The sequence below is a fragment of the Peromyscus eremicus genome, chromosome 4, assembly GCF_949786415.1.
Source record: "Peromyscus eremicus chromosome 4, PerEre_H2_v1, whole genome shotgun sequence".
Classification (NCBI taxonomy): Eukaryota; Metazoa; Chordata; class Mammalia; order Rodentia; family Cricetidae; genus Peromyscus; species Peromyscus eremicus.
The window spans coordinates 9,288,589-9,431,786 of record NC_081419.1 but is presented as its reverse complement, the minus strand read 5'-3'; the positions used below and the strand labels follow the sequence as shown (position 1 = coordinate 9,431,786).

The following is a 143,198-nucleotide window of genomic DNA, read 5'->3' as shown; positions in this document are numbered from 1 at the left end:
GGAAATGTCCTACTTGTTTTTTGTATAATCAAACTCTACTATATGCATATAGTAATCCAAAGGTACTGAAAGAAACAAAATTTGGCAAGTGGATGTGTTTCATTTTGTGGAGTTTGAAAAATTAAAGCATATGCACAATATTGTAGGTATATACTCAGGATTTCAATTGGCAACTGCTTTGAACTCTGAGAAGGCTGATTCTGTAATTACACTTTTATTAGAAGTTATAGCCATAATGGAGATACCTGTACAAATTGAGACTGACAATGTTCCAGCATATGTCTCTATTAAAATGAAACTTTTTTTTGCATATTACAATATAATGAATATTGCAGTTATACCACACAATCCTACAGGACAAGCAGTTATAAAAAGATCTAATCACACTTTAAAAGATATGCTTAATAAGCAGAAAGAGGTAATAAAGACCCCCAGAGATAGATTACACAATGCTTTATTAACTTTAAATTTTTTTAATGCTAATGAAAAAAATGACAGCTGTGGAGAGACATAGGAAAATGTTCATGCCTTTTAACCCATAGCCATGGCCTTTGCTATGACACCAAGGTGTAAATCTATTCCAGGTGTTTTATAGACACACCTGCATGTTCCTGGGGAAAGAGTGCTGCTACTGTATCAGTGAATCTGGCCTGGTGGAAACTAATATTGAGTCCACAAATTGTCTGAAGAACTTTGCCAATACAACCAGCACACATCCCTGTTCCATTCTTTCTGGCAATCTTCACTCTTCCCATGGCTAGCCCCATTTATAGGGCTGGTGGTAATAATCTATTTTATCTCCTAGCAACCTGCCTTCTCTGCTTCCTCTAGAAACAGATTCCCAAGGTCTCCAGGGTGACTGTTAATGGAATGCTTTTTCACCCATATCTCCCACTGAGCATGAGCCCACCAACTCCCAACTCCTCCTCCCCACATCATCCCATGCCAACAGGAAGTAGCCAGATTTGAACTGGTGCCCATATACCCAAAAAGGTCAGAATGTTTGGTTGGAACCTCTGGCTCTCCCCTGCACGGTCTGGGTCCCCACCCAAGAGTTCAGCTTTTGACCATAAACCCAGCTTGTGGTGAACACATTATCACCCCTTGCCTACAACCTATAAAAGTCTTCCTGCTTCAGTTCGAGGATGTGGCTTCTCCAGCCTTGATCTCTGGGACTAGAGAACTCATCTGGGACTTGTCTTGCTCAGATAAACCTGTTGTTATACTTTTCCAATTCAGCTTGATCTGACTTACTGCATCAGTGGAGAAAATTATTATGGAGGGCAGAAAACCTATTAAATACTACTGTGAACCTGAGTAGACCTTAGGAACTTATAAATCTGGATTATCAAATATCAAGCAATGCTACTTAACTAAATTTTCTAGCAGCTTGGTGTTAACTTGTGTGGGAGTAGGCAGAGTTATCATGCTGTAAGGTTCCATGGTGGCAGGGATTTTATCCAAAGAATTATTTTATTTAGAGAGGCTACCATTGTATACATTTTCATCCTTTACCAAAGCCCACACAAAATTTCCCAAAGGAAAAGGCATAAGGGAACTCCCATAATACATAGTGAGAATCATTAAAAATGAAAGTAAAAGGTGCTGGAGAATTGTGGTCCCAGAAGTTGAAATGATGGAACTTTGTCAAGCAGTAATGGTCACCATGTGGTCAACACCAAAAAAGGGCAGAGTATCCAAATGGCTGGATTATATAGGGAAGGGCAGCTGGGGGTAGGGAAGCCCAGCCCCTGGACTGCAGTTTAGGATAGGGGGTCAAGTATGCCAGCCATTCCCTGTAACAGGCAGGGACTGAAGGATTCTGGGAGAATCTGGCAGCCAGGTCTGCTTTGATATGTTTAATAGGTACCTCAGTTGCCCAGGTTTGAGACATAACAATATATTCATAATTAAAAATAAAATCTTTTTTAAAAAATCATCAAAATTATGAAAGGGGCTGGAGAGATGGCTCAGCAGTTAAGAGTATGTATGTTCTTGCAGAGGACTGGGTTCAGTTCCCAGCACTCACATGGTGGTTTAAAACCATCTATAGCTCCAGTTCCAGGGCATCTAACACCTTCTCCTGAACTCTACAGGCACCAAGGCACACATGTGGTACACAGACATTCATGCAAAGAAAAATACTGACAAATAAATCTTTAAACATTCTTATAATAATAGTTTTATTAGAAGTGATAAAATTGTAAGCAATTTTCTTCTTATCCGTAACTTCATCTAAGTTTCCATTTTTAAAACCTCAAGATCTTTTAGAAAATTCCTTTTAAAAATCATTTGTCTGCATGAGCAATGAGCAAGTGTATGTGCAAGTGTGTGAACCTTTACGAGCATGGAGGTCAGATTCCTCAGAGTTGGAGTTACAGCCCTTTGCCAGGCTTGTTATGTGGGTATTAGTGACACCAGCTAGCAGGCAGAATCTTTTCTCTGTCAATTAAGGAACTGAAAGACGGGAAAATGGCTCAGTGCAAAACAAAAACTGATTGGCAAGTTTCAGAGACTTCTCGGGTACAGAGAGGCCTCCAGAGCTGAAAGCCTGGTGCCAAGGAGCGGAGCTTTTATATGGACTCAAGAACCCTCTTTCTGATGACACCCCCTGTTCTGCTGGACTTGGGCACTATGTGTCTTGTTTGGTGTGGTCCCTGCTTCTGTCCATGAACATCTCCCTTCCATCTCTCCTTTCTGTTTCAGGATATTTGATCACACTGTGACACCCTGAGACTGTGTTAATCAAGTTAACCTTGAATCAGGGGGCGGAGCCAGCAATTAATTGACAAGAATTAGTCATAGAGAATATGGAGGACCTAGACTATGGATAGAGTGGCACAGGAAGGAGGAGAAAGGGACTTGGGGAGTCACAGGATTTTGTCGGGCCCCTTTTTGGTCTGTGAAGTGTAAATAGAAGGTCAGCGGGTTGCTCCTCCACCACTTCTTTATCTATCAAGTTCTTGCCCCAATATCTGACTCCTGAGTCTCTTTTGATCATAGAACAATTTAGATAAGCGCAACACTTTTTTTTTCTTCTTCAGGGATCTACAGCATTAGTGAGATCTAAATTCTCATCCTTATGACTGAGGAGCAAGCCATCTCTCCAGTCCTCTTTTAGAAAATTCTAACTTCTAATCATTTTGGAAATTTTAAAGGGAGATATTTGCTCTGTGTGTGTGTGTGTGTGTGTGTGTGTGTGTGTGTGTTCGCGTGTGTGCATCTCTGTAAGTCTGGGTATATGTATGTGTATGTATGTGTCTGTGTGTGTTCACGTGTGTGCATCTCTGTATGTCTGGGTATATGTATATGTGTGTGTGTTCAAGTGTGTGCATCTCTGTATGTCTGTGTATATGTATGTGTATGTATGTGTCTGTGTGTGTTCACATGTGTGCATCTCTGTATGTCTGTGTATATGTATGTGTATATATGTGTCTGTGTGTGTTCACGTGTGTGTATCTCTGTATGTCTGTGTATATGTATGTGTGTGTGTTCACGTGTGTGCATCTCTGTATGTCTGTGTATATGTATGTGTATGTATGTGTCTCTGTGTGTGTGTGTGTGTCTGTGTGTCTGTGTGTCTCTGTGTGTGTGTGTTGCCCACATGTACGTAAGTGCTTTGCATGTGTGCCTGGTCTCCTCAGAAACCTGAAGAGAGCAGATATATACCTTGGAGCTGACGGTACAGGTGGCTGTGAACTGCCCAGTGTGGGCGTTGAGACCTGAACCAAGGTCCTCTGAAAGAACAGGAAGTGCTCCTAATCCCTGAGGCCCCTAAAATTTATTTTTAAAGTTTATTTAAACCAGGCATTTATAGAGAATTTGTGTGAAAACCAAAATATAACAGTATTACTGGTAAATGACAGTCAAAATATTTAACTCAGAATTGGAAAATCATCTATTCCCCAAAGTTTGTTCCTCATCTAGGGCCCAGAATTAATGTTGAGCTGATGCAATCTGAACTGAGTGCCAGCAAATGTTTACCAAGCCCCGTCCCAAAGGGTGGTGCTTCAGAAATGACGCTGCCTGGGATTGCCTTGAGAGTTCAATATAGACAAATACACTTTGAAATATCATTTTCCTTTCCAGCAAGAAACTGTGAAACCTAAACACCTTATCACAATATGCAAGAAGGCTTCATTTCCTATTGGCTCTGCTTCCCTGGGAACCACAGCACATACAGGAAGTTCATGCCTCTGGTCTTATTTACGGCAGAATGGAAGAATAAATGCAGCTGTAGGCTTCATCGGGGTGATTCCAAGAGAACAGACCACTGAACTACTATAGCCCTCCTTCTTATCTATAAAAGGCTGATAACGTGATTACATGAGCTGTGACGTAATCCCCAGGATTATAAACGGTTCTTTGCAGTATGTGACCTATTTTATGGGAAGTCAATTTGTGAAAGCCGAATCACAAGGTTTAAAAGTCTAGGACCTTCACCCTCAAGCAAAGGTCGTCTTGATCCCTCTCCACTGTTACATGTTTATGTTTTCTTCAGGACAACAGCTGTAACGTCAAGGAAGGCTTACCGTTTCAGGAATTACACGGCCGGTGCTGATTACATTGAAAAAAAGAAGTGTTTCCTAGAGGAAACTCTGGGCAGTGATGAAATGGCTCTGTATCTTTATAACCGTGGCCATAAGAATTATGTTGTGATAAAATGGCATATTTATGTCCTCATTCTATTAAGGATTAATTTCCTGTTTTGAGACTGCACCTAAATAAGACAAATACAGGTGTAATGTGGGGTAGAGGGTCCTTCTGGCCTCTGTAATGGTCCTTCTGACCTCTGCAATGTCTTTTCAGCTTTCCGTGATTCTGTGTTTATTCGAAATAAAATGGTTTTAAAAGTTTATTTTGTGGGGGGCTGGAGAGATGGCTCAGAGGTTAAGAGCACTGCTTGTTCTTCCAAAGGTCCTGAGTTCAAATCCCAGCAACCACATGGTGGCTCACAGCCATCTGTAATGAGATCTGGTGCCCTCTTCTGGCTTGCAGGGATATGTGCAGGCAGAACACTGTATACATGATAAATAAATAAATCTTTAAAAAAAAAAAAAGTTTATTTTGTGTACCTTAACATTCCCTTGAACAGTTTTCTTTTGGACCAACCAAGGAGAATAAAACAGCAGGGGTTTTTCTTTTTTTCTTTTTCGTTTCTTTTCTTTCTTTCTTTCTTTCTTTTTTTTTTTTTCTTTTTTTGGATAGTTTTTCTGGACAGGGTTTCTCTTTGTAAGAGCTCTGTCTGTCCTGGATCTCGCTCTGTAGACCAGGTTGGCATTGAACTCACAGAGATCGGCCTGCCTCTGCCTCCTGAGTGCTGGGATTACAGGCCACCACCAGGCCCTAGCAGGGGTTTTTCTAACGTGAGGTTTTCAATCACGGACCCCCATGGAGGCAACTCGACGCTGGGAGTGTTCTGGCAAAAGCTTCTTCCACAGCCTGGGCACTGTAAACACTTAATGTTAGAATCCAGGCCTGACTCGCATGAACAAAACCGCCCCCGTCTCCAAGGCTGGCTCCTTGTCACCTTTCAGGGGACATCCAAGGGCCATATTCTTATTTATAGAAGCCTTCCAGGCTCTATTAACCAAAGTGGATTCTCCGTGCTGTTGCTTCGCAACACCCTTGGCTTGTTTGTTTGTGGCATAATATAAACTTCACCAGGGCTGGCACTGTGCCCACCCCTGCTCACTGCATCGCCAGCTGGGAGGACGGCCAGCTAGAGGCCAGATGCTTCATAAATTAACTTTGTTTGAAAAAAGTAGATGCACCTCCCGGGAATCCGTCCGCTTTGGGGAGAGGGTGGACTCCTTCCTCCCACACCACCGTGTCCCCTGGCTGGCCTCAGCACCCCGCTACAAGAGGGCTCTCCTTCCTCGTCGCTGATGCCAGGAACCGCAGGAGGCCTCGCTCTAGAACTGCTCCTCAGCACCGCCCTGTTCCGGCACCTTCTCCTCGGATCATCCCACCGGAAGCTGGGGCGATACCTTGTCGGGGTCCTAAGCTTTCTAACCTCACCGCCTTTTCCAGAGGCGGGCTCGCTGACACCGCCCTTCAGACCACGCCCCCCTGTGCCACGCCCCTCAGCGAGGAAGGGCGGGGAAGGGGCGTGTCTTCTCCATTCCCGGGCGCCTATTGGGAGGGTGCCCTGCGGGAGGCGGGGCTGCACCCGGAGCTCGAGCCCCTACGTTACTAACGGCTTTCTGTGAGTCTCCGGCTTTCGGGACTGACATAGTGAAGAGCGACTCCGACTCAAGCAATATGTCTGAGAAACGGCATCCCGACCACGTCGCGACTCAGCGGCTCCCCGAGTCCTTCAGGGGTGAGTCCCTCGTCCCTGGCACAGCTGCCCTGAACCCGCCCCTGGGTACCGAGCCCCCAGCCTCGGCTAGAACCCCGCTGACGACCGGGTTCCGAAAGGCGGGTCTCCCCTGCACTGGGTGCACTTCTCAGAACCGCGGTCTTCTCCTTCACCCCTGGTTTCTCGGGCTGGTAGATGATGATTTCTGGGTCCTAGGGTGCAACCTGCACGGCAGCAAGAAGGCACACGCTTGACAGGGGCGTGTATCCATTGCTCCGGATCCTGGCAGGCAAAGGCCCGCTTATCCTTTGGACCCTAGATGCCACGCCAGGTGCCAGCGCTTCCTTATCTCGCGCCATGCACGCGGACCAGGGCAGTCCCTGGCAGTGATAGAGGCCGCTCTCCCGCAGATTCAGCCTCGCCCACTCTCCTTTCTTTCCTGCCCCTGAGCCTCATAAGGGAAGCGGTTGAGTCTGTAAGGTGATTCCCCACTCCTCTGGACTAGGGAAGAACTCCCACCCGCTTCTCGCCGTCCCCAGCTTCGGGAAATTTTCATAGGAAAGGGCTAGACTTTAGGTGGTATGGGCAGAGATCTTCAAGGCTTTCCTTCTTCCAGTTCCATTGTCTGCCTCATTCTATCCCCTTTTGTCTTAGAAATCTCTCCTTGCAGGTAAATAGCCCGGTGCTTACCACCCTACCCGGGGCCTTCCTAGTCTTGAAAGCAAGAACTGTAAGAGGCCCCGTCCTGTCCCCTGTGAAGAAATTAGAGTCCTTGAGCAAAGTACCCACTTGAGCCTTTAAATTGGATAACTCCTTGGGATCGGGAGATGCCCAGTAAGAGATAATAAACCTCGCAGGAGTTCTGCTCTCCCTCTCAGGAGCTTTACTGATCCAAAGGAATTATTTCTAAAGACGGAATTTCAGAGAGGATGGCACAGTGGACGAGATTTGAGAGGCTGAGAGGGATTTTCCAGCAGAGACCGCTGTCATCCATGCGGATTATTTGCACACCCAGCCTGTCTTCCCATCTAAATCCCGTTCCTAAGCCAGGAACACCTCCTTTAATTCTTTCCCGGGCGTATCACGAGAATTTCAGACGGCTCCGGAGTGTATAGAGCACCAGGCAAGAGGCCCTGGGTGCCATTCCCAGTGCATGCTTGTGGGACTCTTTCTCTATGCTTTACCTCCCAAATTGGGAATATAATAAAAAAGAGAATGATAGCAAAACAGACAAAAACCACACTTAGTAGGCTAAGGCACTATGCTCAGTGTTTTATGTTATTTTACTGAATCCTCACAACTGATACTCAAAGAGATTGACTTAGTCACACAGGATTAGTAGAACCATACTTTAAATTCATATTTAAATGATTCTAAAACTGAACAGGAAAACGCTGTTTAGTATCAGTAGTGGTCTGTGCCCAGATACAGGTGTGGGTATTGGTAGACTCCTCCACTGGTATACACACACACACACACACACACACACACACACACACACACACACACCCACCCAAAGTGGGAAATGGATTTGGAGCAGTACCCTGAGAGTAACATGATCTCTGCATTTAAAGATCATTCCATTTTCTTGGTCACAAACCAGTTTGGGTTTTACTTCCAAATCCCCTTTCTCGGTTCTACATTTAGCTGTTTTAGACAGAAATCTTTTAGAATTAGTGAAAATAAGTGTGCTTTTTCTGAAGTATATATACAAATGAAATTTTGCTTGGTTTTTTGTCACTTTTTATTTTTAAAACTTTACATCTGCCGGGCGGTGGTGGTGCACGCCTTTAATCCCAGCACTGGGAAGACAGAGGCAGGAGGATCTCTGAGTTCTAGCCCAGCCTGGTCTACAGAGTGAGATCCAGGACAGGCTCCAAAACTACACAGAGAAACCTGTCTCCAAAAACAAACTAACAAACAAACCTTGACATCTACTTAGTGTGCGTGTGGTTGGCTCGTGGAGGTCACAAGAGAACTCGCAAGAGTCAATCTCTCCTTCCAGCATGTGGGATCCAGGGGTCACAGTCGGGCCTTCCTTGCTGACAGCCAGCACCTTTGGGTGCTGAAGCATCTCACCTTCACACTGTCTAGTTGTTCGTTTGTGTTTAATGGTAAGCTTCAGAGATTTGACATTAGGAGAAAATCTATCACTATAACATATTAGAGTTTCTCAAATGTGTATCATGTGCCAAACTTAGCTAAATGCTTTATAAATCTCCAGTTGCAGACCTGCCACAAGGAAATGCTTTATTCCCATCTTTCAGTAAGGAAACTGAGAGTAGAATGATGAAATTACAGACATTCCAAAAAATTCAGAACCAAGTTTCCAACCCATTTTGGAAATTATTTTTCTAGCCATTTTCCTGATCCTACTAGCTAGCTATCCGTCAAGCAGATTCCAAGGTATAGTGTGGTCCAACTTCAGGACCTCACTGAGGGTAAGAGGCAATAAACAAAGGAACCCCAGAGGAGCCAAGTGTGAGTCAGAACCTTTTGGATAAAGTCACTCCAGAGGATTGCTTCTGATGGAAGGAAGCCCTGGAGTTACAAAGCCCCAGCTCTGCCTCATTGTGTCTTTGTAGAGAATTAGTCCTAGGGAGATAAATATGACCAAACCTAGGAGTAATCAAGGAAGTTTACCTAAATCCAGTGCCTTCAATTTGTAATGGAACATCGTAGCTGGATTTCGAAGAGATGTGTTGTTGTAGTGAAGAGCCTTGTCAACAAGATAAGTCCCTTTGGGAGGATCTCTTGAAAACAAGCAGAATCATGGGACTGATCTGTTTATCTCAGTTGTTACAGTTGATCAGTTTGGGGAGAACTTGGTAACTTCAATAATTGACTTAAATTAAACCATCAGTGGTAATAAATGAAGTCCAAGACTACAGAGATGTTGTGTATATATTTATGATGAAATAGATTTCAGTGTCCCTGAATAGTGTAAGTTTCACACTGTAAAGGATAGAGTAACTGTCTAGTCTGCTTTTAAACATGTAAAATGTTGATAAAGTGATGCAGAAGGGACTAAAGATGAGTTTTTATGCAGACCTCACAGAAAAGCAATTTCCTGTAGGCTGTTAATGACCACATAGCAGTATCTGCCTAGAGTCCTGTGCATACTTCTGCATGGTACTGTAATTTATCAGTTAGATTCACCAGTTACCCTCTCCTTTTTAGCTTCATTCTAAGAACTCCGTATGAGCCAGATGGTGATGGCACATGCCTTTAATACCAGCACTCAGGAGATCTCTGTGAGTTCGAGGCCAGCTTGATCTATAGAGTTCCTGTCAGCCAGGACTACACAGAGAAACTCTGTTTAGGGGGGAAAAAAGAACTTGGTATGAAATACATAGTAGTTGAACAAAATGTTTGCTAAAAGAAAAAGGAAGTAGGAGGGAGTAAATAATCTTCTCAAGTGTTCGTTATTGTTCGTTGATTTTAGGATATGGCCGTCATGTTCCATATTATACATTCTTACTGTAGACAGGCTACTTAGCTAGTTTGTGTTAACAATAAAGGACTACAATGGGCAAGAAAATATATTGTACCCAGTAAGGCCTCACTTACAGAAACAGAAGTTGAGGATCAAGAAGAAAAAAAGTGTGGTCAGTTCTTTATTACACACTTGTTCTTTCTTTTTCTGGCTCTGTCTGTGTTCCGGGACTACTCAAGAAACTTGAACCTCAAGCTTTTGTTTGGTATTTTAGTAGGTGGAGCCTTGAAGACACAACCAAGAAAATACCTTCAAGTATGAGACAATAAAATTTGTTGTCCACTGGAGTGAGCACTTCTGGGGAGGTAGTGTAGTGTAAGGAAATGAGAGAGGCGTTAGCGCGAAGAGAGTGGGTTGTGGTCTCAGCACCGACACTACTTGGGTCGCTTGGGCGAGTTCCTCAATTTCCAGAGTCAGTTCCTCATCCTACAGTTAGGCATAATCCTGTCTGCCAGGATTATCAAATAAGAAGACACATAGAAGCACTAGGGGAATCAGAAATGCTGAACACACAGGGTTGTCTCTCCAAAGAGAGAGGTGCAAAACCTGTTTTCCACCCAGGGGGCAGAAAGCAGAGGTGCTTCCAAGCTTAATGGCTGAGACCACACCAGGTCCTCCCCCAGGCCTTATCATGAGCTTGTTTCTCTCAGCCAATCTATTGGCCCCATCTTTATGGAAGATGTCACATGTACTTTACAAATAGCTTCAATGTAGCCATGTCTTAAGCTTTATTGTCTCACAGGATTGAGTTAATTATCATTAGGAAATTTTTTCACCAAATTGTGCTGTGCTTGAATATGCCTAAAATAAACTACTTAGGTCAGACTCAAAAGTTTGAGCCAACACTGGCTACTGAGTCATGTTAACCAAACTGCCTTCTTCTCTCTCATGGATCAACCCTCTGCTGGCCATGGTGGTCACAGAGACCCCCCAACGGATATATGTGACTTTTCTTTTGAAACTTTACAAGTTGTTATGGCATTACTTCGTGGAGAAAGCAAGGAATAAAGAGATCAGTGACAGCTAGACTCATTTCACCTTGGATTCCCATTCAGGGGAGAGCGGGAGAGCTGTGTGACAGATGACCTGATGAGGTTTAGAACTAACTTACTACCCCATTTATGATCTGTTCCTCTCCTGAGGTAGAGTCCCCAAGCAGATCGTTAGGCCTCATGTTTTCTCCGTGGTATATAAGTCCCAGAAGGCAATTCACCCAACAAAACACTAATTCCTTATGAGCTATTTAATAGTGACCTTAAACCATTTTCACTGATAAGAAAATGGAGTGGTAGGATTGGAATCAGGCACTGAATTGTCAGTCTCTTACGTTTGTCTTAGCCGTTCATCTAAGGGAAGAATTAGGAATCTAATGTCCTATGCTTTTTATTTCCCTTTTAAATGAACATAATGAGGTTGTTGTTGTTGTTTTGTTTTTTGTTTTGTTGTTTGCTTTTTTGAGACAGGGTTTTTCTACTGTAGTCCTGGCTATTCTGGAACTCACTCTGTTCACCAGTCAGGCTAGCCTTATACTCACAGAGATCCTCCTGCCTCTGCCTCGTGAGTGCTGGTTAAAGGCGTGCACCATCATACTGGCCAAATATATACTATGGATATATTTAAGATGTCTAAAATAAAAGTTTTGAGGAGAAAGGCCAACATAAGAGGTGCCTGTCCTGTTTGTATGACTCTTGGGCTGAGCCTAAACTTAACACTTCAGTACTCACTGGCAAATTGCTTTCTTTTTTTTCTGAAGAGTTCTTGTGCTTCTCCATAGGATCATGTTTAACCCTCCTGAGAAGAAAAAGTCTGTGGTCTGTCTTTGTTTTGGTTTGGTTTGGGTTTTTTGTCTTTTAAGAATAAACACTTGATGAAAGCAGCTGACTCTTCCGGACAGAACGATCTGCACTGTGCTCTGACATCTCCTCTGCTGGCATGGCACCTCAGTCTGCCTCATGCAGGAGCTTCCCTTTCTCTTCCCAGAAAAAAGGCAGTTGCTCCACTCACCGACAGCTAGCGACTTGGCCGGTGTTTTCTCGCGTTTGTTGCGATGCTGTTCTTTGCAGAATCTCTTTACTCCACACTCACTTCCTGAGAAATCAGCTGACTGGCTCTCCTTTTTGGTGAATAGCCTTTGGGGATTTTTTTAGATTTTTAAATTTTATTTGATGTGAATGAGCGTTTTTTTCTATGTATCTATGTGCACTACATGTGTGCCTGGTGCTTATTATGTCAAGAAGAGAGTCTCAGATCCCCTGGAACTGGATTGTGGGTAGTTGTGAGCCACCACATAGGTGCTGGGAACCAAACCCAGGTCCTCTACCAGAGCAACAAGTGCTCTTAACTGTTGAGCCATCTCTCCAGCCACTGTAAATAGTTTTTACATTAAAAGAAAAAGAATCCCTTCAGTCCAGCTCTTACATTTGTATACAGTTTTTTTAAGGGTGAATGTTTTGCTACACATGAACGTCAGATTACAGTGTACGTAAGTGAGTTTTGTTGGAATGCAGCCATGATCCTTGCACATACCTGTGTGCTGCCCATGGCTGTTTTTATGCTGCCATGGTAGACTGGAGCATTTGCTCAGACTCTGGTCTGCAAAGCCTGTTTCCTCTTTGCCCCTCTCAAGAAAAAGCTTGCTAAATTCAACCGTCTGCTGCGCAATCATGGTGTTTAAAAAGGAGGAAAGGGAGGAGAATGGGTGTATCTTGAATATAAATGCTTTAAGAAAAAAATTAAAAATTGCCAAGACTTTACTTTTACTTTACTTTACTGACCATTTACTCCTAAAAAAAAATGCTGTTAGACCCAGATAGCATGTGTGGTTTTAAGATAAAATTCCCAGCAGTCCTATCTGTCTCTACCCAGACAATACTGTTCATAACCGTTTACAACACAAAGTGTTTCAGCCGCATTCTGGGTAAGGAAAAGGAAAGGATTGCCTCTAACTGCCTCAACTCAGATGGACTCAGCAACTCTTCAGCCCATCCCTTTCCCTTGCTCCATGGTGCGTGTGACTGCATCCTAATTTTAGATGTGAGATGTGTTTCTGGCCTTTCTCGGCAGAGGAAATCCAATACATTTTGAATTTTAGAGTAATTAGATCTCAATGGTGAATGGAACCCATTACTCCCAAGGACTTTTAGTCATGCCAACTCCAGTTCATCTTAAAATAAACCAGCTGCACAGATGGGTAGCAACATACACTGCTCTGAACATTGGTCTAGGAGCTTACAAGGAAGGTACTCCTACTTTCCCTGGAGCCAGGTAACAAAAGTTACTGTACAACTTGTACCTTTTTATGTTTTAGTTTGGTTTTATATTAGTTTTCTTCAGGTAAGTTCAATTTGACTAATAATAAATTTAAATGTATATATACATATATATATAATTTTAGGTCCTTTTGAAATATTTTAATTTATTATTATTATTATTAGCATTATTATTAGCATTATTATTAGCATTATTATTTGTTAGAGACAGTTTCCTCTGTGTAGCTTTAGCTGTCCTGGAACTGTCTCTGTAGACCAAGGTGGCCTCAAACTCACAGAGCTCTGCCTGCCTCTGCCTCCTTTGAGTGCTGGGATTAAAGGTGTGCGCCACCACGCCCGGCTCGTTTATTTTGATTGGCATCAGTCTTCTGCCTCTAGGGATGTCTGTGCACCACATGCGTGCAGTGTCTGCAGAGGCCAGCCGAAGGCATTGGATCCTCTGGGATCTGAGTTACAGAGAGTGTTGTGAGCTGCCCCACAGATGCTGGGAATCACCCTCAGGTCCTGTGGAGGGGTAGCCAGTGCTCTGGTTTTACAGCCACGTATCGTGGGATCCCTGATCTTTAGAAGTCTTCCCCAGTGAAGCACTGATAAGCATTTAAGCCTAGATATCTCAGGAATATTGATTTCCTGTTACTTGTCATTTACCTCTTAAGCTAATAGAAGGAGACAATCCTAAATTAATAACTGAGAAACTATGAGGAAATGAGGCTCATGAAATTTCGCTGTGTAACTGAGAATTGCTTTTTCTTGTTTGCCCAGCAATCGTGGCTGCTTTAATATTTCTAGCCAGGCATCTGATACGGACAAGACTATGTCCAGTTTTTGGACTACCCACCAGCTCCCTGGTCCTCATCTTTGATGTCATGTCCTTATCTGGGTAACAGGGCCAAGCTTCCTGACCTGTACATATGGGGACATCTTTGAAAATGTACTGTGGATCTGTGAATGTTGGAGCCTAGGTTGGCTGGGGATAGCATAAAGTAAGTGGTGAATAAACTCATTTTTAAGAGGATTTTTTTCCAAAAAGAGCAAGTACTAGCTATTTTCCCATTTTTTTATTCTGGAAATTTGGGTGGAATATTCTTTTCCCTGAATACAGTAGAAGGGTCCTGGGAACCTCTTGTTTGTATTTATTGAGCACTATTGCAGTTCTAGAAGGCCATATAATACTCACTGTCATTTTATAGTGAAGAAACTAGCTCCCATCAGTCCTTTAGTCCTTTTTTTTTTTTTCCAGGATACTGTGCTGCATCTTGATAGTATCAAAATGAGCAAGGAGGACTGTGTTTGTAGTTCATGGGAACACTCTTACCTAGTGTATTCAAGACCCTGGTTTGGGTCCCCAGCACCATAAAGAAATAAAGTGCTTTTAGTACATTTGTGGGATCATATGATCAGGAGCTCTGCACTTTGCCCGGAGCCTGGGAGACTTAGGCACTATTTTAGAGAGCACTAAATGTCGTTAGATAAACACTGGCCGCCAGTCTGTTCCTCTTTTGGAATTTAGTTCACGTAGAAGAATCTAGACCTCAGTGTGGCTCTGAACCTTGGAGCTTTTCTGCTAAAATTAAGAGGTCTACCTAGAGTGAAGAGAGCTTCCTCTGTGAGAATACCGAATTTCTTCCTTACCTGCCAAGTTTCCTGGTTGAATACTAGGTTAGGAAGGTACTCCAAACATGAAAACTTCTTTAATGACAACCCTTTACATTTAATGGTGAGGGGTCAAAGAGACTTTGAATCCCTGTCGTTCCTGGCGAGACCTTGGGAAAGTCATGTTTCTGTGACTTCGTTCATAAAATGGAATTAACACACAGAAGGCTGAGGCAGGAGGATTGTGAGTTCAGGCAAGCCTGAGCTACATAGCAAGACTCTATTTAAAAACAAAACAAAACAAAACAAAACCCTCACTGGATGGTTCTAAATACCGGTGGTACCTATCAAATTTTTAAAGTTTTCTTAACACAGTGCCCGGCTGTAGGAAAGTGTCCATCATGTCCTATGGGAAGGCATGCTGCTTCTGCTCCTTCATCACCATTTGTGTTATACTTGCTAGAATCTCTCCCCAAGCAGTACAGCACTTCCCTGCCTCAAGTGTACCCTAGGAATTATGACCTACAAGTGCCAGGATGAGCTTAGATTACTTTGTGTGTCTGAGGACAGTTTCCTGACACCATGACACAGAGGAGACATCGCAAACATGACTGGACTACTCACTGTGTTTCGGCTTCCCCTGCTGTGTTTCAGAGCACTTGGGCTAGCTGCCAACACCTTTCTCGTTTCCCCATGTCCCCTGTGGGAGCCTTCTGCTTTTACCCCTTCTTCTGAGCAGTAACCCCGCCTGGCATGCCTTTCACCTGTCAGCACTAGCTCTAATCTGCCTCTTGTGAGTGCTACCTTTTGTCTCCCGGTACCTTCTAGGTGAGTCTTGCCTGAGAATTTATTCTAAAGGTGCAAAGCCTATGCAAACTTGGTTGGGGGACAGCCAGGGCAAGTATTCCTTAACTGAGACTTTGCATTTGGCAGTGTCCCTTTGGGGAGCTTAGATAAGAGGTTTGGGATACGGAAATTAACTAAATTGCTAAAAGGTGTAAATTGGAGAACAATTTTTTAAAAAGCCCTTTGCTAAGCTACGAGGGAGTCAATCTGGAGAGACTGGTCCCCCTGCAGCTGGAAAGGCTAATTTTATCCTTAAGATGCCTCTGTGTCTTGATTCCACAAACCCACATGAACCTATACCCAATATACAACACTCAACTGTTTTGAAAGGAGATTTAGACTGTGGATTAAGGATTAAGGCTGGATCAGCAGGAACTATATCAGACTAGGCAAAGTGAAAAAAGAAAATAGAAAAAAATAGTATTAGAAAGGAAAGCTAGGGGGCTGGAGAGTTGGCTCAGTGGTTAAGAGCACTGACTGCTCTTCCAGAGGACTAGGGTTCAATTCCCAGCACCCACATGGCAGCTCACAACTGTCTGTAACTCCAGGATCCAACACCCTCACACAGACATACAAACAGGCAAAAACATTGATTTAAAAAAAAATTGTAAAAAGAAAATAAAGAAAGGAAAGCTAGTTATACATGGCTTGGCTTTGACTGACATTATTAATTTAACCAAAATTACGGTACAGTTTTGCTTGTTTGTGGTGGAGGAAGAGATAAAGAAGAACCAAATTCTCTTCCATGGTGAGAAGTCACCGATGCTGCTTGGAACCGAAAAGACAAGGGGAGTCCAAGCAGGCAGGTTATTAGAACCTGGAGGAGACACTGACAAGGGCAGCCAGAGATCTGCTGTTTGTGAGGAAGCAGACATGGGGAGATGGGGTGGAGCAGAGGCTGCACTTGTTTGTACTCACTTGTAGAACTATCTGACTTTTAAAAAATGTGTTTGTGTGTGTGTGTGTGTGCATGCATGCCATAGCATGTGCGCACCATAGCACACATGCCACAGTGCCATGTGAGAGCAGGGGTGTGGGGGTCGGAGTGCAGCTTGCAGGAACCAGTCCTCTTCTGCCAGGTGGGCTCCAGGGATCGAACTCAAGTTTCTCCATTTTGCCAGCAAGCACCTTTACCTGCTGAGCTATCTCACTGGCCTCTTGTGAACTTTGGTAGTGTAACACCTTTGTTTCTTTTTGTAAAGTCAAAAACAGAAAAAGCACAAATTCATGCCTATAGAAGTTAATGAAAGATTTAAAAGAATAATAGAGGGTAAATATGCTGTTAACTTTATTTATTTGAATTTTAAAATATAGTATGAACCAGGTTGGAAGAGTGTACTGAAATAGTTACTGTTTGTGGGGTTTGCAGCAGGGTGTATATGTATTAGATTTGAAATCAGACAAAAACACTATTTACATGCAGAAGGAGGAGGAGGCCAAGTACAACGATGTTTGTCACAGCATTGTTTTTAATAGCAAGAAACCAGAAACAGCCCCTTTGCTAATCAGGAAATGGGAGGCAGTTCATAAGCCAGGGGCAACAGTGTGCGAAAGTAATTTGTTCATATAAACACTGTCATGGGATTATGTGCCTGTATCATGGCTTTGCCATGAGTCATGCTGCCCCATGAGCTAGAATACCCACTTTGTTTCTCTCTCCACCTTTTTGTTGGCATGTTTCTTGCTGTTAGGAAGCTGACTGTGGCTGTCATCTACCCATCCCACTCCACTCTGACCTCCACCCCATGTGGGTCACTCTCCCTACTCCACATTTCTAAATGTTCCGAGCAGGACAGTTTCTCTGTTTCCCACCTGGTTTATAGCTGTCTTTTGTTGGGGAATATTATTTTAAGGTGTGTTACTTTTGTTTATGTTGCATTTGTTTAACTCTGTGAAGCTGTGTTGCTGTGCCTGTCTAAAACACCTGATGGTCTAATAAAGAACTGAATGGCCAATAGCAAGGCAGGAGAAAGGATGGGTGGGGCTGGCAGGCAGAATATATAGAAGGAGAAATCTGAGAGGAGAGGAAGAAGTAGCCAGAGAAGGAAGAAGACATCAGGGGCCAGCTACTCAGCGACACAGCAAGCCACTGAGTAAGAAATAATGAAAGGTATACAAAAATAGAGAAAAGTAAAAGCCCAAAGGCAAAAGTTAGACAGGATAATTTAAGTAAAGCTAGCTAGCAACAAGCCAAGCTAAGACCAGACAGTTATAATTAAGAATAAGCCTCCATGTGTGATTTATTTGGGAGCTGGGTGGTAGGCCCCCCAAAAGACCAAAGACCAATCAACAACAGTCTTTAATTAATTAATTAATATATTTATTTAATGTGCATTGGTGTCTTGCTTGCATATATGTCTGTGTGAGGGCGTCAGATCTTGGAGTTACAGACAGTTGTAACTGCCATGTGGATGCTGGGAATTGAACCCAGGTCCTCTGGAAGAGCAGTCAGTGCTCTTAACCACCTAGCCATCTCTCCAGCCCCGACAACAGTCTTTATTCCTCACTATATGTGGCTCTATCTTGTTAGAAGCTGAGTAGTCTTCATTTTTGTTATTTCACATCATGAGGCAAAATAAATAAGTGGTATTAGATCAGCGTTTGCAGGGTAATGTGAGAAATGAGTAGGTACATGTGTTTCAGGGCTGTGTGAGAATTAGATGTGGAAACTCGGGCAAAGCAGCCAGCAAAAGGGCAATCACAGAGCTGCTCCGGAGAGGTGGGGCGACGTGACAGTGCCCATAACAGGCTCGATGGTTTTCTTTTCAACAGATAACTCCAAGGCAGAACTGGGACCTTGTGGATGGATTTTGGTGGCTTTCTCCTTATTGTTCGTAGTTATTACCTTCCCAATATCAATATGGATTTGCATAAAGGTAAAGAGCATTTCTTTCATTTCTGGAACAGGGTCAACTCCTACCTCCATAAGCCACTTGATCTATGGGACAGATAGAGGGATACCATACTGGCCTGGAGTATAAGAGAAGTATAAGAGAATGTGTATAATAAATAAACACGCAGGGCGATGGTGGCGCACGCCTTTAATCCCAGCACTCGGGAGGCAGAGCCAGGCGGATCTCTGTGAGTTCGAGGCCAGCCTGGGCTACCAAGTGAGTTCCAGGAAAAGGCGCAAAGCTACACAGAGAAACCCTGTCTCGAAAAACCAAATAAATAAATAAATAAATAAATAAATAATAAATAAACACTGTGCTTGGAAAGAGTAAACACCAGATCAATGTTTATAGACACTGTCAGGAAATGGAGAGAAGGACAGATGCTCTGAACCTGGTCAGGGCAGAGACATTCTTAAGAAGCTCTGTTCATAAATGTGTGTGCTCATCATGGTGTCTTTTCATTCCTGTTTTTATTCCAGATTGTAAAGGAGTATGAAAGAGTCATCATCTTCAGACTGGGTCGCATTTTGCAAGGAGGCGCCAGAGGGCCTGGTCAGTACTAGGTTTCCATCTGGAAACTGAAGTGTTGTGATTTTTTATTTGTTTTTTTTCATTTGGGGGAGGGGCGGTATGTGCACATGAGTGCTGGTGCCCACAGAAGCCAGAGGTATGGGATCCCCCTGTAGCTGGAGTTACAGTGTGGGTGCTGGGAATCGAGCTCTGGTCTTATGGAAGACCATCAGGTGCTCTTAACTACTGAGCCCCCTCTACTCTGCCACTGGAATGTCTTACTGATGTGAGTCCCCAGCGAGGCCTCTGCTTGGAGCAGAAGCTGTGTGGCGGTAGCTTCCAGTGGCTCTGGTCAGTCTGGGTGCGGTCCCACCCTTCCTGTTACTGTCTACTTAGAGCTATTAGGTTATCGTTGGCCTTGGCCACAACTGTGGGAGGCTGAGCATGAGGATCCCAACCCAGGAAAGATTTCAGTTAGATGCTGGGCTTACAGGAATGTGCCACCACACCCAGCTAGGCTCTGGGAATTCCCGGGAGAACAGAACATGGTCCCCTTATCAAAGGGCTGCTGTCCAACAACCAGACACCAACAAAGAATCAGATAGCCACACCCTGCATTTAGTGTTATGATACAGTAGCCACAGAACCCTGAAAGAGCACACGGAAGACTCAGTGGAGCGACTGACCTGAAGTAACAGATGAGGCAAAGCTTTCCTATAGGTTTGGTTTGTTTATTTTGTTGTTTTAAATACTTATTTTTATTATTTTAAAAGTATATGTTTGCCAAATGTGGTGGCACACGCCTTTAATCCCCGAACTCCGGAGGCAGAGGCAGGTGGATCTCTGAGTTCGAGGTCAGCCTGGTCTACAGAGTGAGTTCCAGGACAGCCAAGGCTACACAGGGAAACCCTGTCTTGAAAACCCAAAAATAAATAAATAACAAACAAATAAATAAATAAAATTATGTGTTTATATGTGGATATGTTCACGTGAGTGCAGATGCCTTCAGAATCCGGAAAAGAGTGGGAGCGCTTGGAGCTGGAATTACAGGCAGTTGTGAGCTGTCTGTGTGGGTGCTGGGAACTGCACCTGGGTCACTTGGGAAGAGCCTCGTAACCCCTGAGCCGTCCCAGACCCTCTGGCTGGTTTTTCTTTTCTTTTCTTCTGGAGGCCCTCTCACAGGCTGACCTGAAACTCACTGTGTACCCTACGCTGGCTTCAAACTCTCAGCAGTCCTCCTGCCTCAGCCTTCCAAGTGTTATAAATATCTGCATGTACAACTATGACTGGCCTGTCCGAATGCTGTGAAGCAGTACTAGCACTCTGCAGTACTAGCCGCAGAGAGGAAATAACAACATTATCAGAGCCGTGTGGGGAGAGAAGAGCAGAGCGGAGGTGCTGTAGGACCAGCCTCCAGTGAGAATACAGGGCCTGAGGAGAGGGCGGAGACCGGAGGGGCAGGGTGAGTCCCGAGACCTACATCGCTGAGGACTTGCAGCTCAGGAAAATGGATCTTAGAGAAACTAAAGTTCTTAGTGTGAGAAGTGAGCGTGGGGTGTTAGAAACAGCAGTCGGGATTGATTCCATTGGAACTGATCAAGAATAAGCTGAACCTAATGGGGTCTCTCTGATCCCGTGTGTGTTACAGGTTTGTTTTTTATCCTGCCGTGCACTGACAGCTTCATCAAGGTGGACATGAGAACCATCTCCTTTGATATCCCTCCTCAGGAGGTGAGCAGTTTTAACTCTGACTGAGGGCTCACACGCGGCTGCCTGACCCGGGGAGGCCAGAGCTTGCCGCCCTGCCTGCCTTCTCTTTCCCCATTTCTGTGACTTTGAGTAGGTCTTTAAATTCTCTGTGTCTCAGTACCCTCAACTGTAAAATGGAGGTCATAATGGTAAGGCCTACTTAATGGGGTATTGTAAGGAGTAATCGAGATACCGCTTAAATGGGAACTGTTTAGCGCAGTACCTGAGCCTGAGATGCTGTGTGAGTGCTTGTTGCTGTTGCTAGAAACCCAGTGTGACGACACCCAAGGACATCGAGTTGTCATCGTTGTTGTTCTGACCACGCTTTCTCATGGGTTTCTGACAGAAAACAACAACAACAAAATCCAATCTAGTTCAACATTCTTCCTATATTTATTCAAGGTAAATTGGTTAGAAGCCAAAGAATTAGAAACTGCTCATTTGGCATTTTAGGAATCTCTGTGATCATTTCATGCCTTTTCAGGCTTCTTCCCAAACAGCTCACAGTTGGCATGAGAGTCAGTTCCTAGAAGGATGCAGTCGCAGTGAGACAAATCCTCAGATCCCAACTCTTGGGATTCTCTGTTGCTTTCCCCTCTGCTCGGGGTTAACTGCACTGGACACCAGCTCTGTCATGGCCATTTGGTACCCACATGTTAGGAGACATAATACCATTGCAGCCAGGAGCCCCCGAGGCTGCTGAAGGGGCTAGCTGTGGGAGAGCAGGAAGAGCAGTGTTCCTGGGCACAGTCCAGGGACTCAGCATGATGTTGGAACCTGACTTTGTCTTACCCTAAATCACAAAACCCAGACACCATATTGGGAACTCCCTTACTGGTACTGATCCAAGCATTTGGTACGGGTGTGCTTCTCAGTCCACACATCTCCGGATTCTCTGCATGTTTCCCTGTCATTCAGGAAGATGGGCTCTCAGGAGCCCCTTGGGGGGCTGGGGATTGTGTGGAGTTTCTTATATAAACACTACGGGCATCTGGCATGTGGCTGTGGGCTTCTGCCTTTCCCTGCTCCCTTCCCCCTGCAAGCTGCCAAGCCCAGAGTGGATTGGAACTTGGCCAGCAACTCTTTCCCATCCCTGTGATCTTGCTACAAAGGGAGACGAACACTCTGCCACAGTAAACAGTGAGCAGAGACCCTGCAGCTCTGAACACAGCTGTGACAGCCACAGTGGCAAGATCTGTGAGTGACACTCATTTTCTCATCACATTGTGAGAGGTTGTCACACGAGATGGTAACGAACTGTACATTTGTTAACAGGTTCCCCTCTCCTCCAACTCAGAGGTATTTTCAGATTACTAAACAACACAAGGAGACTGCTGCTTTGATGCCTGGCAGAGCCACGAGGCTGTTTAGCTCTGGCTATTACTTTTCACTGACGTAGCTGTCCCCAACTTCCTTCATGGCACCTCCTCCCTTGGTCATCACAGAAGTAAGGACAGGAGGCAGATGCGGGGCTGCCAGGTCACATGGCTTACAGCCCGCCACAGCCCACCCAGCTGGGTGCAAGCAGAACCAGCTCAGGTGCTGGCATCCGCTCCTGCATGGCTCGTCACTCAGTTTCTAGCATCTCATTTCAGCTCATCTCTTACTTAGGGACCCTCTGCTGTGCTAGAGTAACAAAGAAAAACTGCCCCTGAGAAACTCAGTCACCAGGTGGTGGTGCACACCTCTAATCTCAGCACTCAGGAGGCAGAGGCAGGCGGATCTCTGTGAGTTCGAGGCCAGCCTGATCTACAGACCAAGTTCCAGTACAGCCAGGGCTACACAGAGAAACCCTGTCTCAAAACAAACAAACAAACAAAACAAAAAGGAAGGAAAAGAAAATCACAGTCTAAGGGAGAAACAGAGGCATCCACACATCCCACTCAGTGCATCGCTCCACAGAGGTACAGAGGGTGGGCACAAGAGGTGTGCCTGACTGTGAGAGTCAAAAGTCCACTGAGAAGACATTGAGTGGCAGGAAAAAGTGAGCCAGAACGATGCCAGCTTATGAGTTGCATCTCAAAATTTGTCGAGTGATTGAGTCTGTAGAGTTGGATAAATAGGAATGTTTTATTCAATCTCTAAAGGTGTAATTAACCTTCTGAAGCCTTACCCAAGAAAATCAGCTACTGCTTAAGGATTCATAGAAGGGCCTTTGAAGTGACGATGAAGAAGCTGTGGCCTCTGTATCATTGTCTCTTTCCTCCTGTAGGTCCTCACTAAGGATTCAGTGACAATCAGTGTGGATGGCGTGGTCTATTACCGTGTTCAGAATGCCACCCTGGCTGTGGCAAATATCACCAATGCAGATTCGGCAACCCGTCTTTTGGCACAAACCACGCTGAGGAATGCCCTGGGGACCAAGAACCTGTCTCAGATCCTGTCTGACAGGGAGGAGATCGCACACCACATGCAGGTGAGGAAGGCATTGCTCCCAGCTAGCCCAGAGGGAGAGCAGAGCCGAGTCCATGATCGTGGAGGGCGTTGATTCACCCAGACAGGAGGGGTGGGGGGTGGCGGCTGCCCTTTTTCTTTTTCAGGCTTCCAGATATTATAGAAATGTTTTCAGACCAACACCCATGGGTTCGTGGCACTCAGGTACAAGCTGTTTTTAAATTCCTTCCAGTGTTTTATTTTTCCCGGAATCCATATTATCCTCATAGTAGATCATAATGGTTTGGAGGTTATTCTGCAAGAATACCGCTAAAGCTTGAGCCTGTGGACAAGTCCATGAACCCGTGTGTAACTGCCAAGCTTTCCAGTATTGACTGCGAGGCAGATGTTACTAATAGTAAGACTGGCTTATTCCAAAGTTACAGTACTATAAATATGAATTCCTGCCATTATAGAGGTTTCCCCATGGCTAAGTCTGTGACTTCTTTGTTTTGAAAAGGCTATCTCTACAGCCCAGAGCCCTGGAACCTGCTCTGTAGCCCAGGCTGACCTTTCGGTTCTACTTCAGCATTACCACCACCTCCTCTGCTAAGAGTATATGATCTGTGTGATGTCATCACAGCCTCGTGAAATAGTGTGGTTCAATAGGGTTTACATGGCATCACATTGACTCGGGTAGGCAAACTACTGATAAAGCAAGCTTAGTCCCAGGCTGACTGCTGTATTCGTGATGATGTTTCACTGGAATACAGCCTCAGCTGTTCCCTTATATTTTACCCATGCTGCTCTTGACCCATGAGAGCAAGGCAGAATGTTGGAATAGTTGCAGTGGGGACTGCAGATAAACAGTTCCTTGATGGCCCCTTAGAAGTTTGCCAACACCTCCGTTAGCTCATCTGTGACGGAACCAAAGCAGCTCCTTTTCTCTCCTTCAGCCCCTGTGATGCTGTTTCTCTGCCACTGTCACCAAACCTCATTGACACCACATCCCAGCTCTTAGCATCTGGACAGGAGCATTGGTGCCTCATTTGCTGTCTGTTCTCCTTCCAGAGCACGCTGGATGATGCCACGGATGACTGGGGAATAAAGGTAGAGCGTGTGGAGATTAAGGATGTGAAACTCCCCATCCAGCTCCAGAGAGCCATGGCTGCAGAGGCAGAAGCCGCCCGGGAGGCAAGAGCCAAGGTAAGGGTTCCATTGGTTTAGGTTCTGTTTTGTCTTGTTTTAGTGTGATTCCCTTTTTAAATTCCACAGTAGTAAAACACTCTCACTGAAAAAGAGTGAGCAGCCCTGACTGTTTAGTATAGAAGCGCTTCCCATCATTTCAAATCCTATTTTTACTTAGAGGCTGCTACTGTTAAGTGTGTGTGTGTGTGTGTGTGTGTGTGTGTGTGTGTGTGTGTGTGTGTTTGTGTGTGTGTGTTCAAAGTGCATCGTGTGCATTCATGTGTGTTGGTGTGTGTGTGTGTGTATGTGTGTGTGTAATATCTGAAAACTGAGTGTGTAGGAGTTGATGGATTCCTGGGGAGTCCTGTATGCTGCCTAAGGCATATGAACCCTTACTTGAAGACTGCTGGGTGGCCCCTTGCTATTTGCCAACTGACCTCTTCTTTCCATTCTGTAGGTGATTGCAGCTGAGGGGGAAATGAATGCGTCCAGAGCTCTGAAGGAGGCTTCCATAGTCATCACCGAGTCTCCCGCCGCCCTTCAGCTCCGGTATCTTCAAACGCTGACCACTATCGCTGCTGAGAAAAACTCCACTATTGTCTTCCCTCTGCCCATCGATATGTTGCAGGGCATCCTGAGTGCTAAACACTGAGCTGGACAGGTCTGTGTAGAGCTGTGCTGACCCTTCCCAGGGTAGAGTGGGGACCAAATTAGCCTTTCACCTGCAGGGAGAGTAGCAGGAAGCTGGACTGTCCCGTCCCTTCCCATTTCTGTATGTAGAGTGAGGGGCTCTTAGCAGGGACAGGAGTCCTAAGAGCAGCTGAGAGACTCACCTTGGAGGCAGGAGTGTAGCTCAGTAGTAGAGAGAACTTGCTTAGCATTGCCCAAGGCTCTGGGTTTCATCCTTAGCACCAAAACAAAACAAAATCACTGGCTTGTAAATACCAATAGAGAGATGGGTGGTTTATGTACTTTAACCTTACCCTTACCTGAGTCTTTTCTTTATTCTGTGGGAGGCTGAAGCCCTCTTCTAACTTCCTTTAAGTCGTTCCCAGCCTATGTGATCAGTCAAGCCAGGGAAGGGACACAGTCTAGACATGTTGTCCGGCCCCACCGGGTAAACGCTCTGCACAGTGAAGACTTGTGTCACCCCCTCTGGGCTACCCGTGGCCTTCCCTTCAGGGAGTCTTAAAGGAAGGACGTTTATTTCCCCAGTGTCCATCCACCCAATCTAAGCCCAAACTGTGTTCTAGAATAATCCTCTCCTCCTCCATGAGCCTGTCAGAGAAAATGGTCAGAGTCAACGGAAAGGCTCCGCTGGTCCTCCGGGACCGTTCTTCTCCACTGTAGTGGTCCTTTTGAAAAAGGACCTTTTTTAAAAAGTCATGGTCCCCACGACTTGATGATCCCTTTCTGTGTTGCCGTTAAAAGCAGCTAAAGTCTTGTCACAGAAGTGCTTTTTTTTTTCTCACTTTTGCCTGTTTCAATGTATCAGGTTTTTAAATCACTTTGATTTTTAAAAATAATTTTCTAAGTTCTATAAATAATTGCTGTATGCCCATTTGAATAGCTTAAGTACCGAAGTACTTTTTAAAAAATTCTTAAGAAAACCATTATATTTTGCTCTCTGCATATTATTAACTATTATATACTGTGAAATATTGTGATTACTAATCCTGTTTAAGTAGTTTAAGGAATTGCTGACACATGGAGTGTGTGATTCCTGATCTCTGCACAGACACCCATGCTGAGCTCTCAGTGCGGAGGGAGAGTGCTTATGTTTGACTAGTTTTTGTTTTGTTTTGTTTTGTTTTCATACAAAACGTTGATACCAATAGAGGAGTGGTCGGTCCCTCTGGACCACAGTTTCTTATTGTGATATCCTTCCCTTGGCCTGGAAAGCTTGGTGGTGACTTTTGCGACATCTTTGAGGCCTCTGATTCACCTGGAGAAGCCAGAAAGAATGTTCCCTGTGTCGAGAGCAGCATGGTTCACATCCACCATTAGCTGTGCAGCCAGGCTCATGTGGAGCCTGCCCTCCCTCACACTGTTTCTAAGCCTTGAACCCAGCTGGGTTTCTAGAGGTGTCTAGAGCATTCCCACCCAGGACTCAAGTTGCATTTACATTTTGAATTTAAAATGATGGGCTCATCTGTTTGGAGAAGCAACTTGCCTTCCACTGAGGACCCGGAAAACCCATGTCCTGGTGGAAACACCTTCTCAGAGCTGGAAAATGGTACACTTGTCCTCTAATTTCTCTCTCCAGACACCAGCTGGCCTTTGCTTCTGTGCCTTGTGAATTAGCAATCCAGTAGGCTGTAGTCAGGTGATGGGGGAGGAAATCGAGCTAGGGAAGGGGTGTTGGTGTGCGGTTTCCACGAGTCCACCCTCAGCCATGTCAAATAAAGTGTGTGCCCTGTGACCAGTGAGAGTCTTGTTGCTGCAGCGCTGCTTTGAAGACGTCCACTGGACGTTGCGTTCATGCTTGAGGGAGCCTTCGATCTGATCTCAGTTTTAGGTTCTTAGACCTTACTGATTCAGGCAGAGGGAAGTTGGTTGACCTTCTGTAAGAACATGTTTACAACACGGCCCCAAAGAGAAAAAAGAAAACACAAGACACAGGGTTTATTGTGCTTTCAAGTACATTTTTCTTGTGAGTCCCCACACTGTCTTCCCACACATGGCTACCCACCATGTGAGTCCCACACTGTCTTCCCACACGTGGCTACCACCATGTGAGTCCCACACTGTCTTCCAGACCTAACTACCACCATGTGAGCCCCGCACTGTCTTCCCAGGCCTAACTACCACCATGTGAGTCCCACACTGTCTTCCAGGCCTAGCTACCACCATGTGAGTCCCACACTGTCTTCTCATGCCTAGTCACCTACCAATGCTTTTCAGATTTCCTTTTAGCAGCAAACCTTTATTTCCAAGGGAATGATCCCCATTGAAAGATTTAAAGTGTCTCTTCCAGAGTGTCCACATCTGCAGCACCTAAGTGCTTCAATGAGCTACGGAAGGTGGTTTTAACTTTAACTTGGGCTCTCCACTCAGCTATGCTTCTTAGCATTGGATTTTCTTACCACTTAACTGGAGTTTGAATCCAGTTTGTAAGATCACAGAAGTGCCTCATAGAATTCTGCAGACCCCAGTTCGAAAACGGTGCTCCTGGGGGTTTCTCGCCCTGCACCCTCCAGTCTGCACCCCAACCTTGCATGGTTCCTGTCTGCTGTGCTGAGGGTGTGTTGAAAGCTGCAGAGCATCTCTGAAAACTGCACACAGGGGGAGCACACAAATTTGTACACTTAAGGAGGGAACACTGCTCCAGCAACCATGCCTTCAAGACATCAGAGCTCCGGACCACCCTATCCCTATATCCTAACTCTACAGATGACACTCAGCTCCCTAAAACAGCTTTGTGCAGCTAAGGATTGCACTCAGGAAACAGTCATCTATCCAGGGTCAAGCACTGGGCACAGCAGGCTGCCATCTCTCACTCCCAGTCATAATCCTACCTAGTGTGTGGACCAGGCCAAGGGGAATCTCTGGATTCGTTTGGGCTGTTCGTCTCTTACAATGATGCCCGTGACAGGTATGGAGCAGGCCCAGGCCTGGATGAGGCTAATTCGTCTAAAGGAGACACTGAAAGGAGGACCTGCCCTGTACCCAGAAGGTTCTGTGAGAGGAAGTTGAAAGCTGTTGTTAAAAATGGAGCTTCCAGGAATCTAGGACTTAGCACTCATAACAAAGCTGAGGGTCTTCCCTCAAAGACTCTGGAGGAGAGACAGCAAGATGGCTCAGTGAGTAAAGCACCTGCCTCCGAGCCTGACCACCTGAGTTCAAATCCCAGGACACACATGGCGAAAAAGAACCAGCTCCCACAGGTTGTCTTCTGATCTCCACAGATCTGCCGTGACATGCACATGCACCCACACATACAAAACAAAATATCGTATTTTTTAAAGATTCTGGGGTGAGGGACTAGAGAAATGACTCAAAGGTTAGCACGTGTTCCTCTTGCAGAGGAACCCAGGCTCCTTTCCAGTACCTGAGTTGTCATCTCTGGTGAGATGACAACTCAGACAGTTTATAACCAGTTGCAAGTCTTTAGTCTGGCCGTCTGGGACAGGTATCTGGGGACCCGGGTGTAGCCCTTAGTGTCTGGAGCATGGGACTTCTGAAGGTCTGCATCTCACTCAGCTTCAGGGGGCAGGCTTTGCAGAAACATGCAATTGGACAGAAGCTGTAACAGTTAGCTGGAGGAGGTTCTGGACAAGCCGGCAGCTGAGCGGATACTAAGATAAGTTAGCTAGGACGTCCTGACCTTGGGTTCCTAGACTAGAGCTGGGTAATTTTCCATGGGATTCCCCATCAAGGAGATCAAATTCTAGTTAGAGCTGAAATGGCCTCAGCAAGATTATAAGATGGAGGAACCTCTGCACTGTCCTGCCTGGCAAGACAGGCAGCTCACAGCCAGCAGCAACTCAGTTCTCGGGGACCAACACTCTGGCTTCCTCAGGTGCCAGGCACACATGTGGTGCACACACATACATGCAGGCAAACGCTCATAAAAACACAAATCAAGTCTCAAGGTTTTGCTGGGGGAAGGAGAGGCGGGTTGGAAATTGAACCCTCTGAGAATGGCTATACGCCGCAATGCTGTAGGCATCTACTGTTAAGGTTTTTATTTTTAGCATCTGACCCTAACAATGTCAACAAAATAGCCATCTACTGTGTCCACTTGCCTCCTTCCTGCCTCAGAAGCCCTGCCTTGTTCCCCCAGGATCTCACCAAGAATGTTCACTCAGGAGAGGAGAAATTCACCCAGCAACCAGCTGGACCTCACTGCCCTATGAGCTCGCTAGGAATGGGCATGAGGATTCCTGAGAACTGAAGAAAGGCTTGCTGTGGACTTGGAAACATTTCATCCTCTCTCCAAGGAAAACATTTACAAACAACAAATCTGTCTCTTCCCTCAGCTTGCTGACGCACAGTTGAGAGCCAAAGTGCCTGCAGACATTTCACTACCACACTGATACTCAAAGCCCACAGAGCTGGTGGGAAACCTGGACCCAAAGTGGCTCGAGTCAGATACCGAAGCCCCTAGACTGGACTCTCCTGGCGTTATTTGGTTTGGCCTGGTTCTCCATCACATACAGTCCAGCACATCCAATTTAACCAAGCACAGGGCAGGCTTACTCTCACAATGCTCTAGGATCTGTACATGTAATTTTCCACCACTTAGCAGGAATCCTACACTGGGTTAAGTCAGACCCACGGATTTCCAGGAAGTAAGCTGGCTTTGTCTACAGCAACCTCTACCTCCCTGTAGGGAAAGCCTTACTGTGTGACACTGACCCCAAGGAGGTGTGAACAAGTATCCACTCTCCCAGATAGTGAGCCAACTCTGCAGGAGACCACTAATGGGTCTATTGGGGTCCCTTACAGGAGCAGAAATGACTCAGAGACAGCTGCTTCACCAAAGCCACCCCAGCACGGGTGACAGTGCAGAAAGCTGGGGACCTGGAGCTCACAGAGCTGATGGCTCAGCAGATGGGAGAGTTGTCTCTTCCAGGCTTGGAATATTAAGCATCTCTGGGGCAATCCAGCTTCTCTGAGCATGTCCGCCAGCAGTCCTTAGCTTATGTAAACTAGGGGAGGGAGAGTCCTAATGGATCTGGTCAGCTTCAGGGACTTCCTGAAGCTTTTGTGTTGTTTATTTCTGGTGCTTAATGGCTGGAGCTTCGTGGTTCCCTCCAAGATGAACTGTTTTATCTCTGGGAGAAAACTGCTTATGGGCCCTAGGAACAGTCTCCTATTCTGCTAAGCATTTTTAGGGTGTTATACTTGCCAGGTCAATTGCTTTGACTACAAAGAGCCAACCTTTGGAAATAGGCAAGGCAGGCATAGAATGAAGTCCTAGCCCCTTAGCACAATGTTCAGTGCTCCTGCCCACTGCTCACTCCCAAGCTGCTCCGGCCACATCTGCCCCCGAGTGAACCACTTTCCCCACAGTACCCCACCTTTGTTTCTGCTACACCTCTGCTTGTAATGATCTGCTTCCACCCACAACCCATCTCCTCTCCACTTGGAAACTCCTCCTCTGTTGCCCTCATCACTCCAGCAATGACTCAGAATCTCTGGAGATAGGGCCCCAAGGGAACCATGCTTCTAAAACGCTCCCTGGACACAACAGTGTAAACACACAAAACTCTCAGGCTTCTACTGTCCAAACCTCACCCTGGGCTCTGTTCTATAGTCCACATACAGAAGCTCCATCCTACAACATGGAGTGGCATGGACCAAGAGGAGGAAAGGTGGCCAGAAGAATCCAGAAGGAAAGGGGAGGGACAGGCTCTGTCCTGCAGCTCCTTGCTGGTCTGGCACCTCCAGGGAGAAAAGCTTTCGAAGCAGTTCATGGGAGTACCCAAGAGGGAGTTTTGATGCTCTGAATACCAGCAAAGATTCAGGCCTAGAGGGACCATATTTGGACACCAAGGAGTACCTCTCCTGTGTTCCAAAGGCAGATCCAGGAGCCTCTCTAGGTACGGCAGTTGCCAAGGTAGAGATCTCACCAAAGAGTCTTTTGAGTAATAGAATGAACAGAAGGGACCAGCTGTAGAAAGTGGGTACAGGCAGACACCACAGGAGGTGTCTCTATGGCAACACACCTTGTCTACTTCCTACTGCAGGGAGTGTAGTTGGCTTTGAACTCCATCAAGGCCAAGCCTCCTAATGACAGTGCACAGAACAGGGGAGGTGAGACTCATGCTCATAAGGAGATATATAACTCATTTGAGAGCTGGCTCAGAACACTCAAAGAATACATATTTGTGCCCTGCATTCACAACAGCATTGTACACAATAGTCAAAAGGTGGAAATAATCCGACCATCCATGGTGGATGAATGGATAAATAAGATGAGATATGTACATACAATGGAATAGTATTTACCCATCAATGTAGATCAAGGGTTGCTTTTGGAAGCAATTCTAAGTCAAATATGCCAGACACAGACAATAAATATTGCATGACTCTTCTTAGGGGAGGTAGGCAGAATAGGCAAATTTATCAAGGGCAAAGGAAGAATAAAGATCCTAGGGTGATGGAGAGATGGGGGGCTTATTTAATAATAAACACTTAAAAGCAAGGGCTAGTAGCCCACACCTTTAATCCCATCACTCGAGAGGCAGAGGCAGGTGGATCTCTGTGAGTTCAAGGCCAGCCTGGTCTACAGAGTGAGTCCCAGGACAGCCATGGCTACCCAGAGAAACTCTGCCTTGAAAAAAACATTATTATTATTATTAAGCACTTAGATTGAGGGCTATAAAATGTTTGGATCGGGCTGGAGAGATAGTTCAGCGGTTGAGAGCACTGGCTGCTCTTCCAGAGGATCCAGGTTAGATTCCCAGCACCCACATGGCAGCTCACAACTGTCTGTAACTCCAGTTCCAGAAGTTAGTATTCCTTTTTCTCACCTGTGGGCATTGCACACACACGGTGCACATATACACCTACAGGCAAAACACTCATCCGCATAAAATTAAAAATCTTTTTTAAAATGTTTTTATAAGTTTGGGTACCAGTAGTGGTTATAGCTTACGTCACATTACATATCTATGTAATATCACTAATTGTATGCCTAACACTGGTTAAAATGAAATACTCTGTCATACTCAGCTTGCTACACAAACAACAACAACTGGGCGCGGTGGCAAATGCCTAGATCCTCAGCTTGGGGGAGGCTGAGGAGGAGATCTGCAATTCCAATAAAACCTGGGCAACTTAGTGAGACCCTTTCTCAAAATAAAATAGAAGAGGGTCCAGGAACGGGGAGGCGAGGCTGCTCGGATGGTAAAGGCGCCTGCATCTCAAGCCTGGTGACCTGAGTTCCATCCCCAGAACCCACACGGTATAGGAGAGAAGGGACTCCTCAAAGCTGTCCTCCGACCTACACACACACACACACACTCACACACACACTCACACACACAGAGACAGAGACAGAGACACAGAGAGAGAGACAGAGACAGAGACAGACACACACACACACAGACAGACACACACACAGACAGAGACACACACAAGGCACACAGAGAGACAGACAGATAGACACAGAGAGAGAGAAAGACAGAGACACAGAGAGAGAGACAGAGACAGAGATACAGAGAGAGAGACACACAGAGACAGACACACACACACACACAGACACACACAGAGACAGGCAGATACAGACACAGAGAGAGAGAGAAAGACAGAGACGCACACACAGAGACTGACAGACAGACAGACAGACAAGCAGAGAGAGAGAGAGAGAGAGAGAGAGAGAGAGAGAGAGAGAGAGCAGAGAGAGCAGAGAGAGCAGTTTGAGAGTGTAGCTTGGTGGTAGAGCACTTGTCTAACTTGCACAGAATCTGGGTTCAATCCTAAAAAAAGAAACAAACACAGACCATATCATCAAATTAAACAAAATAAAACCCTTCCTCTCCGGCCCAAGCCTACCTAAAAGCTTTGCAGACACGGCAGGACTAAGTGGAGAACAGGACACTCCCACTCTGCCTTTCCTTCCTGCCCTCTCCCGGTCAGCCAGGTTGACTGCTTCCCGTGCCCGTTAGTTTTTGTCTGCTAGACACAGGCAGGTTCCTCTGGGGAAAGAGAACCTCAGCCGAGCAATGGCCTCTAGTAGGCGGTGTAGTGGGTGGCTGTTTCACCATGCCCCGGAGCACCACCCCTAGTGAGGTAGCAGGTTACACCTGCCTAGGACCTTGAAGTACATGCCCCTGGAGCATGGCCCCTTGGGACCCTTAAGACCTGTACGAGGTCTCTCTTCAATACCTCATGGTTTTGGATGCTGGGACAGACCAGGGCAGATCACACCAGAGAACAGCGTTGGACCACGCTTCACCCTTCCAGGATCCTGAGATAAATGCCTTTATTCTGTCTTGTGAGTTAACCTCCAAATAAATTCCTTTGATCATTAGGCAGACTCCGTGGATTGCTAGCAATATAATCCCATTAAGGTGGCCTGTAGGGAAGTCTGTGGAGACATTTTCTTGACTAATGATTGATGGGGAAGGCCCAGCACACTAGAGGTGGTGCTTGGGTTGTATAAGCAAGCCTTGGGGAGGAAGCCGATAAGCAGCACTCCTCCATGTCCTCTTCTTCAGTTCCTGCCTCGACTTCCTTTCATGACAGGCGATAAGCCAGAAGATGAAATGTCCTCCCCATGTCGCTTTTGGTCACTGTTTTTATCACTACAGACTAGGACATGCCCCAGTAGTATGTGTGATCAGCTTCTCAAGGTGGGTGGAGCTGATCTGCTGCCTCACAGCCCAGGACAGGCACCTACCTCAGCACCTCAGAATCATCAGGGTTAGGAGCAGGTTCAGAGACTAGGACTATTTCGTGGGTAGGGTCATGGACTGAGGCACACAGTGACACACCTGGGGAGAACACACTTCAAAAAGCTTTTATTGAACTTAATTCCCAAAGCACGGATACTTGAGGCAATTTTGAAAAGACCCTGAATTTTCCCAGGGCTGGTTTTGGCTACTGTAAAAAAACAAACACACATACACACACACACACACACACACACACACACACACACACAGAGTTATCCTGCTGGCCGCAGGATCTCTTTGGGAGACGGACAATTCTCAAAGGCACTGACTGGTGACATTGGTGGCTCTGGTCCTTACTCAGGCAGCCAGCTCAGCCAGGGCCCTGTCCAGTGGATCCACCGACCAGTAGTTGTCATCCCAGCCGAGGAACCAGCCCACAAAGGATGGAGGCTCAAAGCCCTGCCTCACGACAGTGATGGGGGTCCGCCTGTCCCGGTTAGCTGGGTCCGTCTCGATGTACCGCTTAGCTGCAGACACACACAGAGAAGAAACCCAGGGACTCTTAGTGTCTCCTCCTCGGAGAGAGAGTAGGGGTTGCCAGAGAATATGGTCTCATATTCTGACCACCACCAACCACCTCGGATTGCCCCCAACACAGGAAGAACAGGAACTTTCACTTAAATTCCTGCTTCACAGAGTTCTCAGCCCTTCTCTGAATGTATCATTTCCCCCTGGTGATTAAAATATTAAATAAAGAAACCAGTCCTAGAGTTCAGTCTCTAGATTAGCTACCGAGATAGGTTCCCACATAGGGACCCTAACAAGGAAATCTCTAGGGCATGCTGGGAATTGGACATGGGCTCGCCTCTGTTCCTTCCTTCCCTCAGGCATTCTGAAGAGACACATTTATCTCTTCACACTTGCAGTAGCTTTTATCTAGAATGTCCAAAGCTGTGGTCCTCAGCCAGGGGGTGGTGGGTGGGGGGTGGGGGGGCGGTGAGAACTCTAAGAGGTGGTGTTTTCTGCTGCTCAGGCATTGCCCTTGAAGAGACCCCACCCTTTCCTCTCCCTTCCCAAGTCTCCAGAGCGTTACTCTGTACACACTCTCCACCTCAGTGTCTCACCACAGGCTCAAAATCACCAGAGTCAGTTGACCTGGGCTGAAACTTCCAAAATATGAATATGATTGAAATGGGAAACGTCCAAAATATGAACTGATTGCCTCAGGTAGTCACAAAAAGCCACTGGGACATCACCCCAAGCAGGATTCCAGAAGGTCAGACTATGAGCAGAAAGTCTCCATCCCCATGGAAGCTAACTCCTAGAACAGCATCAGAAGCTGCTCCTACCTACCTACAGCCAAACACCCACCCCCAACCCACAGCCAAAGACCCCACCCACAGCCAAACCCCACCCACACCCATAGATCCCACCCACAGCCAAAGACCCCACCCACAGCCAAAGACCCTACCCACAACCAAAGAGCTCAGTCACACTCACCACTCACACCCACAGCCAAAGACTCCACCCACAATCAAAGACTCCACCCACAGCCAAAGACCCCACCCACAGCCAAAGACCCCACCCACACCCATAGATCCCACCCACAGCCAAAGAGCTCACTCACACCCACCACTCACACCCACAGCCAAAGACTCCACCCACAATCAAAGACTCCACCCACAGCCAAAGACTCTATCCACAGCCAAAGATTCCACCCACAGCCAAAGACCCCACCCACACCCACAGCCAAAGACCCTATCCACAGTCAAAGTCCCCACCCACACCCTAGAGCCTAGGGTCCTCACCAGAAGTCAAGGCTTCTGTCTTTTCCTCTTCCTGTGAGTCCTTTCCAACCCAGACAAAGACCTGTAGGTGAGATGTGGAATGAAAATCACATGAGAGGTGCTGGTGACAGTCACTGCTGGATAAAGAACAGGGGTGGAGGTGGGTCCTGGGTATCAGAAACAGACACAGCCCCCCATAACCAACAGCCTTTAGACAGCCACTGGAAAGGCATGGGACAGAGGCTGCAAGGCAGTGACCTACACACGTGCTTGCCATTAACGTGTTGGCCTGTGATAGCACTGTCTTGGAATCCAGTCGTCAATGATGGCATAAGAGTCTGGGTTTCCAACTTCTCCTGAAGTGCAGGAGTGTTGGGGGTATTTGATCACTCTGTGAACTCCCTGTCAGCATTTGTATTAATTAAATAAAATTAACCTTGGGTCAGGAGGCTGATTTAGCAACTAGTTGACAGAAAGTAATCATAGAGCCTCAGAGGGCGACTGGGAAAGATAGATGTACTAGAAGGAGTAGGGAGAGATTTGGAGTGGCGTGGCTTTTTTTGTTTTGGTGGAGAGAAAGGATGGGCTTTTTGGAAGATGCCAGGGAGGAGAGAAGGTCAGCTAGTTGCTACCCAGCCTCTCTGAGCTAGCAGGTTTTCACCCCAGCCTTTGAGTCTCGTCTTATCTATAAATAGAATAATGGAGATTTAGTTAAAGCTACCTTTAGTGGCAGCGACAGAGTCAGTGCAGCCTGAGCAGCCAGCCACTGCCAGAGAAGCAGGCCAATAACTGTGCAGTCACAATTACTGGCTGAAACAGGAGTAGATCAAGGTGCAGCCACTGTGCCGAAGATAAAACAACACAGGAGGATCTGGAAGCTGGGCCATCACCTTCACTGGGATGAAGCTGAGAGGTGGGCACCTCTGGTGACAGGTCCAGTTTGCCTCAGGCTACACCATTCCTCACATCTCCTCAGCCCAGCCTACTTCACTCATAATCATTGCAATATAGGGGCAGAGTTGGAAAACCCTCTTTAAGAGTTCATGAGTCACACCTTTAAAGGTGTGGATTCACTCAACAAATGGGTGGACAGATGTTTTTAGTCATTCATCCAACAAAGGCATGCTGAAAGGCTACCAATCTCTGCATCTTGACTGACACATGTCTAAAGCTTGTAATAAAAAACTCATGTCACTGTGATCCTTATGACAAGTTAGGTCACACATAAAAACCTACTCTGCTGATTTTTACACATCATCTATTTTTTTTTTAAATCTTTGTGTGTAGGTATGTGCGCCTACTTGTGCCACAATGCACATGTTGAAGTCGGAGAACAACCTTGGGTGTGGGTCCTCACTTTACACTTTGTTTGAAGTAGGATCTTCCTGTTCATAGTGCTGTATCCTGACTAGCTGGACTATGAGCTTCCGGGGAGTCTGTCTGGTTCCCCCATTCTCCTCTTGTTTGGGAGCATGGCATTGACACCTTATCACATTGAGCTTTTCCTTGAGTTCTGGGGACCTCTACTCGGGTCCTCATGCTTGTGTGGCAAGTGCTTTATCCACTGGGCTGTCTCCCCAGCTCTGACGTCTATTTTTATGCATCTCTCAAGATAATCACATTCAAGGGCAATTGCCATTTACTAATGACAATCAATGCTGTCAATGCCTTAGACAAGAAAACACCAGGCTTCATGGCTTTTCCTTATTTACAAGCGTGTTCCTTACAGAACCAGAAATCCCACTGAGTTGGTACCGGCCCTGTGTCCGTTTGGCTTGTCTCAGGATTCCTAGCACTTGACATTTTGCCTGGAAGACGGTGATGCTAAGAAACACTGGCCACAGACTGCCAAGGAGAAGCATAAGCAGGTGAAGTCACAGACAGCTTAGTCAACCTTGACAGCCGATAGCTCCAGCTGCAAACCACGGTCTTCCTGCGGGGCTGCCCCAAAGCCACCCGAGGGAGAAAGACAGACTTGGGCCTTTGTGTCTAGCCATTCTACAGCCTGGCAGGCACTTGATAGAAGGGGTTACTGAGTTGACGCTCCCATGGGAGCAGACCCAGGGGGAGCAGAGGAGGTCAACTTGATGCATCCTTCATTCCCAGCATCCCCTAGAGAGCACTGTTTAGATGCTCAGTTGATGCTGGATGAATGTCATCCATGCTGGTTCCTCTACAGCAAACCACCCTAGCAGATGACACGAGAGACCCCAGAGCTGGGGAGTGACATTTCCAAGCTCCAAAGGACACTGGGCAACTTAACCTGCACATGACACATTGCTAAGTTCAACTTTCTTCATACAGATTTAAAGCCAGAATTCACGCTCCCCTGAGGCTAAGGGGAGGAGGGCATGGTGCAGGGTCATGTGACCTGGGTTTCTAGAGTGCTTTACAGCTTCCAATGGCCATGCACTTGCCAGGCAGGTAACATCACTTCCATTCTACATCTGAGGAAAAGGAGGCTCAGAGAGAGGGGACGTGGCTTGCAGCCATTCAGGACCTCCCTGAAAACACCTGGTGTTACGTCTTTCATGCCCTCCTTGTGGCTCATCTTGGAGCTAAGAGTCTAACTTCCCCCTCTACCTCGACCTTCTCCTTCTCTCCTTTACTTACCTGGTCCCAGGTGTCCAGGAGCATGACGTCATCAGTAGCCAGGTCTTCCTGCATAAGCTCTCCGGGAACCTCTTCGATCTGGGGAGGGTCAGAGGAGGTCAAGGAAGAAGCATCATCCCCCATTGGTTCCCAGGATGAGTGCACGGGCTTGTCCTGCCTTCAGGGGCCCTTCCCCTGCACTGGGCCATCAGACTGTGTCTCCAGGCTCTGAGGTCCAGTGACCCCCCAAACCTGCCACAAGCAGAGGTGTCACCCCCAGACTCACCACAAAGCGCCCGATCCTGTTGGAGCAGGCAAAGAGGCGAGGAGGATGGGCATCCATCTTCTTGTCCTTCAGCCTTGGGGATGTGCGGTAGACAGTCTTCCCACCCAGAGCCTCCCAGAAGCCATCTATGAGGGGAGATCGCATCAGTCACCAAGGGAAACCATGCCCCATGAGCACATCTCACCAGACCCCAGATCCACCTGGCTGCTCTCCACTTTAAGATCCCAGTGGAGCCGGGCGGTGGTGGCGCACGCCTTTAATCCCAGCACTCGGGAGGCAGAGCCAGGTGGATCTCTGTGAGTTCGAGGCCAGCCTGGACTACCAAGTGAGTCCCAGGAAAGGCGCAAAGCTACACAGAGAAACCCTGTCTCGAAAAAAAACAAAACAAAACAAAAAAGATCCCAGTGGCTCAAGACAGAAGGGAACGGAGAGGCCCGGAGAGGGTAAATTGGCCTAAGACCCATGGCAGAGGCGAAGGCACCACAGGACGGGGCTAATTATCTCCACTCAGCACACAGAGGCCCAGGGATAGTGATTCACCTAATTCACACAGCCTGGGAGTGGTAAAGCCAGGAGGCAAATCTTTTCTAAGTCCAATTTCCATATTCTTTCTACAATACCTGCTCTGTCTATGTGTGTTCTGTCTGTATGTGGCCATTTCTATGGAAATGTATCACAATTAAACAGTTACTGTTAGCATTCTGAACCACTCCTTGGGGACCCGCCCAGCATCCTGATGTCATCTTATGTAAAGTCCCCTTTAAGAAAAAAACCTCTCCCTTCTTCTTCTTCTTCCTTCTCCCTTTCTCTCCATGAGGTGATGCACACCTCCGCTTTCTCTCTTCCCTCATCTTTCTCTCTCTCCCTCCTTCCCTCTCTTTCTCTCTCTCCTTCTCTCTATCCCATCTCCCCTCCCCCTTTAATAATAAAACTTTCCACGTGGATGTGTGTCTGCATAGTGTGAGTAACTTTCCATCGCGCCATGCTGCGGACCGCCACATCTACATGGACCGCCACATCTGCATGGCGTGTCTCCTTCTCACCAGCCGTGGGCACCTTGCCTCAAATAAGGCCTCTCGCTTGCCATTTACAAAAGTCACACTTCCTCATGTCCATTCTTTCCCACATTTCAAGCACTCAAAAGCCACAGTGACCACCAGCCACCAAACTGGGGCTGGGAGACACAGAACATTTATCCTAATGGCGTTTTCTGCTGGGCAGAGAGGCTGCGGACCAAGCGACCCTTCACTGCTTCCATGAAATACCAAGAAAAGGGGGAGGGGTTCTGAGCATCAACAGAAAAGACGGTGAGGGCCGACGCCTTCCTCCGTGTAGCTCTAAAGGCAAGGAGAACCTCTCTGACATGTCACCTCCGCCATCACCTCCCGAGGCCCTCACAACAAGTTCTCCTTCCTTTGGTGTCTGGAGACTACCCTGTCGTTGGCCATCACGCTCATTTTACCCTCCCATCAGAGAAGGGTGTGGAGGGAAGGGGTGGGCCCCGGCTCCCACCTGGCTCGCGGCCTTCCTCCACCTGCACGGGCTGGGCTCTCAGCACCCTCAGCAGCTCCTGGGCCCCGGTCTTCTCGGCCTCACTGGCTCCTGCACCCACCCACAGGTAGGCAGCTGAGGGGGTTTTCAGCACAAAGGCATCGTTGGAGTTCAGAGCACCGGCCTTCGGCATCACCTGGAGGCGGGTGGGGCAGGCAGCACTCAATCAGGAACAAGGAAACACAGCCTAGCCGCCCCTCATGACGGCCCAGGGACCCTGCAGCAGACGACGTCTTTCCTCCAGGGACAGAGAGCACAGACTTTGGACACTGGGAGGGCAGGCTAACCCCACACTTCTCAGACGCACTCTGAGGGGTGAGAATACCTGGAATTTGGGGCTGCATTAACAAAAGCTGAATGTTCAAAACAAAGGAGGTGACAGAGTAATTCTCCAGTGCTGAGACCATAGTGGCCTACTATTGCGGAATCAGAAACGCAGTCCAGGCTGCACAGAATGAGTTCTAGAGAAGGTAGTGAGCTGCCTATGATGGAAAGTATGTAAGGAATCCTGATGGGGCAAGGGGTGGACGCCCTGAACATCTGCTTCCTCATCCCACCCAGGCCCACTCAGCCCTGGGCCTCTGGAGGTCTACTCAGTGGGCCTAGAAGACTTCAGGAGGGCAATCCTGCCCACGTTCTGGGACCTGGCATTACCTCCACGGCCCTGGTGGCTCCAGAGCTGCTGGCTCGGACTTGGAAGAGGCGGGTACTGGCAGGGGTTGTCTGCCCACCATCTCGGGAGGTGCCACCCTTGTAGATTATCATAGGCTTCCCACCAAACAAGCTCATGAGGTGTGCAGGCTCCTTGCCTTGGACCACTCGGCTCTGGCAGTGAGAGAGGAGAGAATCAGCTTTGCTTTTCTGTCCTTTTTTATAATGTTTTTAAATTTTATATGCATCAGTGTTTTGTCCGCATGTGTATCTGTGTGAGAGTGTTGGATCCCCTGGAACTGGAGTTACAGACGGTTGTGAGCTGCCTTTTGGATGCTGGGAATTGATCCTAGGCCTCTGGGAGAGCAGTTAGTGCTCTTAACTGCTGAGCCATCTCTCCAACCCCCCAAAATCAGCTTTTCTACGTGGTCCTGGGCCATTCCCTCCAGAAAGGCTACCACATCTGACTACAGCAGAGGGCTCTGTTGGTGGCACCAGAGCAGTGAGTGGAGCAAACTGGAGACGACGTCACCGCCAAGGTCCGCGGTTGCCATCCCGGCTGTTTTCCCACCCTCTGCCTCTGAGTCCGGCCCAAGAACGAGGGGGGCCCACGTTCGCAAATATGACCTTAAAAGGAAGAACAGATTGCCTGAGTATGTTCTTCCAGAACGCTGACGTCAGTCCCAGACAAGTGAGTCGGTGGAGGGTGCAAAGGGCCTTCCAGATCCGGAGGCACTGCTGCACCCACACAGCCCCAACCTCCCAACTCTCCCCTTCCCTAGCCTGTCGTCTTACTTAGACCTGAACACAGCACATAATCTCCTTGTCCTGAATGTGCCCTGCAGGAACCAACTGCGTCATCCCTGCTGCACAGCCAAGGGAGGGCATGGAGACGCTGCCCAGGAAAGACAGGGTCTATATAACTGGATGCAGGCACTAAGCCCAGTACATAGAAAACCCTGCATAAATGTTTGGAGCATGGGTAGGTGTGTAGACAGACGGATGGATGGTGAGTAGGCAGATGCCTGGACGAGTGTATGAATCATTAGGAAGGTAAGTGAGCTGACAGGTGAAGCCCTGGCTCAAGCCCTCAGAGGCACTGTTCTGGCTCACCTGGACAGGTGTTCCTCCCAGCTCCTCATCCAGCTGGGCAGTCAGGATGGCGGACGCAGCGACCTCATCCTGGGTAGACTGGGCGCCCTGCCTAGAAGAGGCAGAGAGACTCAACACTAGTTTACACAGAGCCCTGGGCCTCTTCCTTGCCCTGAGCTGCAGTAACCCATGAGCCTCCTTGTCAAGGGGATGGAACTGGGATGGAGACGTGCAGGGACTGTAGGGAACCAGAGACTAGAGCCTCACCAACCTGCCCACCCCAGCTCAGCAGACGGTTTTCTTACTTAGGACCTAGTACAACAGGTAGATTTCCCTGTCCTAAGTGCCTGCAGGGAACTCCCTGGTCATCCTCTGATGGACAGCCAGAAGAGGATACTGAGACACAAACGCAAAGTGTACAAAAGCAGTCAGGGCGTCTCTCTGTATAAAAAGGGGTCCGAAACAGCAGGTGATACATGCCATCTGGAGGGAAAGACACCAGATACAGCCTCATAGGCACATGTAAAAGACTGCCAGATGTGCACTGAAAGATGTATGGAAACTGCCCTGAGAGGGGAACGTTAGGGAGACGCAAGGTCCCCTGCCTCTGCTCCTTGCCCAGGCTGGGCCTTGTATGACTGTACCTGGCATACACCATAAATCAAAAAGCCTTCTTAAGAATTTTGTATCAGCCAGGCACAGCTGCCCATGCCTTTAGTCCCAGCACTTGGGAGACAGAGGCAGGCAGATCTCTGTGAGTTCGAGGCCAGCCTGGTCTACAGAGTGAGTTCCAGGGCAGCCAGGGCTACACAGAGAAACCCTATCTTGAAAAAACGATATGTTGAGCTTAGTGGTGCAGGCCTGGAGTCTCAGCTACTTGGGAGGTTGAGGCAGGAAGATTGCAAGTTCAAGGCCAGAGTGGACAAATTAGTGAGACTGTCTCAAAATAAAAGGCAAAAAGGGTGCTGAGTTTATAGACCAGGGGCAGTGGCTTGCCTAGAATGTATAAGGATCTGGGATCAATCTCCATCACCCCCCATAGCCCCCCAACAATATGTGTATTATCTAGTTTATAAATGCAGCTGCTTTAAAAGTATGGGGTTGTCAAACTGAGTCTGAGTACATGATTCCTGAGCATCACTCTTCAGGACTCTACGGTCAAGCCTACGGAAGGGCAGGCTGGGTCACAGATCCCAAGGGACTGAGGGGACACAGGAAGAAATGCCTCGTGGGGCCCTGGGCCCTAGAGATGTCCCATGGGGTCTTAGGTTAGGGCCTGGGCCAGAGAAGACACAGGAATGGAGAGCTGGTGTACTGGAGTAGACACAAACAAGTGCACAGCCTTGCATCTGCCTGACCCACAGCTGCCAGGGCTGTGAAGTGAAGCAGTAGGAACTGGCCAGATAATTGGATTTTTATTTTTGCAACTTTTCAGTGGGTCTGAGATTATTTCAAAATGAAAACGTTAACAAAGAAGAAATTCAACAACTATTAGATAAAAGTCTGAAACTGTCTAGTAATAGGAACACCATTTTTTCTTTCTTCCTTTCTTTCTTCCTTCCTTTTTGTGGGGGGGGCATCTTTCTTTCTTTCTTTTTTTTTTTTGTGTGTGGCAGGGGTTGAGACAGGGTTTCACTGTGTAGCTTGGCTGTCCTGGAACTCCTGCCTCTGCCTCCCAAATGCTGGGATTAAAAGTGTGTGCCACCACCATTTTCCTAATGTCTGTTTTTCAGTGCTACGGGAGTGACCCAGAGCTACCTGCATCCCGAAGTGCTCTGCCACTGAGCCACACTCCTGACCCCAAATGCAAATTTAAATTCTAATAAGATATCACTTTATAAATTGTTAGCTTGACCAACATCCATGAGTTTAACAACACAGTCCACTGAGGTGGAGCTCTTGTGTGTAGCTGGCAGGATACAGGAATTTGAGAAGCTCCAAGCACTAGCTAGAGAAACTGGAGCTATCCATCAAAATGACAGGGTCATTGACTGATTCTGCCAATCCGTTTCTGGGAACTCACTGTCGAGAGACGTCTCTAAACATCTGACTGTTTGCTAACAGTTATTAATCTTGATGACGCCGATGAGAGCAGTAGACAGCACCTGAGTATGCATGGCTGTGGGGAGTCTGTTGATAAACGGCGGTATGGCAACCCAAAGGAGTGGGACAGTTGTTAGACATGCCACCTACATCAGGAAGTGTCAGTTTCCAGGAAGGCTGTATCCAAAAGGCGAGCCACAGGTCAATGCACTTAGCATTTGTTTACATTACATATCCTTCCAGTAATTATGCAAAAAGGATAAAAATAAAAATTGTCAACTGGTCAAGAGGAAAGGGCAGGGCTTGGTGGATGAGTCAACAGCGGTACAGGTGGGATGAAAAGTTCAGAATGACACCTTTGGACTCTGCTTTGGGTTGGAGCAATGTGAGTATATGCTGTGCTTTAAGACAAGTATTTAAATGATTATTATAATTGACATATATAATAATATTACATATTTATGTACTAGAGAATAATCTGTAATTATTACAATGGAAGCCTTGGCATTGATTGGCAGGAGCTGCTGGGTTGGTGTGTCTCTATCCCTAAGATGGAATGTCATATTCTGATGGCAAGAAGCTTAGAGTTGTGACTCTGGGTGAGAATGGGTCCCAGCAGGGTGTGGCCGTCCGAATTTAGGCCTCTATAATCCAGATTCCCTCAGATCAACCCCCTCCCTCCCTCTTTTCAGCATATTCAGGCACAGTCAGGTCCCCACACACTCCCGCTAACACCGAGCAGACAGCCCAGGTCCCTCACCAGTTGTAGATGATCTGTCCCTGGCGGCCACCATGGCGATAGTTGTACAGAATGATGTAGCTGTCACCTCCATAGAACTGCCCGTATGTGGCAGGGTCCACTGGTACCTTGTTGGAGCCTTCGATCCTCCAGATCTGCAGGGGTAGAGCTGGGGTCAGACACCACAGTGTGCCCTCTGTCACCTCAGGCCACTGGAGACCCCAGCACAGCAGACAGGACAAGCTTTTCCTGGGTGCACAGTGCCATTCAGGCCCAAGCAAAGTTAAATAATTTGTCCCGCTCACAGAGCTGTTGAGAGGCACGGCGAGGCGATGACCCCAGGGTTCCTGCCCCAGCTCTTCTCACCCCATTTTGGCTAGCTTCACCCTGAAAGGCCCCTCAAGATAGGTCTAGATTAGAAGACAGACAGGCCTGAGTCAAACCTAAGTCCCACCCCTTGGGAGGTCTTATGACATCGGACAGCTTCACCTCTCAGAGCCTCAGTTTCCCACCTGGCATGTGATGGTGGTGACAACAGTGAAGGGAAGTCCTTCAAGCCTTAAACTCTAGTCATGAGGATGGCGTGATGCCCTGAACCACAAGCTGGCTGTCAGCGCCAGCTGCTATCGATAGGATTGTTATTACATCTCCAACATTTCCATTCTCCCCATCGTTAAGGAAGCACTAGAATTTTATGGGTCATCTCACCCATCAGGGCCATAGTTGGGTGGCCTCAGAATGACCCCTGCAGGCGGCTCGCTGCAGAGATCCGGGGACAGGACTATAGTCACCGGGAGGCCCTGCAGTGACACCTGGTGGTAAAGTGGAGACACTGCGCAACCCCATTTTACAAGTGAGAAAGTGAGGCTTAGAGAGGCTGAGTAATTGGCCCCGGAGACGCAGCCAGGCTCAACCCTTTGTCTACTAAATACTTTCGCTGCCTCCTCCCCACACCCTGCATCCACGGCAGCAATGACACCAGACAAAGACGACCCTGCAGATGCCCCTTAGGAAACAACGAACACCGACCTGAACCAGACTCTGGGTCCTAAACATCTCCGAGCACACCTCCGCCTGTACTAGTCCCTCGGGCCTCATCGTCCCTCCCCTAAATCACAGCCACCCCCAGATGTTCCAGCTTCATTTCCCGCCCCTACCTACTTTTATGGTGTGCAGAACCAAATCTGTCATACATCTACTAAAAACAAAAGAAAACCCAAACTACTTTATTACTGCCATACCCCATGAATGGCATTCGTGGTCCCTCCTCAGGAGGGCATCAGCACCAAACTGGGAAAAGCACTGTCCTCCTTAAATAGTGGGTCACACCTGGAATGTACCCCCTGCACCCCAGCAGCAAACCCCTACTATTGTGATAGCCACCCCAGCCACCCCATTCCCACTGCCCTTCCTGCGTTTCCACGAAATCCCCTGGGCTTCCTTTCAGCTCTGGGAACAACAGATTTCAAGATTCTGTTGTGGCCATGGTTACCTGCCCTCCCATCCAGGCACTCGTGGGGAAAAGGATGGGGTCCAGAGCCGGCAAAGAGCCTGGCACATGGTTGATGCTCAGGGGATGCTTGTTGCCAACAAACAAACAAAAGTGAAACAAAAGGATCTCATCCACAGTAACTGTGGTGGAAACATGAAACACCCTCAGGGAGGTGGAGGGTGGGGGCAGGAGCCGCAGGTGCCGGGGAGGGAGGGAGACAGGGAGCAGAGGCATCCAGCCGAGCCGGCCCAGGCACAGCAACATTGTAACTGTGGGATCCGGTGGAGGCAGGCATTTGCTCTAAAACTGCAGTTCCAATACCTGCTTCTGGCCAGTGCCGTCATCGTCCATGCCATGCTGGGCGGCCATGGCCGTGGAGGTGTGCAGTGTTGCAGCATCGAAAGGCACCCGCTCCACGTTGGCAATGTGGCTGGAGAGGTAGCCCAGGCCAGGGCCATCTGTCTGGTCTGGGTCCCGCCAGTTCTTAAAGAACTGCTTGAACAGCGGGGTCTCGCCACCCTCTGGAAGGACTGAAACCTGGGAAGAGGAGAGGAGTGGGATGTGGCAAGGCTGCCTAGCAGGCGTCTCCGAGAGCCTCAAGTGTCCATCCAGTCCCCAAGGAGGATGGGGGACCCCTCCATCCTTACCACCACTGAACCTGCCTCTCTCTGGCCTCAGACCCTCACCTGAGTCTGCCTGGGGTATTCCATCTTGGTGATGAAGTCTGAGGCCGTTTTGAGGGCAGCCTTCCGCTCCTCCATGTTGGCCTGCTTGCCTGCCAGAAGTCAAAGAAATGATGTGAGGTCAGCAGCTGTGGTGATTTAAATGAAAATGTCCCCCATAGGTTCATAGAAAGTGGTGCTATTAGGAGGTGTGGCCTTGTTGGAGTTAGTGTGACTTTGTTGGAGGAAGTGTGTCACTGAAGGTGGGCTTTGAGGTTTCAGATGCTCAAGCCAGGCCCAGTGTCATTCTCTGTTCCTGCTGCCTGCAGATCAGGATGTAGGACTCTCAGCTACTTCTCCAGCACCATGTCTGCCTGCATGCCGCCATGCCTCCTGCCATGATGATAATGGACTAAACCTCTGAACTACTGTTCAGTTAAAGCCAGTCCCAGTTAAATGTTTCCTTAAAATAGTCGCTGTGGTCATGGTGTCTCTTCACAGCAACAGAAACCCTTACACAGCAGCTCAGAAGTCCCTACTCTCCTTAAACTTAGACCATAGATAGCCAGGGAGCACCACCTCTAAGAGCTGAGGGCTTCTAGTTCCAAGAGATGCCCCCTCTGGGGTCCTTGCCAATAACAGCAACCATGACAACCACTGTGGTCCATTTACTGAACACAGATTTGATACCATAACTACACACAGATCATTTCATTTAATCCACATAACAGCCTTAAATCATAGAGGTCACGGCTGTCTTGGTCCCTCCCTTATATAAGGAAATGGGTGTCTCAGAGAGGTCACGGAAGTTAGCCCAGGCCACACACTGGACACAGAAGGCTCCTCCCTCCCCACAGCCAGGCCTCTGCTCCAGCCCTGGAGAGCTTCAAAGAGTCAGGTGAGGCCCTGGCCAGTCCACGCCCAGATCCCTCGGACAGCCAGCCCAGCAAGTTCTTGCTGTCTCCACCCACTACCTCCCTCCCTTTCCCCAGCACCAGCATCCAGCATCTGAGGAAGCACTCAGGGTGGGGAGGTGGGAGGGAGACTTCTCAGATGTCTCTGGACTCTCAAGAGCCTAACAGGAGACACTCCATCCACAAAGAATTCCCTGGTGCCTCCTGTACAATCACCTTCACAAAAGGCTCCCACCCCCAGCGGAGAGCAAGCCACACGATAACATACTGCTGACCCCATTCAGTATGCTGGGGCCCAAGAGTTTTGGACCCACAAAGCTACACCTTTTAAAGATATATAAATTTTACATAGTGTCAATTAACTTCTCAGAGGACTGATCTCATCGCACACTTGGCAAACATTCATTTGAATCCAAACAGGGACTCAGGCTCCGTAAGAGCCTAGGACCATACAGTGAGCCAACTGCAAAGCTAGGCATTAGCTTAGGATCCTGATTGCTTGTCTTTGTTCCAGAAGCCTCCAACACTGTTCTCCCTGGGGCTGAGGTCCCAGAAGCCTCTAGAGACCAATGGAACCTAGGCACCTGCCCTGTACCTTTCCAGACAAAGATTTTCCCATCTCGGCCATGGTCCAGGATGAAACAGTCCTCAGATTTCAAGGCGCCCTGGGCGAATGGGTTCTCATCAGCCACGAGGGAGACTGACATGCTGCCTGCACCGTTGGAGACCTGTGGGGATGGAGAAGGGGCATGTGAGCACCTAAAGGCAGGCAGAGATCATTGTCCAGGCCCATCCAGCTCTGCAGCACAGTCAAGCATGTTATCTAGCATGTAACACGGATGCTGCACCTGGAATAGGAAGGTGGATAAACGGAGCAAGGGAGGATCCTGGGGTTGAGCATGTAGCTCTGCTTGCCTAGTATGCACAAAGCCTGGGGTTCTATTCCCCCAGCACCCCACAAACCAGGTGTGGTGTGCACACCTGTAATCGTAGAACTCAGGAGGAGAAGGCAGGAAGATCAGAAATTCAAGGTCATTCTCAGCTACGTAGTGAGACTTTGTCTTAGGAAAAGGTGTAGGGCCTCCAAGAAGTTGTAAAGAGTTTGCTGAGAAGCCTTTGAGATCATAAAGAATGAGAAGAAAAATGACAATAACCAGACATGGTGTGCCGCTCCGGATTGCACTTAAAATGAACTTGGAGAATGAGAATTACGCCTGTAATTGGTTGTCGGCATTGGCCCTGTCTCGGATGCTTTGCTGAGAATCCCTGCTCACATTAGGATGCCGAGGAGAAGCTGGAGGAGGTTACGCAGACCATTTCTACAACACTCTTAGAAATCTAAGAACTTCTAATACGAAGAGTTCATTCAACTTCAAAACAAGGTGTCCGCCAGTCAAATTTCACAAGACTGGCTCTGAGTAAGCCGAGGCTCCTGAGTCCCTGAGGAAGGAGCTGTGGGAGCTGGGGACCGTCACATAACAAAGCTCATGGGCCTCATCCTGGATTCCAAAATGAGAGGGAAGGGATGAAGGCCTGATGATGTACACAAGCCATGGCCCTGGGATGGGCCCCAGCACTGGACCCGAACCGGAAATGTGAGCCATAACCCTCACCCTCACCCCAGTCCGAAGGTGACTCCCGGAAATCCTACAAAATTCTGCGAAGATGACCCTCTGGCTGGGCACAGTGTTGCCCACCTGTAATCCCAGGACTTGGATAGCTGAGGCATGAGGCTCAAGGCTAGCCTGGACTACACAGTAAGACAAGATCATGTCAAACAAATAACAAAAAACCCAAACTCAAACCAAAACAACAACCAAGTTTGTTTCTTTTTGCAGGGAGGGGTGGGGACCCAAGCTCTACACATCCAGCAGAGTCGCCCTCTGACTCTCTGGCTTCAGGAGAACAACAGACACGCTGGGACCTGGGGTGTCAGTCCCTGACGGACAGACGGACGGACGGACGGGGGGATGCAGGGCAGCTGGGGAAGGCGGAGCCTCCTGTCTCCCCAGCCTGGCCCTGTTTAGTACGGGAACTAGTGCCCCTGGGGCTCACCTTGTAGAGCTTGGCCAGCTTTCGATTGGCTGCATCCTCCTTGGCTGTGTCCTCGGTACCTGCAGGCAGGGTTGGCTTGGGGCCCAGCACCTGGAGACGGTGTGGAGATGGGGTGGAAGGTGACCATGAGCATGGAACCTGCCTGGCCCTGACATCTTGAATCTACTTTTCCTTCTGAGGAAAAGTTCCCATGACCTGCCTGTCAATGCCCTTCCCACTCTGTGCCCCGAGTCCAGGCTGGACCTTCCCTCAGTCATCTGCTTCGCACTGGCGCCCACTGCAAAGGCCAAACATCTCGCCGGGACTGGAGGGCATCTCACTTACCACTCTCCATTCACAGCAAGAGGCGCTGGGAGCTGGAGAGACATGCTTCCTTGCTCTCAACAGCCTCTAGGAGGCTGTCAGAACTGGAACCTCTACTGCCATGACTTCAGGCCTGTTTGCTCTGTTCCATTCGAGGTCTTAATCCTGCCTACTGGTCCTGATGTCTGGGATCTTTTTCTTTCTCCCCATAAAATCCCTTTGCTCTTTGCAAAAATCAGAACTAGATGCCCCCAGCAAGTGGGAGCAAAAGCGGCCCAGAGCAGACACGGCCCTCCTCTTCCTGGGGAAACTCGCCTCCATCGGTAGGTTCTCAAAGCATGGCAACTGACAACCCCATCATACTAGTAACTAAGTAACATAAATAAACAGGAATGTCAGCAGAGGGCATTGACGGCTGGGTCTCAATAGTTCCAGGCAGTCCTCAGAAAATGTTGGGAGGACCTCTTTCCTAACCTGCTCCTTTGGAAGACTGGGTCCTCCTCGATGGAGGGTGTGACGTGCACTCCCAGCATGCACCACACCCGTGATTCCAGCTTAGTTCTCAGGGGAGTTGAGTTGCAGGGAGCTACCTACTCCCTAAATGTTCAGGCAGGTAAAAAACAAAACCAGGTCTTCAGGAGCAGGGTAGGGGCCTTACTAAATAACCCTTCATAAAGAAGGCAAGAGTAACCTGCCCCCCCCCCCCCCCCCGCCGTCCACCCCACCCATACCCCACAGACACCTGAAGCATCGCTTCTGGCTCTCCACCCTCTTCCGACACGTGTACTCGGGCACGGCCACTCCTCTCGTTGTCCCGGATATCCTTGGACACCTGTGTGGCCTTCAGCCTTTCAAATCTGTTGCTGCTGGAGCCACACCACTGATAGATATCCTATAAGACAGAGCGCCCAGGGGGTCAGGGCCCAGCCTTTGCACAAGCCTGCCTGGAAGGAGGCAATGTGCAGACTGTGGCTATGTCCAAGCTTCCCTTGGCCTGTGCTTGCCCAGGTGAGGGCCAGTAGGCCACATGTGCATGTCACCTAGATTGCTGGCTGGTATGGACTGCATATAATTTGTTCCTCTGACGTTCATGTTAAAGTTTGATGGCCACTGTGGCTACGTTGGGATTAATATTTTTCACGTAGGTTCAGTTTTTCCTACTCCAGCACAGGTCACCTCTGTCTCTCGACTGTTTTGCACAGGGTCACTTGCCTGTCTACAGCAGCCATTTTGTAAAGCAGCTGGTCACTCCCCAGTCTGTGAGCCTAAATCAACTTATTGATGTCATCTCCGAGCTTCTGTTATAGAGACCCCTGCTGGTGGAAAGCAGAACTGCAAACACTGTTCACAGCTCCCTCAGCATCTCAGAAACCAAGGCTGAGGAGAGTTCAACACCAAAGAGGAAGGTCTCCTGTGCATAATTTCAGAAATGTGCAAAGCAAGTCTATCCTGTTGAGAGAGTTCCAGATGAAGGCTGTCCTTAGAGGTAAAGACTGGGAGGGAACAGCCCACGCTTCCCAGGTAACTGTGATGTTCTGTTTCTTGATCTTCAATTAGATAGGAGTTTGACAGGTACATTCACTGGGTGAAATCCACAGAACAGCAGTTCGGATTAGAACATGCCACACCATTTTACTTCAACAAAAAACTACACCCAGGCTAAAGATGTGGCTCAGCAGTTAAGAGCACTGGCTGTTCTTTCAGAGGACCTGGGTTCAACCCCCAGCACCCACATGGCAGCTCATAACCATCTACAACTCCAGTCCCAGAGGATCCAACTCCCTCTTCTGGCCTCTGTAGACACCAGGCACACACACAGTATACAGAGATATATGTAGACAAAACACCCTTACACATAAAATAATTTTTAAGACATTTTTTTAAAAAGCCTATGCTAAGTCAAGATACAACTTTATACCGCAGGTGCATATGCACAGAAGTTTTGGGGTGCAATGTCTGGCTATGACCATTTGCAGGTTTGTGCTCATGTGGAGCTATGAGGCAAGTATGTAGGAAGCATCACCCATGCAAGTAGGTGTAGGTCGCCGGGCAGTGGTGGCGCACGCCTTTAACCCCAGCACTCGGGAGGCAGAGCCAGGCGGATCTCTGTGAGTTCGAGGCCAGCCTGGGCTACCGAGCGAGTTTCAGGAAAGGCGCAAAGCTACACAGAGAAACCCTGTCTCGAAAAAACATACAAACAAACAAACAAACAAAAAAAAAAGCAAGTAGGTGTAGGTGGGCCTGGGGATATGTGCATCACACACATCGTCACATACCAAATACATATGCAACCAATGATGTGCATGTCATACACTGTGGGTCCAAGTCTGGGCACTTGCTGCAGTGCGAGTGTCCACAGTGGACAAGAGCCTACAGGTTTCGCCCACAACTGCCATGTGCTTAGAAATGAGTGTCTATGTTTTAAAAGGTCAAGAGATATCAGAGAGTCTGTGTATCAAAAACATTGTACAAATGATGAGGACCAAAGATCCATGCATACATGCATGACATTCTTGGATCCGCGTGTGGGAATCTAGGAGTACCAGACTTATCTGTACTTGGTCTGTGTGCCCAACACCAGGCCCTCTGGTCCCTGTGGCCTGCCCCCTGAGTGTTCATGCACCTGTTCACGAGTGTTTCCCCTCCCCAGAGTCAGACCTAGCCAAGTTCACCACAGCGATCCTGGAGAAGGGCAGGCAAGACTCACGTTTCCCAGGTCCAGAATGAAGCAGTCACCATTGTTGAAGCTGTCCCAGGACACAGGCACCTCGGTGGCGCGGACTGCACGGCGTCCTTTGACCTGTAGGAGCCTCTGTACCACCACCTCATTGGGTACCACATGTTTGAATCCAGATGCCACGCCTCCTTTCTGTCAGGTCAAGGAGACAGTGTTAGTCCAGGGCAGAAGGACCAGTGAAGTAGATATGGGGGGTGGGGCATAGGACTGAGGGGAGGGAAACTCTGGCCAGTGGATGCTCAGCTAACCAGGACTTCCACTGTTACTGTGTCTGATACCGAGACATTCTTTGCTGAGGTTCAGAAAATGAATAACATTTACCCAAGACCACACAGCTAAGAAGTATTAGATTCCCTACACATGACACCCACTGATTCTTACTCTCCACCCAAAGGATCCCTTGGAGCCACTTCCCTGAACCAAAGGACGCAAACACTCCTCCCTCAAAGCCAGCATTCCCCAAGACACCTACTCAAGATATTCTTCAAGGAAAGGGATCCACGATCAAAGTGTAGGGAATGCTCCTTACTCACTTCCCCTGCCTGTTGCACAGTGCACAGGAACACAGTGAAGGCTCCCACAGCGAACACACCTGCTTGCCTTCTGTTTCAGAGCCCCTCTCCAGCTCACCACTTTGCCCCAGCTCACCCTGTTCCAGCACCCGTTCTGAAAACCATGTGTTTCTAAGTGCTAACCCGCTCATCCCAGTCTTTCCATCCTCCAAGGCTGACGGTCCTCCTGGACTTCCCCAGCCCACATCATCCATCTCCTTCCTCCTGTGGTGTTGAGTCCACTTGGGCCTTCAGAGGCAGGCAGTGGGAAGGCACAGCCCTCCCTCCACCACAGTGCCAGATGACTTTGGATGATCTCCTTCCCTCTCTCAGCCTCAGGCTTCTCCTCCACCCCTCAGCCACCACCAGCTGCTGAAGGGACCGGCTCATGGGCGTCCCTGCCACAGTTGCCGCACACCCTTGGTTCAGTAGGAAGCCAAAGGAAGCTGGGATTTCTCCAGCTCCAGGTACTCACCGTCCTCAACCTTACATTCATTTCGCCTAAACCAAAGCCCAGAGAAGTGAAGCGCTTCCTGGGCATGATCAGCAAGCCTGTGGCACAGTCAGGGCTTACTGCCTGCTAAAGGACTTCTCCCTGTTCCACACACCACAGGGCGGGAGCTCGGGGCTTCTGTGGGTCCTCAGACCATCCAGCCAGGACCCTATCTGCCCACCTCCCTTCGGTGCTGTCCGACCCTCGCCATACAGACTTGATGGAGGCAAGGGGGGAGGGGCAGTCATTTCAAACCAGGCTCCTGTTATGCACAGTAACAGTAAGAGCTATGGACATGTTTGTCACGTGAGCAAACCCACTATTGCTACACATTTCATATGTATCTCACAGGTGAGGAGCACAGACCCCACACATGCAGAGACTTGCCTAACCTCGCACAGTGGGATGGATGGTGGAACCTTGATCAAAACTCAGTATGTCTAAATCTACAAAGCCATGTTCTTCCTCCCAAACATCCCAAAAGGGTCACTCATCGAACTCAAGCAAGTTCCCGTTGCTGGGGCTAGAGCGCCCTCTGGTGTCCCTTCTTGGTGTGGGCGTAAGGCCTTATTGAGCTTTGCCCAGGCCTAGCAAAGCACTCAGTTTGGACAGACATGCCCTCACACTGTCAGGAGCACTTCTGGCAGAGCTGTGGGGGCCACCAGGTATGAATGACCTCAGTGTGGAGCAGGGCTATATCCATAGTTCCCCCCATGACTCGGGCAGTCCACAAGTCAACAGCAAGTCAGGAACTTTTTCTATCATAGAAAGAACAAACCTAAGTTCTGGCCCAGGTGGCCATGACGCCTGAGATCCAAGAAAGTGAGTAGGGGCTGGAGGAGAGCAAGGGTTGAGGCAGGATGGTCCTAAGAGTCACCAGGACCAGGCAGGGGGGAAACCTGGGCAGCATTCCCTATCGCCCTGTGCTCACTCCACAGTGACCCACAGGACCCCAGGACACCATGACTGACAGATCGTAAGGCTGAGAACCCGCTGTCCGTGCAGGACTCACAGCCTCTAAGGTAGGACAGTTATTGTGTCAATTCCTGGGTAAGGAATAGCAGTCCTGAGGCCTAGGCACGTGTCCAGGCTCCCCCACCGGGTGGCTGCACAGACGGACTCCACGCCCATGTTCTTCTGCCTTTTAAGAACCAGCCTCACTGCCATCAGCCCTGGGGCTCCTGAGAGTCTGTGGGCCTCACTCAGGTGGATAGCAAGAATGAGGGGGTCCGAGAAGCTTTCCCAATAAGCGGGTGCCAACAGGACCCGCGGTACTGGTTCCTCAGACACAAAGGAGTCTGGGGACAGGAGAGACTGACTCTCTGCTTGCTTTATACACTCGAAAATAGTTTTACTTGTTCAAGCATGCCTTTTGTTCTGCTTTTTAAAAATAACCCTTTGGCTGGGCGGTAGTAGGCACGCCTTTAATCCCAGCACTCAGCAGGCAGAGGCAGGTGGATCTCTGTGAGTTTGAGGCCAGCCTGGTCTAGAGAGTTCCAGCATAGCCAAGGCTCCACAGAGAAACCCTGTCTCTAAACAAAAACCAAAAACCCAAAAACTCTTTGAAGCTTTGTGTTATAAATCTCAGCCATCAGGATTCTCCTTATCAGTTCTCTCCCTTTCCCTTTCTATCCCCCCCCCACACACACACACACACACTGGGAACGGGATCTGGGATCTGCACAGGTTAGGCAGACACTCGGCTGCATCCTTGGCCTTTTTTTTTTTTTTTTTTTTTTTTTTTTGGTTTTTCGAGACAGGGTTTCTCTGTGTAGTTTTGCGCCTTTCCTGGAACTCTCTTTGTAGACCAGGCTGGCCTCGAACTCACAGAGATCTGCCTGCCTCTGCCTCCCGAGTGCTGGGATTAAAGGCATGAGCCACTACCGCCCGGCTTCCTTGGCCTTTTTTTAACTTCTTACTTTGAGACAGCCTTGATATATTACCAAGGTTGGCATTGAACTCGCAATTCTCCTGCCTCAGCCTCTCAAGTAGCTGGGATTATAGGCCTGTGCTGCGAAGCCCAGCTTCTCTTTCTTTACAAAGTTTATAAAGTGAAAGAATGCCTGATTTCTTATGGCTGGAGGGCCTGAGTATCCTGATGCACTCTAGTCATGGCTGCTAACCCAGGAAACGACACTTGGAAAGACACACACACACACACACACACACACTAAATACATCAAGACACCATTAGATGTACAAAGGAAAGGATGGGAATTTTTAGAATTTTTCTGTTACTTTTTTTAAGGATGATTATTGCTGTCTAGTCCAATCTTTGGGTGGGAAGAGATCGGCATCAAATTCTTCTAACAAAATCCCACAGGCACAGGGTGAGTTGTTTAAAGAGCCAATCTCCGAATTAAAGACACAAAGCTGACAGACAAGTTTGTGGAAAGAGCCAAGGTAACCAACCACCATTGGTTTGCGCCTTCTGGGATGGGGTCTCAGGACCAGTCCCTCTGAGAGTGCTCCTTAGTGTTGGCTAGTCTGTGTTCAGCTTGCCTTATTCATCCACTGGGGGTCGGGGGGGGGGGCACTAAAATTCCCATTAAAAACAAACATAAACAACTACAAACCTTGCTGGGGCTGGACCCACCCACCCTCTACCCAGAGTCCTTTCCTAAGACAAGGCCCCAGCAGCCGTCTGGTCCCCAGCTGTCTCGTGGTCCAGGGCTCCCAGGACTGATAAGCCCAGATTCTCTTTGAGCAAAGGACTTAAAATAACCCAGCCCTTGGGGGTCCGCAGAGTGGTGGGTGAAGATGAAAGGGAGAGCCAGAAGGGTGAGTGACAAAGGATCAGAGCCCACCCACCCTCACCCGGGACAGTGACAGGAACGAATGGCCGGGGTGACAGAACAATAAGACAACTCTTCCCTGCGGCTCCGTGTCCCCTCGCTGCCCCTTCTCTGTTCCAGGACAGAAGTGGCTCCCGGGAGGCTTTCATAGAAACAAGTCTTGTGTAACAGGCCTGGCTCCTCGGCATCTATAATGGATGAGGTGGGGAGGCCAAGGACCTCAGTCTGGGCCTGCCAAGTGCGGGGGCGGGCGGCCTGAAGGTCTGCAGGAGGTGGTAAACACGGGCCTCCCATGTCCTCCAGGGACCAGGTCCTTTCGTGACTAAAGCCCCAAATCTGAGCCCTGACTGGGATCTGCTTCTCAAGTGTTCCTCAGAGCACGGTCAAGAACACCCCAGAAAACCCCTTTGATAAAGGAGAGGCTGGTTGGATAAGCAGTGGACGAGCCCCACAGAGCTAAGGTCGGGGGCTCTTGAAACGTCACTCTGGACTAGCTCTCCGCTGTGCTAGAGCCTTCACACTTGAGTCTGCATCTCATCCACATCACTGCCCAGCTGTGAGACTTGGGCAGGGTGCTTGGCATCCAGTACTTCACCTTCCTCCTTCACACAGTGCGGCCAGTACTGGCAACGACCTCACAGTACAAAAGAAACTGAGTGAAGGGCATGCAGATGATGTGAGCACATTCTACTAGCTCGTAGGTTCATTCCACAGAACCTCAGCTTTCTCATCTATGAAATGGGAACACCACTGCCACCCCAGTTAAGCAATGGTGAGAATGAAATGGGATTCTGTAGGAAATCCTCAATATATAGTGTACCTCCGTCTCCAAACCTGGGCCACCCACAGCCTGCTCTGCAATGTTATCTGGCCTGGTAATCTGTCCTTGTGTTCACGACAACTGTCACATTTCTATCTGCTCAGCTTTCCCCAAGGCAACAGGTAACTGAGGCAGATGGATGACCGTGATCCCTGTGAGAGCTGACCCCGTGAGTCCTCTGACTCCCCCCTTCCTTCCTGCATTCAGTGGATCGACTCTCTGAAGACTGATAGTCCTCTCTAGTCTTTAGAAAGGAGGCGATCTGCCCTGCCCCACCCCCACCCCCTGGACACCCAGTGCTCAGTGCAGAGTCTGACAGAATTGGGGGGGGGGGCGACCCAGGCTGGGCCTCCATCACCTGTTATGTGACCCTTCGGAGCCTCGAGGACAAAACCGGATCACACAGTTCCCAGTACCACACCTGCCTTCCCTCTCTCCTGCCTTCCCTTACTCCTCACTGTCAAGGGTTTAGAAAAGGCCTCCTGAAGCTCAGCTGGGCTGTGGATGTACCAGCTAGCAGAGGGTGACCTTAAACTCTTGACCTTCTGCCCCCTAAAGTCTGGGATAAGAGCGTGTGCCGCCACACCCAGCTTGATCTAGGAGCCTGAAACTGTCCACTGAGTGAACGACCAATGGAGAGACTATGCTGGTCTTTCTGCAGCAAGACTTGGCTCCCCACCTCTCCTTCCTCAGGATTTCGAGGACCCGGGGGAGGGCAGGAGGGCAGAGCTGCTTAGCTGGGCAGCAGCCGGAGCTCAGCCACAGTAACTCCCCAAATGCGGCTGGGTACATGCCAGGAAAGCCAGCCCAGCCCCACCCATCCCGGGCTGCTGGTCCAGGACACACTGTCTCTTGGTATCTAAGTGTCACAGGTCCTCCTCCATCGCTCAGTCCCTGTCCCTCACCTGGGAATGAGGGAGATACTTCTGCATTGACAAAGGGGGCTCTGAGGGCCAGAGAGTGGCAGAGGCACAGGTAGGTTATGGCCTCCCTGGAACCCGGCCACAGGAGACAGGTGGGCTTAGTGGAAACTGGGAGATTGACAGGCCATCTGGGTTCCCGTCAGTTGCCCCAGCCCGCATAAAATGAGAGCTCTAGACTCATCTCGTTCATAAACTTGTAATCTCCTCTCTACCCTAAACAAAGAGAACTGAGCTTCTCTTGATCTCTTCAAGGAGCTGAGCTTTGGGACATTTCCCAGCCACCTCTGCCCCAAATCCTCTCCCTGAAACTGTAGGGCAGCTACAACTGGCCCTCTGACAACCAGAGACACAGGCAGGCTCTGGTGTCAGGGGGTGCTGGAGGCTGCACAGCTTATTGGGGTACAGTTGCCAGGGTTCCCAGCTTGGCTTTGATCCTGTCTGGCCGGAAGCTTAGGGACAAACTATGGTACAGACGTATAAAAGTCCAAGTTCAAGGGGAAAGCTGTGTGTGAATGAAAGGAGCCTGTCAGCAAAGCCCTCACAGGGTGCAGGACTGGGACTTGGTACAGCCCCTCGGGGCTGCGAGAAGGCCACCATGGGCTCCCTCTGATGTGGGAAGAAGACACTCCGAAGATGTAGAGAACCTTCTTTTCATTGTAAGACAAAGAATCAGAAGCTCAGGGAGGGAGTTTGGCTTGTCCAAGGCCACCACACTGAGAAGACAGACCAGGGTTCAAACCCACGGCTGAGAATCCAGAGCCTGACATGTGGCCTGTCTGTCCATACTCCACAAGGCTGGGAGACCGTGAGCCCTGGCCAGCCAAATAAAGTAAATGCCAACCCACCTTGTACTTCAGTCCGGACTTGAAGTAGCCGAGGAAGGTGGAGGACTCAAAGCCCTGGACCTCACGGTGCTGCACAGCCCGGCCGTTCAGATAGTCATCCAGCTGCACAGTAAAGATGGCGGCCGCCCCACTCTCATCCTGGCTGCACTCGTTACCTGGGGACATCAGGGGACGTCAGGGCAGCATGGGACCAGCATCTGGAAGCCTTTGGGGAGGAGGCATCCAGAGCCAACAGCTCTGCTCCGGCCTGGCTATAGAAACTGAGCGAGTCCCTCCCTGCTTTCCAAGAGCCTCAGTTACTCCATCTGTATAATGGGGTAACCCTAAAACAGACCAGCGCCAATGTTAGAGACTCTCTGCTCCTAACTGTGAAGAGTAAATGAAGGAATGATTGGAGCCGAGCTAAGGAATGCAGGGGACCCAGGGTCCCCAGTCACCTAGCGTCACTTGTTTTACATCTTGTGAGGTAGCATAGCCGTCAGCATGTTCACTCTATAAAACCACTGGGAAGTTACTGAAAGGCAGATCACAAGGGGCAGAGCTGGGACGCGAACGTGGCCAGGCTGGCTCTAGAGTGTAGTGGCATGAAACCACTAACCAAGGCCTGACATACGGATCACCGGGTTCAAAGTGTCCAGGTACATCCACGCTTTGGGTGGTAGGGGTGGGTGAACAGGAACACTTACTCACCCAGCCAGTAGTGGAGGTCATACTGCAGATTCCCATTCCTCAACTGCACTGTCTTCAGGATGAGATATGCGTCACCCGTGAAGAAGTCTCCATAGAGGTTGCGGGGCACAGGTACCAGGTCAAACTTCTCCACACGCCAGATCTGCAGGCCAGGCTCCTTCCCTGCCTTGAGGAACTCGGGGTGCTCCACCACCATGGTGCTGGGCTGCAGAGAGACAGGGCAGAGGCTGAGCGGGGGTGTGGGTCTCAGCAGGGAGAGACCCCAGGCAGAGGGAGGGCAGGTTCCAGCGCCAGGAGTGACTCACTTGAGCCTCCAGCTCTCCTGTGGTGGAGGAGAAGCAGCCCCTTTCTGGGAGTTGAGCGTACTCATCCTCAGCTCAGGCTAGGCCAGTCTGTCTCCCACTCTGCTCCTCACTTGTTTATTGTTATGGAGGAGGCAGAGAGCCCCACTCCCTTTACTGCCGATGGGACAGCTAAGGCACAGAGAGGCAGGACCCTCGGTTAGGGAACACCATAGAGGGTGTCCCTGGGCTCCCGGGTGGCGGTGGCAACTCTCCTGGTCCCCAGAGACTCTGCTCGCTTCCTTCCAGCACCTTCTTGGCTTGGAACTCATCATTCACCCCTACTCGGCAAACAGGTAAACTGAGGACCAGATGATGGAAAGTGGCCTGAGCTCGGGTCACATGGCCTTTTTGCGTTTGCTCTTTGAAACAGGGAAGATCACTTCAGGCCCCACCAGAAAGATTGGCTTAGTGGGCCCAAGTGGCCTCCTGCGCTGTCTGCCTGCTCCCGCCTGCCCCACCCCAGAACCCACCCCATTTCCACGGCTCGGAAGAGGGAGAGGGATGGAGCCTGAAGTCTGCAGGAACCTGTTAGGAGGAGAAGGTTGAGGGTGGGAAAGGCTGCCAGGCATGCTGGGGGGGGGGGGGGGGGGTGGCGATGGGACAGAAGGTTAGGTTGGCGCCTAAGAATGGAAGTCAGCAGGTCACCTTGGCCAGAAGGAGGTCTGGTAGGTACAAAAATCAGGCCGGAGAAGTTAGAACAGACTCAAAAGTTAGAGAAACTCAAGGAGACGGCAGGTGGGAGGGGCGGTGGAGGGGAGGACCACAGTCAAGGTCGAGAGGAGAGAATAACAGTCATGTCCATAGGTATTCATAGGGAAAACGGGGTCGGGGGGGGGGGGGCATCAAATAAGGAGGAATCCGACAGCACGGAGGGAAGTAGGGCAGACACAAGAAATTATACATGATAAAGGAGATGGGAACCGAATCAGTAGTGGGGGAGAGATCCGGCTAAGGTGAGGTTAGCCTGCAGGGACGGAAACAGCCTTGGCCCAGGGCCCCCACCCTCGCCCCCAGGAGCCCTGAAGCAGCAAGACATACTTACAAAGCAACAAAACAGTTTTTCCATTCTACACCTGAATTACTCCCCTTTTCCTAGCGCTGTATCTGCAAGAACTTACAATAGACAATTACTCTGGGAGCCCCGCGGAGCCCGGGCACTCACCCGCGCCTCAGACGCCCGACTTTGGGGCGCCCTCACTCCGGCCGCGCCCCGCAACCCTGTGGCCGCACGGGACGGCGACGGTGCGCACAGCGCCAGGACCAGCGCGCAGAGCAGGGAGAGGTTCGGAGCCATGGCGACGGTGAGGACCCAGGCTGCGGCCGCGGCCCCGCGGTCGCCCCAACCTTTAAGTAGCCGGCCGCCCCATCCCGCCCTAGCTGGGGACCGCCCCGCAGGGAGGGCCTTGGGGCCCGCGGGGGAGGCGGGGATCTGTCCTGGATCTCCGAGACATCTGGGTTCCCACGCCCACCCAAATGGGTGCGGTCGCCCCTTGGACCCTTGTTTCCAAGGGAAAGATCGGCATTTGGTCTGACATAGAGCAGGGGCTAACTTGGGGAGAGCGGTTTTTCTGTGACCCGTGCAAGCCCCCTCTAATCGGTGCTATTAGCAGGTTCAACAAAAACTAAACAAACAAAACAAAACAAAAGAACCACCTAGCACGAACTAACCGTTTGTGGCGCTTTCTACTCAAAGGGTCATTGGAGCATCCTTTTCAGAGAGGACACTCTAAAGAGAGCCCATTTCACAGAGGGGGAAACGGTGCAGAAGAGTTCAGGACTGGCACAATCCCATGAAGAGGACAACTAATACAGTATTGTCAACCCCTGTCTCAGGTAGTTCTGGGTCTGGACATCTGGGCTACATGGAAGAGCTCCGGTTCCCCATCAGTAGAGCAGAACTCTTAATCTCTGGTTCTACTTGTCTCAAAATGGCATTTCTTTTGTTCCTTCAATAACATTTTTGTTTTTTAAAAGGTTTTTGGCAAACCTTAGTCACTTCGTTGTACAAAGTTGTTGCCTGTTGACCGGACACACTTGCCTCTGCCAGGGGTGACACTTTTACCTACTCCTCTAGGCTGATAGCACCTCCATCTCCTTCTGTAGTAGTTTTTCTATTTCAGGCTCTCTATCCTCTCCTGGGGAGCCAGGATTTGAGTCTCCCCCACTCCTCAGCTCATCACTGGGAAGTTAGGGACCTAGGTTGGACTCCTGCACACTGTGCCTCGGTCTCCTACTGGGCACAGAGGTTGCAGAGGGTTAGATCAGGCCTGCTCAGATAGCCTGGTCTGCAGGTGGCAACACTCACTCACCCCAGCTCCCTTTGGAGCCTGTACTACATGATTTCTTACTGGATAGGGTTGAACTTTGCCCTCTCCCACCCCAATTTCTTCCCACTTAAGGGGACATAGGTGAAGCCTAACAGGACAGAGGGGACCGTCAGGACTGAGAACAGCATCCCAGGGAAGGAATGGGAAAAGGGCAGACAAACACAGGTCATGCCCAGCGAATAACAAGGTGACTTAGAGGGCAAGCTGTCGAGGAAGGAGGGTGCCCGGGGGCCTCTGTGTAATCCTAAAAACACAGGATTTATCAGGTGTCTGTAGAAGCCTTAGTTCTCTGGGCTCCGTGGTGGAGGAAGCCAACCCTCAGGCCTGTGGAGCCCATAGTGGGCTGACTTAGACTCAACTCAGAGCTGATTAAAGCCCACACTGCTCTAATGAACATTCCTGATGGCATAAGCATTTTAACCTCTCTAGATAACAATTTGATTGTGCATGTTCAAAGCACATAATACAGCATTCCCTACAAAATGGCTTGCAATGGACAAGGATATTCATTGAAGCATTGTTTGAAGAGAATTGGAAAGGACCCAAAATGTGCTGGGGAAGTAAGTGATGGAGCTGTCACACAAAGGACCACAATGTAGCTGGGGGGAGGGTGTCAGTTAGAGCCAACTGTGCCTGGTGGCACATAGTAGGCACTCAGCAGGCATGGAGAGACCTCCAGGTGCAAGAAGCAACTTGCACAATGATGGTATAGAGAGGCTCCCTCTTCCTTTCTATAAGGGTGGAGCTGATGCACAAACCCTTGCAAAGTCAGTAAATGCCGAAGTGTTAAAGCTGTATGCTTGAAAGTGATGAAGACAGAGATTTCACTCTGGACATTGCCATGGCTGCCTGAGGCTGGAGGAAGTGCTTGGATCACTCACTGTAATTGGCACAAGGAACCTTTCAGGATGATGGAAAAAAATTTTAATACTACACCATAATGATGATCATGCAACCAGTTCACACCATTGAAAAACCACAGAACTGTATACTTCAGTGAGTTAACTGTGTGTGCCAGCAAATTACATCCTGAGACACTCGCTACAAAACAGTTTGAAGCACAAGATCTAAAATGCGACGAGAACGTATCCGACATGGTTATTGGTTTTGTTTGTTTGTTTGTTTGTTTGTTTGTTTAAGAACTATAGTCTACAAAGAATGCTCTAAGAATACGCTGAAGGGATACTTGCTCCTTAGCTGACTTGGAAAATGACAAGGAACCTGAGCCAGCAGCTGGGCTGGCCCCTCGGGAGCAGTGGGAGCAGTGTGGCCCCAGTTTGTCCAGTTGGTGATTAACAGAGGGCCCATTATAGCTTGGCCTCGACCCCTGGGGTCAGTGACCACCAGCCCAGAGTCCCTGGCCCCAGGTTAATGATCACAAAGGTGGTGTAGCTTTGCTGGCTATGTGGCTATAGAGTTTGGGCCACAGTGACCAAGGCCCAGCCTCTGCCCTCTGGGACCCTGGAGCCTAGAAACCCTCACTCCAGGGCATCAGTGAATGGAGACTGGAAGGGGCAACTCTCTAATCTATTCCCTGCCTGGAAGAGGCGTGAGTTCAAGGGAACAAGGGGGTTGAAGTGAAAGGAAGGGGATGCACCAGTGTTTGGAAGGCTCTGCCATAGACCACCTGGATGACTGGTCTCCTCTAAGGCCCACTTCTGGCCCCAGCATCCCCAGATCCTGGCTGCACCATCTTGCCCAGAACCTACTTGCTTCTGAGCTTCAAAGTTCCCATCTGCAAAATGGGGACACTGGACCAGGTCACTTTGACAGGTCCTTCTGAATCAGACCACCTAAGACCCCTGATGTAAGAAGGAGGCTCTGAAATCAGTAATAGCATGTCAGCTCACTTTGGGATCCAGTGAGTAGTCAAGCCCTGGCCACTGCCATACAGGACCCCAAAGCCTGAAACCCCTCACTAAAGAGCACAGGGAAGGAGACTCAGATGGGGTAACCCTGCCTTACTCTGTTCCCTGCTGTAGGAATTCAGGGGGGCAAGTGGGTACAAGTGCCAAGGAAAGGAAGACGAACCGATGACAGAGAAACCGAGACTCAGGCTGCTCACGTGGAAGGAGGCATTGCTGAGGTTCAAACCCTCATCTGGGGCTCCTGGGCTCCAGTTCTGTCTGGGAGAGGAAGCAGGAGCCCTGGCCCCACCTCAGCAGGGAGCATCAACCCTGTGCAGGAAATGGGTTGCTGTTGCTAAACCAGTCCAAGCCCACGCCAGGCAGGCAGGCAGAAGTCTTTAGAGTAGCTGGCACTACCACATCTCCTAGGCTGGGGCAAGAGAAGGTTCCAGAAAAGCCCTGGAGCCCTCCAGATGCCTGATGTCATCACCCAGGAAAACCACATGTCTAAGAAGACCCCAGACCATGGCCACCGTGTGGAGAATGACCGCAGTACCTCCATTTACTCAGGTCTGGGACGGTTGCTCTGACTTGAATGTAACCCTGCTCTTTACTGCGCCTTAGGGACTGCCTTGATCGCCCATCTGGGCTGTTTGTGAGTTCTGCCCAGTGCCCCTACACAGCAGGCATCCTCTCAGTATCTGCCACAGGATTGAGTGGCATAGCTCATGTCCCTCTGTGGACCCCTCCCTCCCTGTGGTTGGATCTAGGCCCCCATAACCATCTCTTGACCCATTCTTCTCCCTATGACTAACTTAAAGTCAATCTCTAGATCTCTGTGGGCTGCCTAGGGTGACTACCAGATGAGATGTCTCACCCTCGCCCTTGGCCACAGTGTACAAAAGGCCTTGGCGGGCTGGGAAGACACCTCCCTGTTCTGTTCCCTCACCCCAAACACTGCCGCTCTTCATCAGGCAGCTAGCCATTGCTGGAAGAGCTCCCTCTTTTCCTCCCAGAGTTGTTTGCTTTTGGCCCATTGCAGTGCTCTGGTCCCCCTGGGAGCACCCACCCTTCTGGCCTAGGATTTTGCCAGGAGGGACAATGATCAGTAAACAGAGAAGGCAGCTGTGAAACCCAGTGAGACCAGACAGGACCCACACACGTTCCGGCAGGCCCCTGCGGACACGAAGACACAGGCCTCGGCACCTGCAGTCAAGGCCTCAGTTCCTCATTTTTAAAATGGAATGGAGTTGAAAGTGCCAGTCTCCTGGAATAGCAGAGGACTCCAAGGCCTGACACACAGCATCTCCCAAAGGGTCCCTGGATGGTCTGCTTTCTTCTCTCAGAGGCCTGAGCCCAGCGCATTCACAGCTACCGAACGGCAGCAGCCTGGAGCAGTAGGGGTAACACTACAGATTTAAATGGGACTTGGGCTCAGGTGGGCTGTGCAGTCTAGAGCGGGTTATTTTCCTTTCTGGGCCTCCAGGCACTCATCTGTAAATAGGGACAGTAACACCCACCTGTAGAACTATGGGAGTAAGCCGAAGGACTGCCAGTAGTAATGGCCACTGGCCTCCCATCTCTTTGTAGATAACACCAAGCAGAAAAAAGTGATGTCTCCAGGCCTTTGAGCCAGTGTCTACAGCCTAGACTTAGAACTCAGGTCTGTGGGCAAACAGGCCAGAGCCAAGGCCTGGGTCTCATGGAGCAGGGTTCCCTGACATGGCCAACTGGGCCTCTGCCCTGGCCAAGTCTATTCTGGGTGTGGACAGCTATTGGGAATATGGCCAGTGGGGCTTGGTTGAATCTATCTCAGGGACTGAAGCCACTGACCCTCTCCCAGCTCCCAGAGCCAGCCCCACCTAGTGTTGTGAGGACATTCTGAGGAAACCTGGCCCTACCACCTCCTGGCTCTGTGCCCTGGAAGCAACAAGATTTGGCCATGCATGAGTAGCATCGTCTTTCCTCCCCTGAGGCAGACACTCTAGCCCTGGGAAACTTGGGATTGCTGAGAACTGAGCCCTGGCCCCTCATCCTGCCCCCCACCCTAGAACTGTGTAGCAACCCCTGAGGAACCCAGACACAAACATAGGTTAATGGCAGGATGAAGAGGCCCAAGCACAGGCTTGGTGACTGGGGGAAGGGTCAGCAGGAGATTGGGTGGGGTGCAGACAGAAGGCAGGGTCTGCGATGCCCCCGCCAGAACAGGAAGGGACAGAGACGCTGCTACAGGCAGCTCTTCAGAGGACAGACGTGGCCAAGTGACCAGCAAAGTGGGGAATAAGGTCTACCCCTCAACTAGCTGACAGCTCTGAGCAAGTCACCTTGGCGCCAGAGCCTCAGTTTCCCTATCTGTAGGTAGGAATTGCAATATCTTCTTCCCATGAAGGGTGCAAGAATTTAATAAGGGAACAGCTGCCCTTGCAGAGGACCTCAGTTTGGTTTCCAGCACCCATATCAGATGACTCACAACCACCTGTAACTCCTGCCCTAGAGGATCTGACGCCCTCTTCTGGCCTGCACAGTTACCTGCACTTACATAAAACACACACACACACACACACACACACACACACACACACACACACACACCTTAAAAATGAAAAAGAGCAAACCATTAAGAACTGTAACCAGGTGAAATATACCAAGGCTCACCATAGCCTGATGCAGGTGAAACCTGTAAAGAGAAAGCTGCAATTTTTGCTGGGTCAGTTGCTTGGGTGAGTTTCTGTCTCTCTAATCTTCCTGTGTGTAAATTAGAGGCCAAAAAGCCTTTCCCTGCCAAGTGTGATGGTGTGTACCTGTAACGCCAGCGCTCTGAAGAGAGAAGCAACTTTGAGGTCAGCCCGGTTTGCATAATAAGTTGCATAATAAGCTCACCCAGGGCTAGCTAGCAAGACTGGATTTCAAAACAAACAAAATGTGTGTGTGTGTGTGTGTGTGTGTGTGTGTGTAAGTGAGAGGGAGGGGGGGGCAGGCAGGCAGACGGGCAGACAGTGTTTTTCATAATAAAATAAATGTTCAAATATATACTGGTTTATAAAAGCGAGCTGTCTAAGAGACATCTGCATGTCCATGTTCATAGCAGTACTGCCCACAACAGTTACAACAGGCAAGCAAGCCAGCTGTTCATTAATAAATGAGTACACAATCAGCAAACACATCCAAACGGAGGAGCAGTTTAAAAAGATCACACTCTGCTATAGATGAACTTCAAGGACACCATGCCAGTCACAAAACAGCAAATACTGTGAGTACACTTCCCTGAAGTTCTGAGGAGCATCAGATGTGTAGGAACATACAGTGAAGTGATAGTTGTAAGTGGAGTGGAAGGGAAACGTAGGCTATTGTCCAAAGAGGACAGAGCTTCAGTTTGATGAACCAGCCTGCCTCCATCTTGGGCGTTTAAGCCATCTTACAGGAAAGATAAACCAGGTTCATTCCTGTTTATGATTAAATCTGTTTCTCAAGGATTGGGCTGTGCCCCACCTGTAACTTTATAACTACAAATTGTTCTGAACTGCTTGTTCCAGGAATGGCAACCATGTTTTTGTTTTAAAAGTTGTAACCATCTTGCAAACCTACCTTTGTTTCAAAAGGTTGTTAAGACTACCTGCTGTTATGGCTACCTTGTTAGGACCACCTTGCAATCATGTCTTTGTTTCAGATGTTATGACTAACTTGTGTTGTAGAACGTGATTTTAAGGTGTGTTGCTTTTGTTTATGTTGTATTTGTTTAACTCTGTGAAGCTGTGTTACTGTGTCTGTGGAAAACACCTGATGGTCTAATAAAGAACTGAATGGCCAATAGCAAGGCAGGAGAAAGGATGGGTGGGGCTGGCAGGCAGAGAGAAGATATAGAAGGAAAAATCTGGGAGGAAGAAGAAGGAACAAGAGAAGAAGGAGGAGGACTCCAAGGACCAGCTACCCAGCTACCCAGCCACACAGCCAGCCATGGAGTAGGAGTAGGAGTAAGATTTACGGAAGTAAGAGAATGGGAAAAGTCTAGAGGCAAAAAGTAGATGGGATAATTTAAGAAAAGCTGGCAAGAAACAAGTCAAGCTAAGGCTGGGAATTCATAACTAAGAATAAAACTCCATGTGTGTGAATTATTTGGGAGCTGGGTGGTGGGCCCCCCACAAAAGAGCCAAAAAACAACCAACAACAAACTTGTTATGCTCCTGTAACCCTGCCGAATTTTGCCCTCCAGATTTCCTCCCCGCGCTCCCCACCCCCCGCCACCGGCCCCCCCTTTGCAAACTCCCTAACCCTAGGCTATAAAAACTTTGTCTTCCTCATGTCCAGTGCTGATCTCTTGAACCCCGCTTTTAGAGAGAGGTAGCTCATGTACATGAATAAAAAAAGCTTGCTTCTTTAATTAATTTGGCCATGATGATTTGGGGCAGTTAAAAAGTTCTGCATGATGGGAAGTTCTGGGGATGGAAAAACTCCAAAGGAGAGATGAAGGCCAGGGGCTAGCAAGGAGCAGAGAGAAAAGATTCACAAGATCTTTGTGAATTGAATAGGCCCGTGGCAGCCACTGCTCCAGGGTCTTCCAGACCGACAGGACTCTTGGGCTCTAAGCTCCGGTGCCCATGTGCCTTAAGCGTGGTAGTTCACTGCCCACCAGAACACCCTCTGCCGTCTAACCTAGCCTGTGTGTGACCTCAGCTCCCTGCCCCCAGGAACCCGGGGAAGTAGCTATGTGTGAGACTGGGCCTGCCACTCTTGTTCAGAAGAAACAATAAAATGGTGAGTTCCAGGTACCAAGAGGGCTCAAGAACTGCTGCCTACAACCCACAGCCTCCTCCGCTGCACCGCCCACAGCAGCTGTTAGCAATCTACTCTCGGCCCCAACAGCCCGGCCGCTCTCTCCCCAGAGGCCCAGAGGCCGGCTGTCTCAAGCCAACAACGCAGCTAGAGAGCCAGTACGGAGGATGGGAGAGGAAAATCACTGGTACTGGCCCAGCCGGTGCTGGGGGTCCTGGGGGGAGCCTGGCTTGTAGCGAGGGGGGCGGGGGCCTGGCAGGCTCTTCCTGAACCATGGACTTGGTCCCATGCCTTGACCCCTGTCTGAGCTAAAGGAATAGTGAGTGTACTTGGGGCCCCAGTACTCCTCTGGAACTTGCCTTCTCTTTGGCATCCAGAAACAGGAGAAGGGAACAGGCAGGCCTTTGTGAGGAAGAGAAAAGGCTTCTGCCTGCTTGCTGGGCCCCAGGTCCTACCATGATGGGGCCTACCGGGGCCTGAAGTACCAAGCTCTTCGGACCATGTCCACACCCACGGTCACACATACACCATGTGACTACCTTGTGTTCCTTAGACCTGTGCCCAGGGTCTACTTTGTAGCTTAACTTACATCACTCTTGCCTTCGTCATGATTCACTCACTGACACACTCACTTTCGCTATGTGCTGTTGTCCGTGTCCATTGTACCGGGTGTCGGTGTACACACACACACACACATCCTTGCTTTGGACCTGTAAACGGTGGTCCTCACCCCAGGGGCATTCACAGTCTAAGGAGCAGGGGCAATACAATGTTATAGTTAAGGACCCATCCCCAGCCTCTGTCACCACGTGACCTTGCCAAAGCAACTTGTCCTGTCAGCCAGTGCCTTGCCTTCTTTGGCTGTGACAGCCACGTTTCTCTGGCAGGGTGGTGTAGATTAAAGTAGATAACACACTGCTGTGCATCCCAGCGCTTGACATGCTGGGTAAGTGCTTTGAAATATTGCCTGAGTCTGTGTGCTGTGCACCAGGGCCCATGTGCCCATGGTCTGCTGTGCAGGAGACACTGCATGCTGGGCTTATCCTAACAGGCTGCAAGAGGGTGCAGTGATGTCTTCTCATACTGAGAAGAAACCCTAGGTTCAGAGCAGGATAACAATTTGCACAGGGCCAGAAAGTGGGGGATGCTGATAAGGGGGTGGTGGGGCTAGACACAGACACTGATTAGCTGTGGGCAGTGGAGGAGAGACTGCAAGCAGGGAGCACAAGGATCATTTTGGAGTAATGAAATGTTCTTGCCAGCTGTGGTGCACACCTTTAATCCCAGCACTCAGGAGGCGGAGGCAGGCGGATCTCTGCGAGTTCGAGACCAGCCTGGGCTACGGAGTGAGTTCCAGGAAAGGCACAAAGCTACACAGAGAAACCCTGTCTCAAAAAAAAAAAAGGAAGGAAAGGAAGGAGGGAGGGAGAGATGAGGAGAGAGGGAGAGAAAAGTCTCTCAAGCATGATTGTGGAAATGGTTGCAAAACCCCAAATTCACTAAGAATCCCAGTTCATGAAATGGAGGAGGAATATATATATACACACTGTGAATTTAATTAGTTATGTGAATTATATTCCAGGAACATTGTGGAAACAAAGGTCCTCCTGTTTAGCTGAGGAAGTGAGATTTCCACTGTCAACTACCTGGAGCCGAGCAGAGTAGCCCAGAGCCACTGACAGCAGAGAGAGGCCGTGAACATATCATGCACACCGAGGTGGGCAAGCAGAGTCATTGGGAGAGTTTGGAAAGTGCACAAACTCCCAGGCACAGCCCCAGCCTTGAAATGTGTAGAACTGGGCGGGGTCCTGGAACTCAATTCTAAGGGTCAGCTACCAATGGGAACCACGTGACAAAACCACAGTTGGGGAAACTGAGGCTAAGCAGGAGAGGGGGGTCTGTCGGGTCTGGTTGATCAAACAGCAGGACAGCTGGACTAACTGGTCCTTTCCTGTTTTCTTCTCTCCTTTCCCTCCCAGGGCGGGCCTCCCCTGCCATCAGCTGTGACTCAGACTCTGAGTCATCCTGTGGCACCACAGAAGGAACTTCTTAAGAAAAACAATCCCTAACACAGAGCTCCCCGGATCTTGGGAACAGGATAGGCCCAGTGGGCTGGGAGGAGGAGGGAAAGGTCAGGGCGGTGTGGGAGGCCAGGGCTCCCCAAACCTGACTGCTCTTAGCCACTGATGTGTGCAGTGCACTGTACAAGGAGCTCAGTGTCCTCACCTGCAAATAAAACCTCCTTCTGCATACAGAAGCTCCATATTCAACAGGCATCATGACAAGAGCTCTGTGTGTGTGTGTGTGTGCATGCATGTGCAGATTTGTACAGATGTATGTGTGCAGATTGTGTGTGTGTGCATGCAGATGTGTGTGCAGATATGTGTGTATATATGTGTGTGTGCAGATATGTGTGTGGGTGTGTGTGTGTGTGTGTGTGTGTGTGTGCTTGCGCACAGAGATGTGTTCTCATACATGTAGAGGCTAGAGATCAAGGTCAGCTGTCTTCCTCAATCATTCTCCACCATATTTGGGGGGCATGTTTTCTCCTTGAACCTGGAGCTCACATTGGCTCAGTCAGTCTAGACAGCAAGCCCTTGGGGATCCTCCTGTCTCTGCCTTCCCTTCCCTGTGGTTATGTAGGTGTGAGGGACCCAACAGGCACGTAGGGCCAACACTGCACCTATTAAACAATCTCCTCAGCCCCGTGGTAGGAACTTCACAGCACCATTTTCCTGAACCCTCACTAAAGCTTATGGGTGGCATCATCCAATTTTATGGATGGAAAAACTGAGGCTCAGAGAGCTCCAGCTGAAGACTGCACAGTCAGGAAATGCAGAGCAGAGTTTAAATCCAGGGCTAGATTGTGAAGCCTGTTACTTCTCCCTTGCTTCTTTAAAAGCACCCACGTGGGCGGGGGGGGGGGGGTGCAGCGGTTAGGAGGACTGTTAGGGGACCTGGGTTGGGCTCCCAGCACTTCATGGCAGCTCACAAACATCCCTAACTCCAGTTGCAGGAGATCCAATGCCCTCCTCTGGTCTCCTTAGCACCAGGAACACATACAGTGCTAAGGAGATGTAGACAAACATACAAAATGAAAATAAACACATCTTGTCTTATTTTTTTTAAGATTTAATTACTTTTATGTTTATGGGTGTTCTGCCGGCATGCATGGCTCTGCACTATGTGCATGTAGTGCCCTTGGAGGCCAGAAGAGGGCACCAGAACAGGCAGAGAGCCTAACTGGTAGCTAAACTGGCCTTTCCTGAACAGGCTTCAGAGAGCCCCTCGATACTCACCACTCCCCCAAGGGCTTTTTCCTCAGCCACACCAGGGCAGGGCAGAGGGATCAGGCCTCTTGACACAGGCCGGGCTGATCACAAGAGCCTATAAATAGACCCTGGTTTGGGCGGACTCGCTATGCCAGGCTCAGCTCCACAGGCGCCAGAGCACAAATGGGCCCAGAAATGGCTCTTCTCGCTCACACAGTTAACTAAAACTTCCTCAGGAAGCCATTGTTCACGCTCCTTGAAGGAAGAGGATTTGAGCAAAGAGCCCCACCTGCCTAGTGGGGATACTGGACCTGGGCCTAGGCTCCTTTTCCTGCTTCCTCCTTCCACTGCTTCTGTCTGGGACTCAGTTTCCCAAAATGTGAACTGGGGAGGTCAGTGTGTGCCCTTGGGCCCTTCCAGCCTGGATGCTCTTGATCTGTCTGTGACAGCCTCTGCCTCTCAAATATCTGTTTCATTGTGTCCTGCCCCAATCAACTTGGAAGTTGTATTTTATCACTATTTCAGTGCTGGGGCCAATCCCAGGCAGTCCCTCTATTGCCTGAGCCACATCCACGGCCCCTGGGGCACATTTCAAATTAAATTTTATTGTTGTTGTTGTCTAGGATTTTTGAGAACCTCACCATCCCAAGTGCTGAGGGCAGAGGATGAAGAGGCGAACAAGTCCTAACCAGTCCCACCCCGTAAACCCTGCTGGGAACATCGTGTTTCTGGTTCAGACTGCAAACAAGGAGAATTCCCCACGGGGCAGCTTGTGACCTGGGCAGGGCCCTAACCTTACAGCAAAGGCTCCCCAGCCATCCCATGTACACGCATGTGCTACAGACCTTCCTTCCCAGTTCACTCCCGTCACCATCCAAGCCCTACTTCATGGATGCAGAAAACGAGGCTGAGAGGGACTGGAGAGTCGGAGATCCTGGCTCAGACTCTCTTACTCCTGGAGTCCAGGGCTGCAGTGGTCTGACTCAAGTCAGCCTACTGGACAGTGGGAACCGAACCCGACAAGAGCAAAGAATGCAGAGATGGGCAGGTTACTCCTGTGTGTCTGTCTGGGTAGTGAAGTGGCAGTTCTTCACTGGTAACACACATTCTCTCCTATGGGATGCCAGCACTGCCCTCTCTGACCCGCCCTCCTCTTGGCCTGCCACCAATCGATTGCTCTGAAATCCCGTCAATCAAGTCACTCCTCTTCTCAACAGCATTCCAGATCTCTCCAGACAGCCCTGCCACCTACGGCCACTCTCACCTCAGTCTCCAGACATGACTCACTTGTCCGCAGGGACACAGAGCTCCTCCAGGTGACCAGCCCTTTTCACATGATCCTCTTGCCTGGAACACTCAACTCCCCATCTCAGCCCAGCGTTCATCTCATGGGCAGGAAAACCGGACTGGTCCCATGGGCATTTTGGAAAGTGTCTGGGTGTCAGCCACCATTGTTCCCTCAGGGATTACAGTGGCTCTCCTCTTGCAGGATGGTACAGTTCACCACCCATCCCAGTGCAAGAGTCAGCAAGGGTTGGCTGGGAAACGGGCATGGGTGGGGGTAGGTGGTGGCAAAGAGCCAAAAGAATCCTGGGCAAGTGTACATTTCCCAGGACTTCTCAATATCAGGTCTCCCAGGAAGCATCAGGGCACTTCAGTGAAAAAAAACCCTGAAACAACACCATGCAGGGTCTTAAAATGTGCATGCGTGCGTGCGTGCGTGCATGCGTGTGTGCGTGTGTATCATGGTTCCACTAATGAAGTTCTCCAAGTCTCCCACTGGGAAGCTCCTAACAGTCTCCAGTAGCCTGGAGTAAAATCCAGCATGGCCCGGAAGCTCCTGGTCCCTTGCCTGGCCATCCCCCTCCCTCTGAGGGATGCTCTCCCTTCCTAGCTCACCCTGCCATCCAGCATTCAGGCTTCTCTGCCCTGCCTCCCTCCCAGCTCTTCCCTTAACCCATCAGATCTTCCTCAGGTGAAGAGAAACAAAGCCATGGCAGGCATAACCATCTCCACAAGACCCAGGAGGTATGGAAAGGTTTTATTCTTTGCTCCTTCTCCAACCCCCAGCTCCAAGCCTAGACATCTGTCACATGATTCTGTGGATGAATGGATTTCAGAATAAATCGCTGAACATTTAAGTCAGAAAAACAAAGCCCTGTGCACAGTCAGAAAGGGTGGTGTGGGGCAGCTTGGGAAACTGATGGTTCAGCCCTCCAGTGGCAAGGGAGAGAATGTTCCAGATGGAGAAGAAGGAATCAATGTGCCAGAGACTTGGGACAAGGACATCTGAGGATCACCCTCCTTACCTGCTTACACCCAAGCTCATGGAGGTAAGCGTGAGGCAGGAGCAGTCCAGGGGATGAAGGAGCCGCAAGGGTGAACAGGCAGGCCCCTGAGACATTCAGCCAGGCCCGAGCAGGTCTGGCTGTGGCCCTGTGGTGGTTTCCGAAGTTGGGCAGGCAGGCAGAATGCTAGGGCCTTGTGACATGGCTCGCAAAAGCATTCACAGAAAGGGACACCCTAGCCTCTGGACTGTCAGAAACAGGCACCCCAGAAGCCAGGTGTGATCCTTCAGTGGCAGCTGAGGCAAGCCCAGGCCTCTGGGCCTAGAGAACCTTCTAGAAACCCCTGGCTCCAAGGACTAAGTACCTTGATGACCACCAATGGCCCTCTCATCTAGACTTTAAGAGGGACAGAGCCATGGTCAGCTCCTGTCACCGCCTGGCAGCTGGGTGCAGTGGAGCATTGGGAAATACGGGCACTCGCTTCCTGCTTCTTTTGGCAAGCAACGGTGACGTCGTGGGCTGGCCATTATTGCCATGGGCTGGAGGGCACTTTGCTTTCTCCTCATACAATTAGAAGTTCTCTTCTGTTCAGGTTGAAACTCTCTCACAGTGACCCTCATGGCTTTTCAGCTCACAAAGGCATCTGCAGGCCTGTCTGATCCCCACTACCACCTTGTCAGGCAAGGAGGGGACCGAATGTACCGCCCTACAGGAGGAAAAGCCCAGGACCCGCTTGTGAGGGAATCTGGGTCTCCTGGCTTGTAGCCCAGCACTCTGCATTCCGAGCAGCCTTCCAGTGCACTGTACCTCAGGCTCATCTGGGAACCTGATAGGTGGGCCCGCCCACCCAGCCAGCCAGGTGGGGATGACTCATCCACCCTCGCATGACTCACTCCTCAGGTGCCTCCTAAGGCCAACAAGCAGGGGACTTGGTGGCCACAACCCAACTTTTTGCACCTCTCCACAACCTGCAGGGAGAGTTCCTACCTCACCTCCTCAAGGAACCCACCCCACGATAGAGCTCCCAGAAGGCTTGAGCACAGCAAGCAAGAAGCAAAGCCAGGGTGAGGGCAGGCATCAGGGTGCTCAGCCTGCCTCATCCCTGCCCTCAGGACTGCCCTCACCTGCCTTTCCCTTGGTGAGGAGCAGATGAGGTAATGAGTAAACAGTATGGCCACAAAGGGAAAAACTTTTAATCCACAAAGGCTGTTCAGCTGCTTGCACTCTGGAATCATCTCGACTCCCCAGGACACTAGGTGGACAGTGGCTCTGTGTTGTTCTACTTACCTTACAGGGCTGTGCAAGGAGAAGAGAGCCACTCTGTGAGGAGATGCCGTGACAGCTGCCGAGTCACAGCCAAAGAAGAGTCGGTGGTACCTGGAAAGGGCCAGGAATCTCAGCGTCAGTGGCTGAGGTAAAGCCTGCCTACCTGCGTAGCTCTAGCAAGGAGACACTCACTCCATGACAGTGGTGCCCACACCTGCTCCTGGAGGGTTGAGCTGGCCAAGAGTGGCCTCAGGATGCCAGGCTATGAGCTCCTCCAAGTCACTGATGCACTCAGAGACTGTGGCCCAGTCCATGACCTGGCAAACGCCACCTCCGGTGCATGTCAGAAGAGGGGCTGGACGACCACCCTATCCTAACCCCAGACCAGTGGTGGGTTGTACAGCTGAGCCCTCGAGCCCCTGCATTCCAGGGACAACCTAGAACTTCAATCCTATCATCGTGTCCCTGTCCCAGTCAGCTCCTTCCAGCTCTGGAAGATCTTGCTACCCAAACCAGCTTCTTCCAGCCAGGGGGAGAGTCAGGATCCCATCACAGTGGGGCCTCACAGGCCTCACAGATGAGGATACAACAGGCCCCTTCCTAGCCACAGCATACGGCCCAGACATTGCTGGTGGTTTCTGCAGTGTTGGTAGGTGACACAGTAGTGGACCTGAAGCCACAGGCAGAGAGGTCAGAGGTCACATGTTTATCTAGGTCTGGGGAACTGGAGTTAAATGGCAGTCCTGCAGGCCTTTCTCAAATATCTTGCAGAAAATCCCTAATTCCTAGAGTACATCAAAGCACATTGGGAGTTTGTTTTTGAAAATGACAGACAACTATGAACACTCTATTAACTCCAAACCAGTCTCACCTGTCCACTTGAGGGGGTGCTGCATACATTCCCAAGTGCACCCCTTTCCCATTCAGCAAAGGGTACCCCCAGCCACCATCTCCCATCCACACAAGGACCCAAGCAGCACCCCCCACAACCTCCAGTTCAGCCTCTGACCGCACCGGAACACACCTCCACCCTCCATGCCCACTCTCCAGTCCCTCTCAGTTGGACAGTCCGTCTCTGACTCCCTCACAAGGCAAACCTCCTCAGAGCAGGCGCAGACCACACCCCTGGGTTGCTCAGACTCTGCTGTGGCTCCACACAGGCCCTAGACAAAGTGCAGGATCCTTTACCTACTTTTCAGCATCTACTCTCTGTGGTGTGTCGTGGCCAACCACTTGAACCACAGTTCTCATCCACTGCCAGCTTCCATCTGGACCTGCCAGACTCCAGCCAGACAGTGTCTTCTGTTCCTTGTATCCTCTGTGCAAGTTTTGTGTACACTGTTTTCTTGAATCCTCTCGGCCCCTAGGTTCTCTGCCATACTAAACTGCAGCAGTCTATTTCTGTATTGTTCTCTCCCGGCAGACTAAGATCTGCTCATGCTACCCCAGACCCTGCCTACTGCAGCTCCAGATTCTCCAAAGGAAGAAGCCCGGGAACAATATGTTTGCACACATGGCTGACACATGCTCACAGGCACATTCCCACAGAGCTTGCTCACAGTACAGATGCTGCCATCTATGGGCAAGAACACGACACTCTTCTAGACGGACACCAGCTTTCATGCTTGGATGAGTTGACAATGAGCCCAGATAAGTCTGAGCTTGCAAGTTTCCCTTCTAGAAAGGCTGTAGCAACTCAAACAAAATCTGCAAGCAGTTGATACTACTAGCCAGGTCTCCACCCACATGCTCCCAACGGAGCAAGAAAGAGAGGGTTTCTGTTGCAGCCCCCCCCCCCGGCCCCCCCAGGCCAGCTCCAGGCTGCTGGTTCTGAGTCTGCCTGCGCACTAGCTCAGAGCTCAGGGGGAGGAGGCAGCTCCCAAGAGTCAGGCTGTCCACCAAGGAAAGGCTAACCTCTGGGCGGGGAGCTCACTGACAGTCAGTGCTGCCACCAGGGGACTCATCCGGAGCATTCTGCCTCTGAGTGGTGGAGGCTACCGCAGCGGCCCTTCTCACCCTACAAGACCCCTCCCGAGTCATCAGACCACAAGGATTCAAATGGCCACCTCCAGTGACAAGCTGTCACTTTCGTACGCCTCCTGGGTATCAGACTCTACAGGCAACACAGGAAGTCTGCTAGGCAAGCATCATGCCACTTGTAAGTGAGACCTCAGGCTCAGAGGGGCGAAGTAAGGCGCACGGGTCAGGTCACACAGTCAAGATGTCCAGACGGACCACTGCTCTTGGGTCTAGCTTACTCAGTAACCAGCTATAACTAAGGTTAGGCCTCCCGCTCACTTGGAGAAAGACCCGAAGCTTTGGTTGCTCAGGTTTACAGCGAACTTGTGCAGAGGGCTACGGGGTCCATGATCTGAGTCACGGCAGGCCACTGCTGCCTCTTGTATATGCTTCTTGGATTTTATTGTTGTTTTCCCTCCCTTTTTTCTGTTTTTATTCTATTTTACTGATTGGTTAAAAAAAAAAAAAAAAAAAAAAAAAAAAAAAAAAAAAAAAACATTCTTAGCTCAGAGCCAAACAGAAATAGAGTGAGCCCCTCCGGCACCAGTTTTCATTCACATATTTACTGAGAAGAATGTTTATCATCTTAAGGGTAAACCCTCCTGGTGGCGATGTTTATCAAAGCCCATTGCAGGCCCTTCAGATGGCGCCCCACCGAGTCACTTGCTCCTGTTGAAGGCCCTACCTCTCCATGACTTGGCAGGAAACCATTTCAACAACTGCTCACATTCTAGAAACAGTGGACTAAGTCTGACCCAGAGTTTGAAGAGAAGAGGGAGGCAGACAGGATGGGGAGAAGGAATCTCCAGGGAGAGATATGAGAAGACCTGGGTCGGGGGGCAGCTGAGCTCTGAGAAGACCTGGGTCGGGGGCAGCTCATGGGTGGAACGTTTGCCCAACCAGCACAGGCTCTGGGTTCTATGCCCAAGAACTCTGAAGAAAACAAAAACATATCTGAATCTAGACTGGCTGTTTATGCCTTATCAATACATTTACCTTTTAGATAATTATTCTAAATTGACTATTAGTTGATTGTCCGCTCCCCTTTCTTTCTGAGGCAGGGTCTCATTTATCCCAGGCTGGCCTTGAATTCAATACACAGCCAAAGGTGATCTTGAATTTTTGATCTTCCTGCCTACTTTATACAGGTGTGCAACATCACACCCACTTTATACAGGTGTGCATCATCACACCCACTTTATATAGGTGTGCAATGTCATACTCACTTTATACAGGTGTGCAGCACCACACCCACTTTATACAGCTGTTCATCACCACACCCACTTTATACAGGTGTGCATCATCATACCCACTTTATACAGGTGTGCAATGTTACACACACTTTATATAGGTGTACACCACTCCACCCTCTTTAGCATGCTGGGGATCTACCTCAGGGCTTCATGCATGATAGATAAGCACTCTACTCAGTCCTCAGTTGAGAATCTTCCAGTTCAGTGTGACCCCTGGACCAGCAGCATCAGCTGAGATGCATTAAGAATGCAGATTCCAGGCCCCAACCCTAAGGAAACAGCACCTACATTTTCAGCGAATCACTGGGTGATTGTGGACATGGTAAGTCTGAGATTCCTCAGAACGTCATTTCTGTCTACTTTCAAAATCGTTAAGTCTAAAAGCATCTTCTCTGGAGCCACAGTGTCACCTCCCTGCTCTCAGATCTGACCAAACTCAGAAAGAACTCCACTCCAGGATGTAAAATGGATAGACTAGGCCTTCACTTGATCTTGAGATCTGGCCCCAGTCAGGGAAGCTGACTCGGGAGGAGAGGAGAGGAGAAGGCAGCATCCCCATTTCACAGAGGATTGGGAGCCAAGTTAGGGAACCAGGTCAGCCAGGTGGGCACGTGACTTACCCCAGCTCAGCAGCCAAGAGGAGCTAGGGGCATGTCCATGGCCAAGTTCCCCGATCTTCCCAGGCCTTGGGTTGAACAACTATCACAAGTGATGGCGGCGGCAGGGAGCTGGGTGCGTGTCGGTGGAAACACAGTCGCTCTCTCGGGGCGTGGGAACCCCTGGTCTGAGGAGTGAAGAGGTGGAACTCGGCAGTTCCCCGAGACCCAGCTCTACAGGTCAGGTCAGGAAACGTGTCGTCTGAGAAGGCAGTAAAGAGTGGCAACTTCTGCAGTCACCGCAGACACAGACTCGGGGTTGGGGACACAAAGGTTGGTGTTAACGACCCAAGTGTGGAGGCTGAGAGTAGCTTGGCATGGGCACTGGCAGAGATGTGTATGCTGGTGAGAAACTCAGGCCTCCAGAGCTGCCAGGGCTTTTTCCTAAAGCCAAGAATCTTCCCCTCCCACTGCCAACAATGTGGTGTAACAAGGGCCTAGGAACTGGCATTCTTCTGAGAAAACTCCATGTGGGCAGTGAAGACGGGCCACCCTCAGAAGCCTGATGCCAAGAGGAATGCTGGTATGCGTAGTCCTGGCTTTTTCCTCTGCATGGTGCCACTCTGCTGTGAACCAGGTGGAGGTGGACTGAGACTCACCCACCCACCTCAGTGGTGGACAAAACCATGAATAAATTAATTTTCCATCTCTCTATAGATTGTTATTTTTCTTGCAATGTGGGGGACCGTTTGGACCCACGAGTGGCACGGTAGTAAGTCCTACAGCTCTCTGTAGTATGAAAACACAATATAGGAACATCCAGATGTATGTGAATGAGTAATGTGGGAATTATCAGTCCCCTAACAAATACTATGTTCTGCTTTACCCATGCAGACATCACAAAAAGCATTCAGTGTAGGCTTTGACAGGAAGGCCTCTAGCACGTAATGTTTCCCACACCTGGAACTGTGTAAGAATCCCATGAGCCTCCTGTAGGACTGCAGGATAGATGCAGTGGGAGGTGGGGTTGCTGGAAAATATCCTGCATGCCCATTTAAATCTGAACTGCAGATACACATTGATTTTTCTTTATAAGGATGCCCTAAATGTTGCAGGGAGAATAGCAATACTAAATAATTATTCAATCTTTATCTGAAATTCTAATTTAACTAGCATCCTGTTTTCTTAGTTGCTAAATATGGCCACCCTAAGGGCACAGTCTGAGATTTCACATTTCTAAAAAGTTCCTAAATGCAGCCCTGCTGCATCTAAAATATCATTCACTGCTACGAAAATGGAATTCTATGCAACCACAAATTCTACAAGTTTTTTAAAAGGCCATTTAAAGTCAGGCAGGCAGTTCCCAGCTTCTAAAGGAGTATTCTAGAACCAAGTGTTCTCATGCTCTGTACAGAAATAGTCTGGGAGAGTGCAAAGGGGACAGGGCCTAGGCTAGCCCATGAAAATCCCACTCTGAATGACACAGCTCCACGGGCTTCCACTTCCTGACCTGAAGCTCCAGAAGTCACTAACATGTGACCACACGAAGACAATGGCCCTCACCGATCTGCTCCGGCTCCAGGGTGCTTTGAACAACAGCTCTGAGAGTCGGGATGATCTACACTGAGGAAGCGGCCCATCATCGGCACATCTGCCGTCTCAGAACCCAGGAAAGGGCTGGGGCTGGGCTCGGCTGACAGAGTGCTTGTCCAGCAGGTAAACTGGGCACAGTGGTGCGAGACTATAATCCTAGCACTTGTAATGGAGGTAGGAGTTCAGGACCATCCTAGTGAGTTCGAGGCTGGCCTGGGCTTAACATAAAACTAACAAAAATGTAGGAAGCTAGTGTTAAAATCTTAACTTTACCCTTGAGGAAACCAAAGCACAGCGGCAGTCCACTCAAGGTCTGAACTGCAGGTACAAAGAGAACCAAGTTCCCTCTGCAGAGAGGCGATCCACTCTGGGACTGAACCACAAGTACAAAGAGAACAAGGTTCCCTCTGCAGAGAGGCGATCCAATCCGGGTCCAAACCGCAAGCGCAAAGCAGAAGCTGGAAAGAGAGCCTCGTTCCCGCTGCTCTTCGGCAGAGAGTCTCAACTCCACCCTCTTCTGATACTGGTCTGTGCAAAAAGATTTGCTGAGAAAATGAGTTGAAGTCTGATGTTTCAGGGAAATGGTCTGCAGACCTGCAGGACAGCTGGACTCCTGACAGACAGCTACAGAGCTCCTTCAAGAATGTGGTTTCCCCGCCAGTGATGGCAGGAACACAGGACCACTCGTGAACCACTGCAACCCTTCTGAACAACAATTTGGAAAAACACAGCAAACGCTGTCAAACGTCCACAACCGAGCCAGGAACTCCATTTGTAATAATGAAGGGGCAAGAGGAGGCTCTGTGGATCCAAGCAATTGCGGGCAAGCCTGAGGACCCCAAGCCTGAGAGAACATACCCCATAAAGTTGTCTGTGACCCCTGCCTTGACATGTGCATGCACGCATGTGCACATACAAATAAAAAATTAAATAAAAATTTTTAAAAGAACATATAGAAAAAATTACTCACTAGGGTGTTCAACATGGTATTGATGAACAACCTAAATGTGTGATGTTAGATGATTGGTAAGTGAAGGTACCTACCTGTCCACCAAGGGTGGAATGATACTGATGAAAATCAAGTTAGCATACATCACTTTTATAATGTACCAAAAACAGGGCTGAGAGCACAGTAGAGATGTTGTCCAGCACGTGTGAAACACTGAGTTTGATGCCCAGCACCAAGAAAGGAAAGGAAAAGGAAAAATTTAAAAATAAAATAAAATTAGCCGGGCGGTGGTGGTGTATGCCTTTAATCCCAGAACTCAGGAGGCAGAGGCAGGTGGATCTCTGTGAGTTCGAGGCCAGCCTGGGCTACACAGTGAGTTCCAGGACAGGCACCAAAACTACACAGAGAAACTCTGTCTCAAAAAAACCAAAAAAAATAAATTAAATATATTATTATTGTGGAATATTAGTTTAAGATGTGTTACATTCGTTTATGTTGTGGAATATTTGTTTAATGATGCAAAGATGTGTTGCATTCTTTCATGTTGCATTTGTTTAACTCTGTGAAGCTGTGTTTCTTTGCCTGCCTAAAACACCTGATGGTCTAATAAAGAGCTGAACAGCCAATAGCTATGCAGGAGAGAGAAATAGGCGGGGCTGGCGGGCAGAGAGAATAAATAGGAGAAATCTAGAGCAGAGGGAGGAGCAAGAAAAGGAGGAGAGGAGGATGCCAGGGGCCAGCCACGCAGCCACGCAGCCACGCAGCCACGCAGCCACGCAGCCACGCAGCCACGCAGCCACGCAGCCAGCCACAGAGTAAGAAGGAAAGAAAGATATATAGAATAAAGAAAGGTAAGAAGCCCAGAGGCAAAATGTAGTTAAAGAGAAACAGGATAATTTCAGTTAGAAAAGCTGGCTAGAAACAAGCCAAGCTAAGGCTGGGCATTCATAAGTAAGAATAAGTCTCCATGTATTTATTGGGGAGCTGGGTGGTGGGTCCCCAAAGAGTAAAAAACTAACTACATATTATTCTATCATTTTAATCTTCTGACCCATAAGAGTAAGAGTTTATATAGAATAAATAAGTATGCACTTGCCTACTTGGGTATAGTAAACCTGAGAACACTTTTAAAACTTAAGTTTAAAGAATCCTTCATGAGAAAATATTTTTGTTATAATATTGAGAAAAAAGCAAAAAGAACAGAAACTTATAAGTACAGCATGACTGTGGTGTGGTGTTGAAAATGTCAGGAAGTGGAGGCCAGAGAGAATGTGCTCTTCCAGAAGATCTGAGTTCAGTTCCCAGCACCTGCACAGGCAGCTCCACGTCTGTCCCTCCCACTCCAGATCAGACGCTCTGCAAGCACCTACACTAACATGCATGCACCCATGCACAGACACACCTGCATCCACACAAACAATAAAATAAGTCTATTTTACAACAGAAAATGCCAGCAAGAAAGCACACCCAAAAGCCCGTGGCGCTCACTCAGGTACTGGTTATGGAAGTTCTTTGTTGTTGTTTTTAAATCTTTAAAAACTTTTACTTTCCAAGTTTTCTATCATAAGTGCCTGTTACCATGAGGAAGGAAGGCCCACTGAAGAGACAAGCATAAATGCCTCCCATACTACCAAGCCACTCCCCAAATTTAACTGGTATTTAGCGAGTACTCACGAGTCCAGCCGAGCCACAGCCTCTGAGCAGGGAAATCAAGGGCCCCACCCTGGAGGCTGACTTACGTGGAATATATATCCTTTGCTTTACTTTGTTGATAAGTACGTGACCCAAACGATAGATCCGTTGAGGTCAGAAAGTAACAAGACACCGTTTGCTTAACCAATTTAGCAAAATGATGGAATCCACCCCCACAGGCCTGGCCCCCTCATCAGAATTCCTTATCAGGCTCCATGGCTCAAACCCTTTCTGGATTCCTCTTGGGAAAGCCAGTTTCAGAGAGATTTTATAACCAGGAAAAACCAAATAGCAAAACAAAACAGAAAACGGACCAGACATGGTGGTGCACACTTTTAATCCCAGGACTTGGGAGGCAGAGGCAGGCCGATCTCTGCGAGTTTGAAGTCAACCTGGTCTACAGAGTGAGCTCGAGGCCAGCCAGGGCTGTGTAATGAGACCCAGTTCCCATTCCTTAAATCAAGCATTGATACAGGAAGTGCCAAGGCACTGACCGTGCCGAGCTAACCATGAGTGGCACTAACTACAGAGTAGAAGAGCTGGGAAGGGACCTCTGGGTTAAGCCACTTTACTCCTCTAGGGAAGGCCTCAGTTTGCTTATCTGTAAAATTGAGTCAATAGTTCCTCCTTCCTAAGCCCATTTAAACAGTAAGCAAAACAATAAAAGCTGGAGGTGAACTGGAGATCAAGGAATAGCATCTGGGAGTGATACCCCACTCTCAGCTTCTGTCTGCAAAATGGAGCAAGTGGTTCTGCTCAAATTCTAGTAGAGTCTGTCCAAATTCAAGTAGGGCCACAGAATTTCTGCATCTGGCTCACCTGCCACTTCTAGGCACGAAGGTACCATGTCGGTATGCGGAGCACAAGCACTCTAACTCAGAGCCCGGCAAGCCTGACACTATGCTGCAATGTGCAATGAACACTGGTCTCCACTAAAAAGTGCGCAGGAGCCAAATCCTACCTCTCGTTTTGTCAGCGGCACAGACAGGCCCTGACCCTGGCCTTTAGCTGCCTAGCCTCATCCACCACACCCACTGCTTGTCTCTCCCTACCCTGCAATTGCCCGTGTGGTCCCAGGCAGGGAAGACTTCTCAGGAGGAGGGGGAGGGAAGCCAGCAGCAGCGGAACTACGCCTGCCTGTGGCCTGTGGTCTCCAACATCACAAACCACACCAGGCTGAAATATGACACACGCTCATTCAGCTGAAAGGGAGGAGATATTTTTACTTAACAACCCTCAGCTGCTTAAACATAGCTTGCCCCTCCCCAGCACCACCACCACCACCACCACCACCACCACCACCACCACCACCACGCGTAACTCTTGGGACCCGCTTTTCTCTGCTTCAGCTCCCGTTTCCTTAGAGGTACCAGTGGGGACTCAGTTTCCCCAGCTTTTTGGGATATCTCTAAGAGTTTGTCAAATAGTAGAAAGGAAGGACCAGTTCTGGCCGGGTGCCCAGCTAACAAAAGACCTTGCCTGCGTCCTGGAGCCTTAATTTCCTAAAATAGATGGGAGACTGATCCACACTCTGGGGACCTGTTGATGGTAAAGAACATATGTGTTTATAAATAACCCTGAGCCCCCTCCAGTCTTCCCTGAGCTGTGCATACCAAGTCCCCAGCACCCATTTAAATCTGTAACTCCCACGCTGAGGGTGGAGAGTATAGAGGCAGTTGAGTCCCTGAAGCTCGTTGGCCAGTCAGCCTTGCTGAATTTTGAGTTCCAGGTTCATGGAGAGACTCTCAAAGTGGTGAGATGGCCGAAGAGCGAGAACTTCTTACACACTCCTGATGACCTACCTGAGTTTGGCCCCCAGATGCAGTAATTATAAATTAATAATAAATAAAAACGTTAATAAAAATAAAGTGAAAAGTGATAGGAGATACCTGAAACTCTGGTCTCTACATATGCACCCATGTGTGCACACACATGTAGGTACACACACACACACACACACACACACACACACACACACGCCACAGACATATAAAAAGAACTAAGAATGCAGCCCCACCCCTAAGCTAGCCCTTGTAATTTCTCTTCCATTCTCTCTCCCTCTAACCTATCATTTCTGGTCAGTAAATATTCAAAAGCTGTGGGCGCAGGCCAGGGAGTTTCCTTGAAGAAAACCAGGGATCAGTGTTTCAGCAAACCGCTACAGGCCAGAATGATACCATCTCTACAGCCAAATGCTTGTCTACAAGGAGTCAGGAGGAGGGACCCGCTGGCCCCAGAGGACAAGGAAGCAGGGAGCGATCTCTCCCATGCACAGTGCTCTCTGTGACAGTCCAGCGCACAGACCACTGTTCACCTCGAGGGAAAGAGGAGGGCAGTCAGGACAAAGGAGCCTGTGTGACTGTCCCTCATTTGGAACCTAGAGCAATAGTCATTTTTATTTTAAAACTATTTTTTAAGAACACCAGCAACACCGAGACACTAACAATAACAGCATCTATGGAGTGGCTGCATCCCGTTCTGTGTTCAGATAAAATTTACCCAAGTTTGCAGGACCTGCTGTTGGCCATCCCAGCAGGCATTACTCCGTTTGGACCTGCCTGCTGGCCATGAGATGGCCTTCTCAGGGCCTCCCTTCCTCTAATTCAGCCCTTCCCCATGCACCCCCACATCAGCCAGTGGCTCAGTGAGTTCTCAGTCACTGCACAAACCTTACCCAGCATCTTCCTGCCTGTGGAATAAGGTCTAAGTCCTTAGTTTACCCAGTTCCGTCTTCACTCAGTACCAATTCCAGCCCTCCAACCTTGCCCCATCCTCCAATCTAGCCATGTAGAATGCTCAGAAAACCTCAGCGCCTTTGCACAAACTGCCCCTGCTTCTTGAATAGCTCTTGCCTGATTCTGGCAAACTATTATTCATTTCTCAGAACTTGCTCACACAGACAGAATTAGTCACCCCTCTTACTAGGCTGAAGTAACTGAGTATGGTCTAGATATGTCAAAATGGGAAGTATAGAGGGTGCTTTCCTCCTGGGCCCCTCCACGGTCAGGACCCGGACCACAAACCAGAGAAAGCTCCATCAGGTTAGGAGGGAAGGAAACAGACTGACAGGCAAGCCTGCCTGCTCCCTTCCCTCCCCCCACCTCCTACGAGGTCCTAATAAAAAAGACTATGGAAAATTCTGGAGTAGAATCCCTCCCCTGATTCACACGGAAACCTTTGCTGCTGGGTAATTTATGCGAGTGCCAAACCAAGCTCCCTTGGCTGTTTATGATTTCCCTGGCATTTATAAATAGGGAGGCCCAAGAAAGGAAAACAGTCTCAAAGAAGCTGGAGGCCACCAGTCCTCTGTTCCCACCTTCTTCCTCTGTCTTTTAAAGTCCCCCAAGGAATACCAGCCAACACCCACAACTGTGTGGGCAGTGTGAGACCTCTGGCCATTACTGCACAGAACACCCCAAGAGTGTTCCCAGGAAAGCAGTCAGGAAGAGTAGGCTGGAACTGGGCCCATGCCCTGCCACTGCCTCACTGTGGAGATGGAGTGCGACCCCACAGGAGGTCAGTATAAAGTGGCTCAGAGGTCCCTGTGCCCAGGTCAGAATTATGGTCCCTGGGGGACAGGACGGGCAGGATTAGGTCTTTGAAAAGCCCCAGAGGCTTAACAAAGACAGAGACTAACGCCTCCACAAAGGCTTGCAGGCACTCCAGGAAGAACTCCTAGTCTGTTAAGATTCCTCTTTGCTCGGGGAGACTGTAAGAATGGATTACAGGGGTGGTGTCGGGGCTGCAGAGATCTCCTGCTGGCCTAGCTCTCAGACCTGTGGCTTCCCCTGCAGGCCAGCAAGTCCTGGGACATGCGGAAGTTGCTATAAAAAGTTGGGGGAGGGCAGACCTGAAAAGTGATGGAGACCCAGAGACAGGGCTTCTAATCACAGAGTGGCGTCGACGTTCAGTCAGAAGTTTCTTCTCCAGGCGGAAAGGGAACGCAGCACTGCAAGGAGAGCAAGAAAACAGCTAATTGCCTTCAGGAACAGTCATGAAGATGTCAGGCACGTACAAGGAGGAAATCTCTAACTGTCTTGGGCCCTGAAGGAGGAAGGTATTGCTCAGGAGTGAAGGCTCCGCTGTGCGGACTCCTCACCTGGCCACTGTTCAAACCACGCGTGGGCAGTCACCTGCACACGGGGTCTGACACCCCCAAAGCAACCCCGCGGGGTGGGGTCAAGGTGATGTCCGGAGCCTTCAGCACAGCGGATCTAGGCGTGGCGGAACGGACCGCTCCTCTTCACCTCTAGCCCCCAGCCACCCTCCTCCGTCCCCTTGAAGAGGGGCAAGTGAGCGAGCACGTCCTTCTCCCGCTATGCCCGCGCGTGGGCCGAGCTCGGATGGGCACGGGAGGGAGAGGAGATTCAGCTCGGCCCACCCCCAAAGCCCGGACCCGGGCGGCCCGCCTCCCTACCTGCTGCGACGGCGCTGGCGACAGCGGCTGCTCGGTCCAGCTGTGTGCTCAGCTGGTTCCGGGCGTCGGGCGGGGTGCGCTGCGCGAGCTGCAGGGTGGGCAGGGCGCGCGCCAGAGCCGCCCTCGAGGCGGGGCAGGCTGCGGGGAGGAGCGCAGCTGGGAGGATGAAGACTGGTTCCAGGCTAGCATTCATCCTCTGTCCCGCCTGAAGGTGTCAATCAAGCGCTCTGCGGTCCACAGGAGGAAACTGAGGCTGGGAACAGGGAGGGCAGATCTGAAGGGGACTAAGGTAGTGAGGAAGAGACTCAGGTTAACCAGAGCGAGGCTGGGGACAAAGAGTGTACTGGGCGTGGGTGGCCTGCGGTGCAAAGCTAGAGCAGTCGGGGAGGGCCTTCAGAGGCAAAGCCCTCCGACTGTGAAATAGCTCCCTGCAGGAAGAAGAGGTGATGTGCAGTCCGCCAGCAGCTTGCCCTACTGGAGAGAATGAAGGAGAATCTCTTCTAACATCACCCAGAAATAGGGAAGGAGAAATGCCAAGAGACCCATCCTAAAATGTGAACCTTAGCTAGGTGATAGAGTCAGAAGGCCTGGGCTGGAGCTCCTGATGTGTTCAGCCGGAGACTCTGGGCAATGAACTATGAACCTAACACATCTAAGCCTCAGTGCATCCACTTGTCAAATGGGCCTCTCCTGGTGGGCGGGGACACGACACGACTCACAAGGGCAAACACAGTGGAGCCCTCATAAACAGACACTCACATTAGTGTGAAAGCAAATCCCCGCCCCCCCCCCCCCCCCCCCGCGGCACTGGTCGGGAAGATGAGAGGAAGGGCATTTTCATGCAAGTGTAAGAACTGACTTCTCCCCACTGCATCAGACACTATTTGTGCATTTGTAAAGGAGCAGGATGCAGGATGCAGGATGCTGCAAGCATGGCTTCCCTTGGAAGAATTCACACACCACTTAGGGGACTGCACCAAATGACCATGTCTGCTCCAGTCTGAGTGCTGACAGTAGCTCATGTTCACCAGAGTAAAGCTCCCTCCAACACAAGGTGAAATGTACTGGGATTCAGTAATTACTAGGTGCCAAGGCTGGTATTTCAGTAGCAGAGAAAGAAGAACTCAGAATTTCCTAGTCTGGTCTTTCATTGAGAAGTAGCCAGGAAAGCCGCAAGGCCTGGGGAATCCCAGGCTGGTACACCACAGGTGCTTCCCATGTCACCGGCTTTCACCCTCCCTTTCCTGTCTACCAAGGTAGGCATTATGATGTCTGTTTTTCAGAAGAGATGATGGAGCCACAGGAAAGGTGGAGCTCTCTGGGCCTGGTCCTCTATGCATGAGGCTTGGCTGTGGCTCATTTGTTCAGTGTCCTGTGTCATACTCTGCCATCCTTCCTGGCTTGGTGAGCTGCCCAGTTCCACTTTCTCTAAAAACTAGAGTGCCCACACAAAGGGAAGCTCACCCCCTGTCTGGAGGGCCAGTGGGCTGGGAGGCAGAAACACAAGCTGCTCGACTCTCCACTGACTCCAAGCCCAGGCATACATGTTCTTAGGAGTTTTCTAACACATCATTTCCAAACCCAGCAATGTCTTTCAGACACAGGGACAGGAGCCTTAAATCTGTGTCTCCCTGTGTGTGCAGCCCCTCGTCATGCACCCTTGGACCTGCATCTGCAGATGAGGTTAGGAACAGCCAGGCTGGGCAGTAGGAACTTGCTACTCCAGCTGGAGTATGTTGAAGAAAGAGTAGCATGTGGGAGGGATAGAGTACGAATATGGTCCCTAGTGAGAGGAATCTGTGGCTGAGGCATTCTTGAGAAGGAAGCAGACATCTCTAAGATTGTGTCTCCCTGGAGCTAAAGAGTATCATGTTGGGACAGAAGAAACACTAGAGGACATTTGTTCAAGCCTTCATGTTAGAGAAGGCAGGACTGAGGTCAAGGGTGCAAAGGGGCTTGTTCCTATAACTATGATGATTCCTCTCAGCAGCTGGAGAGGCACATAGCTAACACCTGAAATTACAAAAACTACTTATAAGGATGAAGATACAATGATTGATGCTTGCAGAGGAGGGCCAAGCACGTCCCTGCTCCTTTGCTTCTTGGTGTTCACAGATACTCATGGGATATCCTAACCTGCCCTTGTGGGTCAGGTCTTATTTGCAGGGGTTCTAGAAGCCTCCTCGGCTCCATGTCCCATCCCCTTTCTTTTCTGGACTGCTTGAAGCCCAGCATCAGTCAGGTGCATTTGTCCTGGATTCTTGCCTGCAGATTGAAGAAAGAATCTTTATGTAATCTTCTGACAGAAGACCTCTCCATCCTCAGCATGAGGATGTGAGAAATGAAAGTCACACATAGGTCATGCAGTAGACAATCTCAGAGGTGTCTGCTTCCTTCACAAGAATGCCTCAGCCCCAGATTCCTCTCACTGGGAACCATATTTGTACTATATCCCTCCCACATGCTACTCTTTTTTCAACATACCCCGCTTGAGTAGCAGGTTCCTACTGCCCAGCCTGGCTGTCCCTAACCTCATCTGCGGGTGGATGCAGGGATGCAGGTCCAAGGGTGGATGACGAGGGGCTGTAGCTTAGCTGATAGAATGCTTGCTTTGCATGCACAAAGCTCTGTGTTCAATCCTAGTACTTCATACGGCAGGCATGATGCTACGTGACTGTAATCCTGATACTTAGGAGATAGAGGCATGAGGATCTGCTGTTCAAGGCTATCCTTGACTATACGGTGAGTTTCAGGCCAGCCTGGGCTACATGAGATACTACGTCAAAAAGAAATTTTTTGTTAATTAAAAAATGAGGGAATTCTGATAGAGTAAAATAGTTTTAGCAGGCAGAAGGCTGAGGCATCTTTGGAAGGATGGAGGAGAAAGAATTGATGTGAGAAAGGGGACCAGCTCTTCTGCGAGAGTGTGAGGCAGGCAGATGGAGGGTGGAGACAGCTGGAGGCAGGAAAGGAGTCTGCTTTGCTCCACCTGCTGCCCCTCAAGGATGACCAGGGCCAGCTCACACCAGCTCACAGGGAAACATCTGGGAATGTTTCAAAGCCAATTTAAACACAACTTACATCAATAACAATTCATGCGTGAACTAATAACTAAATAAATTACACTGGTAATTCATCCTCGAAGCATGATTTCCAAATTAACTTTACTATAGTTCACTACTGACTAGACTTTTAAGGTCATTTCAGCTATGTCCCCATAAGGTAGAAACGCTGCATGTAATTGGTACTGTTTCATGTCTCTTTCCGATTCTACATTCCCTGATATAATGTTGGTAGCCAGAGATCAGTCAAGGTAGAAATCTTTACAGGGACCAGCAAAAGCCTTAAGTCAGAGCTTCCAGACCTTCAGTCCCTGAGAACCTCTCTTCTACTAACACCAGCACAGCACAGCCCATACCCTGCCCACCCCACCCCACCTGCCCACTCCACATGTCAATGTGTGTGGCCTCATTCCACTGGGACTCAGTGGAAGGGGAAATATGTCTGCTTGATTTTCAGCTCTAACCCCACTGTCAAATAGTGTCCAGCACAGAGCAAGGGCTGAACAACTTTTTCAGTGGATTAATTAGTGAAGGAAATGCATTCTGTCAGATACAGAGATTGGGACACATTATGGAGCTTTAGAAAGGGTTGAGAGAACTGCCAACCCAAATGTTATCTGAGTGTCCTGGGCAGGATGCGTGTGTACCATTGTTTTGTTCTAGTGTATTGCATGCTTGTTTGGCTTGATTTGGTTTGAGTGCTGGGGAGGTTGCATCAGACACACCTCCACTGTATGCTGAGTGCCTCTGAGGTAGACCCAGTTCCATGCAAGCCCTGCCAACTCAGTCCTGAGACCCACAGTCTACAGACCTCCACACCACTGGGCTCTAGCAGGCATGATCCTGTAATTGTACCGTAAATGCCATTGAGACACAGCTGACATCAGCAAGGCCCCCTGATTCCGTGACACAGCACAGGACATCTGCCTCCTCCCTCTCAAGTCACATTGTCAAGGAAGGTCCCAAAGTACCACGTCCACTTCCATTCTGCGGAGCCTGACCCAGCTGCTCCCAGCTGCACGAGGCAGGTCCTATGACATTCACAACAATAATGACGATGAAAAACTCAGCTACAGCTGCCACGTTAATATGTTCCAGCCTTGTTAACTTCGACATCACAAATCAGTAAGCTAGGAGAGCCACAGAATGGGATTTGAACTGAGATCTGTCTCTAGCACAAATCTTTTCTATAGCCAAAGGGAAAGGCAGTTGAGGATCGAGGTCCTATACATGGTCAAGAATTATTTCGTCTAGGGGATGAGAGATGGCTCAGCGGCTAAGAGGACTTGCTGCTCTTGAAGAGAACCCAAACCTAACAACAGTTCAGATTGGCACGACTCTGACTCCCACCTTCCAGATGGAGAAACTGAGGCTCAGCAGCAAGGTGAAGTCTCTTATTTCCGTTTCACTCCTGGGAAATAGCCGACCTGAAATAGAAACCAGTATCTTGGCAATCAGGGGCCAAGGAATGCCGCAAAAATCACCATGCAACAGACCTCATGTAAGAGATTTAGTGGGGAGGAGGGATGCAAAATGGCTGCCTTTGAGAGGGGATGGAGACCGCTGTGGACCAGGCTGTGATAGCAGGCTTAATAGGGGGTATGGAGCACGCACATGTGGAAAATATGATGTCACAGTGGCCATTAATGATGATGGGGCCGGCCGTTGGCACCGAGTCACTGAAGGCGGGGAGGAACGTGGTTCCTGAGTGTGGGCAAAGGACTTTTGGCGGTACTCACACCCAACACACACACTCACCCTCCGAAACTCTGCCTCAATGAACCCTCCTTCTATAAGTTGCTTAGTCATCGTGTTTTGTCATGGCAATAGGAAAGTAACTAAACTGGCAGTGGTGGCGCACACCTTTAATCCTAGTGCTCAGGAGGCAGAGGCAGGAGGATCTCTGTGAGTTCGAGGCCAGCCTGGTCTACAGAGCCAGATCCAGGAGAGGCACCAAAACTACACAGAGAAACCCTGTCTCACAAAACAAAACCAGGAGGGGAGACACACACACACACACACACACACACACAGAGTGAGTGAGAGAGAGAGAGAGAGAGAGAGAGAGAGAGAGAGAGAGAGAGAGAGAGAGAGACAGGTTCTGGTGGAGGGCCTGGGGCCCTGCTGGCCTCACAGTCCATGCCTGCCAGGGATTTAGCAGGAAGAGCAGCCTTTGTTCTGGATGAATCAGGCCAGCTGTTTGTGAAAGGCCAGCCCTACTCTTCTGGGTGCCACATACCAGAAGGCATTCGGCTGTCCGTGCAGGTCACCAGTGGGAGGAGGGGCGGTGCTTTGTACACAGCACTGTACCATCGACAGACTTACATTATCAGCATACAGAACAATGGGCTTTTCAGATGTGGCGATATGTCTTAGCATTGAAACACAATTGGCTGGCAATACATTACCATCTTTGGGATTTAAAAAAAAAAAAGCTCTGATAAATAAAATTAAAGATCAGCAGAGCAGCTGATGGGGTTGAGGTTGAGATTTTAGTGGAAGACACTCGCAGACTGAGGAGAGTGGTAAAGTGTTCCTCACATAAGCATGAGGGCCTGAGCTCCAGCCGCAGCATACATGTAGGAAAGCCAGGGTGTGCCTGTAACTCCAGGGCTGGGGGCCTGCTGGCCAGAACGACATAAGCCCCAGATTTAGAGAGAGAGCCTGTCTCACAAAATAAAGTGGAGCCAGACTTGGAGGGGCACAACTTTAATCCCAGCGCTTGGGAGTCAGAGGCAGGTGGTTCTCGCTGAGTTCGAAGCCAGCCTGGTCTACAGAGTGAGTTCCAGGACAGCCAGGGATACATAGTGAGATACACACTTTTATTTATAAATACAATAAAATAAAAGTGTGTGTGTGTGTGTGTGTGTGCACACGTGTGTGCGTGAGAATGTGTGTGTGGAGAGAGATTGAGCAAGACACCTCAGGTTGACTTCTGTTTTCTACACACACAAACACACACATGCCAACACACATATATATGCAAACAAACAAAACTACGTAAGGCAATCTTGTACAGTTAGGCAAGCTGAGGCAGCATGCTCACCGGTTTGAGACCAGCCTGAGCTACACAGAGAGACACTGTCAAAAAAGACAAGCAGAAGATTAACTTACCCCCTCTGCTGCTTCTCTTATTTATTTTTTTTTTTTCTGGAGCTGAGGACCGAACCCAGGGCCTTGTGCTTGCTAGGCAAGTGCTCTACCACTGAGCTAAATCCCCAAGCCATCTTCTCTCCTTTGTTAGGGGCTTTCTTCTTCTACTTTTCTTTCTTTTTCTTTTTTGATTCTCTCTCCTGGTTTTATTCTTTTCCCTAACTGTTCTCCCACCCCACCCCTTTTTTGTTTGTTTGTTTGTTTGTTTGTTGTTTTTCAAGACAGGATTTCTCTGTGTAGCTCTGGCTGTCCTGGATCTCACTCTGCAGACCAGGCTGACCTCGAACTCACAGAGATCCGCCTGCCTCTACCTCCTGAGTGCTGGGATTACAGGTGTGCGCCACCATGCCTGGAAGAAAATGGTATTTTGCTGGAGTTGAAATAATCTTGCTGAGCCAGCTGTCCTGCCTCCTCCTTTCAGGCGACCTGGGACAAGACCCTCACTTCTCTGAGTCCACCCCACCCACCTCCCCCTCTTATCTGCAAACAGACTCTGGAAGTAACTACTCAGAGCCCACACCTGGCTCATGGCACCAGGTAGCTTTGTGCCCCGAGGACAGCGGGCAGCTGTCTCCTGAGACCCACCAAAGCCGACCTTCAGGTTACTAACCTTAGGGAAGTCACTCTGGGCTAGCTGACTGACACCTTTAATTTGTAAGAATGCTTTAAGACCCCCATGCAATCCTTTCATGTTTTCTGCAGACGGAAATCAAGAATCAAGAAACTCAAACTCGGATCACTGTTGCGGGACATTTGATCACACTGTGAACCCTGAGTTTGTGTTAAGTAAAATTAGTTGACAGGAAGTAGCCATAGAGAGTTGGGAGAGTCTGGAAAAGCGATAGAAAAATGCATAGGAAGTAGTAGAGAGAGACTTGGAGCTTGGCAGTCTCTTTTGGTTTGGCATCAGGGAAGAGAGTCTAAGGAGGAAGGTCAGCTGGTTGCTTCTCAGCCTCTCTGAGCTAGCATGTTTTCATCCCAGTATTGACTCCGGAGCCTTTATTGGTAAAGAATTAAGAAACTTAGCTAAAAACTGTATTTGGCTACAGAGGCAGAGGTGGTTCTGGCAGGACCCAGAAGTTCCGTTAGGCCTCGGCCTGAGCAGAGGAGCAGTGACTGAGGAGCTGCAGGTCTGTACAGAAACAGCGTAGATTCAGGTTACGGAAACAGCGTAGATTCAGGCGCAGTCCTTACGGAAACAGCATAGATTCAGGCGCAGTCCTTATGGAATCAGCATAGATTCAGGCACAGTCCTTATGAAAAGCGTAGTTTCAGCTGCAGTCGCCATGCCGACAATAAAACCACACGCCGTCCTTACGGAAACAGCGTTGATTCAGGTTACGGAAACAGCGTAGATTCAGGCGCAGTCCTTACGGAAACAGCATAGATTCAGGCGCAGTCCTTATGGAAACAGCGGTGGATTCAGGCACAGTCCTTATGAAAAGCGTAGTTTCAGCGGCAGTCGCCATGCCGACAATAAAACCACAGATTCCTCAGAAGCGTGCTTTGCTTTTTCTGCTGAGTGGCCGCTTGCAGGTCCAGGTTACTGAGCGGGGCAGGGGACCAAAAGCCGTACGTAGCTTCTCATACAGCCATTCTCCAAGGTCTCAGCTGGCTAGGAGCCCTATGTCAAAATTTGTTGGTGTAAATCCCTCACTCCCCTACAGACTCTGGCTACGTTCTGTTTTCTGACGTTCTCCATATCACCCTCAAGGAACGAAAATGCAGACTTCAGGCAAGTTTGAGGCAAAGTACCCCAAAAGGACCATTTTCCTCAATAGGAAAATTGGTTAAATTTTCAGAGGCAATTTAAGACTTGCTTTAAAAAAAAAATTATTACAGCAGACTGGAGAGCTGACCCTGCCCCCACCTAGGCAGAGTGGGAGAGCTCGCCCTGGTGGCACTGGTGCAGGAGAGCTGGCGGGCTGACCAGCTCAGCTACCACCCAGGCCCAGATCCAGAGCTTTGAGTTGGGGGACCCCAACATCTACCCGATCCATGAACTGCTGGAGCATGAAGAGGCCAGTCCTGCAGAACCAAAGCCGCAGGATCTTCACAACAGGTCAACAACAGGATAGCCAAGAGGAATCCCGAGGAGGGTGCAGTATTGGTAGTGTAGCAGAAGCCAGAGGCCTCGAACCTGTCCAATTACTGGTTGCAATGAACATCTGCAAGAAAAGCTGTTTGGGCTGAAGTGTGGACCGCACGGCACTGCAGCTCCACGGCCAGAGTTTTGTTGGTTTGTTTTGTTGTTTTTGGGGGAGGAGGTCGCAAGGGCAGAATAGCAGATATGGAGGGATGGGAGATGAGTGGGTTTGGGATACATGACGTGAAATTCACAAAGAATCGATACAAAGTTTAAAAAAGTAAAACAAAGGAAAGAAATTTTAAAAATCTTTTATTATGTTATATGTAGGAGTGTTTTGCCTGCATGCATGCTCAATGCCCACAGAGGTCAGTTGTGAACCACCATGTGAGTGCTGGGACTCAAACCCAAGTTCTCTAGAGAGCACCAGTGCTCCTAACCACAGAGCCACCTCTCCAGTCTCTGTGACTTGCCTTTTAAAGCATACAGCTTAATCGTGGCACAAAATACCACTGGTGATCTGGCCTCACAGGGACTTGTGAGTGACTCCAGGAATCTGAGATGTCCAGGGCCTGGAGTGGGTGGGGCTGGTAAACATTGCAGTTCTCACCGCCCAGACAGACTGGTTCCTGCTGCCCTGCCTGGCACTGTGACCACAGGTGACCAGGCCTCGCTATCTCTCCAGCCTCATCTTGTTCCTTCCTGCTTGAACCCTGTACCCACAGCTGCTGAATCACTTGCTAGTGCCATGGCAGCTTACCGAAAACCCCCTGAACCCCGAACCATGAACCCTCTCTCTCTCTCTCTCTCTCTCTCTCTCTCTCTCCTACTCACTGTAACATGCCTCCCACAATACTAATACTTGTCCTTATCTTTCCTCTTGGGGCTTCCTCTGTGAGTGGGGGGGGGGCGCCCCTTAGGAGGCTTTCTATGACTCCTCCAAGTGTTTTATATTAGCTGTCCCTCTGTGTCCCCGGGACCCTCAACACGTCTCTATCCTGTGGAACCAGGCTCCTCTATCCTGTTACTCCTCACCCCAGAATCCCTCTGAAATCTCTATAACTGACCGCTGTCTGGCTTGCTGGCGAGTGCCCTTTACCAGCTGAGGCGTCTTACCAGCCCCAGGTGTACCATTACCCTAGTACCAGAAACAGAGCTGTTGATAATATTACTTTTCCTATCGGTGTGATGATTGCTGTACATTGTCGTTTCTAATAGGGTGCATACATTCAGTCCTTACCATCATTATCCAAAGACCTCCCACTCCTTCACTCACAAGTAATTCTGCGGAACCCATCCTGGGGCACATCGTGTCTTTCTTTTCCTCAGATTAAGAATTTTCTCTTCAGAGGCTAGAGAGAAGGGTCAGCAGTTAAGAGCACTGAACGCTCTTCCAGAGGACCCAGGATCAGTTCCCAGCACCCACATGACAGCTCTGTAACTCCAAGATCTGACACCCTCACACAGACATACATGCAGGCAAGACACCAATGCACATAGAATTCTTTTAAAAATTAAAAAAAAAAGATTTCCCTCTTCAGATTAAATTTCCAAGAGTTTCCCTTCTGCTTTATGAACTCCTGAATATTAAGGCTGACCTGCAAATGCTCCCCCACTCATAAAGCCTCTTTGCCCCCTGTGGTAGTTTGAATGAGAAATATCATCTATAGCAGTGAGTCTCAATCTTCCTAACGCTGCAGCCCTTTAATACAGTTCCTCATGTTGTGGTGACCCAACCATAAAATTATTTTCATTGCTACTTCATAACTGTAATTTTGCTACTGTTACGAATTGTAATGTAAGTATCTCTGTTTCCCAATAGTCTTAGGCAGCCCCTGTGGAAGGGTCATTTGACTCCCAAAGGGGTCACAACCCATAGGTTGAAAACCACCACTCTGTAGTGATACTTTGTTTGTGCTCTAACAAATAAAGATCGTCTGAAGATCAGAGGGTGGAGCTAACCATTAGTTAACCAAAGAGGTCTGGGGGTGTACAGACAGACAGGAAGTGATATGGCTGGGTAGAGAGAGGAATGTAAGGTGGGTGAAGACAGGAGCTCGGCCCCTTTTTCGGTAGGAGGATTCAGAGAGGTAAAGGTGACTGTGACTGCTCCTTTGTCTCTCTGATCTTTCAGCATTTACTCCAATATCTGACTCCAGATTTTTATTATTAAGACCAGTTAGAATTTGTGCTACACTGCTCTCTAGCCTCAAGCATTTGAGCACTGGGTCCCCACTTGGTGGTGGTTTCTGGAGGTTTAGGGGCATGGCCTTGCTGGGAGAAGTACATCACTGGGCATAGGCTCTGAGAGCAGATGGTTTTGCCCTGTTTCAAGCATGCAGTCTCTGATTCATGCTGGAGATAAGGGGTGACCTCTCAGCTGCCTGCTCCTGCCACCAGCCTGCTACTCACTGTTGTACCTCCCCACCATGGTAGACTCTTGTTGCAGAATATTCCTTTATACTATGTGAGGATGTGTCACTGTGATTGGTTTAATAAAGAGCTGAATGGCCAGTCTGGTCTATAGAGTGAGTTCCAGGACAGCCAGGGCTACACGGAGAAACCCTGTTTCAAAACAAAAACAAAAGATGCAACTATAGTAATAAGTGAAACAGAAGTTGCAAAAAATGTGTATAGAATACCAGTGTGCATGTTAAAAAATAGTGAAGGAAAAGAATAGTTGTTTGTTTATATGTACTTACACAAGCTGTGTTGGAAAAACACATAAGAGATTGATATCAAAGGCCAGTTCTGGGAGAGCTCTGAGTGGCTGGGGACAGAAAGAAGATTTTTATTTTTTAATTATATGTATGTGCATGTGTCTGTGTGTGGGAATGTGCACATGAGTGCAGGTTCCTGAAGAGTCCAGAAGAGGGGTTCCAGGTCCCCTGCAGCTGGAGTTACAGACCAGAGTTGTGAGCTGCCCACCATAGAGGCTGGAACTCAGACTTGGGTTCTGTGCAAGAGCAGTGCTCACTCTTAACTGCTGAGCCGTCCATCACTCCTTACGAAAGGAGATTTTCCCCCATGGGTATCTTTTTGTTGCTTTTAAATTTTAAACTATGTGTATGTATTTTCTATTCAAAATAATAATAGTAATAAATACCTGTTATGGACACAAATATCGCTATTTGTGATGGTGCTATGAGGTCTGGAAGAAGAGTTCACATTTGGGAAAGCCAAAGCTGGGGTCCGATCTGGAAGGGAAAGAGTGACCCACCTGCCATAAATGTGAAGGGTGGGCTCTCCGGGTTCGAAGCTAGTTCTGATTTTAAGTATCCTTTTATTTCCCCGAGGGAAGACCCAAGATATCTGGACCAATAGGAAATGGGAGGTTGTGGGGGAGGAAAAAGAAAGAACTTAGCTCTAAATAACAACAGAGGCCAGAGCTGAGGCAGCTCCCTGGCTCCCTGTAAGAGTGTGAAACTGTAGACTGTACAGAGGCCATCTTTTGTTGTGAGCACGAAGCCTGGCTGTTGTGCATGAAGGTCTGAGAAGGCGGATGCTGCTTCAGCATCAGACCTAACTGATTTGCTTGACTCTTTGTTTACCTAGCACAATCATTTGCCTCATGCATGACACAATTCAAATGCAGAGTGACTATCAACTCTTCAAGAAGAAGGAATCTTTCCCCTCTTTCTCTCCTGTCCTAGTTCCTGATCTAACCAGCAGTATGCTGCCTCTGCCTCTGCTTTTTCCTCTGCCTCTGCCTTTTCCTCTGCCTCTGTCTTTTCCTGCTGTGGGATGGTCTGTATGACAAATATGTTGCTGATTAGTCAATAAATAAAACACTGATTGGCCATTGGCTAGGCAGGAAGTGTAGGCGGGACAAGGAGGAGAATAAAGCTGGGAAGTGGAAGGCTGAGTCAGAGAGACACTGCCAGCCGCCACGATGACAAACAGCATGTGAAGATGCCGGTAAGCCACGAGCCATGTGGCAAGGTATAGATTAATAGAAATGGATTAATTTAAGCTATAAGAACAGTTAGCAAGAAGCCTGCCACTGCCATACAGTTTGTAACCAATATAAGTCTCTGTGTTTACTTGGTCGGGTCTGAGTGGCTGTGGGACTGGCAGGTGAGAGAGATTTGTCCTGACTGTGGGCCAGGCATGAAAACTCTAGCTACATTTTCCTCTGCCTCTGCCTCTGCCTCTTCCTCTGCCCCTGCCTCTTCTTCTTCCTCTACCTCTCCCTCTTCTTCTTCTTCTTCCTCTTCCTCTTCCTCTCCCTCTTCCTCTGCCTCTTCCTCTACCTCTGCCTCTAACTGTTCCTCTGCCTCTATCTCCGCCTCTGCCTGTTCCTTTTCCTCTGACTTTTCCTCTTCTTCTGCCTTTCTCTTACTCTTCCTCTGCCTCTGCCTCTACCTCTGCCTCTTCTTCTACCTCTTCCTCTGCTCCTCTTCCTATGCTCCTGTTCCTCTGCCTTTTCCTCTTCTTTTTCCTCTTCCTCTGCCTCTTCCTCTGCCTCTGCCTCTGCTTCCCTCCGTCTTGGGACAAAACCCCTGACAGAGAAACTCAGAAGAGGTTTACCCTGCCTCACAGTTTAGAGGGAACAGTCCCCGTTGGAGCAGGAGAGGCTTCATCATGGTGGCAGCAGTTTGCAGATGCCTCCTCTCACACCTTGGAAGATCAGAAAGCAGAGAGCTCAGGCTAGTACCAGAAGCAAATACCAATCCCCAAGGCCCATCCCTGGAGACCTACTTCTGACAGCGAAGAGTCCATCCCCTAAAGGTTCTACAGCCCCCCAAAACAGCACCACCAGCTGGGGACCGAGTGTTCAAGCATGGAGCCTGTAAGGGGCATCCCACATTCAGGTCACAAGTCATCCATTGATTGAGTCTTCTGTTAATAGAAGAAGATGCTGAAAAAGACGTCATAAGAAGGTCAGAGAGGGGGAGCTGGGAGAGTGCAGGTAGAAGGGGGCGGCTGGAGGGGTACAGTGAAGAAGGGTCACACCAACACCCAGCCAGTCCTGAAAGCTGATCTGGGGCAGTTTAGAAAGAAGTAGGTCAGCTGAGAAGGTGACTGTCTCAGAGGAAGGCCTTGGGGGACTCTGAGCACCAAGAGCAGGCTAGACCTGAGCCACTGACACAGACATGGCCACAGAGAACCTCCTGTTGCCTTCATCAAAAGTATGTGTGTAGCCTGCTTCCCTGTGGGTTCCTGGGCATATGTCACTCCACCAGCACTGACAGCTGACCAGTCCAGTGCCTACCCAGGCAGAGACAGGCCCTCCCAGGAAATAACCCACTACTCCAGGCATCACCGTCCTATATAGTGCTCCCAGACTAAACCCACCACTCCAGGCATCACCGTCCTATATAATGCTCCCAGACTAAACCCAAAGGAAGAAATGGTAACAGTGAGATGGTAACAAGATAACTAGATGCCTGTGCTCGGTGGCAGGAAGGGGAACAGCAAAGTGAGAGATAAATTTAATCTCAAATGCTGCTGGATGGGACAGTGCCTAGTGACATTGCTGCTACAGGTGGGTGGGCGCAATCTGGATGAGTGTCCTGGTGAGTCTGAAAATGTTATCTGCTTATACTCATCAAGGCTCAAACAATGCTCACACAATTCACAGGTTGAAAGTCTAACCTCCATGTGATGGTATTTGGAAGTGGAGTCTTTGGAGATAATTTGACTATGAGAAAGTGTGGGAGCCTACAACTGACTCAGTTTCCCAATTTGAATCTGAAGTCTATTCTGAGTCAATAGAGTTCAGGCTTGCTTGTTCTAGGGCTGTGAGAAAGTCCTGGTTAGCCCACAGAGTCTCCTTGAAGGGCTGTGAGAAAGTCCTGTTTAGCCCATGAGAGGGAACATACTATCTAGCTAGACACAGGCTGCTGACACCAGCTGGAGGCACATTGAGACAGAGAATGAGACTGCCTGCTCCTTGACTCAAGGACGGGATAGATAGTGGTTGGATGCCTGTGCTGTGCACTGTTCTACCTCTGTCCTTCAAGACTGTGTATAAGCCGGCTGTGAAATAAACGCAGGGCTGTTTGGCATTGACTGGCAGTCCCCTCAACTCTGTTCTGTCTTCTTCATTGTCTCTACAATCCTCATGCCTCCACCCATACCCAACCAACTTGTCGGCAGGCCCTGATAGATAGCACCCAATGTGGGGCTGGGCAAGGAGGATTCTGTGAGGGACACCATAGGAGAAAAAGAAGTGCTCTCAAAAAAAGTAGAAGCTGTGGTATGTACAACTCGAGAACAAAAGTAATAAGTGTAAATAAAAAAGCATATGAGCAGTAAAAAATGAGAATAAGTGTAAAAAATAAGTATGGGTCAAGGAAATAGTAAACAGCTGTTTGCACATTTACTTAAAGATATCTTAGAGGCTAGAAGTACCAAAGTAGCATGTCAGCAACTGTGTAAATTTTTAGAATTTGTAGAAAAGTTTTGTCATTGGTTTCCTGAGCAAGGTACCTTGGATGCAGATACTTGGGGATGTACTAGAGTTAAGATACAGCAGTATTATGATAAACATGGTCCAGAAAAAATCCAATAGATGTATTTAGTCTCTGGACATTTATTAGAGACAGCTTAGACCTCCATCCTGAAAAGCAGAAAGTGTTTCTTGAATCAAGTAAAACTGAAACTAAACCTTCTGCTCTGCCAGAGGGACCACTTTATGTGGATGCTTTTACAAAGTAATCTGATGATAATGACCAGTTAGATTCTGGCAATGAAGCAGAATTAGAAGAGGCTGCTAAGTATTATAATGGAGATTCTCCCCACCTCAAGAGTCTCCCCCACCTCCACTCCTGACTATAAATGGTTCCTCTGGAAAGATTAAGTGGGTCATGACCACAAACCATTAGCCTGGAAAATTGAAACCATATGTAGCTAACATAGCTATGAACTTGTGGGGTCGAGACTTGTTGCAACAATGGAATACTCAGATTAACATCCCTCCAATCTCAGAAACAAATCATAAATTAGCACATGTTTCTGAGAGAAATATTAGAAGGCATTATTCTGAGTGGTCACCAGCCATCCATATTATACAAGAACAGGGCACAACAACTGATGATCTTCCAAAGACACCAACAGCTCTACCTTTAAAATGGTTAACAGACAAGTCTGTATGGGTCCAGCAATGGCCTTTAACAACAGAGAAACTCCAGGCTTTAGAAGAGCTGGTAGAAGAACAGTTAAATGCTCAGCATATTGAGGAATCAACCAGCCCTTGGAATTCTCCTGTATTTGTTATTAAAAAGAAATCTGGTAAATGGAGAATGGTAACAGACCTTAGAGCAATTAACAAAGTAATTCAGCCAATGGGCTCTCTACAATCTGGAATTCCTTTGCCCACTCTGTTAGCAAAAGGATGGCCTCTCATAGTTATTGATTTAAAAGACTGTTTCTTTTCAATACCGTTACAAAAAAAAAGACAGAGAAAGATTTGCTTTCACAGTGCCTACTTATAATAATTCTCAACCGGTTAAAAGATTTCAATGGAGGGTCCTCCCACAGGGAATGTTGAATAGCCCAACTCTGTGCCAATATTTTGTACAACAGCCATTGGAAGTGATACGTAAAAAATTTCCTAAATCTATAATTTATCATTATATGGATGATATTTTACTAGCTGACTCAAATGCAGATATTTTAGAAAGAATGTTTGAAGAGGTAAAGAAAATTTTGCCTTGCTGGGGATTACAAATTGCTCCTGAAAAGATACAAAGAGGAGATTCTATTAATTATTTAGGATATAAAGTAGAGCTACAAAAAATTAGACCCCAAAAGGTGCAAATTAGGAGAGATAGACTACAGACTCTTAATGACTTTCAAAGATTATTTGGAGATATTTCTCATCTACGAACTATTGTTGGGGTAAAAAATGATGAACTGCATAATTTGTTCAAAACCTTAGAAGGTGACAAGGACTTAAATAGTCCAAGAGAATTATCACCTGAAGCTGAGAAAGAATTGACCTTGGTAGAAAAGAAAGTACATGAAGGGCACGTGGATCGTATTGATCCAAAGCTGGATTGCATTTTGGTTATTTTACCTTCTAGGCATTCTCCTACAGAAATATTAATGCAGAGGGAAGATATTATATTAGAATGGATATTTTTACCAAATAAACCAAACAAAAAATTAAAAACTTATGTGGAAAAAATCTCTGACTTGATTTGGAAAGGAAAATTGAGACTTCGTCAATTAGCAGGAATAGACCCAGCAGAAATTGTCGTACCTTTAACTAAGGAGGACATTGAAAAATTATGGACAGAAAGTGAACCTTGGCAAAGAGCTTGCAGTAATTTTTTGGGAGAAATTAACAGCAAATATCCCAAAAGCGATAGAATTGATCTTATAAAGAGAGCTGATTGGATCTTGCCTCGAATTGTATGGGAAAAGCCCACATCTGGAGTTCGTACATTTTATACAAATGCCAACAAACAAGGAAAGGCAGGTTACAAATCAGAAAATTTAAGTAAAGTGGTTCAAAGTCCTTATAATTCAGTTCAAAAATCAGAATTATATGCTATTCTGTTGGTATTAATGGATTTTTCAGAACCTCTCAACATAGTAACTGACTCTCAGTATGCTGAAAGAGTAGTATTACATATTGAGACTGCAGAATTTATCCCTGATGCTTCAGAATTAACTTCATTATTTATTCAATTACAAGATACAATCAGGAAAAGGAGTCATCCTTTATATATAACTCACATTCGATCCCATACTGGTCTGCCAGGCCCTCTAGCACAAGGCAATGATGAGATTGATAAGTTATTAATAGGAAATGTGCTGGAGGCCTCAGAATTTCATAAAAAACATCATGTCAATAGTAAAGGTTTAAAAAAGGATTTTTCCATAACCTGGCAACAAGCCAAAGAAATAGTAAAGAAATGTCCTACTTGTTCCTTCTACAATCAAACGCCATTACCAGCAGGATGTAACCCAAAGGGTACTCAAAGGAATGAAATCTGGCAGATGGACGTGTTTCACTTTGCAGAATTTGGAAAACTGAAATATGTACACCACACTATCGATGCTTATTCAGGATTTCAGTGGGCAACTGCTTTGAGTTCTGAAAAAGCTGATTCTGTAATCACTCATTTGCTAGAAGTTATGGCCATCATGGGTATACCTGCACAAATCAAAACTGACAATGCTCCATCATATGTCTCTGTTAAAACGAAACAGTTTTTTGCTTATTACAATATAAAGCATATTACAGGCATACCACATAATCCTACAGGTCAAGCAGTTGTAGAAAGATCAAACAGAACTCTAAAGGATATGCTAAATAAACAGAAATGGGTAACAAAACCCCCCAGAAATAGACTGCATAATGCTCTATTAACTTTGAATTTTCTTAATGCCAATGAGAAAGGAACAACAGCTGCAGAGAGACATTGGATAATAGAAAAAACTACAGAATTAAATCAGCCTATATACTTTAAGGATGTGCTGACCTCAGAATGGAAACCAGGGTATGTGTTACATTGGGGATGAGGTTTTGCTTTTGTTTCTACAGGAGAAGATAAGTTGTGGGTACCATCAAAATTGATAAAGGTTCGATTTGAACAAGAGAAACCTCTTAATTAGAGGAGGTGATAGCTCATCAACCAACATGAACATCCAATTTAAACTAACTTATACCAGTAACACATGTCTTTTCATTTAATCAGATAATAGCTTGCCAAAAAGGAACATCCCCAAAATTAGTCTTGGGGAAAGGTTTTTGGTTTTGTCTTTTAGGAGAATGAAGGTTAAGGAATCTGAAGAACACTGGACAAATAAGACAACTGAAAAAAAGGGACAAATCATCTATCCCAGGAAGCAGAGTGAAATGGCGTATGGGTATATATTATCTAAAAAATTTTATGTCTTCCTAAATGTTTGTTTCTGCTTTTCTCTAAAGATTTAACACTATTGGTCTTCTAATAGTCCCAGTCCAATTAAAATTTAAAGCTGACTTTGGAGTTGAAGAATGGCTCTCTCCTTCTTTAAACTCAAGCATGTTGTTAAAAGGAAAATGCAAACACCCTGTATCATGCCAGAATAAAAGAGCCATCTTCTGCTATGAGACAGGAGAAAAGCCAAATTAATTAAGGGACTATTCTATTACTAATCTCAACTCTTTGATTCTGTTCTGATTCTTTAAACTTTTCTTAAAGTATAAATTTTATATCAAAACTTACAAGATTAATATATATAGATATATAGATATATAGATATACATTTTAAACTTTGTTAAGATATGAATGGTCATATAGAGTACTAATTAATTCTAGAAAAAAGGCTTCAATTAGCTGCATATATATGTCTTTGTGTTCGAGTCTCTTATCAGTTTTCTGCAGGAAATCACGGCCAGGCCTAACATCAACTGAAGTCTCCAGGAAGAAGTTGGGGCCCCACAACAACAACAATTCCACGTGGACAATAATAACATCACTAAGCTGACAAACATCATCTACAGATCAGCTTTGAACTACAAGGTGCTCAGAGCAATTTTGAGGTGACTAGATGAGATGATCGAGTCTCAAAGACTACTTGAATAAGGACTTGAGATAAACCCTGAACTTTGGCATTATACACAGACTGGATAATGAAGGATATAGTTACCTTTCCTAGAACTTGACAATTAACCTAAAACTTTTCTTTCAGGATAAAGATAACTTCGCCCATACCCAGCAGGAAGCAATTTTAAGAATACGACGCCCACATTCCCAAAGAGGTGGTGTGGGGCGGGTGGTTTTTTGGTCTTTTTAATGGGTTTTGGGTCTGGGATAATTTTCATTGTTTAGGGGTATTGGTTACAAGTTGTTGTCAAGGGTTAGGAAAAAGACTAAGCAGATTAGATTTAAGGTTCTTATTTTTTTTAAAAAAAAAAAAGAGAGAGAGAAAGAAAAAAGAAGAAAAAGACAATTACTAGTTTTAAATACTTTACATTGGATTGGATTGTTTTATATTGTATACAAATTATATATATTGAAATTGATATTGTTAGAAAATGCTGTATGTATATTTCTAATTGTACTTATATCGTTCATTTAACAATGCAATTTTCTGATCCTTGAATGTTATTATTACCAACTATTAGGATATAAAGAAATGATAGTTAGTAGTTAGACATTACAATAGAACTTGTAGTCATATTAGATATGTTTTAAAAATTGAGCAGATATATTTTAGATAGGTCATCTTCAAACGCTTCAGAGAACTACAGAATATGGCATTTAAAATGTTTTAATAACTTAGAAAATTTTTCTTTTTTGTTATGACTATGAGACATGTCGGCTTCTGGCAGTACCAATCTACTTCAGAGAAAATATGGGCATTGAAGAAACTGCGTATGGAGTTAGCTTTCATTGTGGCGAAAGTTAGCCACTGGACAACAAAGTATCTTCGAATCAACTGCTGACAAAATGGACAGACAGGACATGAAACAAAGGACTACTGATTCTTGCCTAAACAAGCGTGGTTATGGCTTTATCAAAAGGCATCTTCTGAGTCCAGGACAATATGGCACCATCCCTGACGTGGCCTTCGCAACTCAGAAAAGGTACAGTGCCCTTTTCTTCGAAGGCAGCTGAACAGGCAGTGGGCCGATGGCTTCTGATGTGCTATGGAACAGCAGCTGAAACAGTTATTCTTGAAGAGTAACTAAGCTCACACCTCTCAATAGTAAACTGGCATTTGATAGAGGGATGTGGAGAAGAACGGGATGCTGAGATGAAGCCATATGTACACAGCCAAGAAGAATGGACAGCTGAATTAAAAAACCATCAACAATTTCCAGAATTTAAAATCCTGAATCATGACATGACACTAGTGGAATTCAGGTGTTTCTGGTATATGGACTGCTCTCACCCAACGTGAGGTTGAACTGTTGACCTTGTGTACATCCTACTTCACAAATGAGTCTGTCAGATACGCTAAGCCTATAGACTGAAGATGATGCCCCAGCATTGCGGAGAAACCTCAGGTGACTGTCCAGGCAGCTGGCTGTTTCTGTCAACCCACAAATTTTTTGGAAGTTGCTTACATGCACTTTCTGTTTTTATTTTTGTTAGCTAATATTATTTCCTTCTTGGGTCTCTGAGGGAGTTGAAGATTAGTTAGTTATAGTTGAAGGTTAGTTAGTTATAGTTAAGTTTTTGTTATGATATATGCATATATATGTTTCTATTCTTGTTTGAAATATTATACCTATGCAATGTTCTAAACTGCTGGGAAGAAACCACAAGAAAAAGGACTTTGATGGAAATTTGCATGTTGCCTGAAAAGCAAGAGAAGGTGAAAGACTGGAATAGTGATAGGAAAGGGAAAAAGGGAATTTGTCTATGTCTGGCTGATGCAGAAGAGCAAACGCAGTGAAAGGCCGACCTGAAGGTACATGGGAAGTTATAGGACAGCAGGGATGTGAACTATGCGGAATTTGAAGGGAAACTGTAAGACATATTGGAGATTTAACCATATTAGGTTAATTCTGGCTGGTTTTCTTCATTTTAAAAATTATCTAATGATTCTGCCTTCACAATATTTAGGACATATATTATATTCTAAGGAACTAAAGCCTCAGAAATTAGAAATAAGAAAAGATAGGTTAAAAACTTTGAATGATTTTCAAAGGTCATTAGGAGACATTCAATGGTTATGATCTTATTTAAAATTATCTACTGGTGATTTAGAACCTTTGAGTGATATTCTAAAAGGAGATAGTGATCCTGATTCACCCAAACAGTTAACTGAAGAAGGAAGGCAGGTTCTTTCACAGATTGAGAATGCTATTCAGTATCAGCAGGCACATTATTATTAATTATGATCAACCTTGGCAAGCATATATCCTGCCCACCAGACTTATTCCTACAACAGTATTATGGCAAAATGGTCCTCTTTTATGGTTACATCTTCCTGCTTTGCCAGCTAAAGTATTAAATCCATATTATGAAGCTGTAGCATGTCTAGTGCCAAAGAGTCGAGTTGAATCTAGAAGATACTTTGGCAGAGAGCCTGAGATTATTAGTGTGCCATTTACTCGACAACAATCGATTGGCTAATTCAAAATAATGATTCTTGGGCAATTGTTTTTGCTCAATTTTTAGATAAAATTGATAATCATTATCCTGCTGATCAATTATTACAGTTTGCTCAGATGCATTCTTTTATTTTCACTAAAGTGGTGATGCGAACTTCAGTAAAAGATGCTGCTTTAGTTTTTACTAATGGCTCATCTAATGGAAAAGCAGCCTATGTAATCAATGGAAAAGGATATGTATTCCAGACTACTGCTGCTTCAGCTCAAGTAGTTCATGAGCTGTTGCTATGGTTTTTTAAGTTCTTAAAGATAATTCATTTAATTTATATACATATAGTCATTATATTTATAGAGATCTTCATGTTATAGAAACTGTTTCTTACAATTAAAACTGCTAATGAGTAAATAAGAATTTTTTTTTTCAACAAATTCAGGATGCCATTCATTTAAGAAAATTGTCATATTTTGTGGGACATACTAGAGCACGTTCAAATCTTCCTGGTCCATTGGCTGAAGGTAATGCTTTAGCTGATAAATTTACTCAGTTGATCACTTTATCTCAAGCTGAGCTTGCTCAGGGATCACATGTTTTGCATCATCAGAATAATAAAAGCTTAAGAACATAATTTGGTTCAACAAGAGAAACTGCTCATCAAATTATCAAAAAATGTGCTACGTGTCCACAATATCTGCCTTACCTCATTTTGGAGTAAATCCTTGAGGTCTTCTTCCTAATCATTTGTGGCAAATGGATGTTACTCATATTACAGAGTTTGGAAAATTGAAATATGTGTATGTAACAATTGATACTTATTCAGGATTTTTAATGGCCACTGCTTAAACTTGTGAGGCTACTAAGTATGTAATTGCTCATTGCCTGAAATGTTTCTCCTATATGGGGATACCAAAAGTTATTAAAATTGATAATGGATCTGGATATGTTAGTAAAGCTTTTTATCAATTTTGTTCTCAATGGAAAATTGAACATAAAACAGGTATATCTTATAATCCTCAAGGACAAGGTATCATAGAAAGAGCTCATGGCAGCCTCAAAATACATCTTCAAAAATTAAAAAAGAGGGAATTATACCCTCAGTCATCACATAATGTATTGAATCATGCCTTATTTGTTTTAAATTTTTTAAATGTAGATGCTGCTGGAAAATCTGCAGCTGATTGATTTTGGCATGACGGCGTCACCACAAAATCTGCTCAGGTCAAATGGAAAGATCCCTGTATTGGTTTATGGAAGGACCCTGACCCTGTTTTTTGTTTTTTTTTTTTGTTTTTTTTTTTGTTTTGTTTTGTTTTGTTTTGGTTTTTTTTTTTTTTTTTTTTTTTTTTTGTTTTTTTTCGAGACAGGGTTTCTCTGTGTAGCTTTGCACCTTTCCTGGAACTCACTTGGTAGCCCAGGCTGGCCTCGAACTCACAGAGATCCACCTGGCTCTGCCTCCCAAGTGCTGGGATTAAAGGCGTGCGCCACCACCGCCCGGCTCTGACCCTGTTTTAATATGGGGACAAGGGCATGTTTGTGTTTTTTCACAGGATGAAAATGAAGCTCATTGGTTGCATGAATGATTGGTGTGGTGTATGGAGGAAAGAGATGCTGGTCCTGATATTGCTGATGACCATCCAGAGATGCCAGCATGAGACTTATTGGGCCTATGTTCCTGATCCACCGATTTTATATCCTGCAACTTGAGAAGGAAAAGAAATTGTGGTCACAGTTAATGACACCAGGCTTTTAGATTGACCTGCCACTCAAGAATTCCTGATTGCTCAAATTTTTTCTTATATTGGATATGGTAAAGGGATTCCTGTATGTTTTGCAAAAAATATTACTTTGAAGGGATGTCTTGGAGTGTTTCCAAAATGAGTATTGGGACATGATAAACAATGTACACACTATACAAAGTTATTGCTTCCTCAAAGTAATTGGATAAGTAATACTCTACCCCCTCAATGATTTCCTCCATGCACAAAAGAATTTCAAGAGTCTAACAGAACTTTGCTATGGATGGAGATGATGTATTGGCATTGTTCCTTTAAGGTACAACACCACAGGGACACAGCAGTATATTCTTGATTGGTCCAGAAATCAGGATGATTATAGTGACTCTTATCCTGTGTCTACAGCAGAATCTTGGGACCAAGGACTGTCAGCTGGAATTTGGTATTCCAATACTGGATCTCCACAAACTTATGTTTGTAAACTTGCTGCTGCCATGGGAACAGTGGTAGGACATTCCAGTCCCTTGAAACCTGTTTTTCCTTTGAAAAGAACTGTTTTAACTTGTGTTAAATTGCCCTATGTTCTTTTAGTTGGTGAAGTAAACATTTCTATGAATAGTTCTATGTTTAATGTATCATGTCTTAATTGTATTTCTCAAGTGGATAATCATACTCATGTAATAGTGTCAAAACAACTTCTTTTTTATTGCCAGTATATATGATGCATGGTTTTATGAAAAAGGGTTACAAGTGATTGGCGAAATCAAGAAAGCTTTAAGTAGATAAAAATGTGTTGCTGGATTAGTTATAGCAGGTATTGCGGCTCTTGTTACTAGGCTTGCTACTTCTACAATTACTTCAGTGACTTTGTCTCACTCCATTCAAACAGCAGGATTTGTTAATCAACTGTCTGTGAATGTTTCTATGACATTAGAGACTCAAGAAGATATAGATGTGAAAATGGAACATAAATTGAATGCTTTGTATGATGTGGTAAAATTTATGTGAGATGAACTCCAAAGCCTGAAAACTAGAGTACATTTGAAATGTCATGCTAAATATGAATGGAATTGTGTTACATCTTCTGTATATAACAAAAGTGCTATTGGATGGGAAAGAGTTAAGGCAGATCCTCAAGAAATTTGTCATGATTCTAACGAATCATTGTATTTGGCTAAATTACATCTAGAAATTATAGAAATGAAAAAGGCAAAATTGGATTTTGATATAGCTAAAACTGCTGAAGGTATTTTAGAACAATTCAAAAAGGCTATTCTATCATGGTCATCATTTACTTTGTTCTTAAGTAGTATTGTAGTTATTGGAGCATGTGTCTTAGTAGGCATAATCTGTTTGCCTATGACTTTCAAGCTGATTATGAACTCATTACGGAGATTGGGCTCGGAACTCCACAGAGTAAAACTCCACACACTCTCCCGACTTGACACCAGAGGCTGGTAGCGAAAGACAGGTAAGTTTTCTTTGCCTCCTTCAATGTAAGACAGGACATGGATGATGGAATTCATGCTTCCATGACAGGTAAGATTGGAGTGTGGTAAGGAATGACCTAAGACAGGCATGGTCATCTGAGAGACTCAGTGGAGTCTTAAAATAAATAAAAAAGGAGGAATTGTGGGAACCCACAACTGACTCGGTTCCCTGTAGCTAGAGTTTTCCTGCCTGGCCCACAGTCAGGACAAATCTCTACCACCCGCCAGTCCCACAGCTGCTCAGACCCAACAAAGTAAACACAGAGGCTTATATTGCTTACAAACTCTATGGCTGTGGCAAGCTTCTTGCTAACTGTTCTTATATCTTAAATTAATCCATTTCTATAAATCTATACCTTGCCACGTGGCTCGTGGCTTACCAGCATCTTCACATGCTGCTTGTCATGGCGGCGGCTGGCAGTGCCTCCTTCCTCCACCTTCCACTTCCCAGAATTCTCCTCTCTCCTTGTCCCGTCTATACTTCCTGCCTGGCCACTGGCCAATCAGTGTTTTATTTATACAGAACGATATCCACAACAGTTCCCCATTTTGAATCTGAAGTTTATGCTGAGTCAATAGAGTTCAGGCTTGCTTGTTCCAGGGCTGTGGGAAAGTCCTGATTAGCCCATGAGAAGGAACATACTATCTAGCTAGACATAGATTGCTGATGCCAGCCAGAGGTACATTGAGACAGAAAATGAAACTGCCTGCTCCTTGACTCAAGGACGGGATAGATAGTGGTTGGATGCCTGTGCTGTGCATTGTTCTACTTCTGTCCTTCAAGACTGTATATAAGCTGGCTGTGAAATAAACTCAGAACTGTTTGGCATTGACTGGCAGTCCTCTCAAACCTTTTCTGTCTTTCTCATTGTCTCTGCAATCCACACGCCTCTACCCAGATACCCAGTCAACTATTGGCAGGTTCCAACAAGGAGGGAGCCATGACAAATAGATTTAGTAGCCCTCCAAGTAGAGGCCTAAAACTAGCTGTCTGTCTGTCCATCATATGAATGTACAGTGAGAACTCAGCACTTTGTGACCCTGAAGCAGGCCCTCCTCAGGGCCCAGTCAAGCTGGACCACCCAGAGATTGGTCTCACCAGAACTGGGAGAAATGAATTTCTGTTCTTTATTTGCCCCAGTGTGTATAGTCTTTGTTATAACACTCCATGTTGACTAAGTCAAGCCAGTCTCTACCTCTAGAGTAAATTACAAAGCCAGGTGTATGTCAGGATAAGCTATGCTATAGTATAGTAACCAACAAACTCCAAGTTCTAGTGGCTCACTATAACACAAGTTTATTTTTTGCCCATGGTACATGTCTAGTGTGTACTCCATAGACCCAGATTGGTAGAGGGATTGCCACCTTATAGCTCACCTTTTAGGTCTTTAGAACAAGGCAAGAAAGTTAAGGTATGGGCCAGGCAGCAGTGTCACATGCCTTTAATCCCAGCACTTGGGAGGCAGAGCCAGGCAGATCGCTGTGAGTTCAAGGCCAGCCTGGTCTACAGAGTGAGATCCAGGACAGGCACCAAAACTACACAAAGAAACCCTCTCTTGAAAAAAGAAGAAGAAGAAGAAGGAGAAGAAGAAGAAGAAGAAGAAGAAGAAGAAGAAGAAGAAGAAGAAGAAGAAGAAGAAGAAGAAGAAGAAGGAAAAGAAGGAAGTTAAAGCACAATCCATTCTTGCTCTTCTGTGTGCCAGCCGGGAACTGGTATGAGAGATACCTGTTTACAACTCGTTGCTGAGACTAACCAGGTGGTTCCCCACAATGGTGGAAAACTGGGAAATGGGAAAATTACATGGAAATATGGCAAACAGGAAGTTCTCTGTTATTCATGACACTTAAGACATTTTAATCTAAGCCAGGCAGTGGTGGCACATGCTTTTAATCACAGCATTTGGGAGACAGAAGCAGGCAAATCTCTGAATTTGAAGCCAGCCTGTGTAACAAGTCTTTCACTGTCCTGCCAGCTTCCAAATAACTACATGGAGACTTCTTATTAATTATGAAAGCTCAGCCTTAGCTTAAGCTTGTTTCTAACTAGCTCTTATAACTTAAATTAACCCATTTCTATTAATTTATGTGCTGCCACATGGCTTGTGGCATTTTACCTCTCCTCCTGCGTGTCCTGCTTCCTCTGCATCCAGCTAGTGACTCCCCTTTCTTCTTCCCAGAGCTCCCTCTGTCCAGAAGTCCTGCCTATACCTTCTGCCTAGCTATTGGCCCTTTAGCTTTTTATTAAATCAGTCACAGTGACATATCTTTACACAGTGTAATTAAATATGTAGACAAGTATAGTCTACATAGTGAGTTCCAGGACAGCCAGGACTACACAGAGAAACCCTGCATCAAAACACTTTTTTTTAAAAAAAAGACCTTTTCATCTGTCTTGGGAGCCCTCCAGTTTCATGTCCTGCCTCTGATGCCTCCCAAATTCATGGTGTACTTCCAGCTGTGAGTCTCTCAGCTCTGCACATGTATCCTGAGAGCCGCTCTATGCCTCCACTCTTCTGCACATGCTGGTTTCTGAATGTATATTCTGCCTCTTTCTACCTTTTCTATCCACTGATTTTCTACTTCTTTAAGCCCAGTTTGGATGCTGTCTTCTCCATTCCTGATCCTTCAGGTAAAATTAATTAACTGGTACTAGTGGCCAGATGACGGACAAGGTCTTATTTGTCTCCATTGACCACTGACTACCATCCAGCCCTGGGACTCATGTCAGTAAATGTTTCATGGGACTTGATTGATTTGTCTTATATTTAAGTTTGGATAATAATTTTAAGATAATTGCAAGTGGGTCTTTTAAAAAATGAATATTAGCTTTATGTATATCGTACCTCAATTTCAAAGTCTCTTTCATAATACAAGCAAGAACAATAAACAAGGGAACTATTTAGAGAGTAAATTACATGAACACAAAAGTACTTCCATCAGATGCAGTCCCTGGTGTGTGGGCTTTGAAACGTTATCTGTAGCTAAAGCTATTAGTGTTCCCTTGGGTTGGGTAAACCAGCCAAAGCCAAAGCAGCAAGAGACCCGAGAGCAGCATCTCATCCCAGCGTCGGATAAGGCAGAATCTGGACCTCGCCACCTGTCTCTCTCTGGGCCTATACTTTATTATTCTCATTCAACAAGCCTAGGTTTTATTCCGCTCAGAAAACAACCACTTGAGCCATAGCCAACAGCTACCCAGGTTCCAATTCCTTTTAAAACGGTATCCATATTCTTTGTTCCAGTTTCAGGGTTCCAGAGAAAGGCTGTGCTAAGTGCCTGGATGTTAAACTATATACATGGGTGCTAAGCCATACCTGGGTGCTGAGCTATACCTGGGTGCTAAGCCATACGTGGGTGCTGAACTAAGCCCCCAGCTGTACCTGTGGCCACTACAAATGACTGACTTTGCGTTTACAAAGAACTAAACTCCAGAGATCAGGTACGAGAAAATTTAAAAAAAAAAAAAAAAAAAAAAAAAAAAGCAATCACTGTTAATAGAAATCACGAACTATTCTTGAGAAAACAGCTTCAGAAAGAGATGTGTAACTATGAACATTTCCTATCAAACAATGGATGTAAGGACAAAGCACTTGAGAAGGACTTCGCGTTCTGTCCCCTTACACACCTGCATGAACCTATCAAACAATGATGTAAGGACCCCATCTGAGAAGGACTTAGCTTTCCCTCGCCGTCCCCTTACACCTCCACATGGACCTGCACGTTGTCTTATCGATTCTGTCTTATAACTCTTTCAGTGAAATGATTCCCTCCTCACGATCTTCTTGCCTCCAACAGTACTTTATAATCTTTGGTCTAGACTGGCAGCATCATCCTGTCTCGACATACCTAGTTCTCTCATGGGAATAATAGTGTCATTTTATCTTGAATCTGTCCTGAGCCCACAGCCTGGCTCACACCAGGAAATCGGGGATGCTAAGGAAGGATGGGGTAGGAGGGAAAAGAAAGAGGAGGAAGGGAAGAGAAGGGAACGGAAGAGAGAGGACAAGGAGAAGCAAGAAGGAAGAGAGGGGAAGAAGAGGGGGGGAAGGAAGGAGGAACAGAGGGAGGAAGTGAGGAAGGTTGGGTTAACAAAGTCTTGTGGTTCCAATGCTTTTCTCCTCTATCACAGGAGAACATGGACACGTTATGGTTCCTCTTTGAAACCCAGTCCTTTCCTTCGTCAAATAACATCTCTTCTGGGGGATGGAGTGAAGAAGAGACCGTGGAGGCATTTAGTTTGTTTCTAGGCAAATGTTGGTTATCGTGAAGTGGCCATTCTCCTAACACCCTCATTTCTTAGTGGGATGCTTTCATTGGCTGAAGTCCCTGCAGTGGGTGGGGCTTGGAAGAGAGAAGGGAGTTTGATTGGCTGTGTTTGAGCAGCGTCTGTTTCCTAGAATCTTGATTTGAGTGGGGCTTATATTAGAATTCATTCACACTGTAGTGTAATAATTGAGCAATTTGATGTGGCATCATTCTGTTTGGATGCCTTTTGTACTTACTTTAGACCTTGGGTCCTGGTTTCCTCTTGATTCAAATGAATACTACGGACTAACCACAACTATGGGATGTTATTAATTACTTAAACCCAGTCAAATATTTTCAGTTGGCTTTTCTCTCAAACTTCCGGGTGAGTTTAACTGAAAATGACTAAGGGCTGGCAGTACATCTTAGTATGGAGCACTTACCCAGTTCAGTCTCCAGCACCCCGTTGTGCCTGGCCACAGTCCCTTGAAGCTGATGGCGAAAAGCCGCTGCATCTCACTTCCTGTCTGTGTGGAGTGGGGCTTTCACAATGCAGTGTGACCAAGGCAGAAAGCACACGGAAATCAGAAGTGCACAAGCATCACGCCAGAGCTGCCGTGCCTTCCTCGTTTGGCAGGCCAGGTTCAAGACTGATGATTTTTTATTTTTTTATTTTTTTATTTTTTTATTTTTTTTAGAAATGGAACCATGTGGAACATGTGTAGAATGGCACTGGGCAAGGGCACTCTTCTCTAGAGGCAGATGAGCCCTTTCCAGTTGAACATCTTGGCCTGTCCAGCTCTCCACTATCCATGGATTCACTGACCAGAAAAACTTGCCTGCTTTCTGTAACTACTTCTGAACTTCAAAGAGCAAGAACCAGAAGGCCGCTTTCTGCCTTCCCCCACCCTTCACACAGGCAGCAGTTCTGCTCACTGGAGACAGGTCTTATTAGCCCAGGGGTGAAGCCAGTAAAATCTGCAAGCGAAAGTCAGCTCGGCCATGAATATTTACCTCTGGTCAGTCTCCCGCCTCTACAGGACTAGAAACACTCTCCTTGGTCCTGTCGCTTCCCTAAAACTCATCATTCCTGGACAAAGCATTTTAAACTGCTGTCTCAGGCTATCAGGTTCCCTGGGAGGTATGTCCTGCGTGTGATAATAAACAAACTTGCATGTTGCTCTCGTGCATAGGCTTTGTCATGTGGGTCTGGCCCAGCCGCAGACTTGTGAGGGTGGAGAAGTTGCTTTTCTTTTTCAGCGGTTCACACACCATGGCTTGGGTGGACAGCAAACACACCATCAAGGGAAAGCAACTGGACTAGCAAACTTCCTACTCCCATGATTCCATGCACATGACTTCCTCAAAAAGCAATATCACAGGGCCAGAGGACAGACTCGTGATTGCCAGGGGCTGGGTGGAGGGATGGACTGATTATGAACTATGCTGTGATGAAACTGTTCTGTCTTGATCATGGTGTAGTTCCTTCATCACATTTCTGTTAAAACTTATCTAAATGCACATTTGAGTTTTATTTATCTACGTATATGTGTGCACATGTATGTATGTATGTATGTGCACCATGTATGTGTGTGGACCAGGTATGTGCAAGTGCCTGAGATGGTCAGAAGAGGGCATCAGAGCTCTTGGAACTGGAGTCATAGGCTGTTGTGAGCTGCCTGATGTGGGCGCTAGGAACCGAGCCTGAATCCTCTGTGAGAACAGTAAGTGCTCTTACCCACTGAGCCACCTCTCCTGACTAAATATTAAAAAGAGAACTAGAGGCTGGAGAGATGGTTCAGTGGTTAAGAGCTCTTACTGCTCTTGCAGAGTATACAGGTTCAGTTCCCAGCACCCATATTGGGTGGTTCACTATCTCCTAAAACCCCAAGGGATCCAATGACACCCTCTTCTGGCCTCTGAGGGTACCTTCGTGCACTTGTGCATATGTACACATATACACATAAATAAAAAACAAATCTTAAAAAAAGAACTAATTTTACTGTATATGAATCACACCTCAATAAGCCTATCAGTAAAAAATAAAATAAAGAGCGAGGTGTAGTGGGGCACACGCCTACAATCCCAGTTACTCAGAAGGTTGACAAGTCAAGAGGTTGCAAGCTTCAGTTGAGACCAGCCCGGGGATTTAGAAAGCTAAGGAAATAAGGAAAAAGGGGATGGGGAAGGGGACAGGGATGTCAGCACGGTGGCTCAGTGCCTTAGTGGTAAGCATGTGCTGAATGTAAGGCCCTGGCTCGGTCTCGAGTTCCACCAAAAAGAGAAAAAGGAAAAGAAAGACAAGAGGGAGAAGAGAGGGGGCGAGGGGAAGAAAGGAGAGGGAGGGGAGAGGAGGGAAGGGAGTGGAGAAGGAGGGGACAGGAGAGAAGGGAGGGGAGAGAAGGGAAGGGAGGGAAAGGGAGGGGAGAGAAGGGAAGGGAGGGAGGGGAGAGGAGGGAAGGGAGAGGAGAGATTCAGGTTACAGCGTAGATTCAGGCGCAGTCCTTGGAAACAGTGGTGGATTCAGGCGCTGTCCTTATGAAAAGCGTAGTTTCAGCTGCAGTCGCCACGCCGACAATAAAACCACAGATTCCCCAGAAGCGTGCTTTGCTTTTTCTGCTGAGTGGCCGCTTGCAGGTCCAGGTTACTGAGCGGGGCAGGGGACCAAAAGCCGTACGTAGCTTCTCATACAGCCATTCTCCAAGGTCTCAGCTGGCTAGGAGCCCTATGTCAAAATTTGTTGGTGTAAATCCCTCACTCCCCTACAGACTCTGGCTACGTTCTGTTTTCTGACGTTCTCCATATCACCCTCAAGGAACGAAAATGCAGACTTCAGGCAAGTTTGAGGCAAAGTACCCCTGGTCTATAGAGCAAGTTCCAGGACAGTCAGGGCTACATAGAGAAACTCTGTCTCAAAAAAGAAACAACAAAACAAAACACAGGGTTTCTTGACCTTGTAGAAAACTGGACTGTTGTGTCTGGAGCCCCAAGTCCCAGACCCTGAACTGTATCAGGATTGTAGGACAGGAGAGAAAGGCCCACTTTGGGGCTGGCAGTCAACAGCACCTACCTCAAAAGTTATTTGCAAGGGAAAAAATAGCTTCTCAATTAAACAAATGTTTTATGCTAGTGGAATTTAGGGGAACCATCAGTTTTGGTTTCCCAGATCCGCCCCCTTCTTTCCCAGAGCCCCGCCAAACACTTGTGAGTCACACAGCCACCTTCCAGATGGCCAGGCCACTTGCAACAATGGCCTCCAGCCTGATGAAGGAAGGGCCTGTGGTGTTTCCCTGTTTTGCGGTAGATAATATTTAAATGTTCACTTACTAGGATCTGTGTGCTATCACACTTACTCTCAGCCTTCTCACTGAGTGCATGCCATTATCATGCCTTCCTGATCGGCTCTGAAAAGTAGCGGAAAGAGGCTGTGCAAAGCAACCGCTCCACTAGGAGTTTATCTTGTTTGTTTACATGGGAAGGACTCCCCCTCTTCCGAAAGCTCTTTTAGGAAGAAATGCCATCTTCATCCTCTCAAGATTTTCCATTCTTCATCTTAAAGTCTCCCAGTAGAATTCGATTTTTTTAATCTTCAAAAAGACTCTTTTGTATATTTATTTGTTTGGGGATCAAACCCAGGACCTTGCATGCTAAACACACACAGTCGCACTGAGCCCCACCCAGCCTGGTTCTTCCCATTTCCTGATAGTGTATCCCTCTCCAAATCCATTTGGTAGCTAAGTTGAATAGTGTTTTTGGTTCTGTTTGCTTTTTCTCTGGTTGATTTTGTATTATTATTTGCAGCCAGTGAGTTGATATGTTGTAGAACCTTCTGGTTTCCATGAGCTTTTCAGTTTTGGGATAGAAGGAAAACCATCTGTGAGTGCAGAGCAGTGAAGAGGAGCCCACGTTCCTACTTCCACACGCAGCTCAGTTTTCCCCCGCTCTGCATTTTCCAGATGACTAAAGGATTCCTTAGTGAGAGCCATATTGAGAGGCAATAGCTGCCTGATTTGGAAGGCTTCTGCAAATGAATTCTTATGCGCAGCCAACATCGGTACTTTCTCCAACCCCCACCCCACCCCCGACTCAATATCACTGTTTGGGGTACAGATCCCAATCTCCTTCTGTGGAAGAAACTGCCCCCCACCCCCCACTCCATCAGGTCCTAGGAAGATTGTTACTGACACCTCTCCCATTCTCCCAGAGGCCCTGGTTCCACCAAAGGCCAGCCAGACTGTCTTGTGTAAGGATGTGTGTCGAGGGTCAACAATGGTCAGAAGGTACTTGCTGCCAAGCCTAGTGACCTGGATTCAATCCCTGAATCCACATAGAAGGAGAGAACTGACTCCTTTAAGTTTTCCTTTGACTTCCACACATATACTGTGGCACACAAATACACACACAATGCACACACACACACACACACACACACACACACACACACACACACACACAAAATAAATAAATGTAATTTAAAAAAAGAAAAAAGAATGTGTGCCTTGAGAGACACGGTGGCCGACCAGGCGACGCGGTAGCACAATCTTCTAGGAGACGCTTGGAACTTTTGCCTGAGGCTGCCCTGTTCTGTCAAGTCCAAGGGCTTGTTTCAAGTTTCCTTTGATCTCGGTGTTCCAGGTACAGATCTGAGTTATGAGGGCACCCACTGCACTGTCCAGGTCCATGTGTTCCCAAAGGGTTGCACCAAGGCCATATGGTGAGGTTGTGCAATTAGAGACAGCTGGGCGGGGTGTGACGGCACTTGGCTTTCATCCTCTTGTTCAGGAGGCAGAGGCAGGAGGATCGATGTGAGTTCAAGGCTAGCCTGGTCTACATAAGGAGTTGCAGGCAGCCACAGCTTCACAGTAAGACCCTATCTCAAGCAACAATAGCAAAAAATAGACATGGGAAAAAGCATCAGGCCATAAGGCTCAAGACCCTTGCATGGGTTTTTTGGTCTGCATCTGCCACATGGGTTTTTTGGTCTGCATCTGCCGCTCTCATGTTTTCGTACCACAGGCTCTTCTTGCTGATGCTCTGTTGCATGTAGCCCAAGTAGAGAAGCATGTCCAGTCTCCTGTGAGCTGGCTGTTTTTCTTCCTTCCTTCCTTCCTTCCTTCCTTCCTTCCTTCCTTCCTTTCTTCTCTCTCCCTCTCTTATTTATGTGTGGGTGAGTGTGGGTATGTAAGTGCCTCTGCACACAGAAGGTCAGAGGTTTTTCATGTTTCTGTTGCTGCACAGTATTGGGGGAAGCATTAAGGCAACTCCACGTAGTTAAAAGGGAGGTTTATTTTGTGGGATAACTTACAAGTAAAGGCATAAGTTACAGGGTCCGGGAAAGGTGTAGTGCTGTCCAGCGGTGTTCTCTGGAGAACTCTGCTCGGTCTACCTCCTGCGTTCAGGATCTAGGAACCAAGAGAACAGGCACAACTGGATCTTGGGTCTTAAGGGCTCCTCTCTCGGCGGGACAGTTACCAGAAGCCTCAATGGGGGTAGTACTTCCAGGTCAAAGCTGGAACAGCTACCCACTACAGCACAGTTTAAGCAAGCTTCCAGCCACTTTTTCTGCCTTGTCCCTCATCTGGAGTGCTGGGATTACAGATGTGAGCCACCACATCTGGAGGCTTTTCATGTGCTCTTCCTGGTTCCCAACTGGCTTTTTTCACATGTTATGGCTTGCTGTAGTCCCACCCTCTGTCACCCGTGGGATGGGGGGCAACTGCTTGTGCTCTTCCCCAGGTCAACACTCCATATGCGAAACTCCGTTTTTCTCCTTTTCCCAGACACAGTAGGGTGGCAGATACTGCCAAGAGCCGCCCTGCAGCCTTCTTATCCAAAGTGACAGGATTTAGAGCTTGGTGCATGGCAAGTAGGCATGGTGAGGAGAGACTCTCGCTCGGGCTGATGGCATGCAGTAGAAGTGATATAGGGCAGCTTTAAACAGCCTCCCTCAGGAGAAAGTACCTTTTGTTCTCCTCACCCCTTCCTCCACCCTGCCGCCTGGAGTGTCGTTTTTAATCCACAAGGCTGATGTCATGTAGAGCAGAGTGAAAAGAAGACGAGTGTCCTTGGCATGCTGGATCAGTGTGCCAACATTTTTGGAGAGAAAGAAACTTCTGGCTTATTTAAAACTCCACTGTCTGGGGTTTCCTGTTGTTCGATTTAACCAAGCTGAATCTTTGGCAATGCAATTGATTCAGGAACCAAGAAGTAGAATTGCCCAGAATGACACCAGATAACCTACCTGTTGAAGAGAGTGCGAGCCTGAGACTCTGGGCTCTGGTAGCCTCTGGGTTCAGGGCTTCTTGTGTTAACCTACTACGGTGTAACAAGCTCCCCCAACTCATGGTTTACTGTGCTTCGTCTTGTTCTCTCTCCGCTTGGTGGGTTGTCTGGGGTCACTGGGTGACTCTGGCTTTGAGTCTCTGGTGAGGTTGCAGTCTGGTGTCAGCTAGGTTCAGAGGTTTGGCTGAGCTGGACATCAAAGGTGACTTCTACATGTGTGCCTCCAGTTCCTTGGGACTTTTCTTGTGGCCTGTGTCTTCAGCAGGACCTTAGAGTTCTTTAGGGTGGGGGTGGGGGGTGATTCAGGTTTCTGAGAGGAAGAGGAAGTTGCCTGCTTTGTCAACTCAGAGCCAACAAAACTCCCTTTCCACCACAGAGTGTTGGTTACGAAGTCTCAGGTGAACTCACAGCCAGGCAAGAGGAAACAAAGCTAATCGCTGAACATGAAGAGATAAGAAAGTTACAACCACCTTAAATCCACCACAAAGCCCTTGAGAGGAAAGCTGCTACCTAGGGATGCAGCCATGTTTGAGGTGCCATCTGGCTAGTTTCTCTCCTAGGGTCATAAAGCACTTACAGGAGACTTTTCTGTTGCTGTGACCAAAACACCACGACCAAAGCAATTAATAGAGTTGCTTTCAACTTGCAGTTCCAGGGGCTAGGAGTCCACTAGGACGGCGGCCACGGCAGCAAGGGCAGCAAGCTGCCAAAGCAGGGAGCCGAGAGCCCATGTCAGAGAGAACAAACTGGAAGTGGTGAAGGCTTTTAAACCCCAAAGCCCTCCCCTAGCAACTTACTTCCTCCAGCAAAGCTGCACCCCAAACCTCCCCAGACAGCTTCACCAACCTGTGAGCAAGTGTTCAAATACCTGAGACTATGGCATTTGTTGCACAAAGCACCACAGAGGCCAAGGTGATGGCACAATTATAATCCAAGCACTTGAAAGAAGGTCACGAGTTCAGGCCAGTCTGGGCTAATGGTGAGACCATCTCAAAAAACAAAAAATAGGGGCTAGTGAGATGGCTTCAGCTGGTAACCTGCTTGCTTCTTAGACCTGATGACTCGCGTTCATTCCCAGGAACTCATGTGAAGAGTTCCTTCATGTGACTCCGTAACATTGGCCTCTGACCTTTACACATACTCTGTGGCACATACATGCCTCTCACCCCAAATCATATACACAATAATAATAAATTAAAAAATTGAAAGGAAAAAAAGAAAAAGCAAAGGTGATAGGTAGCTCCTGGATTTGAGTGTTTAGTCACTGGTCACTGTTCTGTGAAATCCAGGCCAGGCAGAGTTCTTCCAGTCAGGTCCTTGGCTTAAGAAGATAATATTGGTTTAGTTTTAGAGAGCTGCTGGACCACATTGCATCAGGTATACTGAACACACACAAATAAGTTGAAAGACTAAATCATGTGTTGTGTTCTTACCACAACAAATAAAATAGCAATATTAGAGTCTGCTCCTAAACTAATGTGTTCATCTCCGCAGAAGACAGGGATGGAGGTCGGGAGAGCTGGACCAGTGGACTTCTGATTTGGCTTCTCATGGACTGCTGTTAGGTCCTGTGTTGAGGAGGAATGTAATCATGTTTGCCCTTTATCCTTTGTGATGGGAATGTGAGTTCCCTGAACACAGCATGGATGCTGCAATGTTTACAGAGGGACCTGAGGGAGACCCTGCAGGTTGCCACAGCAGGCAGGGAAGTGAACCCCCAAGAGGTGGGGATGAAAACTCTGTTCAGATTGACTGCATCAACCTGGATCAAGACTTCAGGGAGTTTGACGCAAGAAGGTTCATTGTCAGCATATTTAAAACAAGTACAATTTGGAAAAAAAGTTTCCTGATGTAATACAATCCCCAGTGTACAAGGAAGATGGGTTCTAGCTTAAGGACCTAAGGAAGGGTCTGGCCTTGGTCATACATATAGAGTAGAGGTCATTTGGGCTATTAGCCACCTCTGGTCCTAGTCCGGGAGCTTGGGGGAGCTTCTGGCTATGCAGATAATGTAAGGGTCATTTAACTTACTAGCCACCTCCAGTCCTGGTTGTGGGAGCTCGATATGGCCCAACAGGTAATGCAGCCCATCAGGCAGTGAATCACTTCAGCTCCCAGCTTTCTGGATGGAAGAACAGGCTTTTTATAGCTTTCCCATTAGAAAGATAATGCTGCCTGTTTAACCTTCCTGATTTCTCTGGAGATCTGTGGGTGCAAGGACCTTTGTGTTGTGCTATCAACAGGGATTATTAGCCTTGGTCTACACAAGAACAAAATGAAGTTCATGACTGTGGGAACAGGACTTGTTTGAAATCCCTGAAGCTGACAACAGCCTTCCAAGTCCAAATCTCTCGTCCTTTGCACCTGTCTCTGGATCACAGGATTTTCTCAGTTTTTATTTTACTTTGTGGTTTTAGGACTCGAACCCAGGGTCTTACACATGCTAATCATAGCAAAAACCCCAAGAGGTTGAGGTTTTCATTGGCACTTCTCTATAGCAAACTTTCTTGTCAGACTATCTTTTGTGGGACCGCCAGCTCCCCAATAAGGATATGGAGACTTGATGTTAATTATGAAAGCTTGGCTTTAGCTTAGGCTTTTTTCCAATTAGCTCTTATAACTCCAATTAACCTGTCTCTATTAATCCACATTCTGCCACGTGGCTCAGCTACCTCTGTTCTGTACCATAGTCTTCTTCGGAGTCTCTGGCAAAATTCATGCACCTAAATTCCTCTTCCTCTTCCTCTCTCTCCCTGGAAATTTCACCTATCCTCCTCTGCCTAGCTATTGGCCATTCAGCTCCTTATTAAACCAATCAGAAGGAGCCTTAGGTAGAGACACATTTTTACAGTGCACGTGAATATTCCACAACACTCCTCCCCTCAGCCCCTCAAATGCAAATGATCTTCAAGTTCCCATTGGGTGTGGGTCTTGTGTACAGCATTGGAGAGGACTAGATCTCGGCCTCCAAGCACACCAGCACGGGCCCGCACACCTGCTTGAGACCGTCAGACCTCCCCTGAAACTTGGTGAGTCTCTGTCATGAAGCTGCTTTCCACCTTCTAGGATTTCGTTGTTGACAGAAGCACTCTTGGTAAAGGTAGCTTTCATTTATTGGGTGTTTCATATGTGACAATGGCTACACTAAGCACTTCCTTTGAATGACTCCATTTAAATCTATGAGGTGGGTATGATTACCCCGTTTCATGGTTGGAAGGCTGGGGCTCATCAAGGAAAAGTGACTTATGCAGAGACACAGGGAAGAATCTGCCCCAGTGTGTAAGGATATCAAGGTTCTTCCTACTTCTAAAACTCATTCTTATTCACACATGACAGCTTCTTCAGTGAACGTAATATCCTCTAGATGTGTTGCTAATTACCTAAGTTCAAAGTTATTATTCAGATATTCCATTAACAGACAAGCTTCGTGTGCAGTCGGTTGGCCCAGGCTTTGTCTGGCTTTGGGATCAGTCCTACATGTCTTGACAATGATCCTTCTGCACCACAAGTCACTTTCCTGAGAACATGTGACTTTTAAAAGCATAATATTTGAGCTCCTCACCCCCCCCAATATTGTGAAGAGACACAGCATCTCTGTGGTAGCATTGTATTCCCCAAAATATTGTGCACCCTAATAAACTTATCTGGGGTCAGAGAACAGAACAGCCACTAGATACAGAGGCTAGAAAATGGTGGCACTCATGCCTTTAATCCTAGCACTCCAGAGGTAGAAATCCCTCTGGACCTCTGTGAGTTCAAGGCCACATTGGAAACAGCCAGGCATGGTGACACAGGTGACACACGCCTTTAATCCCAGAAAGTGAGCCTTTAATCCCAGGAAGTGAGGACAGAAAGCAGAAAGGTATATAAGGCGTGAAAACCAGGAACTAGGCTGGCTAAGCATTCAGGCTTCTGAGAAGCAGTTCAGCTGAGATCCATCAGATGAGGACTCAGAAGCTTCCAGTCTGAGGAAACAGGATCAGCTGAGGAATTGGCAAGGTGAGGTAGCTGTGGCTTGTTCTGTTTCACTGATCTTCCAGCATTCACCCCAATAACTGGCCTCAAGTTTGACTTTATTAATAAGACCCTTTAAGATTCATGCTACACATCTCTCTGATCCCCCTTTGTTTCTCCTTTAGAAGAGTAAAGATGAGTCTGGAATATCTTGTCACAGAAAGGAAGGAAGTGCTCACGGCTGTCGGAGCCAGGTTAAAGTACACAGATGCCAACTTCTACAAGTCAAACACAAAAATTGCTGTGGTTTGAGTAAGAATGGCCCCCATAGAATCATATATTCGAATGCTTAGTCACCGTTGGAGAGGGATCAGAAGGATTAGGAGGTGTGGCCTTGTTGGAGGAGGTGTGTCACTGGGAGTGGGCTTTGAAGTTTGACCACCTTCTCTGGTCTTTACTTCTCTCTCAGCTACTTCTCCAGCACCACACCGTCCTGCCATCATTTTTCCTGCCACGATGATAACGGACTAAGCGTCTGAAACTGTAAGCCAGCCCTCAATTAAATGCCTTCTTTTATAAGAGTTGCCATGGCTATGGTGTCTCTTCACAGCAATAGAATGGTGACTAAGACAGACCACAAAAGATTACTATACACTGAATAAAAAAAGGAACTCACCATTTGATAGTGTTATTATTCTAATGAGAGCAAGGAGAGAAGAAATTAAAAATACCGTCTTAAAACTACCATAGTGACAATTGATTCAGGTAAGATCATGTATGAATGCAAAGATCACTGCACAAGAAGCCATTTAGGGACATAACAATCAGACAGTCTCAAAGCATTTCTTTCTAAATTTACTTGTTAATTACAAGGAGAAGGGTATGAACAATAAGGACATCAAGTGGACACTACTGATTCAGTTAGGGTCCCCCATGAGACGTGGACATTGTGTGCTTTCTGATGTGACACATTAGAAAGACACAGTATGTCCTGAATTCATTTTTGTCCTGTGTGATGGTTAACCTTTATGGTCTCCTTGACAAATTTGGAGTCACCTGGGAAACACGCGTGTAACCTAGGAGGAAAGACACACCTGAATGTGGGTAGCTGGGATCCTGGGCCAAATGAAAGAAAAGAGGATGCAAATTGAGCACCAGCATCCATCTGTTGGGGGATATTTGTACACTGTGTGAAGATGTGTTGCTGTGATTGGTGTAATAAAAAGCTAAATAGCCAATAGCTAGGCAGGAGAGCTAGGCGGTTCCTCTGGGCAGAGAGAAAGGAAGAAGAGAGGATGGAGGCATGCAGGAGTTGTCAGCTGGATGCTGAGGGAGTGGGACATGAAGGAGGAGAAGTAAAGCCACGAGCCACGTGGCAGCATGAAGATGGATAGAAATGGGTTAATTTAAGTTGTAAGAGCTAGTTAGAAACAACCTAAGGCCGAGCTTTCATAGTTAATAAGTCTCTGTTCATTATTTGGGAGCTGGCTGGAGGAAAGAAGACTTGTTACATCCGTTTCCTCACTGTGGCTGCAACACAACCCTCCTGCCACCAAGACTTTCAAGCTATATCGCTGAGTGACACGTTCCAGGGCCTTAGACATTCATATTCAGGTTGGAGTAAACTTTACAGCAGAATCATAATCTTACAAGCAGAAGGGGAACCCACCCCTTAGCAAGGACAAACAACAACTGAAAGTCACTATAGCAGTACAACTCCAGCGTCCAGAGTCCGGCCAGCTTTTCTACTCCACTATAATAGTCAGACCACTAAGGAAATGGGTCTCAGGAATACCGCACACTTGCCTAAGAAGGCCAAGGCTGAGATTTGGGAAGCTCTTTAGAGGTGAGGAGAGTGGAGTGTATGGGGTTGGGTCTGAAAGGGGGACCACCCTCACGACCTAATTTTCCTCCAGGCCTTTAGTACCCTGCTCTTGCAAAGCAGCCTGCCATTTAACTCCTTGTTGGGGGAAGCTGGCTGCTTTTTTGTTGTTTGTTTTGGGGAAAACCTTGATCGGAGGGCAATTGTTATGAGAAAGGATATGGAAATTCCACGTGAAATAGAGAAATCTCAAACAAAGGAGCAGCTAAAGGGTAGGGCTGAACTTATTACCTGGCTTTGGCACTGGAGTTGGGCTGGGCCAAGGGGCCTCTTAGAATACCCCAAACAAGAAGCGCCTGCTGAGCACTGAAGAGACCAGGTCGCCTCGCCTTTATTATGTGCTGTTTTTCTTCAGCCTTAAAGGCCCCAGCTCAATTTTTACCATTTCAGTGAGCTAGTCACACTGCTGTTTACTCAGCATTTTTCTGTAGAAATTTATTCACTTTAATAACATACTATTTTTATTAACATTTATATAGCTATGTTAAATTTCTCAACTGAAAAAAAGCCACCTCAATTTTTATGATAATCAGCATCATTTCCATGAAAATAAATCTAAAGAAAACCAAACAACCAAACAAGGTGATTAAATTCTACCTGGATACTGTTGCCAGGCTCCATCATTGTTGGGAAATGAGATTGGGCATGGTGTTAGGGAATGTTTAAAGTCTGTTAGAAATAACCTGATGCTCTCATTGATCTAATCAGAAACTTTGAAAGCAAGTGAAAATGGGATTACTACCTCGCTGGTGGTTCAGTTACTTACGCTTTGTGTGGAGTAGCTAAAATTAGACAGGGTTCCCCAATGACAGCAGTCAAACCTCAGAAAACTCTTTTGCCATGTTAATCACACAGGTCGGGGATAAGGCCACTACTACAATTATTGAGCCAAATTTGAAGCAGGCTTTAATTAAATACTAGACAAGATGATGGACTCCGGCCAGAATATTCCAGGGTTCCCAGAAAATGGTGAGGAATCAGAGGCTTAAAAAAGCAAACCCATAAGGCTATGTATTTCCCACCTTTGTCCAACCAGTGTTATAGAACGACAAGGCCCTGGCAGGTTTGAGCCGAGGAGATATGCCATGTGGGCAGTGGCCAAGGGAGCATGGTGTGGGGAAAGTTACTCACACAATGCAGGCACGGCATCCACATGGAAAGTTTTATTAAAGGGGGAGGGGAGAAGGAATAGAGAGAAAGAGGGAGGGAGAAAGAGAGAGGGAAAGAGAGAGAGAAAAGGAGAGAGAGGAAAGCGGAGGTGCTGAGGTGCCTTGTGAAGACAGAGAGAGAGAGAGAGAGAGAGAGAGAGAGAGAGAGAGAGAAGGAGGGGGAGGAGATCTCTCCTCTTAAAGGGGGCTTTACGTAGATGAGGTCAGGACACTGGGCAAGTCCTAACATTCAGGAGAAAGCGTACATACTGAAGTACTTCCTTCCAACATAATGTGAGTGATAGGAATTCCAGCCACACCCCCATGATCACACATGCCCCGGGACACTTAGTCATTTCCACCTACTCATTGGATCATACATCCTACGTAACCCATGTGCTGTGTGGTCACGTAAATTGTGCATGGTGTGACCATGTGATCTATGCGCATGTGTGGAGTAGCTGCGCGTGGGCTCATGTGCACATGTGCAGGGTGGTCCTAAAAGGCAGACCCTATGTCCCCTACCCCACCAGCCCCTTCCTTCATGTGTCCTTTCAGCAGGCCTGAACACATCTGTCTCTTTCTCCCTTCCTCAATAAAACTCTGGTTAGTGGGTTTTGTTATGTTCCGTGACTTTTCCTGGAAGGGTAAGAGCACCACTAAAAACCAACAGTTAGAGCCAAAGTTACACTTTAAGTTTTAATTACTGTGCCTAACAGATCCATGAAACAAAAATGCCTCTGATCTGCAAGCCCCTTGCCCAAGGACAGGTAGTTCCTAAAATGCTGGAGGCTACTGTTTATGGGAGATAACAAGCCACATGTTTTCACTCCCCTAAACAAGTTTGACCTATCCACACCAGATGTGCTTGATCACATGTGGGCAAGAAATACGTCATGATTATCCAATGTAGGTAGGAGGCATGCAGGCAGGAAGTACACTATGATGTATGCTTACCCCTGATTAGAACTTGTGGGAAATGTGGTTATGGGTTTACCTTCGTAAGCCCCTGCAAAATGTGACTCAGGACCATTTTCTGGGAAACCAGAGATGGACCTGGCCAGAGAGTCCATCAACTTGGCCAGTATTTAATTAATGCTTGTTTCCAACTTGACTTTAAACTGTAATAGTGGTCTTATTCTCGACTGGTGGGATTAACAACACGTCCCCTCTATGTGTGATCAGGCACATCTAGATCTGGTGCAGGGGAGTCAACCAAACTGTTTAGGGGAGTGAAACCATGTGGTTTGTTATCTTACTTGAACAACAGCCACCAGCATCTCAGGAAGTACCTGTCCTGGGGCGAGAGGCTTGCAGGTTAGAGGCATTTTTGTTTTATGGATCTCTTAGGCACAGTAATTAAAACTTAAAACATAGCTTTAGCTCTTACATTCTCCCATCCATTGGCTGACTAACTTCCCTGACCTCTGATTACTGAAGCAAATGAAATGCCTTATCCATTGTGATCTCTGAGGGGAGGACTCTAAGGAATAAGGATGTTATCAGAAAGGCTTTGGGGAAAATTCCTGTCTGAACCTATTGGATGCACTTTGAGAAAAGGGGCAAGAATCCAGTCTTTATGAAGAGACATAGAGGGAGCAACAGATAGAAGCCAACAGAGAAACTCAAGACCAAGAAGAGCTTGTTCTCATCTGTGCATTTGTGGAAAATGAAAGCATTCTTTGGGATTCTCAGAAACATCAAAGAATTAAAGTGGGGGTGAAGGGGGTGTAGCTCGGTGGTAGGTCACTTGCCTAACATCCACAAGCCCTGGCTAGAGTCCCAGGAGTCAGGGGGTAAAAATAAATTAGAACTCAGCGAAGACACCAGGGTTTGGTGCTCCTGTGGGGGAGATGTTCAGAGAAAGCTGGTGGATTTCCAAATACTATTGGACTGAAGTCCACCTGATGCCACTCAAAAGGCAAGAAAGACAAGAGTCTGCTGGAAGGAAATGAGGTTTACTCAAGGGCTGGCACCCTTAAAAGTGGAACTAGACTGCCACAATATCTACCCACCCCTTCCAAATAACATCCTGGAGAACTGGGGTATTCGAAAGACTTCTATGGAGGGACAGGAGGAACAGCTGAGTAAGGACATGAAGTCTACCTGTGGTCTTCCCAGGGCACAGATCTCTTTTCCTGTGACTAGAATACCACAATTAATGACCTCTGAGGCAGGTTACAAACATACAACTCTTCTGTAAGTTAAACATGCTGTGGTGGTCAATCTTAATTGCCCACTTGATGCCGTCTAGAATCACCGGCAAAGAGCTCCCCCACTCCCCCAAACAGGGTCTTACTTTGTAGCTCTGGCTGCCCTAGACCTCACTCTGTAGACCAGGCTGGCCTCAAATTCAGAGATCCACCTGCCTCTACCCCTTAAGTGCTAGGATTAAAGGTGTGCTCCACCACATGTAGTTCCAACTGGAAGACTTAATAACTGTCTAGACCAAGTTGGTCTGTAGGCATGTCTGTGGGAGACTACATTTTTAAAAATAGATTTATTTGCTGTGTATGAGTGTTTTGCTTGCACAGATGTATGTGCACTGCATGCATTCCTGGTTGCCAGTAGAGATCAGAGTGACAGGTCCCCTGGAACTAGAGTTACAGCTGATTGTAATCTGCCATGCAAGTGCTTGGAACTGAACCCTGATCTTTTGCAAGAGCCATCTCTCCAGCCTCTGGGGAAGGTTATCTTAATTACATTAAGTGGGAAGACCCACTATGGGTGGCACCATTCCCTGGGCAGGGGATCCTGAACCACAGGAGCAGAGAAAGAGTGCTGGACACAAGCATGCCTTCATCGATCTGTTTCTGATTATGGATGTGATATGACCAGTTCCCTCAAGGGCTGGCCACTGTGACTTCTCCACTATGATGGATCATAACTTGGAACTGAGGGCTAAAACAGACTCCCTGAATGCTAAGTTACATTTCCAGGGTATTTTATCCCAGTAAGTCTCAGATGACTCCAGGTTGTGCCAAGTTGATATGAAACTAGCCAGCACAATTGCTGTCCTCTATTTTACATGTAAGGACAAGGAGACACTGAAATATTGGGTAACTGCTAGAAATTGCATAGCAGACTTACATGCTCCGTGCTTCCACCTTTTAACATTCCAACAGCTACTCTGAACGTGTTAGTCACAGCTAATCTTTAGGTCAAGGTACGGAGGAGAGTGGCGCATACATAGGAAGAATGGAGAAGACAGGGATTTACACAGGAGTGTGCATAATATGAAATATTTACACAGCGGGGGCGTGGGGGGGGGAACAAACCAAAGCTACATCTTTGTAAAGTGCTCATCCACACAAAGACTTAGAAACAGAACTAGATGGAGTGGGATGGGGTGGGGACTTCAGCATTCTGTTTGAAGTTGTAGTGATAACAATAATAATGCATTTATATATTATTTGAGTTTATTAAAAATGTAAAGAAATAATTGTTATAGCTAAAATCATATCACCTCATCCCCCTCCCAAGATGAACTGGAGTCCACACCCCTAGTACCTTAGAATGTAACTGTATTCTGTGGAAGGTTATATTGTTGTTGTCATTTATGCTGCTGTGGTAAAGAGTTTGGCAAAGAAAATCAACTAAGGAGGGAAAGGTTTATGTGGCTTACAAATCCAAGTTACAGTCCGTCGTTTGGGGAAAGTCAGTCACCTCACACCCACAGCCAAAAGAAAAGAGGATAAATGCATCCTTGCTTGTTTTCTCCTCTTGCCCTGCTCAGGACCTCTTGTCTAGGGAATGGTGCTGCCCACCTTGGGCTGGGTTGGTCTTTCCCACAGATGTTCCTAGAAGCCAAACCGATCTATGTAATTCCTCGCTGAGACTCTTCCCAGATGATTCTAGGTTGTGGTGAGCTGATAATTAAAAACTAACCCAGCACAGAGGAGGCTGAGGGAGAGGCAGAGGGATCTCTGTGAGTTCGAGGCCAGTCTGATCCACATAGAGAGTTCCAGAACAGCTGGGGCTACAAAGTGAGATTCTGTCTCCAGGAGAACAGTAACCGTCACAGTTTTCAAAGAGATAAGTTGAAATGGCATTATAAGGGTGCATCCTAATCTAAGAAGAGGAAACCAGGACAGAGGCACACAGGGAAAAGCATGTGAAACACAGGCAGATTTCCATCTAGCAGCTAAGGGCTAAGGCCAATCCTTAGAAGAAACCAACCTTGGAGACTGATCTGGACTTCTAGCACCAGAGTTGTGAGAAAATGGCTTCTGTTCTCAGCCACCCATTCTGTGATCTCTTCTGCAGATGTAACTGAGAGACAAAGTCATGTAGGAGGAGGCTGGACCATTCATCCAGTGTGGCTACTGTCCCAGCTCAGAAATGAGCAAGGAACAAGATGGCCCGGGGACAACAGAAGCAGACTAGATCTCTGCAAGGACAGCTGAGACTGATGGCCACCACCAGGAGCTAGATGTCCTGGTCAGTGCAAGACAGAGGCCCGCTTTCATGACTTTGTTTTCAGACCTCCAGCTTGTAGAGCTTCAGGAGAAGCCATTTCTGTGGTTTTAACCTGCCCAGTTGTAGTATAGAAACTCTAGGAAGTGAATACCAGGAGGAATCTACATTTCTCCCGGTGATGGCTGGCTGGAGCCCAGGACACTCTGAGGGGCGAGCCTCTAGCCACACGACGTTGCTTCTCCCTCCTGAGATGCTGATGCTGTAGCCAAGGTCCAGGGAGAAAAGAAAACATCTTTTTAATGCAGTAGCTATCAGAGAGGGAACCCAAGAGTCACCAGGGACTTAATCTTGAACTAGCTGCTGGTGGTGTCAGTAAGAATGGGAAAATGTAGCACAATTAAGGAAATTGTCTTAGTGTCTTCCCTGTTTCCATGGTAACATACTCCAATAAAGCACCTTAAAGGAGACAAGGGTTTCTTTTCACCCACAGTTCAGAAAGACAAGTCATCAGGCCAGGGAAATCCAGGAGCCGGAAGCAGCTGGTCCCATCACATCCACAGTCAGGAAACAGAAGGGTGAATGCAAATGGCTTGCTTTCCCCATTTTAATATCCTAGGATTCCCTAATGAGGGCAAGTGTCCATCAGTAATTAAGATGGGTCTTCCTACCTGAATGAACAATCTCCCAGGTGATTCCAGGTCCTGTCAAGTTGGCAATTAACTCTAAGGAACAGTCTTCAGAACAGGTTAGAATAGTTGTAGCTAAACTTTTCCTGCCTGGCCCACAGGACAAATCTCTCTCACCTGCCAGTCCCACAGCCTCTCAGACCCAACCAAGTAAACACAGAGACTTATATTGGTTACAAACTGTATGGCCGTGGCAGGCTTCTTGCTAACTGTTCTTACAGCTTAAATTAATCCATTTCCATTAATCTATACTTTGCCACGTGGCTCGTGGCTTACCGGCATCTTCACAAGCTGTTTCTCATCATGGCAGCTGGCAGTGTCTCTCTGACTCAGCCTTCCACTTCCCAGCTTTATTCTCCTCCTTGCCCCGCCTATACTTCCTGCCTAGCCAACGGCCAATCAGTGTTTTATTGATTAATCAGCAACACATTTGCCATACATCCCACAGCACTTTTTTTTTTTTTCAAAAAGGAAGGTTTTAAACTTAACAAAGTAAAATTACATATAATTTGGGAATTTGGGCGTAGCTTCTCTTACTACTTCCTGCTGGAAGGGGGCGCTGTATCTTATGGGGAAACAAAGAAAATTTTAGGATTATGGAGTAGTCCATGAGGCTGTATCGTCTGAGCCAGTCACCTTGAAACCATTCTGGATGTTGGATCATCTGGGCCATGGTGCCATCGGAGATCTTTCAGGGGGTCTTGGCTGGTCAAACCTGATGTATCTTAATCTTGAACAAATCCATAGCCTCTGGCTTTCTGTGGGAACAAAAGCAGAGTCTCCTTTCCAAAGTAACATATCCTTACATCCAAATTTTGAAGTCAAGGTATCTTTAAAATATGCAATTTGGCATAACTCAACAGCTTTTACAATCAAATGTTTTTCTGCAGTTAAAAATCCCAAAGACAACATAATCCAGATTCTCTGTGTAATATCCATTTTTACGTGGCTTATTTTTTATACTACCTTTACTGTCTCTTTAAAGACTTTATTTTTAAACACTATTTCTTTATATAACTGTATATATTCCTTTTTCTCTCTCTTTCAAGCCTACGTACATTTTTACACACATTGTAAACTATTACATCTGAATCTGTCTTATTGTGAATCTGTTGCTTTAAGCTGCAGCAGCTGTGGCTGCTGGCTCCGCCCACCTCAGCTTCCCAACATGGCTACATTTACCACCAGCTCTGGGAGCTATCGTGGGTCTATGCTTTTATCCAAGCAGCGTGTAGTCCAGAAATCTCTTTTTTTGTTTTGTACCAGCAAAGGCTAAATCCACCATGCAGCTTAATGTGCCACTTGCAGAGGCCTCATTCCTGCCATACTGCAGGTCAAGCACACACACCAGAAACCCACCAGTAGCTCAAATCGGCAGCTGCTGCTCATTTGAGAGAGACAATTAGGAAGTTTTTAGCTCCGTTTTAGAATCTTTTTTCTCAGTTTTTAGGTGGAAACTCTTGCCCCACGTTGGGCGCCATTTGTAGCTAAACTTTTCCTGCCTGGCCCACAGGACAAATCTCTCTCACCTGCCAGTCCCACAGCCTCTCAGACCCAACCAAGTAAACACAGAGACTTATATTGGTTACAAACTGTATGGCCGTGGCAGGCTTCTTGCTAACTGTTCTTACAGCTTAAATTAATCCATTTCCATTAATCTATACTTTGCCACGTGGCTCGTGGCTTACCAGCATTTTCACAAGCTGTTTCTCATCATGGCGGCTGGCAGTGTCTCTCTGACTCAGCCTTCCACTTCCCAGCTTTAATCTCCCCCTTGCCCCGCCTATACTTCCTGCCTAGCCAACGGCCAATCAGTGTTTTATTGATTAATCAGCAACACATTTGCCATACATCCCACAGCAAATAGTCTTAGTCCTCTTTGCTCTTAGAAACAGCCATTCTTTGCTCTACCAAAGTGGATAAATGTTACATTTCATGCACTGCCACAACCCTATGGTCAGTCTTCACTTTATGGATGAGAACATACTCAGAAAGAGAACCAAGGGCCGTGTTGATGTCTATGGTCTGTACTGCCACTGGAGACCATGCTGTAACCAGGACCCATGGGGCAGTCCATGATCTGTGCTGCTCCGCTGATTGTGAAGGGCAAGGAAGCTTCTTTTGCAGTGGTGTTGATGACTTCAGAGTCACAGCTGAGGATGAGGGACATAGAAGGCTTCTGTGACAACCTCTCCCCCACCCCTAAAAAAACACTCCAGACAGGAAGCCATTGGAGAGAACTCTTCAAAATTGTGATAGGGATGCTGAAGCGTAGCTCTTCACAGTTGATGGTTTCTGGTGGGAGTGGGTGGGGAAGGGCTCAGTTTTCTTTAAGGAGCTGGCCACTGGGAGTTAAACAAACCAGAACTAAAACTTATTCCATGCCTGTGAGGTGCCAGGCTCTGTGTGAGCACGATGGTCATGCTCTCTTTGGAAGTACACAAGATGCTATGGGGTAGGTAGTATTTTAATCTCTACCCTATGCTTTCCACCACTGCCGTGAGGAAACCAAGAGCCAGGCCTGTCACTGCGGAAGGAAGCGGGATGATGAATGAGGCTTCAGTCTTTGCTCCAGCAGAAAGCCCGAGCTTGCAGCATACAAGGACTAGCTTTTCTTTCTTTCTTTTTTTTTTTCTTTTTTGGTTTTTCGAGACAGGGTTTCTCTGTGTAGCTTTGCGCCTTTGTAGACCAGGCTGGCCTCGAACTCACAGAGATCCGCCTGCCTCTGCCTCCCGAGTGCTGGGATTAAAGGCGTGCGCCACCACTGCTTTTCATTCGTTGATGAATGATCCTTGCCTTTCATGGGTGCTCTCATGTCCAGAGAGTAAGACATGGGCTCGACTCAAGCCTGGAGCTCTGGGTCCTGATCCATGAAATGTAGGGGCTTCACTGAGTGAGCTGGAAGGCAGGTTCCTTTGTGTGCCGCGTATCTATAATTCTATGCTTCCCAGGCTTGGGAAGTCACTAATTATTAATCAGAATGAGAGCTAACTTGCCAAGACTTTAGCAAATGGCAGAGCCAGGATTTTAATCCAAGTCCACCTGACCTCGAAACTTCCCACTTACTCCTGGGCTGGAGTAACGAAGGGAAACACAGCTACCTAATAAGGTGTGCGTCAGCAACGCGAACGGGCGGTGGCCACAGGCAGGGCTGGCTGGCGGCAGAGCGGCCTGGCGTGGACACTCTACGCCCTCTTGTGGAGAAGGCCTGAAATGCCCCGCTCCCCTGGGTTTTCCATTTTGCCTTCAGGACAGCAGAGGCGTAGGGTGTTTTTCTCAGTGGTGGAAAGCAGTGGCCTCAGCTCCTGTCCCACACCTGCGATTCCACGAAGATGAGGTACCTGTTCTGTGAAAGCCAGCTGCGCCGGGTTCAGCTATTGACTAAACAGAGATTTTGTTTTGTGTTTTGGTTTTCCACCACGTCCACCAGATGAACGCAGCGCACCTACCTGAACTGGCCTTTCGTCAGAAGAAATCAAACATAAAATACGCAAAACCAGGAATAACCATGTCGGCAGGAAGAAATGTGCTTCCTCACGTTTCCTTTCTCCTTTCCTTTGTTCTCGTCTCTAGAGTGGGAAAAAGTCTCTGGCAAGCCCAAGGCACGAGGGAATACTGTGGTTTGTGAAGGGTCCAGGGACACAGGAACAAGAAAGAAACATAGGAATAAGATAGGATTATAGGAATAAAAAGTTGTAAACTTAAGAGATGGAAGCTGACAGCCATCAGCTTTGCCGGTAAATGAAGATTAACCTTAACTGGGCCCCTCCTCGTTTTACAGTGGGCAGCTCTGTCAGTAACCCAAATGTTAGTTTTTTACTAAAGACTGCTCTCTGCAGCCCTGGGATTAGCTATTCTCGATAACCCCCTCCCACTCACTACCGAAACCAAAGTTCACTTTTAATGAGTTCCACGTGACAACCTGCCTTGCATTGCTTTGTATCCCCCCGCTACGGGACCCCAGCTATGTCAGGAGAAGCTGCAGGTTTGGACAAACATCAACTAGCTGTGTAAGGAAGGACTGCAGGGATATACAAATACTGTTTAGCTAAAACCTTGTTAACGGAAAATTGTAAAACCTAAAAAGCAATTTGTCTCTTAAAGTTTAACTAAGAAATCATAAAAATTCTTTTGTCCATGCCTAATGCTTTCTCTTTACTATAAAAAGGGACTCATAACCCCCCTCCAATCGCCACAGTTACAGAATCCCAAACTCTGGCTGTGGTCTCAGCTAGCTGATAAGCTTTTTGTGATCTGCAGTGATTTTTTGGAATAAAGTTTTGCTTCTGGTTTTAGACTGTGGTTTGTACCCCATTATTTTGTGTGTCCCCCTGGACCCAACAGTTTGCATGTGTCTGAACTCAGCTCTCAGCTGGTGTTGCCCTTTGGGGAGAGGGGGAGCTTCTGGGGTCTGGCTGGAGGAAGTAGATTGCTGGGAGGCAGGCAGTGAGGCAAGCTTCCTCACATGCCTCCCCCATAATGGGTTGAGTTTCCTTAAAACTGCGAGCCAAGAAAATCTCTGCTCCTGTGAATGACCCCTGCTAGGCTGCAGCGATGAGAAAAGGGTGGATATGCAACAATGCATTACAATCAGTTTTCTCTGCAAGAGTTCATTTGTCAGAGTAGCACACACTGTTTTCAGGCAGTACCAACACTGCTGGGTCCTGACTGGACTGAGGCATGGCCTGAATCAGCCTTGGAGGCTGCTTTGTGGGCCTCCTCACCGGGTGCAGCTGGCTTCTGGAAAGGAGAGCAGAGTGTGGAACCTAAGCCTAGGTGTTAGAGCAGGAGCCTTTACCACCAACTCCATCAACTAGGCCCCCACCTTTGTTCCACAGGCAAGGGAACGAGAGGTGAGGAGACTAGGTGAGAGGCCTAGAGAAGCTGAGAAGCTTGCTGGGGCCTCAGAACTGATGAGCTGCCCAGTTAGAGTTGGAGGAAGCAGTAAATAAAAAGTCCAAAATCCGTTGTCCAGTCTCAACTTGGGAAGGGCTTGCTGTGCAGCTGCCCAGATTTTTTTTTATTATCAGCATGCAGAAACGGATTTTAAAGAAAGGTGTCCACAGTCTCTTCTGGGTCTGCCAGTTACTACAAAGGGCCTGAGCAGAAAAACACAACATGGGCACAGAGGGCTTGAGCGGACCTGAAGAGACCAGGGCCCAAGTCTGAGGCCAGTCGTTCTTCACAGCAGAGGGAAGGCCCCGTCAGCCCAGGCCTCTCCTGCTGCACTGCACAGCCTTGTCAGCAGAGAGCAGAGAACATCAGGGCCCATGGAGATTTCTCTCTGTTTTTAAAGTTTTAAAACAAAACCACCAAGCCATAAATCCTTCAAAATGGTTGCTGTGTATTATTATTTTTTCCCATTAAAGAGTTGTTGAGAGTGGGAAGCGGGGGTGGGGAGGGAGATCATCAACCTGAACCAGTGGGAAGCGGGAGTGGGGAGGGAGATCATCAACCTGAACCTGTGGAAAGCCTTGTGGCCCCAGGGCTGAGACACACAGAATGGATTGCTGTCTGGCCTCAGTAATCTCCACATTCCAGATAGGAAAATGAGGTTGAGAAGGAAACAGCCCCCCCAGGGTCTCAGCTGGCTTCAGAGGACCCTCAAAGCCCCAGTTTCATATCATGGTTGATCCAGGTCATCTCCTCACCCCCAGTCCCTAGCTAACTAGCAGCATGTACACTCGGAAGCTACTGTTTATCAGTATTTCCAGGCTACAAAAGCCACCATGAATTACATAGTGGCTACAGGGTCGGTTATGTGAGTTGAACTACCTAAAGCTTGAAGATTTGGGGGTATTTTTCAAAATTAAATTATTTTTTGCTACAATATACTTTTTTGGGGGTAGAACATTATAATATTTGCCATTTTTATTACTGTGAGTATACATATATACATGTACATATATATGAGTCTGTGTATGTGTTTGTGCATAGGTGTATGTATAGGTATGTGTGCAGGGGTATATATGTACAGGGGTATATATGTGTAGATGCATATGGAATTCAGAGGGCAACCTTTGGTGTCAACCCTCTGGTACCATCTGCTTTGGTCTTTGAGACAGGATCTTTTACTAGCTGGGATTCACTGGATAGGTGAGGCTGGCTGGCCAGTGAGCCCCAGGGACCCTTGTCTCCACGTCCCCAGTGCTGGGATTACAAGTGTATGCCGCCCAGCTAGCCTTTTATGTGGGTGCTGGGGATGGAACCCAGGCCCTCACGTTTACACAATGTGCTGGCTAGTTTTTACTGTCAACTGGGTGCTCCTGGAAAGAGGGAACCTCAGATGAGCAATTGTTCAGATCACACTTGCCCGTGGTCCTATCTCTGAGAGGCTGTCGACTGATGATTGATGTGGGAGGGCCCAGCCCACTGTGGGCAGCATTATCCGTGGGATTATCCGTGGGTAGGTGCGTCTTGGCTGTAGACAAAAGCTAGCTGAGCATGAACTAGGGAGTGAGTGATCCAGTAAACAGCCACTTCATGGTTTCTATTCCAGTTCCTGCTGGAGTTCCCTCCATGATGGACTACAACCTGGAAGCATAAGCTGAATTGCCTGTTCCTCTCTAAGTTGCTTTTGGTCATGGTGTTCATGACAGCAACAGAAAGCCAGCCAGGACACACGGTCAGCGAGGGCTGAGCCGTCTCCCTCGGGTGCATTTCAACCCCTCTAGTGTTTAGTGACGTTTAGTAGCTACACACTGTTGTGTCTGCTCAACTCCAGAGGCTGTTGGTCACGGAAGACTGAAACTCTGCACCCACAGAGCAGTCGCTCTGTGCTTCAGCTCCCGATTCCTGCTAAGCCTCTCTATCTCCCCTGTCTACGTGTCCACTATTGGAGGGACTTTACGTAAGCATAACCATACAGCGCCAGTCCTTCTGTGGCTGGCTGTTTTCACACCATGTTCAAGGTTCAGCTATACGTGGCTTGAATCTCAATTTCCTTCCCCTCTGAGACTAAATAACATGCCACCGCAGTTTGTGTATCTATCCACCTGTGAGTGGCCTTAGTGACATACATCTGAGGACTGAGTAGGGCAAAGCCCACAACAAAGTGTGGCACCAACACAGTAGAGACCTTTCCTGGGTACAGAGAGAGGATGAGGTAGTAAAACAATACTACATCGGACCTGGTGGCACACGCCTTTAATCCTAGCACTCAGGAGGCAGAGGCAGAAATCTATGAGTTCGAGGCCAGCCTGGTCTACATAGTGAGTTCCAGGACAGCCAGGGCTATGTAGAGAGACCCTGTCTTGAAAACAGGGAGGGAGAGAAGGAGAGAGGGAGGGAGGGGGGGGGGGAGAGAGAGAGAGAGAGAGAGAGAGAGAGAGAGAGAGAGAGAGAGAGAGAGAACGAGAACTAACACTATTATCTCTCCCAATACTCGGAGTGGTAAGGACACTCCCTCTTAGGAGTTTGGAATGTCAGTTTACAAACTCCCCGCATATCTGTACTTCCTATGGATTCTCACCATTTTCTATCATTTTTGCAGAGGGCAGCTCTTAGCAACCATCCGTTTTTTTGGCTCATGGATGTGATTGGATGGGGATGGAGTCTACTGTGGTAGACTGGAATACTGTCTCCTACGTTCATCCTTCTACAGAATCATACGACCGCGCTCCCAACCTGAGGCCCCACAATGTGATCTGTGCTGCTTTGGAGAGGAGGCTGGCAGCTCAGTGTGTTCGCTGGTCTCCTTTCCACATGTCGGCCACAGTGCAGAAGCCAAAGGCGCCATCTGTGGCCTGGAGTAAAAATGGCATTGCACTGGGGAGCAGTTGACACATTATGGGTGCAAGGGTGAGCAAGAAATGTTTGTAGTTGTTATGAA

General features: G+C 47.6%; 2 protein-coding genes, 1 long non-coding RNA gene and 1 pseudogene across 6 annotated transcripts; 3 read left to right on the top strand and 1 right to left on the bottom strand.

Annotated features, from left to right (window-relative positions):
- Positions 1 to 5,693: 5,693 nt before the first annotated feature.
- On the top strand, positions 5,694 to 26,644 carry Stom (stomatin). Of its 2 annotated transcripts, XM_059260159.1 has the most exons (8): positions 5,694 to 6,325; positions 18,281 to 18,384; positions 18,882 to 18,954; positions 20,561 to 20,643; positions 22,874 to 23,077; positions 24,106 to 24,240; positions 24,680 to 24,883; positions 26,125 to 26,644. In XM_059260159.1, exons 1-7 carry the CDS (start codon positions 6,265 to 6,267, stop codon positions 24,872 to 24,874), a joined length of 855 nt encoding a protein of 284 aa, XP_059116142.1. In that variant the 5' UTR covers positions 5,694 to 6,264; the 3' UTR covers positions 24,875 to 24,883; positions 26,125 to 26,644. The 2 variants fall into 2 exon arrangements, with proteins under 2 accessions (XP_059116142.1, XP_059116141.1); XM_059260158.1 differs by having other exon boundaries at positions 5,695 to 6,325; positions 24,680 to 26,644.
- Positions 26,645 to 33,675: 7,031 nt separating this feature from the next.
- Gsn (gelsolin) lies at positions 33,676 to 88,301 on the bottom strand. Of its 3 annotated transcripts, XM_059260156.1 has the most exons (19): positions 88,224 to 88,301; positions 87,657 to 87,755; positions 75,726 to 75,815; positions 59,591 to 59,795; positions 58,901 to 59,055; positions 52,444 to 52,605; positions 50,479 to 50,628; positions 49,434 to 49,523; positions 47,974 to 48,106; positions 46,489 to 46,577; positions 46,124 to 46,339; positions 44,332 to 44,465; positions 41,550 to 41,640; positions 40,440 to 40,610; positions 39,747 to 39,921; positions 38,235 to 38,359; positions 37,970 to 38,047; positions 35,378 to 35,438; positions 33,676 to 34,096 (listed from the first exon to the last, which is right to left on the bottom strand). In XM_059260156.1, the coding sequence occupies exons 4-19, from the start codon at positions 59,784 to 59,786 to the stop codon at positions 33,927 to 33,929; spliced, it is 2,196 nt and encodes a 731-aa protein (XP_059116139.1). In that variant the 5' UTR covers positions 59,787 to 59,795; positions 75,726 to 75,815; positions 87,657 to 87,755; positions 88,224 to 88,301; the 3' UTR covers positions 33,676 to 33,926. The 3 variants fall into 3 exon arrangements, with proteins under 3 accessions (XP_059116139.1, XP_059116140.1, XP_059116136.1); XM_059260157.1 differs by lacking the exon at positions 75,726 to 75,815; XM_059260153.1 differs by lacking the exons at positions 75,726 to 75,815; positions 87,657 to 87,755; positions 88,224 to 88,301 and adding an exon at positions 61,097 to 61,244.
- On the top strand, positions 84,652 to 111,080 carry LOC131907662 (uncharacterized; annotated as a pseudogene).
- Positions 111,081 to 111,605: 525 nt separating this feature from the next.
- Positions 111,606 to 118,181, top strand: LOC131907980 (uncharacterized). The gene is made up of 3 exons (XR_009378514.1): positions 111,606 to 111,767; positions 112,633 to 112,732; positions 117,695 to 118,181. It is a non-coding gene; the product is annotated as an uncharacterized LOC131907980 (long non-coding RNA).
- Positions 118,182 to 143,198: the final 25,017 nt, after the last annotated feature.

Coding starts and splice junctions, on each gene's coding strand:
- Stom (XM_059260159.1), top strand. CDS start 6,265: ATGTCTGAGAAACGGCATCCCGACCACGTCGCGACTCAGCGGCTCCCC. Junction 18,385..18,881: donor CAATATGGATTTGCATAAAG/GTAAAGAGCATT, acceptor TTTTTATTCCAG/ATTGTAAAGGAGTATGAAAG. Junction 24,241..24,679: donor CCCGGGAGGCAAGAGCCAAG/GTAAGGGTTCCA, acceptor TCCATTCTGTAG/GTGATTGCAGCTGAGGGGGA.
- Gsn (XM_059260153.1), bottom strand. CDS start 61,228: ATGGCTCCGAACCTCTCCCTGCTCTGCGCGCTGGTCCTGGCGCTGTGC. Junction 48,107..49,433: donor AGCTGGCCAAGCTCTACAAG/GTGAGCCCCAGG, acceptor CCATCCCCACAG/GTCTCCAACGGTGCAGGCAG. Junction 46,340..46,488: donor AATACCCCAGGCAGACTCAG/GTGAGGGTCTGA, acceptor TCCTCTTCCCAG/GTTTCAGTCCTTCCAGAGGG.